The 123,656-nt window shown below is 45.8% G+C and overlaps 2 protein-coding genes across 2 annotated transcripts in view; both read right to left on the bottom strand.

Annotated features, from left to right (window-relative positions):
* Window positions 1-2,432: 2,432 nt before the first annotated feature.
* Window positions 2,433-81,375, bottom strand: LOC309543514 (uncharacterized protein). The gene is made up of 19 exons (XM_082275989.1): window positions 81,223-81,375; window positions 79,358-79,472; window positions 78,804-78,938; window positions 78,594-78,717; window positions 78,380-78,477; window positions 78,098-78,304; window positions 77,833-77,974; window positions 75,312-75,475; window positions 73,813-74,540; window positions 35,446-35,993; window positions 33,001-34,508; window positions 6,513-6,593; window positions 6,251-6,385; window positions 6,041-6,164; window positions 5,827-5,924; window positions 5,545-5,751; window positions 5,280-5,421; window positions 3,231-3,789; window positions 2,433-2,721 (listed from the first exon to the last, which is right to left on the bottom strand). The coding sequence occupies exons 2-19, from the start codon at window positions 79,451-79,453 to the stop codon at window positions 2,514-2,516; spliced, it is 5,304 nt and encodes a 1,767-aa protein (XP_082132115.1). The 5' UTR covers window positions 79,454-79,472; window positions 81,223-81,375; the 3' UTR covers window positions 2,433-2,513.
* A 25,468-nt stretch (window positions 81,376-106,843) lies between these two features.
* LOC309543513 (uncharacterized protein) overlaps window positions 106,844-123,656 on the bottom strand; it is a gene marked incomplete at its 3' end in the record, with an annotated part of 20,229 nt that continues 3,416 nt past the window's right edge. The window contains exons 2-5 of the mRNA XM_082275988.1: window positions 109,928-110,140; window positions 109,696-109,837; window positions 108,308-108,504; window positions 106,844-108,214 (exon numbers count right to left, since the gene is read on the bottom strand). Of these exons, the coding sequence (XP_082132114.1) occupies window positions 106,844-108,214; window positions 108,308-108,504; window positions 109,696-109,837; window positions 109,928-110,140 (1,923 nt within the window). The remainder of the gene's footprint in view (window positions 108,215-108,307; window positions 108,505-109,695; window positions 109,838-109,927; window positions 110,141-123,656) is intronic.

Below are 123,656 nucleotides of genomic sequence, written 5' to 3'. Positions count from 1 at the left end.
GAGCAGGCGTATGTAAATGGTGGTACCATTGTAACCAGGGTTGCCACAAGGAGAGGGACTTTTGATAGTTCCCTCCGCTCGAGGCAAACATCTGTTCATACATACTGTGGGTGTGCACCATGTCTAGGACTTCGTGGATTGAGGGGGGTTGCGTCCGTTTCCAATTCCTTGTAATGGACAATCTAGCTGCCAAAAGAACATGGGTGACGATGTGTCTAAGAGCAGGGGAAAATGTTTGTATGGTGATATTAAGCAAGGCGAGAGCCGCGGTGGGTGTTACCACGGATTTCGTGATTTCTGTGATCGTATGAAAGACATCTTGCCAGTATGTACGGAGAGACGGGCAGTCCCATAGAATGTGGTAAATGTCGCCCAGGTGCCCGCAGTTCCTCCAACATAGTGGAGAAGAGTGCCCATAGAATTTCGCCAATTTGGTAGGTGTTAGGTGCCAGCGAAGTGTGATTTTAATTGTTTGCTCCCATAAAGCCGAGCATTTGGTGTGTTTATATGCATGCCTCAGTGCTGTTTGCCATTGAGCTGTAGTAAACGATTGGTGGAGATCCGCCTCCCATTGAAGAAGAGGACGCGACTTGGTAAACGTGGATTTGTCTTGTAAGGCCTGGTATATCAGTGATATGCCTCTAGAGGCAGCAGACGGGTTGAGTAGGAAATGCCATACAGTGCTTGGTAGTCTGTAACATGGGGTCGGTAAGGTAGAGAGAAGATGCTTAAGTCTGATATAGGAAAAGAGTTCAGAGGCAGGAAGATGGTATGTGTGTTGAAGGGACGAAAAGGGTTTTAACTTCGTATTGTGGAACAAATGTTGTATTGTCAGTATGCCCCGTGTCTTCCAAGCTGTGAGGGAAAACTTTTGTATTTTTATAATACTTTCTCATTGTGAGTTCATACGGCACCATGAAAGTCCTCAGTGCCTTCAGTTTGCTAGTTTATTGTTAACCACTTGCCGACTGCCGCACGACTATTTACTGCGGCAGTCAGCCTCTCCTGGGCAAAGTGACGTAGTACTACGTTGCTCGCCCACGAGCCTGTAGGGTAGGCCCCACTCGTTCCCTGCCTAGCCAGTGTGTGTGACCGGCGGCTCCGATGGCCACCGGCCACTCGCGATCTCCCACAGGAGAGGGAGAAAGACAGACGGCTGATGTAAACACAACCGTCTGTCATTCTCCCTGAAGTAATGACAAAGGCTATGTGATCCTGCTATATAGGATCGTATGTCTCTGTGATGACTTCACAAGCCACGCCCCCTAACAGTTAGAATCACGCCCCTAGGGACACATTTAACCCCTTGATCACCAATAAAGTAAACCCCCCTCCCTGCCAGTGTCATTTTTACAGTAACAGTGCATATGTATAGCACTGATTACTGTAGTAATGTCACTGGTACCCCCAAAAGTGTCAAAAATGTCAGTCAGGGGTCCAATCTGTCTGCCGCAATGTCGCAGTCCCGCAAAAAAAAAAAAAATAGCAGATCGCCACCATTACTAGTTAAAAAAAAAAACTATAAAAATTACATAAATCTTTCCCGTAGTTAGTAAACGCAATAACTTTTGCGCAAACCAATCAAAATACGCTTATTGCGATTTTTTTTTTTTTTTACCAAAAATATGTAGCAGAAAACAAATTGCCTTAAAATGTTAAAAAAAATTGATTTTTAAATTTTTTTTGAGAATTTCATATAAAAAAAATGTGAAAAATATTATTTTTTTCAAAATTGTCGCTCTTTTTTTTGTTTATAGAGCAAAAAATAAAAAAATTGCAGAGGTGAGCAAATACCACCAAAAGAAAGCTCTGTTCGTGGATAAAAAGGACGTCATTTTCATTTGGGTACAGCGTCGCACGACCTCACAATTGCCCATTAAAGTCACGCAGTGCTGAATCGCAAAATCGGCCCTGGTCTTTGAGCAGCCAAATCTTCCGGGGCTTAAGTGGTTAAAGCCCAAATGTGGTATTTTCATATGAAATCAATGGTTGGTGTTATTGACTTGTGTTCTTCACAGTCTAATGTACCCATAAGAGTATGATCTCAGGTTAGGTATGAAGCCATACCTGATGAAGGACAATAGGTGACATTATGGCCACTAGATGGAGTCAATGTTCATAGGAAATAAAATACGGCCAAAACCCATCACAGCTGGGTAAATGCTGCTCATATTCATTCAACTATTTTTGTGTTTGTGAAAGGTTACACCACAAAATGTACTCAGCCAATGAGAGGTACGGACTCCATTTTTATTTTTCTCCTGCTATCAATGGCCAACACGGGACATCCATGTCTCTGGTGATCTCTGATCTCCTTATGAAGTGTTTCTTACATGATGAAGATCAGCCATGGAGTATATCTGAGGTGTATATCAGGGTGTGCTTCTTTCCCACATGTCCACTAACATTCATATAAGAAGACCTTTCCCGCACTCAAGGCACTAATACACCTCCAGGGTTGTGTGGGATCCCTGATGTACAGGAAGACAGGACTTCAGTGAGGAACAATTCCCTCACTCAGAACAGGAATACGGCTTCTCCCCCGTGTGAGATCTCTGATGTCTGTAAAGACTGGACTTCTGTGAAAAACATTTCCCACACTCAGGACAGGAATACAGCTTCTCCCCTGTGTGAGATCTCTGATGTGTGTAAAGATCGGACTTCTGTGAAAAACATTTCCCCCACTCAGGACAGGAATACGGCTTCTCCCCCGTGTGAGATCTCTGATAGGTGTGAAGTTCTGATTTTGACTAGAAACTTTTCCTGCACTCAGGACAGACATACAGTTTTTCCCCCCCTTGTGAGACTTTAATGTGTAAGAAGTACAGTTTTTAGTACAAAACATTTTCCGCACTTGAAAAAGGAGTATGACTTTTTCCCTGTGTGACACATCTGATGTGTGATAAGTTCTGATTTTCATAAAAAAAAAACCTTTCCCACACCTAGGACCGGAATGCAACTTCTAACCTGTGTGCAATCTCTGATGAATATTACGTCTGGACTTTTCCGAAAAACACTTCCCGCACACAGGACAGGAAAATGGCTTCTCCCCTGTGTGAAATCTCTGATGCTTTTCAAGATTGGCCTTCTGTGAAAAACATTTCCCACACTCAGGACAGGAATGTGGCTTCTCACCTGTGTGAGATCTTTTATGCACCCTAAGTGTGGAGCGAACACGGAACCACTTCCCACACTCGTCACAGGGATACGGCTTCTCCCCTGTGTGACACCTCTCATGGTCGGCAACTTCTGATTTTCTTCTAAAACATTTCCCACACTCAGAACAGGAATACGGCTTCTCTCCTGTGTGAGTCTTCTGATGTTTGAAAAGATCAGACTTTTGTGAAAAACATTTCCCGCACTCAGGGCAAGAATGTGGCTTCTCTCCTGTGTGAGACCTTTTATGCACATTAAGACTGCATTTAAAACGGAAACACTTCCCGCACTCAGCACAGGAAAAGCTCTTATCTGTTGGAAGCACGGCACCGTCCCTCACAGTCTGAGGTTCCTCAGGATAAGAGGAATACGATGGTCCGGCACTGTCCCTCACAGTCTGAGGTTCCTCAGGATAAGAGGAATACGATGGTCCGGCACTGTCCCTCACAGTCTGAGGTTCCTCAGGATAAGAGGAATACGATGGTCCATCTACACTGTGTGGTGCCGGATGGACATTTGAGGTAGCCGGGTTTTCTCCTGGACTATACTGTGTGATGTCCTCATCTTCTACTTTACAGTCTGGAGACAAAGTGAGACAATCCTCTGAGGTTTTCCTCATCTCCCGTCCATCTACTAAAATAGAAATACAAAGATTATTACTAGACATCAGCAGATTGGTTCCCCTAAACCAGGACTCCGCCCACATCAGACAGCTTTGTCTCTGAGGATCTTACAATTCCCCCCTCAAGGTAACTAGTAAATGGGTCCTCTGATCTCCTTCCAGTTCATTTCTTTATTCATGGACCTTAGTCAGAGAGTGAGGAAACAACGAGAACTGTCTTTTATAGGAGTGACAGTGATGAGGGGATTATAGGACGAGTGTCCCCTCCCCCTCTATCACTCATTGCCATCTTCCCAACACAATAAGTCCCGCACTTCCTTATTTACTCCATGATTTAGTCATGAATAACAGCAGGGCTGAGCCCCACCAGAGGTCAGAGAGTGAGGATGGGGGGAGAACAACCAAGATGAAGACTGGACTGATCCTGAAGACCTCCATCATTGGGTTACTGACTCCTCCCTCATTATTACTTTCTGTTTTAAGGTTCCAAAGTTGGAGGATGTTATCACATTATTATCACCATGTAAAAGTCTGTCCTCCAATCAAATCATCAGATATAAAATGTCCAGCTGGTAGGAAATGGGCGTAACAAAAGAGAATCCATATTATGTGTATATATAGCAGTGGGTAGAGGGGAGAGAGCAGAAGTCAGGAGTATGTAATGTACAACATAGAGTATATAGTGCAGGGGTCAGGAGTATGTAATATACAACATAGAGTATATAGTGCAGGGGTCAGGAGTATATAATGTACAACAGAGTATATAGTGCAGGGGTTGGGAGTTTATAATGTACAACAGAGTATATAGTGCAGGGGTTGGGAGTATATAATGTACAACAGAGTATATAGTGCAGGGGTTGGGAGTTTATAATGTACAACAGAGTATATAGTGCAGGGGTTGGGAGTATATAATGTACAACAGAGTATATAGTGCAGGGGTCAGGAGTACGTAATGTACAACATAGAGTACATAGTGCTCAGGACTCATAATATTGGTATTCAGTAATCAGTGGAAGATTAAATGTTCACATGAGACAAGTTGCAGAGGTCCCACACCGCTGCCTCCCATCTCCTGAGACTGCACTCAGTGACTTGGGTGTGAGACTATACAGACATATCCCTCCACCCGGCACAGCCAGCAAATAACAGAGCAAGGAACCCTGGGAGAATTGTTCTGTCAGATCTTGCTACACCCGGGCATGGGGCAGAAGACAACGTTTATACCCCAGGGGTCTAGGCTGAGCCACGTCTATGGTGAACATCAACATCTTACTGCCAGCTGAACCCCAGAATCTCCATAAATCCAGTCTAGAGACATAAATTGTGTCTGCAGCACAGAGAAGGAAGATTATCCGAGAGAAATACAGGAATACAGGATGGGGAACACAGCTCAGGAAAGTGACCAGGGGATTACAGGCTGATATCACCCAGTCCCCGCCCTACTCTGGACCAATCAGTGAGCAGTATGGGTGGAGGAATGGATTTAGTGTTAATGACCCACCTGTGCTGATCTCTGTAGGAGTGTCCTCCTCTATAAATGTCCCCGTTATTCCATCCTCCTCCATAGACTGCTGATCATCCCTCACATACCTCTCTTCTTCTTCTGCTTTAACCTCAAATTCTATATCGATTGGATCTCCACTCTAAATCAAGAAAATGAGAGAGAATAACATCTGTAAAATATAAGCTTTATTATTGTGACATCACATAAAAAATCCACACATTTTCTACACAAGTCCATGTTCTGGATGCTCCGTCCCACCAACCTTGTAACAGTGAGGGATGGTGTGATGTTCCTGTGTGGAATCCCGGGAATACAGAGGACGGGGACATCTCTCTGGTGGGTTCCTGGTATTAGGTGGCTCCATCATATCCTTGTGTCCTTCTGAAAACTCCTCCATCACTCCATACTCCTCATCCTCCTCTTTATACTCTTCTTTAATAACAATATTATAATCCCCGAGGATTCCACTCTGAATATATAATAAAACATTAATTGAAAAAAAGCTGTGTATAAATCAGAACTGACAATAAAGTCAATCCTCTACCTGATGATGGTGAGGGATGGTGTGACCTTCCTGTGTGGAATCTCGGGAATACAGAGGACGGGGACATCTCTCTGGTGGGTTCCCATTACTGGATCCATCTGTAGGAAACACACACACTGACTGAATACATTGTTTCTATGTGTTTATCAGATGATGGGGGATCTAGGTGGAGCCTCCGTACTGCTCTCTCCTTTACAATAAAGTCTCCTCTTACCCGGTGATGTGAGGGGCGGCTGATTCTCCATCATGACGTCCTTGTAGAGATCCTTGTGTCCTTCTAAATACTCCCACTCCTCCATGGAGAAATAGACAGTGACATCCTGACACCTTATAGGAACCTGACACACACAATGATACAGTCACCATCCAGACACATCCCTTGTCTGTTACTGGATAATGTCCCAGAATTCCCAGCACCGCTCACCTCTCCTGTCAGCAGCTCCATCATCTTCTTGGTGACTTCTAGAATCTTCTCCATGTTGTGTCTCTCAGGTTTTAGGGAGTCACATGGAGGCACTGTGATGGTCATATGATCACCTGACTTCACCAGAGGAAATCTCTGTATTGAGGAACCAATAGGATTATCATGTTAGAATCCCAGAATCCTCCTCACCTCTCCAGTCAGGTCTGTGTATTATTAATAGAGATAAGAGTGATGTCATGTGACCTTCCAGAATCCCCCTCACCTCTCCGGTCAGCAGGTAGATGATCTCCAGGGTGAGGTTTAGTATCTTCTCAGTCATGTGACTCCGGTCCTCCTCCATCCTCATTTGATCTATACAGGTCTCCTTGTAGACGGATAACTTTGGGAAATGAAAGTAAGAATTATTTGGATGGTATTGGTTACACAATAATAGTATGTTGTACATTAAAGAACAACTGCCCCATGGGAAAACATTTGGTTTGGGCTGTTTAGTTTTTGGAGGTGAGCCCTGTGTGGGAGATCAGTGGAGGTGAGCCCTGTGTGTGGGAAATCGGTGGAGGTGAGCCCTGTGTGTGAGATCGGTGGAGGTGAGCCCTGTGTGTGAGATCGGTGGAGGTGAGCCCTGTGTGTGGGAGATCGGTGGAGGTGAGCCCTGTGTGTGGGAAATCGGTGGAGGTGAGCCCTGTGTGTGAGATCGGTGGAGGTGAGCCCTGTGTGTGAGATCGGTGGAGGTGAACCCTGTGTGTGTGAGAGATCGGTGGAGGTGAGTCCTGTGTGTGTGAGAGATCGGTGGAGGTGAGTCCTGTGTGTGAGATCGGTGGAGGTGAACCCTGTGTGTGTGGGAGATCGGTGGAGGTGAGTCCTGTGTGTGTGAGAGATCGGTGGAGGTGAGTCCTGTGTGTGAGATCGGTGGAGGTGAGCCCTGTGTGTGAGATTGGTGGAGGTGAACCCTGTGTGTGTGGGAGATCAGTGGAGGTGAGCCCTGTGTGGGAGATCGGTGGAGGTGAGCCCTGTGTGTGTGGGAGATCGGTGGAGGTGAGCTCTGTGTGTGTGGGAGATCGGTGGAGGTGAGCCCTGTGTGTGTGAGAGATCGGTGGAGGTGAGCCCTGTGTGTGTGAGAGATCGGTGGAGGTGAGCCCTGTGTGTGTGAGATCGGTGGAGGTGAGCCCTGTGTGTGAGATCGGTGGAGGTGAGCCCTGTGTGTGAGATCGGTGGAGGTGAGCTCTGTGTGTGGGAGATCGGTGGAGGGGAGCCCTGTGTGTGGGAGATCGGTGGAGGTGAGCCCTGTGTGGGAGATCGGTGGAGGTGAGCCCTGTGTGTGTGGGAGATCGGTGGAGGTGAGCCCTGTGTGTGTGAGATCGGTGGAGGTGAGCCCTGTGTGTGAGATCGGTGAAGGTGAGCCCTGTGTGTGTGAGATCGGTGGAGGTGAGCCCTGTGTGGGAGATCGGTGGAGGTGAGCCCTGTGTGGGAGATCGGTGGAGGTGAGCCCTGTGTGGGAGATCGGTGGAGGTGAGCCCTGTGTGGGAGATCGGTGGAGGTGAGCCCTGTGTGGGAGATCGGTGGAGGTGAGCCCTGTGTGTGTGAGATCGGTGGAGGTGAGTCCTGTGTGTGTGGGAGATCGGTGGAGGTGAGCCCTGTGTGTGTGGGAGATCGGTGGAGGTGAGCCCTGTGTGTGTGGGAGATCGGTGGAGGTGAGCCCTGTGTGTGTGAGATCGGTGGAGGTGAGTCCTGTGTGGGAGATCGGTGGAGGTGAGCCCTGTGTGTGAGATCGGTGGAGGTGAGCCCTGTGTGTGAGATCGGTGGAGGTGAGCCCTGTGTGTGAGATCGGTGGAGGTGAACCCTGTGTGTGTGAGAGATCGGTGGAGGTGAGTCCTGTGTGTGTGAGAGATCGGTGGAGGTGAGTCCTGTGTGTGAGATCGGTGGAGGTGAACCCTGTGTGTGTGGGAGATCGGTGGAGGTGAGTCCTGTGTGTGTGAGAGATCGGTGGAGGTGAGTCCTGTGTGTGAGATCGGTGGAGGTGAGCCCTGTGTGTGAGATTGGTGGAGGTGAACCCTGTGTGTGTGGGAGATCAGTGGAGGTGAGCCCTGTGTGGGAGATCGGTGGAGGTGAGCCCTGTGTGTGTGGGAGATCGGTGGAGGTGAGCTCTGTGTGTGTGGGAGATCGGTGGAGGTGAGCCCTGTGTGTGTGAGAGATCGGTGGAGGTGAGCCCTGTGTGTGTGAGAGATCGGTGGAGGTGAGCCCTGTGTGTGTGAGATCGGTGGAGGTGAGCCCTGTGTGTGAGATCGGTGGAGGTGAGCCCTGTGTGTGAGATCGGTGGAGGTGAGCCCTGTGTGTGAGATCGGTGGAGGTGAGCTCTGTGTGTGGGAGATCGGTGGAGGGGAGCCCTGTGTGTGGGAGATCGGTGGAGGTGAGCCCTGTGTGGGAGATCGGTGGAGGTGAGCCCTGTGTGTGTGGGAGATCGGTGGAGGTGAGCCCTGTGTGTGTGAGATCGGTGGAGGTGAGCCCTGTGTGTGAGATCGGTGAAGGTGAGCCCTGTGTGTGTGAGATCGGTGGAGGTGAGCCCTGTGTGGGAGATCGGTGGAGGTGAGCCCTGTGTGGGAGATCGGTGGAGGTGAGCCCTGTGTGGGAGATCGGTGGAGGTGAGCCCTGTGTGGGAGATCGGTGGAGGTGAGCCCTGTGTGTGTGAGATCGGTGGAGGTGAGTCCTGTGTGTGTGGGAGATCGGTGGAGGTGAGCCCTGTGTGTGTGGGAGATCGGTGGAGGTGAGCCCTGTGTGTGTGGGAGATCGGTGGAGGTGAGCCCTGTGTGTGTGAGATCGGTGGAGGTGAGTCCTGTGTGTGTGGGAGATCGGTGGAGGTGAGCCCTGTGTGGGAGATCGGTGGAGGTGAGCCCTGTGTGTGAGATCGGTGGAGGTGAGCCCTGTGTGTGTGGGAGATCGGTGGAGGTGAGTCCTGTGTGTGTGAGATCGGTGGAGGTGAGTCCTGTGTGTGTGAGATCGGTGGAGATGAGCCCTGTGTGTGAGATGGATGGAGGTGAGCCCTGTGTGGGAGATCGGTGGAGGTGAGCCCTGTGTGTGAGATCGGTGGAGGTGAGCCCTGTGTGTGTGAGATCGGTGGAGGTGAGCCCTGTGTGTGTGAGATCGGTGGAGGTGAGTCCTGTGTGTGTGAGATCGGTGGAGGTGAGCCCTGTGTGTGTGAGATCGGTGGAGGTGAGCCCTGTGTGTGTGAGATCGGTGGAGGTGAGCCCTGTGTGTGTGAGATCGGTGGAGGTGAGCCCTGTGTGTGTGAGATCGGTGGAGGTGAGCCCTGTGTGTGAGATCGGTGGAGGTGAGCCCTGTGTGTGAGATCGGTGGAGGTGAGCCCTGTGTGGGAGATCGGTGGAGGTGAGCCCTGTGTGGGAGATCGGTGGAGGTGAGCCCTGTGTGTGAGATCGGTGGAGGTGAGCCCTGTGTGTGTGAGATCGGTGGAGGTGAGCCCTGTGTGTGTGTGAGATCAGTGGAGGTGAGCCCTGTGTGGGAGATCGGTGGAGGTGAGCCCTGTGTGTGTGGGAGATCGGTGGAGGTGAGCCCTGTGTGTGTGAGATCGGTGGAGGTGAGCCCTGTGTGTGGGAGATTGGTGGAGGTGAGCCCTCTGTGTGAGATCGGTGGAGGTGAGCCCTGTGTGTGTGAGATCGGTGGAGGTGAGCCCTGTGTGTGTGAGATCGGTGGAGGGGAGCCCTGTGTGTGTGAGATCGGTGGAGGGGAGCCCTGTGTGTGTGAGATCGGTGGAGGGGAGTCCTGTGTGTGTGAGATCGGTGGAGGTGAGCCCTGTGTGTGAGATCGGTGGAGGTGAGCCCTGTGTGTGGGAGATCGGTGGAGGTGAGCCCTGTGTGTGAGATCGGTGGAGGTGAGCCCTGTGTGTGTGAGATCGGTGGAGGTGAACCCTGTGTGTGTGAGATCGGTGGAGGTGAGCCCTGTGTGTGTGAGATCGGTGGAGGTGAGCCCTGTGTGTGAGATCGGTGGAGGTGAGCCCTGTGTGTGAGATCGGTGGAGGTGAGCCCTGTGTGGGAGATCGGTGGAGGTGAGCCCTGTGTGGGAGATCGGTGGAGGTGAGCCCTGTGTGTGAGATCGGTGGAGGTGAGCCCTGTGTGTGTGTGAGATCAGTGGAGGTGAGCCCTGTGTGGGAGATCGGTGGAGGTGAGCCCTGTGTGTGTGGGAGATCGGTGGAGGTGAGCCCTGTGTGTGAGATCGGTGGAGGTGAGCCCTGTGTGTGGGAGATCAGTGGAGGTGAGCCCTGTGTGTGTGAGATCGGTGGAGGTGAGCCCTGTGTGTGTGTGAGATCAGTGGAGGTGAGCCCTGTGTGGGAGATCGGTGGAGGTGAGCCCTGTGTGTGTGGGAGATCGGTGGAGGTGAGCCCTGTGTGTGGGAGATCGGTGGAGGTGAGCCCTCTGTGTGAGATCGGTGGAGGTGAGCCCTGTGTGTGTGAGATCGGTGGAGGTGAGCCCTGTGTGTGTGAGATCGGTGGAGGGGAGCCCTGTGTGTGTGAGATCGGTGGAGGGGAGCCCTGTGTGTGTGAGATCGGTGGAGGGGAGTCCTGTGTGTGTGAGATCGGTGGAGGTGAGCCCTGTGTGTGAGATCGGTGGAGGTGAGCCCTGTGTGTGGGAGATCGGTGGAGGTGAGCCCTGTGTGTGAGATCGGTGGAGGTGAGCCCTGTGTGTGTGAGATCGGTGGAGGTGAACCCTGTGTGTGTGAGATCGGTGGAGGTGAGCCCTGTGTGTGTGAGATCGGTGGAGGTGAGCCCTGTGTGTGTGAGATCGGTGGAGGTGAGTCCTGTGTGTGTGAGATCGGTGGAGGTGAGCCCTGTGTGTGAGATCGGTGGAGGTGAGCCCTGTGTGTGAGATTGGTGGCGGTGAGCCCTGGGTGGGAGATCGGTGGAGGGGAGCCCTGTGTGTGTGAGATCGGTGGAGGTGAGTCCTGTGTGTGTGAGATCGGTGGAGGTGAGCCCTGTGTGTGAGATTGGTGGCGGTGAGCCCTGGGTGGGAGATCGGTGGAGGTGAGTCCTGTGTGTGTGAGATCGGTGGAGGTGAGCCCTGTGTGTGTGAGATCGGTGGAGGTGAGCCCTGTGTGTGTGAGATCGGTGGAGGTGAGCCCTGTGTGTGGGAGATCGGTGGAGGTGAGTCCTGTGTGTGTGAGATCGGTGGAGGTGAGTCCTGTGTGTGTGGGAGATCGGTGGAGGTGAGCCCTGTGTGTGTGGGAGATCGGTGGAGATGAGCCCTGTGTGTGGGAGATCGGTGGAGGTGAGCCCTGTGTGTGGGAGATCGGTGGAGGTGAGCCCTGTGTGTGTGAGATCGGTGGAGGGGAGCCCTGTGTGTGAGATCGGTGGAGGGGTGCCCTGTGTGTGAGATCGGTGGAGGTGAGCCCTGTGTGTGTGAGATCGGTGGAGGGGAGCCCTGTGTGGGAGATCGGTGGAGGGGAGCCCTGTGTGTGTGAGATCGGTGGAGGGGAGCCCTGTGTGTGTGAGATCGGTGGAGGGGAGCCCTGTGTGTGTGAGATCGGTGGAGATGAGCCCTGTGTGTGGGAGATCGGTGGAGGGGAGCCCTGTGTGTGAGATCGGTGGAGGGGAGCCCTGTGTGTGAGATCGGTGGAGGGGAGCCCTGTGTGTGAGATCGGTGGAGGGGAGCCCTGTGTGTGTGAGATCGGTGGAGGGGAGCCCTGTGTGGGAGATCGGTGGAGGGGAGCCCTGTGTGTGTGAGATCGGTGGAGGGGAGCCCTGTGTGTGTGAGATCGGTGGAGGGGAGCCCTGTGTGTGTGAGATCGGTGGAGATGAGCCCTGTGTGTGGGAGATCGGTGGAGGGGAGCCCTGTGTGTGAGATCGGTGGAGGGGAGCCCTGTGTGTGAGATCGGTGGAGGGGAGCCCTGTGTGTGAGATCGGTGGAGGGGAGCCCTGTGTGTGTGGGAGATCGGTGGAGGGGAGCCCTGTGTGTGAGATCGGTGGAGGGGAGCCCTGGGTGGGAGATCGGTGGAGGTGAGCCCTGTGTGTGTGAGATCGGTGGAGGTGAACCCTGTGTGTGTGAGATCGGTGGCGGTGAGCCCTGGGTGGGAGATCGGTGGAGGTGAGCCCTGTGTGTGTGAGATCGGTGGAGGGGAGCCCTGTGTGTGTGAGATCGGTGGCGGTGAGCCCTGGGTGGGAGATCGGTGGAGGTGAGACAGTGGTGGAACTATCAGGTCACAAAGGTCATACTTGCAACCGGGTAAATGCTCTGACCCTGAAGGGGTGATTCTACAAATAAGAAATGTTGGGACAGCGCTTGCACTATGGATAAAATATCTGAAGCCACAACACGATAATTCCAATAAAACCTTCTGATAAAGTGTCAGACAACTCCTGGGGTAACCCCCGGCTGTAGATGAATAGGTGTGCTGGGCTCTGTAGTCCCCCAGAGTTTGTGGTGCCTATGAAGCAATATACCCCTATATAGCAGTAAATGGGGAATATCGGTAGAAGCTCTGATCCACTGCCAGGGTCCCGGTCACAGATACTCCGGTGGATGGCGGGCCCGGATACCGCTTAGATGTAACCAGAGAGGGCGCTCTCCTAACCTGGTGACATCTGACGTGTTTGGATTGGAAAACACCAATCTTGGTCCAGGAGGGCTATTGGCAGGCAAAGGGGTCCTAAAAAACATCCTACCCTAAAGGGGGTGTGGTTAAATAGAGTCTGAGGTGAAAGAGGGATGAAGGGAGGGAGAAAGAAAGAAAAAGAGAGAGATAGGGAGGGAAGGAGAGAGAAGGAAAGAAAGAGGGATGGAGGGAGAGCCGGCGCAGATCCTACATCACAATAGCAATATGTGTATGGCAGAACGTTTAACAATCAGCAGATAAAGATACTCCAAATACCATCCCCCCAGGCAGATCCCATCAAACAGATACAGGAGATGGTCAGAGACTGTGCGGACATGATACAAGAGATGGTCAGAGACTGTGCGGACATGATACAAGAGATGGTCAGAGACTGTGCGGACATGATACAAGAGATGGTCAGAGACTGAGGACATGATACAAGAGATGGTCAGAGACTGTGCGGACATGATACAAGAGATGGTCAGAGACTGTGCGGACATGATACAAGAGATGGTCAGAGACTGTGCGGACATGATACAAGAGATGGTCAGAGACTGTGCGGACATGATACAAGAGATGGTCAGAGACTGTGCGGACATGATACAAGAGATGGTCAGAGACTGTGCGGACATGATACAAGAGATGGTCAGAGACTGTGCGGACATGATACAAGAGATGGTCAGAGACTGTGCAGACATGATACAGGAGATGGTCAGAGACTGTGCGGACATGATACAAGAGATGGTCAGAGACTGCGGACATGATACAAGAGATGGTCAGAGACTGAGGACATGATACAAGAGATGGTCAGAGACTGTGCGGACATGATACAAGAGATGGTCAGAGACTGTGTGGACATGATACAAGAGATGGTCAGAGACTGTGCGGACATGATACAAGAGATGGTCAGAGACTGTGCGGACATGATACAAGAGATGGTCAGAGACTGTGCGGACATGATACAAGAGATGGTCAGAGACTGTGCAGACATGATACAGGAGATGGTCAGAGACTGTGCGGACATGATACAAGAGATGGTCAGAGACTGTGCAGACATGATACAAGAGATGGTCAGAGACTGCGGACATGATACAAGAGATGGTCAGAGACTGAGGACATGATACAAGAGATGGTCAGAGACTGTGCGGATATGATACAAGAGATGGTCAGAGACTGAGGACATGATACAAGAGATGGTCAGAGACTGTGCGGACATGATACAAGAGATGGTCAGAGACTGAGGACATGATACAAGAGATGGTCAGAGACTGCGGACATGATACAAGAGATGGTCAGAGACTGTGCGGACATCATACAAGAGATGGTCAGAGACTGAGGACATGATACAAGAGATGGTCAGAGACTGAGGACATGATACACGAGATGGTCAGAGACTGTGCGGATATGATACAAGAGATGGTCAGAGACTGAGGACATGATACAAGAGATGGTCAGAGACTGTGCGGACATGATACAAGAGATGGTCAGAGATAGCAGACATGATACAGGACATGGTCAGAGACTGTGCGGACATGATACAAGAGATGGTCAGAGACTGTGCGGATATGATACAAGAGATGGTCAGAGAATGTGCAGACATGATACAAGAGATGGTCAGAGACTGTGCAGACATGATACAAGAGATGGTCAGAGACTGTGGACATGATACAAGAGATGGTCAGGGACTGTGGACATGATACAAGAGATGGTCAGAGACTGTGCGAACATGATACAAGTGATGGTCAGAGACTGTGCGGACATGATACAGGAGATGGTCAGAGACTGTGCGGACATGATACAAGAGATGGTCAGAGACTGTGTGGACATGATACAAGAGATGGTCAGAGACTGTGCGGACATGATACAAGAGATGGTCAGAGACTGTGCGGACATGATACAAGAGATGGTCAGAGACTGTGCGGACATGATACAAGAGATGGTCAGAGACTGTGCGGCTATGACACAAGAGATGGTCAGAGACTGTGCGGCTATGATACAAGAGATGGTCAGAGACTGTGCGGCTATGATAGAAGAGATTGTCAGAGACTGTGCGGAAAATGATACAAGAGATTATCAGAGACTGATCCCATCAAACAGATACAAGAGATGGTCAGAGATTGCAGACATGATAGAGGAGATGGTCAGAGACTGTGCGGACATGATACAGGGGATGGTCAGAGACTGTGCGGACATGATACAAGAGATGGTCAGAGACTGTGCGGACATGATACAAGAGATGGTCAGAGACTGTGCGAACATGATACAAGTGATGGTCAGAGACTGTGCGGACATGATACAGGAGATGGTCAGAGACTGTGCGGACATGATACAAGAGATGGTCAGAGACTGTGTGGACATGATACAAGAGATGGTCAGAGACTGTGCGGACATGATACAAGAGATGGTCAGAGACTGTGCGGACATGATACAAGAGATGGTCAGAGACTGTGCGGACATGATACAAGAGATGGTCAGAGACTGTGCGGCTATGATACAAGAGATGGTCAGAGACTGTGCGGCTATGATACAAGAGATGGTCAGAGACTGTGCGGCTATGATAGAAGAGATTGTCAGAGACTGTGCGGAAAATGATACAAGAGATTATCAGAGACTGATCCCATCAAACAGATACAAGAGATGGTCAGAGATTGCAGACATGATAGAGGAGATGGTCAGAGACTGTGCGGACATGATACAAGAGATGGTCAGAGACTGTGCGGACATGATACAAGAGATGGTCAGAGACTGTGCAGACATGATACAAGAGATGGTCAGAGACTGTGCGGACATGATACAAGAGATGGGTTCAGAGATTGCAGACATCATACAAGAGATGGTCAGAGACTGAGGACATGATACAAGAGATGGTCAGAGACTGAGGACATGATACAAGAGATGGTCAGAGACTGTGCGGACATGAGACAAGAGATTATCAGAGACTGCAGACATGATACAAGAGATGGTCAGAGACTGCAGACATGATACAAGAGATGGTCAGAGACTGTGCGGACATGATAAAAGAGATGGTCAGAGACTGTGCAGACATGATACAAGAGATGATCAGAGACTGCAGACATGATACAAGAGATGGTCAGAGACTGTGCAGACATGATACAAGAGATGGTCAGAGACTGTGCGGACATGATACAAGAGATGGTCAGAGACTGTGCGGACATGATACAAGAGATTATCAGAGACTGCAGACATGATACAAGAGATGGTCAGAGACTGTGCGGACATGATACAAGAGATGGGTTCATAGATTGCAGACATCATACAAGAGATGGTCAGAGACTGTGCGGACATCATACAAGAGATGGTCAGAGACTGTGCGGACATGATAGAAGAGATGATCAGAGACTGCAGACGTGATACCAGAGACTGCGGAAATGATAGAAGAGATGGTCAGAGACTGTGCGGACATGATACAAGAGATTGTCAGAGACTGCAGACATGATACAAGAGATGATCAGAGACTGCAGATATGATACAAGAGATGATCAGAGACTGCAGACATGATACAAGAGATGGTCAGAGACTGTGCAGACATGATACAAGAGATGGTCAGAGACTGTGCAGACATGATACAAGAGATGATCAGAGACTGCAGACATGATACAAGAGATGATCAGAGACTGCAGACATGATACAAGAGATGGTCAGAGACTGTGCAGACATGATACAAGAGATGGTCAGAGACTGCAGATATGATACAAGAGATGGTCAGAGACTGCAGACATGATACAGGAGATGGTCAGAGACTGTGCGAACATGATACAAGTGATGGTCAGAGACAGTGCAGACATGATACAAGAGATGGTCAGAGATTGTGCGAACATGATAAAAGAGATGGTCAGAGACTGTGCAGACATGATACAAGAGATGGTCAGAGACTGTGCAGACATGATACAAGAGATGGTCAGAGACTGCAGACATGATACAAGAGATGGTCAGAGACTGTGCAGACATGATACAAGAGATGGTCAGAGACTGCAGATATGATACAAGAGATGGTCAGAGATTGTGAGAACATGATACAAGTGATGGTCAGAGACTGTGCAGACATGATACAAGAGATGGTCAGAGACTGCAGACATGATACAAGAGATTGTCAGAGACTGCAGACATGATACAGGAGATGGTCAGAGACTGCAGACATGATACAAGAGATGATCAGAGACTGCAGACATGATACAAGAGATGATCAGAGACTGCAGACAAGATACAGGAGATGGTCAGAGACTGTGCGGACATGATACAAGAGATTGTCAGAGACTGCAGACGTGATACAAGAGATTGTCAGAGACTGCAGACATGATACAAGAGATGATCAGAGACTGCAGACATGATACAAGAGATGATCAGAGACTGTAGACATGATACAAGAGATGATCAGAGACTGCAGACATGATACAAGAGATGATCAGAGACTGTAGACATGATACAGGAGATGGTCAGAGACTGTAGACATGATACAGGAGACGGTCAGAGACTGCAGACATGATACAAGAGATTGTCAGAGACTGCAGACATGATACAAGAGATGATCAGAGACTGTAGACATGATACAGGAGATGGTCAGAGACTGTAGACATGATACAGGAGACGGTCAGAGACTGTAGACATGATACAGGAGATGGTCAGAGACTGTGCGGACATGATACAAGAGATGGTCAGAGACTGCAGACATGATACAAGAGATGGTCAGAGACTGCAGACATGATACAAGAGATGGTCAGAGACTGCGGATATGATACCAGAGATCCTGGGAAATGATACTAGGGATGGTCAGAGACTGCGGACATGATACCAGAGATGGGTTCAGAGATTGCGGACATGATACAAGAGATGATCAGAGATTGCAGACATGATACAGGAGATGGTCAGAGACTGAGGACATGATACAAGAGATGGTCAGAGACTGTGCGGACATGATACAAGAGATGGTCAGAGATAGCAGACATGATACAGGACATGGTCAGAGACTGTGCGGACATGATACAAGAGATGGTCAGAGACTGTGCGGATATGATACAAGAGATGGTCAGAGAATGTGCAGACATGATACAAGAGATGGTCAGAGACTGTGCAGACATGATACAAGAGATGGTCAGAGACTGTGGACATGATACAAGAGATGGTCAGGGACTGTGGACATGATACAAGAGATGGTCAGAGACTGTGCGAACATGATACAAGTGATGGTCAGAGACTGTGCGGACATGATACAGGAGATGGTCAGAGACTGTGCGGACATGATACAAGAGATGGTCAGAGACTGTGTGGACATGATACAAGAGATGGTCAGAGACTGTGCGGACATGATACAAGAGATGGTCAGAGACTGTGCGGACATGATACAAGAGATGGTCAGAGACTGTGCGGACATGATACAAGAGATGGTCAGAGACTGTGCGGCTATGATACAAGAGATGGTCAGAGACTGTGCGGCTATGATACAAGAGATGGTCAGAGACTGTGCGGCTATGATAGAAGAGATTGTCAGAGACTGTGCGGAAAATGATACAAGAGATTATCAGAGACTGATCCCATCAAACAGATACAAGAGATGGTCAGAGATTGCAGACATGATAGAGGAGATGGTCAGAGACTGTGCGGACATGATACAGGGGATGGTCAGAGACTGTGCGGACATGATACAAGAGATGGTCAGAGACTGTGCGGACATGATACAAGAGATGGTCAGAGACTGTGCGAACATGATACAAGTGATGGTCAGAGACTGTGCGGACATGATACAGGAGATGGTCAGAGACTGTGCGGACATGATACAAGAGATGGTCAGAGACTGTGTGGACATGATACAAGAGATGGTCAGAGACTGTGCGGACATGATACAAGAGATGGTCAGAGACTGTGCGGACATGATACAAGAGATGGTCAGAGACTGTGCGGACATGATACAAGAGATGGTCAGAGACTGTGCGGCTATGATACAAGAGATGGTCAGAGACTGTGCGGCTATGATACAAGAGATGGTCAGAGACTGTGCGGCTATGATAGAAGAGATTGTCAGAGACTGTGCGGAAAATGATACAAGAGATTATCAGAGACTGATCCCATCAAACAGATACAAGAGATGGTCAGAGATTGCAGACATGATAGAGGAGATGGTCAGAGACTGTGCGGACATGATACAAGAGATGGTCAGAGACTGTGTGGACATGATACAAGAGATGGTCAGAGACTGTGCAGACATGATACAAGAGATGGTCAGAGACTGTGCGGACATGATACAAGAGATGGGTTCAGAGATTGCAGACATCATACAAGAGATGGTCAGAGACTGAGGACATGATACAAGAGATGGTCAGAGACTGAGGACATGATACAAGAGATGGTCAGAGACTGTGCGGACATGAGACAAGAGATTATCAGAGACTGCAGACATGATACAAGAGATGGTCAGAGACTGCAGACATGATACAAGAGATGGTCAGAGACTGTGCGGACATGATAAAAGAGATGGTCAGAGACTGTGCAGACATGATACAAGAGATGATCAGAGACTGCAGACATGATACAAGAGATGGTCAGAGACTGTGCAGACATGATACAAGAGATGGTCAGAGACTGTGCGGACATGATACAAGAGATGGTCAGAGACTGTGCAGACATGATACAAGAGATGATCAGAGACTGCAGACATGATACAAGAGATGGTCAGAGACTGTGCGGACATGATACAAGAGATGGTCAGAGACTGTGCGGACATGATACAAGAGATGGTCAGAGACTGTGCGGACATGATACAAGAGATTATCAGAGACTGCAGACATGATACAAGAGATGGTCAGAGACTGTGCGGACATGATACAAGAGATGGGTTCATAGATTGCAGACATCATACAAGAGATGGTCAGAGACTGTGCGGACATCATACAAGAGATGGTCAGAGACTGTGCGGACATGATAGAAGAGATGATCAGAGACTGCAGACGTGATACCAGAGACTGCGGAAATGATAGAAGAGATTGTCAGAGACTGCAGACATGATACAAGAGATGATCAGAGACTGCAGATATGATACAAGAGATGATCAGAGACTGCAGACATGATACAAGAGATGGTCAGAGACTGTGCAGACATGATACAAGAGATGGTCAGAGACTGTGCAGACATGATACAAGAGATGATCAGAGACTGCAGACATGATACAAGAGATGATCAGAGACTGCAGACATGATACAAGAGATGGTCAGAGACTGTGCAGACATGATACAAGAGATGGTCAGAGACTGCAGATATGATACAAGAGATGGTCAGAGACTGCAGACATGATACAGGAGATGGTCAGAGACTGTGCGAACATGATACAAGTGATGGTCAGAGACAGTGCAGACATGATACAAGAGATGGTCAGAGATTGTGCGAACATGATAAAAGAGATGGTCAGAGACTGTGCAGACATGATACAAGAGATGGTCAGAGACTGTGCAGACATGATACAAGAGATGGTCAGAGACTGCAGACATGATACAAGAGATGGTCAGAGACTGTGCAGACATGATACAAGAGATGGTCAGAGACTGCAGATATGATACAAGAGATGGTCAGAGATTGTGAGAACATGATACAAGTGATGGTCAGAGACTGTGCAGACATGATACAAGAGATGGTCAGAGACTGCAGACATGATACAAGAGATTGTCAGAGACTGCAGACATGATACAGGAGATGGTCAGAGACTGCAGACATGATACAAGAGATGATCAGAGACTGCAGACATGATACAAGAGATGATCAGAGACTGCAGACAAGATACAGGAGATGGTCAGAGACTGTGCGGACATGATACAAGAGATTGTCAGAGACTGCAGACGTGATACAAGAGATTGTCAGAGACTGCAGACATGATACAAGAGATGATCAGAGACTGCAGACATGATACAAGAGATGATCAGAGACTGTAGACATGATACAAGAGATGATCAGAGACTGCAGACATGATACAAGAGATGATCAGAGACTGTAGACATGATACAGGAGATGGTCAGAGACTGTAGACATGATACAGGAGACGGTCAGAGACTGCAGACATGATACAAGAGATTGTCAGAGACTGCAGACATGATACAAGAGATGATCAGAGACTGTAGACATGATACAGGAGATGGTCAGAGACTGTAGACATGATACAGGAGACGGTCAGAGACTGTAGACATGATACAGGAGATGGTCAGAGACTGTGCGGACATGATACAAGAGATGGTCAGAGACTGCAGACATGATACAAGAGATGGTCAGAGACTGCAGACATGATACAAGAGATGGTCAGAGACTGCGGATATGATACCAGAGATCCTGGGAAATGATACTAGGGATGGTCAGAGACTGCGGACATGATACCAGAGATGGGTTCAGAGATTGCGGACATGATACAAGAGATGATCAGAGATTGCAGACATGATACAGGAGATGGTCAGAGACTGCAGACATGATACAGGAGATGGTCAGAGACTGCAGACATGATACAGGAGATGGTCAGAGACTGCAGACATGATACAGGAGATGGTCAGAGACTGCAGACATGATACATGAGATGGTCAGAGACTGTGCGGACATGATACAGGAGATGGTCAGAGACTGCGGACATGATACAGGAGATGGTCAGAGACTGTGCGGACATGATACAGGAGATGGTCAGAGACTGTGCGGACATGATACAAGAGATGGTCAGAGACTGCAGACATGATACAAGAGATGGTCAGAGACTGAGGACATGATACAAGAGATGGTCAGAGACTGTGCGGATATGATACAAGAGATGGTCAGAGACTGAGGACATGATACAAGAGATGGTCAGAGACTGTGCGGACATGATAAAAGAGATGGTCAGAGACTGAGGACATGATACAAGAGATGGTCAGAGACTGCGGACATGATACAAGAGATGGTCAGAGACTGTGCGGACATCATACAAGAGATGGTCAGAGACTGAGGACATGATACAAGAGATGGTCAGAGACTGAGGACATGATACACGAGATGGTCAGAGACTGTGCGGATATGATACAAGAGATGGTCAGAGACTGAGGACATGATACAAGAGATGGTCAGAGACTGTGCGGACATGATACAAGAGATGGTCAGAGACTGTGCGGACATGATACAAGAGATGGTCAGAGACTGTGCGGACATGATACAAGAGATGGTCAGAGACTGTGCGGACATGATACAAGAGATGGTCAGAGACTGTGCGGACATGATACAAGAGATGGTCAGAGACTGTGCAGACATGATACAGGAGATGGTCAGAGACTGTGCGGACATGATACAAGAGATGGTCAGAGACTGTGCAGACATGATACAAGAGATGGTCAGAGACTGCGGACATGATACAAGAGATGGTCAGAGACTGAGGACATGATACAAGAGATGGTCAGAGACTGTGCGGATATGATACAAGAGATGGTCAGAGACTGAGGACATGATACAAGAGATGGTCAGAGACTGTGCGGACATGATAAAAGAGATGGTCAGAGACTGAGGACATGATACAAGAGATGGTCAGAGACTGCGGACATGATACAAGAGATGGTCAGAGACTGTGCGGACATCATACAAGAGATGGTCAGAGACTGAGGACATGATACAAGAGATGGTCAGAGACTGAGGACATGATACACGAGATGGTCAGAGACTGTGCGGATATGATACAAGAGATGGTCAGAGACTGAGGACATGATACAAGAGATGGTCAGAGACTGTGCGGACATGATACAAGAGATGGTCAGAGATAGCAGACATGATACAGGACATGGTCAGAGACTGTGCGGACATGATACAAGAGATGGTCAGAGACTGTGCGGATATGATACAAGAGATGGTCAGAGAATGTGCAGACATGATACAAGAGATGGTCAGAGACTGTGCAGACATGATACAAGAGATGGTCAGAGACTGTGGACATGATACAAGAGATGGTCAGGGACTGTGGACATGATACATGAGATGGTCAGAGACTGTGCGAACATGATACAAGTGATGGTCAGAGACTGTGCGGACATGATACAGGAGATGGTCAGAGACTGTGCGGACATGATACAAGAGATGGTCAGAGACTGTGTGGACATGATACAAGAGATGGTCAGAGACTGTGCGGACATGATACAAGAGATGGTCAGAGACTGTGCGGACATGATACAAGAGATGGTCAGAGACTGTGCGGACATGATACAAGAGATGGTCAGAGACTGTGCGGCTATGATACAAGAGATGGTCAGAGACTGTGCGGCTATGATACAAGAGATGGTCAGAGACTGTGCGGCTATGATAGAAGAGATTGTCAGAGACTGTGCGGAAAATGATACAAGAGATTATCAGAGACTGATCCCATCAAACAGATACAAGAGATGGTCAGAGATTGCAGACATGATAGAGGAGATGGTCAGAGACTGTGCGGACATGATACAGGGGATGGTCAGAGACTGTGCGGACATGATACAAGAGATGGTCAGAGACTGTGCGGACATGATACAAGAGATGGTCAGAGACTGTGCAGACATGATACAAGAGATGGTCAGAGACTGTGCGGACATGATACAAGAGATGGGTTCAGAGATTGCAGACATCATACAAGAGATGGTCAGAGACTGAGGACATGATACAAGAGATGGTCAGAGACTGAGGACATGATACAAGAGATGGTCAGAGACTGTGCGGACATGAGACAAGAGATTATCAGAGACTGCAGACATGATACAAGAGATGGTCAGAGACTGCAGACATGATACAAGAGATGGTCAGAGACTGTGCGGACATGATAAAAGAGATGGTCAGAGACTGTGCAGACATGATACAAGAGATGATCAGAGACTGCAGACATGATACAAGAGATGGTCAGAGACTGTGCAGACATGATACAAGAGATGGTCAGAGACTGTGCGGACATGATACAAGAGATGGTCAGAGACTGTGCGGACATGATACAAGAGATTATCAGAGACTGCAGACATGATACAAGAGATGGTCAGAGACTGTGCGGACATGATACAAGAGATGGGTTCATAGATTGCAGACATCATACAAGAGATGGTCAGAGACTGTGCGGACATCATACAAGAGATGGTCAGAGACTGTGCGGACATGATAGAAGAGATGATCAGAGACTGCAGACGTGATACCAGAGACTGCGGAAATGATAGAAGAGATGGTCAGAGACTGTGCGGACATGATACAAGAGATTGTCAGAGACTGCAGACATGATACAAGAGATGATCAGAGACTGCAGACATGATACAAGAGATGATCAGAGACTGCAGACATGATACAAGAGATGGTCAGAGACTGTGCAGACATGATACAAGAGATGGTCAGAGACTGTGCAGACATGATACAAGAGATGATCAGAGACTGCAGACATGATACAAGAGATGATCAGAGACTGCAGACATGATACAAGAGATGGTCAGAGACTGTGCAGACATGATACAAGAGATGGTCAGAGACTGCAGATATGATACAAGAGATGGTCAGAGACTGCAGACATGATACAGGAGATGGTCAGAGACTGTGCGAACATGATACAAGTGATGGTCAGAGACAGTGCAGACATGATACAAGAGATGGTCAGAGATTGTGCGAACATGATAAAAGAGATGGTCAGAGACTGTGCAGACATGATACAAGAGATGGTCAGAGACTGTGCAGACATGATACAAGAGATGGTCAGAGACTGCAGACATGATACAAGAGATGGTCAGAGACTGTGCAGACATGATACAAGAGATGGTCAGAGACTGCAGATATGATACAAGAGATGGTCAGAGATTGTGAGAACATGATACAAGTGATGGTCAGAGACTGTGCAGACATGATACAAGAGATGGTCAGAGACTGCAGACATGATACAAGAGATTGTCAGAGACTGCAGACATGATACAGGAGATGGTCAGAGACTGCAGACATGATACAAGAGATGATCAGAGACTGCAGACATGATACAAGAGATGATCAGAGACTGCAGACAAGATACAGGAGATGGTCAGAGACTGTGCGGACATGATACAAGAGATTGTCAGAGACTGCAGACATGATACAAGAGATGATCAGAGACTGCAGACATGATACAAGAGATGATCAGAGACTGTAGACATGATACAAGAGATGATCAGAGACTGCAGACATGATACAAGAGATGATCAGAGACTGTAGACATGATACAGGAGATGGTCAGAGACTGTAGACATGATACAGGAGACGGTCAGAGACTGCAGACATGATACAAGAGATGATCAGAGACTGTAGACATGATACAGGAGATGGTCAGAGACTGTAGACATGATACAGGAGACGGTCAGAGACTGTAGACATGATACAGGAGATGGTCAGAGACTGTGCGGACATGATACAAGAGATGGTCAGAGACTGCAGACATGATACAAGAGATGGTCAGAGACTGCAGACATGATACAAGAGATGGTCAGAGACTGCGGATATGATACCAGAGATCCTGGGAAATGATACTAGGGATGGTCAGAGACTGCGGACATGATACCAGAGATGGGTTCAGAGATTGCGGACATGATACAAGAGATGATCAGAGATTGCAGACATGATACAGGAGATGGTCAGAGACTGCAGACATGATACAGGAGATGGTCAGAGACTGCAGACATGATACAGGAGATGGTCAGAGACTGCAGACATGATACAGGAGATGGTCAGAGACTGCAGACATGATACATGAGATGGTCAGAGACTGTGCGGACATGATACAGGAGATGGTCAGAGACTGCGGACATGATACAGGAGATGGTCAGAGACTGTGCGGACATGATACAGGAGATGGTCAGAGACTGTGCGGACATGATACAAGAGATGGTCAGAGACTGCAGACATGATACAAGAGATGGTCAGAGACTGTGCGGACATGATACAAGAGATGGTCAGAGACTGTGCGGACATGATACAGGAGATGGTCAGAGACTGTGCAGACATGATACAAGAGATGGTCAGAGACTGCAGACATGATACAAGAGATGGTCAGAGACTGCAGACATGATACAAGAGATGGTCAGAGACTGCAGACATGATACAAGAGATGGTCAGAGACTGCAGACATGATACTAGGGATGGTCAGAGACTGCGGACATGATACCAGAGATCCTGGGAAATGATACTAGAGATGGTCAGAGACTGCGGACATGATACCAGAGATGGGTTCAGAGATTGCGGACATGATAGAGAAGGTCAGAGGCGAAGGACATAGCTGACAGCAGAGGCTTCTCACACAGCCATGAATATATACAATGTTCTGTGTATGGGGGAGGGGAGGGATGTCAGTGAGTACACCGGTCAGTGCAGTTTCCTCACTACATACAAAAAAAAAAAAAAAAAAGAGACAAAAAGCCGAGCTATCATGATTTTCCCCCAGAGACTGAACTGCAGGGTAGAAATACCCCTCTGGCTGCTTGGATGGCATCAGGTTGGGATGCCATATTCATCTTCAGCTCGCTGAGGCTAGCCACACCCCCTCTCTGAGTCCCACCCAATCATTGAGAGGCAAACGTCACCTGACCTCCTTGCATGGTAAATTTGGTGGAGAGGAGGAGGCAGGGTCTGAGAAAGCTCTCATATTAACCTGTGTGTTACCCTGGGGGGGTTACGATGCAGAGTCTCTACTAGCCTGGCTGCTGCCCGGGACATTGATACATTTTTGGGATTCTCCTTGGGACAGCAGTCAATTTCCTGTAAATGTCCCGGGAAATCTGTGAGTTTTTGAGTTTTGGCAACTATGCATTCCCCCAAAATCCAGTCCCTCTCTGACTCCTATTGGGAGACTCGTCATAGTGTCTCTGGAGGGGGCGCTGATCATTCCTGTGTAAAATCTTACAGAAATCTTCCCTAATCCCAACCTTTATCATTTCACCCCCCACATACAATGTCTGGAACCGCCATTTACTGACACCAATAACTCCCCTCGTGGTACAGACCATAAATTCCCTCATTGTAATATACGGATTATTCTACATTTCCACACTATACAGTATCTCACAAAAGTGAGTACACCCCACTTAAAATGTCCAAATTGGGCCCAATTAGCCATTTTCCCTCCCCGGTGTCATGTGACTCGTTAGTGTTACAAGGTATCAGGTGTGAATGGGGGAGGTGTGGTAAATTTGGTGTTATCGCTCTCACTCTCTCATACTGGTCACTGGAAGTTCAACATGGCTCCTCATGGCAAAGAACTCTCTGAGGATCTGAAAAAAAGAATTGTTGCTCTACATAAAGATGGCCTAGGCTATAAGAAGATTGCCAAGACCCTGAAACTGAGCTGCAGCACGGTGGCCAAGACCATACAGCGGTTTACCAGGACAGGTTCCACTCAGAACAGGCCTCACCATGGTCCACCAAAGAAGTTGAGTGCCGTGCTCAGCGTCATATCCAGAGGTTGTCTTTGGGAAATAGACGTATGAGTGCTGCCAGCATTGCTGCAGAGGTTGAAGGGGTGGGGGAGGGGTCAGCCTGTCAGTGCTCAGACCATACGCCGCACACTGCATCAAATTGGTCTGCATGGCTGTCGTCCCAGAAGGAAGCCTCTTCTAAAGATGATGGACAAGAAAGCCTGCAAACAGTTTGCTGAAGACAAGCAGACTAAGGACACCGATTACTGGAACCATCTCCTGTGCTCTGATGAGACCAAGATAAACTTATTTGGTGTCAGATGGTGTCAGGCGTGTGTGGGGGCAACCAGGTGAGGAGTACAAAGACAAGTGTGTCTTCCTACAGTCAGGCATGGTGGTGGGAGTGTCATGGTCTGGGGCTGCATGAGTGCTGCCGGCACTGGGGAGCTACAGATCATTGAGGGAACCATGAATGCCAACATGTACTGAAATTTGGAAAGAAATTCCCCTGGGGGTGGGACTTTAAAGGCACTGAAAATAGTAATAATATATAACTTGAAACAACGTATACAATAAAATAAATTTATTAAAGAACATGAATACAAAAATTGTATGTTAAAAACAAGTAGCAAGCTGTATACAAATCATGATGTCATGGGGCAAAAACAGATACCGCTGTGTTGAAGGTGAGTGCCCGACGCGTTTCAGAGACACAAATCAGAATTCCTTCTTCAGGGGCTACCTTTATATAGCGGTCTGCACAAGTGATCAATCACATATTTATTAATTAATGGAAAGTATACCAAAAAAATTTTTTTACATATACAGAAAATGCCATAACATGTAGTTATTGTAAACATTATACTGCATATACATTTCAAGCAAAGTTTATATTTAACTAATGGAACACTTACAGTATCTGCCGAATGACACTTTAGAATGTGAGCTTGCCCATAACATTAAAAACAAGAAGCTGGATTGCTCTCATCCCTGCATTGGGGTGCCTTAATCAGGAAAATGGAAGGATTGAGTGAAGACGTATCCTATAAACACGTTCCTGCTCATGTGTAAAGCTGAGTGGGGACAACTGGAACCCACAAACACTGGGAGATCTGCTAGGCAAAAAAAAAGAGGAAAAGTTTTTTACCAAGGAGCAAAAAAAAAAAAAGAAAAGGGGGATTTGGTTTCACTTGCTCTAATAATGATAGAGCAAGGGGTTAAACACTGTGCTATTCCGTGGGGTTTGTGTCTGCATAGAGTGCTGCATAAATCGATAAAGATGTATATAAAGAATTGAGGCGTTACTGAATCATAGATGTGTCGAGAAAGGAGTGGGTAACTTCCATTTGTAGAAAAAAGGGGAAACAATTGCGCTAATCCAAAAATAAAATAAAAGCAGCAACCTCAAGTGAGACTAGCACCCAAAAAATGTCCAATATAAAATAAGTTGCGCTGTGGATGATGTATACAAGTTGATTGTATGGTGAAATAGTAAAGAATCCGAATAATGTCCAGAATATGGAAACAAAACGGGTAACTTGTGCAGGTACCGCTTACCGGAAATAAGATAAACAAAGGCCCATCAGTATGTTCAAAATACGTCCTAGGGATGAGGTCCAGGTGGACTACCAGGTTCCAATGCGGATCCCTCAATGGAGTGGTAACATGTGTGATACAAAAAAATATACCGCCATAGCGTAAAACCAAAAAATATGTGTAAAGAAAGGACACCCAAAGTGCATTGAGAACACCACTGCTCCCGTAGTGAAATAAATGTGATAAAGGATGCCACAGAACCCCAATAGGTACTCCTTACCAAAATATAGATGAAAAATAGCAGATACACCAAAAAGGGGGGAAGGGGGATCACCCCAATAGGACAGCAGCTTACCACAAGGATGAGTATGGAGAGCTTATATAAGACTGGATAGGTGTGACTTGAACATGCAAGCAAGTGGGGGGACACCTCTGATGGATAAAACACCCTTACCGACTCCCGATGATAAGGAGGCAGGAGGGATATGTATGGAACCGATCCGTTGTGTCTCCTCACTCAGATAGGGAACTCAGATAGACGGTATTGGATCAACTGCTCAGAAAACCCACCAATAAGTTATGAATGATGTTTCAAGTTTCCACCCTGAGACTCTTGTTCGATCAATCCCCTTTGGGCAATATCTCAGAATCAGGCGCAATTGCACGGATAGGACCAAGAAGTGGATAATGACCAAGCAAGCGTCTTAATCAACATAGCCTAAAAAGTGCCTTTGGTGACAGCCCGGCACGGTAGGCGGACGCTCTGTTGAGCGTCCGCCTTTTGAGCGACTGCCATTGGCTCTCTCTGAGATCCATTGGCTTCGCTCATTCACTTCCTGTTTGCGTGTCACGCCGACGGAAATGACCGTGCCGGTGGAGCGCATCGGCCGCGCGGACTTCCGCCGTGATCTCGCTCGCGCATGCGCGGTCGGGAACTCGCTCGGCGGCTGCGCACCAGGGAACCCATAGGGGGACTGCCAAAGAGGCAGACTAGAGGTAAGTATATCCAGCTATTGTCAATTAGGCAATTATCTCAACCTATTTAAACAGCTCCCCTTCTAGGCAGTGACTTGCTTGAAGGTGGACGCTTTAATACATGGTCTCATACCAACTCACGCTACTGCCAAGGTAATTTAACCTTTTTTCTTTTTTCTACACTGTGACTCTGTGGGATTTTGTTTGTCTGCTACTAATGCTGCAGTCGTCTGACCTACCCTTTTTTATTCCTCTCTATACAATGCCTGACTTTTTAGTCAGTGTTATTACTGTTTACTTGAATCTAGATGTTTTAAAAATAAGATTTTTCTTTTCAAAAACTTTTCCATTAACATTTTTTTCATAAACTTCCTGATCTCCAATTGGACAAATGGAAGTTACCCACTCCTTTCTCGACACATCTATGATTCAGTAACGCCTCAATTCTTTATATACATCTTTATCGATTTACGCAGCACTCTATGCAGACACAAACCCCACGGAATAGCACAGTGTTTAACCCCTTGCTCTATCATTATTAGAGCAAGTGAAACCAAATCCCCCTTTTCTTTTTTTTTTTTTGCTCCTTGGTAAAAAAACTTTTCCTCTTTTTTTTTTGCCTAGCAGATCTCCCAGTGTTTGTGGGTTCCAGTTGTCCCCACTCAGCTTTACACATGAGCAGGAACGTGTTTATAGGATACGTCTTCACTCAATCCTTCCATTTTCCTGATTAAGGCACCCCAATGCAGGGATGAGAGCAATCCAGCTTCTTGTTTTTAATGTTATGGGCAAGCTCACATTCTAAAGTGTCATTCGGCAGATACTGTAAGTGTTCCATTAGTTAAATATAAACTTTGCTTGAAATGTATATGCAGTATAATGTTTACAATAACTACATGTTATGGCATTTTCTGTATATGTAAAAAATTTTTTTTGGTATACTTTTTTAAAGGTATTTTTATTAATAAACATAAAACACAGACAACAGTCCGATATAAACCAGAAAGTACAACCAAGAAGGAAATAATGCATATCCAAAAATCATACAGACAGAAGTACAGGGTAGTAAGGCAAGTAACATCAACCACAGTAGCGCACATATAGCAACCTCAATTGACTGCCCCCACCCCGCCTCTCCCGCACCAACCAGAGACTTCGTAGGATGATATTCAAAAAGTTTTTTTTTTTTTTTTTTTTTTTTTTTTCCCTAACAAAACCCTTCACGGAATGCATTCCTATCACATCAGCAAATATGCAACCCACCATATGGAAGAAGCACCACCCCCCTCCCAGCCCCGGGCACCCAATAGGTGAAAAAAAAAAGAAAAACAAAACGTCCCCAAGGCGGAGCAATAAGTTTGACAGACAGTCACATAGCATCTCAGAAGTTTAGACCTCTCTGGACCCTAGAACCGAGTCCATCCAGGAGGACCATACCTTAGCAAATTTTTTCTTGGAACCCCTAGCCAGATATGTTAATTTATACATAGGAAGAGCATTGTTGACCAGTTCCACCCAGGCTGCTACCGTAGGCGGAGCGTCCTGTTTCCATCTCAGGGCAATCAATTTCTTGGCATAGAAAAAAAGTATACACAACAGAGTCCTCTGGGACTGCCGAATACCCTCCTCCCCCAGATTGCCAAGTAGGCATCTGTCCGGCGCGAGAATATTCGGCAGTGCCAATTTTTCCGCAATAAAGGTACATACCCCCTTCCAGAAGGACTGAATCAGCGGACATAACCAGACCATGTGAAAGAAGTCCCCCCTAACTTCCTGGCAGCGGAAACACAATGGGGAGGCAAGCCTTCCCATCGCAAAGAGACGGCAGGGAGTATAGTAAATTCTATGTAAATAATTCAGTTGAATAACCCTGTCCCCCGCAGCTATCAATCCATGGAACTGGGCACTGAGCAAATCATCCCAGTCCGCCAGTTCCAATTGAGGTATATCAGCCTGCCACTTTGCCCGAAGGGACCCCATCCTCCCCTCACCCTGGTCAAGAGTCAACCCATATAGTCGAGAGATGAGTTTAGTGTGGTCGGGATTCATCAATTCCTTTTCCAACCGAGTCGGAGCCAGGTGGACCCCCCGAAGACCAAATTGGGCCGCCACTGCGTGTCGAAGTTGCTGATACAGAAACCAGCACGTCAAGGGAATCCCCAGCTCCATCCTCAGCTCAGCAAAGGACTTAAAGGTCTGATTCACAAACAATTGGTGGGCATATTTTAAGTCAAATCCCGCCCACCTCCTAGAGGAATCCAACTTATGCAAATCTGGCAGTCCCGGGTTAAACCATATAGGAGCATTAGGGGATCTGTTAAAGGAAAAACCCCCCATTCTAACGTTACAAATATGCACAATTTTGTAGGATAATCTAAGGATAGCGGCACCCTCCTTCGGGTAAGGACCATTCCTATATAGTGAATTAAGGAGTGCCTCATAGGAGCCCATCACCGCTGCCGACGTGGTGACCGCTGCGTTCGGCAGGTCCGGGAAGAACCACGCATGGACATGTGTCAATTGAGCAGCCAAGTAGTAAGCCTGCAGATCAGGAGCCGCCAGACCCCCAGCGTGAGCGGGGAGTTTTAGCGTGCTGAACGAGATCCGCGCCGGCTTCCCACCCCATAGAAAAGAGATCAGTATGGATTCAATGCTTGCAAAGAACCGTTTGGGAAGGTACACCGGTGCCTGCCAAAAAAGATAGAGGAAGCGGGGCAGATAGATCATTTTAAATATATTGATTCTACCCATCAGGTTAAGGGGCAACTTGCTCCAGGTGACCAAGGTTTGTTTCAACCGTTGTATCAGTGGAGTAATATTGTTGTCAACGTACATGCCCACCGGTTGCTGAATGACCACACCCAGGTATCGAAATTTAGTCACCACCTGAAGGCTACGTGGAAGCACTAGGTCAGGTGCCCGATTAGGGTCGAGGGGGAACGCCACCGACTTATCCCAGTTAACCTGGAATCCCGAGAATCGCCCGAAGGATTCTATCACCTCCAGGGCAGCATCCAGGGACTCCCGGGAGTCAGCCAAATAAAGCAGCATGTCATCGGCATATAGAGATGTTTTCTCTTCCAGCTCCCCCACCCTGCAACCACGTATCCTCTCATCACGCCTGAGCAAGTTGGCCAGTGGTTCCAGGGCCAGGGCAAACAGCAGGGGGGACAATGGGCACCCCTGCCTAGTGCCACGGGACACCGGAAATTGTTCAGTAACCCTGTTGTTGACACGCAAGCGCGCCACTGGCGAGTCATAGAGTAATCGCACCCATCTGATAAACTTTGGACCAAATCCCATCCTGCCCAGCACTGCGAATAAATAGGGCCACTCCACCGAGTCAAATGCTTTATGAGCATCTAAGGATAATATCAGTCTGGTGTCCACTCCAGAGGGTGGAGCCTGTAGGTTGATGAAGAGACGACGCAGGTTTATCGCCGTAGAGCGGCCTGGAATGAATCCAGTTTGGTCGGAGTGAATAATCTTAGAGACAACGTTATTCACCCTACGGGCCAAAACCTTTGCCATAATTTTGACGTCAGCATTGATCAGGGATATAGGCCTATAAGACTCGCAGTACATCGGGTCCTTTCCTGGCTTGGGTATCAACACTATCAGGGCCTCCCGAAGGGACGGTGGGAGCTTCCCAGTCTCAAAAGCTTCAGCATAAACCTTGGATAGTCGGGGGACTAGAGTCCCCGAGTAGGCTCTGTACCACTCAATCGGAAACCCGTCCATCCCCGGTGTCTTATTAGCCGCAAAAGAGGAAATCGCAGCCGCGATCTCCTCAGCAGTAATAGGGCCCTCAAGCGACACACTATCCTCCACCTCAAGCGTCTCCATCGGGATGTCCCGTAGGTAGGAGTCCAGTTCCTCTTGAGAGTAGGAGGCTCTTGAGGAGTACAAGGACTTAAAAAAATCTAGAAAGGCTCCCACTATCTCCGTGCCCTCCGTGCACCGCCGATGCTGGGCATCGTAAACACTGGCAATAGCCGTGACCGGGTGCTCAGAACGAGAGAGATACGCCAGAATCTTACTATTCTTATCGCCATATTCAAACACCCGCTGCTTTTGATAGAGTAATTTTTTCTGAGTCTTTTCTACTAAAATGAGATCCAGCTGCCGAGCACTGTCCCGCCACACAGAATAGTTCTCAGATGAGGGGTTTTTAATATATTCCAATTCAGCCTTAGTCGCCTCCGACTGGAGAGACTCCACCCTCCAGGCCCTATCCTCCCTGAGTTGCTTAATCACCCCGGACACTGAGCCCCGCATGGTAGCCTTGAAGGCATCCCACACCATAGCGCCAGAGGCCGTCTCCTGATTGACCAGCCAGAAATGAGCCATCTCCTTCTCAGTGATATTGAAAAAGATTTCCTCGTTGAGCCACTGAGGGCTCAACCTCCACAGTTTGTAACCGATTGAGGAGGAGAGGCCAATTGTAATAAGCAAAGGAGAGTGGTCCGAGACGGCCCTAGGCAAGTAGGAGACGGAAATTAGTCTCGGGAGCAAGTCCGGGGAGACCAAACATATATCCAACCTGGAGAGGGTTTTATAAGAGGCCGAGTAACAGGAATATTCTCTAGCGGTCGGGTTCCTCCACCTCCAGCAGTCCACCAACTGATACTTGTCGACTGAAGCCGCAAGAGAGGAAGAAGCCGACACATCGCCAGGATACCTATCCACCGCAGGGGACATCACTGCATTAAAATCACCCGCAATCAGCAAAGGCCCTTCGGCCACCTGCAACAATTGGGCCATTACCTTGTCCCAGAAGGCTAGTGTAAATGGGGGCGGGATATAAACAGACAAGAAAGTATACACCACATTCTCAATTTGCAATAAAACGATAACATATCGCCCATATAGATCGGTAACAACCCGTTTCACCAGGCACCGAAGTGAACGAGTCACCAGGATTGATACCCCCCTGGCGTGTGTGGAAAACATGGAGTGGAAGCCATGCGCCACAAACGCCCGCTTAAGGGCAAGAACCTTAGACCCAGTCAAATGTGTTTCCTGTAAAAATACAATCTGAGGGGTATATTTCTGTAAGTAATTAAAAACCAGGGCCCGTTTCACTTTATCGTTAAGCCCCCTAACGTTCCAGGAGAGCACAGTTAATTTGTCCACAGCCATGGTAAGAAAAAAGAGGACAGTCCCACGCTGATGAGGTCCCCCAAAAACCGGGCAACAGGGGGCAGTGCATCAACCGCCGTAGGAAGCGTCTGTAGACAGAAGGTAAGGAGCGCAGGAAGCATCCGTGAAGGGTATAAACCAGTCCCGAAGAAACAAAAAAACAAAAAGTCCCCAACCCCCCACCCTGCCCGTAGCCCCAACATGCCCGAGCCTGAACCCCAAACCAAACCAAGTCAGTGGAACTAGTGGAGAACCGAACCTAAGTAACGTTCCTAGAATGCCACCATACAGTCACACCACATAGAAGTTACCATCCGGGAAGGGGAATCAGGAGTACACCTCCCACAGGTAAAGAAGAGGAGACGGGTAATAATCCAAGGCACAAAAAAAAAGGGTATCCCCAACCTTGCGACAGGCTCAGCATCCGGAGAGATATCAGGAAAAAAGAATACCCCACTCAGCAAAGTCCTCAGCCCCTGCCCAAGGAGTCCAGCCATTGAGCAGCATCCGCAGGATCCAGGAAGAATTGCGTCTTGCCTCCACACACCACACGTAATTTAGCAGGATACAACATACTGTAAGGTAGCTGCCGCTCCCTGAGACGTTTCTTGACATGCACAAATGCTGCTCTCTGTTTTTGCGTGCCCGCTGAGAAATCCGGAAAGATGGTAATGACAGCATTGTCAAAGCGGAGATCCGGTAGTTCCCTGGCCTTCCTCAGAGCTGCATCTCTATCCCTGTAGTGAAGGATCCTTGCCAGCAAGGGTCGGGGCCTAGCTCCCGGTGCAGGGGCCTTAAAGGGGACCCTATGAGCCCGCTCAACAGCAAATAGTGGGGAGAAGGAATCAGGGCCCAGCGCCTGTTTCAGCCAGGATTCTACAAAGGCCTCAGGATTTCTGCCTTCAGCTCCCTCCGGGAAGCCCAGGAATCGCAGATTATTGTGCCGCAGGCGGTCCTCCATGTCCCCTAACTTAGCCGCCTGGGCCTTCTGCTCCGCCTGTATGCCTCTAAGTGCTGCAGGGAGAGGGAATACATCGTCCTCTACGGAGCTTATACGTTGTTCTGCAGTGGTGACCCTCTGCCTGAGCTTGTGGACATCGTCTTTAAGGAGGGAGAAGTCCACCCTAAGAGCATCAATCTGGGATGTAAGGGAGGTCTGACACATTTTTATGGCATCCATTATTTGCGACAGGGTGGGTTCAGGTACCTGGGATATGCGTGGTCCCACAGGTTCTGCAGCGGTATGGGCACTCGGTGACAGCGCAGGCCATTCAGGACTGTCTCCCATCCAGGATGCGTGAGCAGCTGCAGCGGAGGTCCCGGCAGCGTGAGAGGATCGGGCGCCATCTTGGACCTGCGCCGAGGGATCCGGATCGCGATCCTCCGGGGACACCGGCCTGTCCCTGCCGTACTTCACCATATCTGTCGGATGCGGGAGTGCTCAGGGAGCCGAGGGAGGTAAGTAGACAGCGAAACAGAGCCCGGATGGCAAAGGATTAGGTACAGGAGAATCGATCGGCAGCGGAGCTAGGAGAAGAAGCTCCTCACATCCCGGAAGTCAGCCACGCCCCTCTTTTTTGGTATACTTACCATTAATTAATAAATATGTGATTGATCACTTGCAGACCGCTAAATAAAGGTAGCCCCTGAAGAAGGAATTCTGATTTGTGTCTCTGAAACGCGTCGGGCACTCACCTTCAACACAGCGGTATCTGTTTTTGCCCCATGACATCATGATTTGTATACAGCTTGCTACTTGTTTTTAACATACAATTTTTGTATTCATGTTCTTTAATAAATTTATTTAATTGTATACATTGTTTCAAGTTATATATTATTACTATTTTCAGTGCCTTTAAAGTCCCACCCCCAGGGGAATTTCTTTCCAAATTTCTGATTACGGGATGTGGCACACTCTGGGGTGATTTCACACGGGCATACTATATGCCAACATGTACTGTGACATACTGAAGCAGAGCATGATCCCCTCCCTTCAGAGACTGGGGGGCAGGGCAATATTCCAACATAACGACCCCAAACACCTCCAAGATGACCACTGCCTTGCTAAAGAAGCTGAAGGTAAAGATGATGGACTGGCCAAGCGTCTCCAGACCTAAACCATATTGAGCATCTGTGGGGATCCTCAAACAGAAGGTGGAGGAGGGGAAGGTCTCTAACATCCACCAGCTCTGTGATGTCATCATGGAGGAGGGGAAGAGGACTCCAGTGACAACCTGTGAAGCTCTGGTGAACTCCATGCCCAAGAGGGTTAAGGCAGTGCTGGAAAATAATGGCGGCCACACAAAATATTTCCACTTTGGGCCCAATTTGGAGATTGTCACTTAGGGGTGTACTGACTTTTGTTGCCAGCAGTTTAGACATTAATGGCTGTGTGTTGAGATATTTTGAGGGGACAGCAAATTTACACTGTTATACCCCGTTCAGACAGGGGCGACACGACTTGCTGGGGCGACCTGTGAAGTCGCAGTGCACAGCGTGCACCGCGACCTCGGCGCGACTTGCACGGACTTCATATAATGGAAGTCAATGCAAGTCGCCTCCAGGTCGCCCCAAATTAGTACAGGACCCTTTTTCTCAGTCGGAGCGACTTGTGTCGCTCCTATTAGAACGGGTCCTGTACTATTCAATGGCGGGCGATCGACCACGACTGCGCTAGTGTGAATGGAGTCTTATACAAGCTGTACACTCACTACTTTACATTGTAGCAAAGTGTCATTTCTTCAGTGTTGTCACATGAAAAGATAGAATAAAATGTTTACAGAAATGGGAGGGGTGTACTTACTTTTGTCAGATATTATGTGTATATGTCATCATCTGCTGGAGATAAAAGAGGTCACAGTGACTATGGAGGAAGAGGACGGACATGACGGGGGGGGGGTTACTGGGTGTAAATAGAAAATAAGATCTCATTACCTCCTCTCCTGCCACTTCCAGTAATGTCTTCTATTTCCTGTCACATGGAACTTCCTGTCTTTGTTCCAGATGGCTTCCTGTCTGTACCTGACATCACTTCCTGTCTGTGAATGACATCACTTCCTGCCTGTTTTCAATAACAACTTCCTGCCTGGCTATGAGTGAGATCACCATCTTGTGGAGTTCAGAGGAACTGCAGCCCCAAGAAATGTCTCATAGTAACCATTCCTTTTAACCACTTAAAGTGGAGTTCCACCCTAATTTTATACTTACCTCCATCTTCTCGCTCCGGGTCACCTGAAAAAGAAATGGATAATCGCATTTTTTTTTTACTTACCTCGTAGCGAAGAAAATATACTTACCTTACTTCCTTCTTCCTTCTTCCTCGGCCGCGGCCCGTCGTTACTTCCTGGCTCTGCAATGATTCCTGGGAGCTGAACGTCATCGCTCCCAGGAATCATTGCGCCTGCGCTGGCCCCGACGTCAGTTCCGGGGCGCGCGCATCATCCCCTTCTAAACAGCTTCTGGGCATGCCCACTGTGCAGGGATGACGCGCGCGCCCGGAAGTGACGTCGGGGCCGGCGCAGGGCATCGAGGGACCGAAGAAGGCAGAAGAGGACGCCAAAGAGGATCTCACTGGCTTCAAGCTGCCCACACCTGAGATAGCAGCGCTGGACAAGACGTTTTCAAGGTAAGTATTTGTCCTAACAGGTAAGTGCAACCCGGGACAGATCAGAGGCTAGCCATTGTGGAATGCACTAGCCCTGACTGTCCCGGGGGTATTTTTAAAAAAAAAAAATCCAGGGTGGAACTCCCCTTTAAGCCCCGGAAGTATCTCACAAAGGTAATGTAGCCCTGCTCCCAGGGGAGTGGCTTAATGCGGACGTATCCTCTTCAATTCGGTTGCCCTGAACAATCTCCAACCCAACTGACACTATTGACTCCGTCATTGTAAATGATCAAGACCACACAGAGGTTGCAATAAAGAATCAAATTTACTGGTCTTTGAATTGCGTTTTGTAGAATGCACAAAAAAAGTCAATGAACCAATTAATATAAGAACATCAATGGCAATATAGATCCTGAATCCCCAACCTGTAACATAAGTAGGGTTCAGTTCAGAACTCAGGATCAGAGATACAATCCTCACACACACATATATATATATATATATATATATATATATATATATATATATATATATACTAGAGGATTAATACCTTAATAATACTGTAAATACACTGTTTTAATATAAAAGAGAGTGACCACAAATTAAGGTTTACAGTACCCAAAGAATAATTGTCTAATCAATAATTCTATAGGAAAAAAAATAATATATCTGCACCAATTAACTATCAGAGTGCACTCTGTATACTATCGGGGGCCCCCTTTACACTAGATTGCAGGAGTCTCCTGGATGAGTGAGGCCTCACTAGTCTTCACCGGCAAGGAATCCTCAGCCAATCCAAAGTAAGTAATTGTAATCCACAGTAAAGGTGATTGATAACTGTAACCCCCAAGGTAACAATCAGCAACTGTAATCCAAACAGGTGAAGGAGAGAATAGATTCCGGTGCTTCACATTAGGCAGCCAGCCTAGTATTGTAAAAGGGGCTTAAGGCAGACATCCCAAGTCTCCTGCGACTTGCGGGAGTCTCCCGCCTTTGGCTGACGGCTCACGGACACCCACAAGTGGCATGCAAACTCCCGGCTGCTGCGGGAGTCTTAGGATGTCTGCCGGAGAGGAGACTGAAGGCGATGGAGCCGAACGCTGTAGCCGGAGGATGACGTCACTACTGTGAGCCGACTGACACTCCCATGGGGTGGGACTGCTTGTCCAAGCATCAAACAGTGCCTTCAATAGCGGTGTGCGGCCCGACCCATACCATCGTAGTGTCAGTCAGCTCACAGCGATTACGTCATTCTCCGGCTGCAGCGTTCGGCTGGACATATTTAAGTCTTGGGGAGTTGTCATCACCCTATTGAAATTATTTGATGTGTCTGCAGGGCCGGATCTAGAAGGTGCTGGTTTGGGTTCCCCACCACCCCACAGATTTTAGTTGTTCTCCCCCTAGGTCTATGAGTGCATCCACTGATCCATGAGGAAGTCTGATCCAGACAGTTGATGTAAGGAAGCACTATGTTAGGGACAATTCATGTAAGGGGGACACTCTGATTCTGACACGTTATGTATGGCGGCGCTCTGATGGGGGACACCTGATGTAAGGGGGAATCCTGTTAAGGACAATTGAGGAAAGGGGGCACTCTGATGTGGACACCTGATGTAAGGGGGAACTCTGATGTGGACACTGATGTAAGGTGGTGCTCTGATGGGGGACACCTGATGTAAGGGGGAATTCTGATAAGGACAATTGATGTAAGGGGGAACTCAGATGGGGACACCATTAACCACCAGCATTACCCACCAGCATTACCCGTCAGCAGTAACCGCAAGCATTAACCGTCAGCATTACCCGTCAGCAGTAACCACCAGCAGTAACCGCAAGCATTACCCACCAGCATTACCCGTCAGCAGTAACCGCAAGCATTAACCGTCAGCAGTAACCGCAAGCATTACCCACCAGCATTACCCGTCAGCAGTAACCGCCAGCAGTAACCGCAAGCATTACCCGTCAGCAGTAACCACAAGCATTACCCGTCAGCATTACCCGCCAGCAGTAACCACAAGCATTACCCACCAACATTACCCGTCAGCAGTAACCGCAAGCATTATCCACCAGCATTACCCGTCAGCAGTAACCGCAAGCATTATCCACCAGCATTACCCGTCAGCAGTAACCACCAGCAGTAACCGCAAGCATTAACCGTCAGCAGTAACCGCAAGCATTAACCGTCAGCAGTAACCGCAAGCATTACCCACCAACATTACCCGTCAGCAGTAACCACCAGCATTACCCGTCAGCAGTAACCGCAAGCATTAACCGTCAGCAGTAACCGCAAGCATTAACCGTCAGCAGTAACCGCAAGCATTACCCACCAACATTACCCGTCAGCAGTAACCACCAGCATTACCCGTCAGCAGTAACCGCAAGCATTATCCACCAGCATTACCCGTCAGCAGTAACCGCAAGCATTACCCGTCAGCAGTAACCACCAGCATTACCCGTCAGCAGTAACCGCAAGCATTAACCGTCAGCAGTAACCGCAAGCATTATCCACCAGCATTACCCGTCAGCAGTAACCACCAGCATTACCCGTCAGCAGTAACCGCAAGCATTACCCGTCAGCAGTAACCGCAAGCATTACCCGTCAGCATTACCCGCCAGCAGTAACCACAAGCATTACCCACCAGCATTACCCGTCAGCAGTAACCACCAGCATTACCCACCAGCATTACCCGTCAGCAGTAACCGCAAGCATTACCCACCAGCATTACCTGTCAGCAGTAACCGCAAGCATTACCCACCAGCATTACCCACCAGCAGTAACCACCAGCATTACCCACCAGCATTACCCGCCAGCAGTAACCGCAAGCATTACCCGTCAGCATTACCCGCCAGCAGTACCCACCAGCAATAACCGCCAGCAGTACCCACCAGCACTACCCACCAGCAATACCCACCAGCAATAACCGCCAGCAGTAACCACCAGCATTACCGGCCAGCAGTACCCGCCAGCAGTCTGCAAAATAAGTAGAAAAGGTCTGTGCATTAGTGTGTAAATTGTTGCAATATATTTTTTAATAACTAGTTGTGTTTTGTCATAATATGTCATGTCCTTGTTCATACATGTATGAATAAGGACATGACATTTTCTGGCTGCGTAAGTCATATGTGTTAGGGGTGCAACTATCCCCCAACACATAACTGTAAATATCCCAACATGTGCAGTGTTTCTGACTCCTCCCACCATCACCACTTCAAATCACTAAACTGGTGATGGTGGTTAGAGTGTTCCTTTAATATTTCTCACAAGAAGTAAACCTCTGTATACTGATTCCATTTCATTTCATCATCTTCTAGTTGTGTTAAATTAGTGAAGGGGGGGGGGGGCCTTGGCGACGGCGCGGAGTGCCATCTCCCTGAAATGCGTTTGTCACCTCCCTGAAATGAGTTTTTGCAGGTTGGGATGTCTGGCTTAAGGCCTTTCTCACCCGCCACGCACTATGTGAAACTACAATGTCCTGTGGCGACCGTTGAGTCCAGTATGGCCCTCTGCTAAAACAGCTCTGCAGTCCCACCCTGGCTCAGTCTAAGTGTATGACAAATGTTGATAATGGATTTCTCTCACCCAATGCCACAACTCGCCGCTCTCCCACCAGGGTCCCACTCGGCTTAGCGACTCTCACAGCCTCTCAGGGCGTCCTTCCGCTCAGTCACACTACCGAGATCCTTCCGCTCACACTGACTCCGGTGTCCTCCGGCCTACTCCTCTGAGATCCGCAGCAGCTCTTCCCCTTCCTCACAGCACGCTGTCCTTGAGGCAAGAGAGCGGAGCTCGGCCCCGCCCCCTTTATAAAGACACTACCTGCAGGCTCCCCGAGTCACATTGCTCCCTGGGAGAAGAGTCCTATGACAAAAGCAGTCTAGGATCCTGGCTCCTCCCAGAACTATATCTCCCATAATTTAAAAGTCGATACTCCTGGAACTTTAATAAAAGAACAGCAGTCTGAACAACACTAACTTTGCAACCAGGCTACAGTGAGTACACCCCTCACATTTGTGTAAATTACTGTCCCCTCAAAATAACTCAACACACAGCCATTAATGTCTAACCCGCTGACAACAAAAGTCAGTACACCCCTAAGTGACAATGTCCAAATTGGGCCCAAATCACCATGTTTCCTATGTGACTCGTTAGTGTTACAAGGTCTCAGGTGTGAATGGAGAGCAGGTGTGGTAAATTTGGTGTTATCGCTCTCACTCTCTCATACTGGTCACTGGAAGTTCAACATGGCACCTCATGGCAAAGAACTCTCTGAGGATCTGAAAAAAAGAATTGTTGCTCAACATAAAGATGGCCTAGGTGTAATGTTCTGGTACCTTTGGGTACCCTAATTACTCTTTCATAAGTGTATGCGCCCCACCATTCTCTTTTGGTAAGGTGCGCATACACCTTTAAGGCTGATGCTGTCATCACTGAGCGCCGGACTGGATGGCTATTTAGATCGCCGGCTCTCACTCACATGTGTTCGTTCAAACTGCTTTGTGCCTTGATGCTAACCTGTCTTGAAGCTCACATGCTTGCAAGCATACCTCGTTGTCGGAACCACGCTGCGCTGATCCCTGTATCCCGCTACCGGATCATCCGCTCTTGCCGAACCTCTCCTCTGCTACATTGCTATTAGTGATAAGTACCCCACAGGGGAAACCTCTATAACCTTTATACTAAAGCTTACACTATCTAGCTCTGCATACTAAGGACTATTACTACATCTGCATTATCTAAGATTGCTAGCTCTTGAGCCTACTACCACCTGTTCTTGCACTGAGTTGATCTCTCTTGTATGTCCACCTGCTACTCTGTCATCTACTACCATACATGATTGCTAAACCTATCTGCATCCCATCTGCTACTATCTTACTTTCAAGAACATTTCCTTTCAAGTGTCTGTCATCTACCATCTCTACCCAACCTGTCTCTTCAGCCTATCATCACTGTGTTACTATATACATAAGTCACTCTAGGAAACATCTTATTGAGTGTGTGTATTTACTTGCTGAATTGAAATCATCCACACATGATGAGTCATTGAGAGTTGGGAATGGTGTCTCAGCGTTTCTCTACATGACTACTGAAGTGGAATATTTCTGCAGCTGAAAATCCACATCATACATAAAACGCAGGAGCGTTACAGATTGAACGAACCACAAATGGATTCATCAGAAATAACCACTCAGATGACACAATTAAAACAGCAAGTAACTGCGTTAATACACACACTTGCTGAATTAAAAGAAGACAATCAGGCTCTGTCGCAGCAGGTAATTAGACTGACACAACTTACCTCTGCTCAGTCCCCTGAACCCAAAATAAATCCTCCTTTGGTATTTACAGGCGATCGCAAAAAATTTCGCGAATTTAAAAACGCATGTGAGTTACTTTTCTTGCTAAAACCCCGTACCTACCTTACTGATCACATTAAGGTTTGTACTATTATTTCTTACCTAACAGGCGATCCTCGGGCCTGGGCAGACTCTCTTTTTGAGAAAAGCGACCAGCTTCTCAACTCCTATGCCTTGTTCCTAGCAGAACTCACTAGCCTATATGATGATCCCAATAGGCAGAGTACTGCCGATCTTCAATTAAGATCCTTGAAACAAGGTGGGAGACCTGTAGAAGACTTTGTCGCAGAATTCAAGAGATGGACCCTTGATTCAGAATGGAATGATGCATCTCTGAAATCCCAATTTAGGCTTGGCCTATCAGAGGCCGTTAAAGATGAGCTCGCCCGAGCGGATCTGCCAAAAACCCTGGATGCATTAATACAACTCAGTATCACCATAGATAGAAGACTACGAGAAAGAAAGGCTGAGAAAATGGGAATGCCATTATCCAGTTCTTCTCGGATTTCGGCCGTTGACCCCGTTCCTATGGAGGTAGGAACCATACGCCCACCGCTATCAACTATGGAAAGAGCCAGAAGACGATCTGGTAATCTCTGCTTGTACTGTGCATCCCCGGATCACAAGATAAACGTCTGTCCCCTAGTCTACAAAAAGAAGGGTGAGTGTTCACATGTCTCTCTAGGGGGATTGACAACTTCAATCACTAACCCTTACCTTTCTGTTTGCTTAACATTACAGTGGGACCAGAACAGGATTACTACTAAGGCCATGATTGACACAGGATCTTGTGGAAATTATACTGATATATGTTTTGCTGCTTTAAATAAAGTTCCTATTATTTCTAAACTTAAACCTGTCTCAGTGAGTCTTATTACCGGTGTTCCGTTATCCTCTGGTCCGATCACCGATCAGACACAAGCACTGCTAGTCACTACTAACGGGTCTCATATGGAGACCACTACCTTCGATCTAATACCTTCACCCCACTTTCCTATTGTTTTTAGGACTTCCCTGGTTACACACACATCAACCAACCATAGATTGGAAGGAACGGTCCTTGACCTTCCTCTCTTGCTATTGCGAGGATACGTGTAACCTCCCGTCTTCCGGGAAGATTCTGTCTATGGTGACAGATGAGATTGCACCACTATGTTATCAGGATCTCTCTGAGGTTTTTCTTGAGAAAAATGCTCAAGCACTACCTCCTCATCGAGACTATGATTGTAGCATTGATCTACTCCCAAATAGCAAATTGCCGTTCGGTCATGTTTATCCTCTTTCACAGGATGAACTTTCCCATCTCAAAGACTATTTGGATGAGAATTTGAAGAAAGGTTTTATTAGACCTTCCACTTCTTCCACAGCAGCAGGACTCTTTTTTGTCCGCAATAAGGACTCAAGTCTCAGGCCTATCATCGACTATAGGCAATTGAATGCTATTACAATAAAAGATCGCTATCCTCTACCGCTTATCCCTGAGCTCATTGAGCAGGTGCGTGGAGCTACCTATTTTTCAGAATTGGACCTGAAAGGAGCATACAATCTCATTCGAATCCGTGATGGACACGAGTGGAAGACTGCATTCAGAACCAGATACGGATTGTTCGAATATCTTGTAATGCCATTCGGGCTATGCAACACCCCTGCAGTTTTTCAACGATTTATAAACAATATTTTCAGAGACTTACTAGATGTCTGTGTTGTGGTATATCTGGACGATATACTTATATATTCACGGACCCTGTCTGAACACATAAGACATGTAAGACTAGTATTATCGAGATTGCTTGCACATAACCTTTATGTGAAACTGAAAAAATGCTTGTTTCATAAAGACGAGGTACTCTTTCTAGGCTACATCATATCCAAAACAGGAATCGAGATGGACATGAGTAAGATATCCTGCATTCAGGATTGGCCTACACCAACCACACGCAAGGCGCTACAGCGATTCCTTGGATTTTCGAATTTCTACAGGAAGTTCATTAGAAACTTCTCTGCTATTGTGAGACCCCTCACACAGCTCACTAGCATAAAAATACCATTTAAATGGTCAGAAGAAGCAAATAAAGCTTTTCACTTGTTAAAGACAAGGTTTACTTCTGCTCCCATATTACGCCATCCAGACCCATCCCTCCAATACATTCTGGAGGTAGATGCGTCAAACATGGCAGTAGGAGCAATACTCTCCCAACAACCAACTCACACTTCACCACTCCATCCAGTCGCCTTTTTTTCTAAATCCCTAAGCAGTCCAGAGATAAATTACCCCGTGGGTGAAAAGGAACTGCTTGCTATAAAATTGGCTCTGGAGAATTGGCGACATTTACTCAAAGGCACCCAATTACCAATACTTATATACACGGACCATAAAAATCTCCAATATCTTCAGACTAACAAAACTCTCTCGCACCGACAGGTACGATGGTCACTATTAGTGTTGAGCGAACACGGACTGTATTATTCGTGTTCGTACCGAATAATTGGATTTTTTGTACCCGAACACGGACACGGACACTTTACTGTATGTTCGGGTAAAAATCCGTGTTCGGTCGTTTTATTTCCGGGTTTTGCATGCTTTGGCGCTCTTTTCATGGCGGGCTTTCAACAGCCAATCAACAATCGTTTAACTGGTGTGCCTTAAGCCATCCCAGCCATGCCTGCAAATGTCTCAGTAGCTGTGATTGGCCGTCTGAAGCATGTGACCAAGTCTTTATAAGTTCGAGGCAGCCGCAGCGGCGTCATTATGCTGCTTAGATTCAGGGACAGAGCACACATCAACGTGCTGGCTGCTGATTAGGGAAAGATAGGCAGGAAAAAACCATTTGTGTCCGGATAGAATTGAGGGACAGGTCGGAGTGTTTAGGCAGGGCGAGTTGTAGGCATTTTAGGGATAGAGTCTGCTGAATTATAGGGTCAGTGTCTTCTACAAACTACAATCGATATTGCTGTGTGGGGGGTGGGGTGAATCTGCACTCAATCCTGATCTACGATCTCTTCTCAATCCTGTTAGGGACAGAGTCTGCTGAATTTTAGGGAAACTGTGTTCTACAAACTACAATCGATATTGCTGTGTGGTGTGGGATTGGAGATAGGCAGGTGTCAGTGATCCACATCCATTTTTCTGTGTGTGAGCTGCAGTGAACACAATCTTTTTGGGCTGCAGTGAACACAATCTTTTTGGGCTGCAGTGAACACAATCTTTTTGGGGTGCAGTGAACAAAATCTTTTTGGGGTGCAGTGAACACAATCCTTTTTGGTGTGCAGTGAACACAATCTTTGTGGGGTGCAGTGAACAAAATCCTTTGTGGGGTGCAGTGAACACAATCTTTTTGGGGTGCAGTGAACAAAATCTTTTTGGGGTGCAGTGAACACAATCCTTTTTGGTGTGCAGTGAACACAATCTTTGTGGGGTGCAGTGAACAAAATCCTTTGTGGGGTGCAGTGAACACAATCTTTTTGGGGTGCAGTGAACAAAATCCTTTTTGGGGTGCAGTGAACAACATCCTTTTTGGGGTGCAGTGAACACAATCTTTTTGGGGTGCAGTGAACAAAATCCTTTGTGGGGTGCAGTGAACACAATCTTTTTGGGGTGCAGTGAACACAATCTTTTTGGGGTGGAGTGAACAACATCCTTTTTGGGGTGCAGTGAACAAAATCCTTTTTGGGGTGCAGTGAACAAAATCATTTTTGGGGTGCAGTGAACACAATCTTTTTGGGGTGCAGTGAACACAATCTTTGTGGGGTGCAGTGAACACAATCTTTTTGGGGTGGAGTGAACAACATCCTTTTTGGGGTGCAGTGAACAACATCCTTTTTGGGGTGCAGTGAACACAATCTTTTTGGGGTGCAGTGAACACAATCTTTGTGGGGTACAGTGAACAGAATCTTTGTGGGGTGCAGTGAACACAATCTTTGGGGGGTACAGTGAACACAATCTTTGTGAGGTGCAGTGAACACAATCTTTGTGGGGTGCAGTGAACACAATCATTGTGGGGTGCAGTGAACTCAATCTTTGTGGGGTACAGTGAACACAATCTCATACTTCTGAAGGTTTGAGGGTGCTGCCTGTTCCATACTCCCCCTACTCCTCATCTAGCCTTTTAGGGGTACAAACAATAGTAATTGGGGCCTAGTGTGGTTGTGTACGTGTGATATACATACACTTTTTTGGGATCATATTTTCTATTCCGCTATTTAATCAAAAACCTTTGGGGATCAGTTAAATTGGGGGATAGTCTGTGTTGGTACGTGTGAGAGAGATCCACCTTTCCAAGTTGTTGGGGTTCATCTCATACTTCTGAAGGTTTGAGGGTGCTGCCTGTTCCATACCCCCCCTACTCCTCATCTAGCCTTTTAGGGGTACAAACAATAGTAATTGGGGCCTAGTGTGGTTGTGTACGTGCGAGATACATACACTTTTTTTGATCATATTTCCTATTCCGCTATTCAATAAAAACCTTTGAGGATCAATTGAATTGCGGGATAGTCTGTGTCGGTACGTGTGAGAGAGATCCACCTTTCCAAGTTGTTGGGGTTCATCTCATACTTCTGAAGGTTTGAGGGTGCTGCCTGTTCCATACTCCCCCTACTCCTCATCCATCCTTTTAGGGGTACAAACAATAGTAATTGGGGCCTAGTGTGGTTGTGTACGTGTGATATACATACACTTTTTTTGGATCATATTTTCTATTCCGCTATTCAATAAAAACCTTTCTAGGGCAAGATCTTAAATTACAGAAATATGAGGAGACCGTCAAATAAGGGCCGTGGCCTGGGTCGTGGTGCTGCTGGTAGAGCTCCTGTTGCAAGGAGAGGACATGGTCGATCTGTGCCAGCTACACGCACAAGTGAAACACCTTCCTCAAGTGTGAGTAGGCGACAGAACCTGCATCAGTATTTGGTAGGGCATCAAACGCCCCTAGAAGTGATGAGGCCAGAACAAGTTGAGGCGATAGTAGATTGGTTTGCTGCTGACAGTGCCTCCAGTTCCTTCATATTGTCTCCCACCCAGTCTACTGCAGAAAGGTCAGAGTTGGCACCTGCAGCCAATGTCCAACCGTCTTTCACCTCACCCCCTTGCAAATCAGGCCAGCAGTCTGAGCCCCAAGCCATACAGCAGTCTCTTATTCTTTTTGAGGACTCTGTCAGCAGGGTTTCCCAGGGCCATCCACCTAGCCCTGCCCCAGAAGTGGAAGAGATTGAGTGCAGCGATGCCCAACCACTTATTTCTCAAGATGAGTACATGCAAGGATCATCGCAGCACGTCTCCGATGATGACGAAACGCAGGTGCCAACTGCTGCGGCGTTCAGCATTGTGGAGACCGACAAGGAGGGCAGGGGTGAAGACTGGGTGGAAGATGATGTGGAGGACGATGAGGTCCTCGACCCCACATGGAATGAACGTCATGCAGGTGACCTGAGTAGTTTGGAGGAAGAGGCGGTGGTCGCACAGAGCCACCAGCACAGCAGAAGAGGGAGCAGGGTGCAGAAGCGGAGCGGCCGTGCCCTAGACACTACGCCCGCTACTGCCCAACGCAGCAAGGGAACGAGCGCACCAAAGTCAGCTCAAAGGAGTTCTCTAGCGTGGAAGTTCTTTAGAAAATGTGCTGATGACAGGACACGAGTGGTTTGCACCCTGTGCAATCAGAGCTTGAAGCGAGGCATGAACCTTCTCAACCTGAGCACAACCTGCATGATCAGGCATCTAAGTGCAAAGCACGAGCTGCAGTGGAGTACACACCTTCAAAACCAAGAAACGTCTCTGGCTCATCCTGCTTCCTCTTCTGCTGCAGTCTCGGCCGCTCCAGCCACATCTGTAGTGATACCGGCACCTGCCACCCCGCAAACAGACGATCTGTCAGCAACACCACCACCTGGGTCACCAACAACCATCTCCACAATGTCCCGTGGAAGCGTTCAGCTTTCCATCTCCCAAACACTTGAGAGGAAGAGGAAGTACCCCCCTACCCACCCGCGATCCCTGGCCCTGAATGCCAGCATTTCAAAATTATTGGCCTTTGAAATGCTGTCATTCCGTCTGGTGGAGACGCACAGTTTTAAAAACCTTATGTCGGTGGCTGTCCCACAGTACGTCGTGCCCAGCCGCCACTACTTTTCCAGGCAAGCCATCCCTTCCCTGCACAACCAAGTGGGGGAAAATATCAGGTGTGCACTGCGCAACGCCATCTGTGCCAAGGTCCACCTAACTACGGATACGTGGACCAGTAAGCACGGTCAGGGGCGTTATATCTCCCTAACGGCACACTGGGTAAATGCAGTGGCGGATGGGCCTGAGGCGGATAGCAATTTGGCGCATGTCCTTCCACCACCGAGGATTGCAGGGCGCTTCAGTTTGCCTCCTGTTCGTAACTCCTCCTACTCCGCTTCCTCATCCTCTACCGCCTCCTCATCCGGACAGCGTAACACCTTCACCACCAACTTCAGCACGGCCAGGGGTAAACGACAGCAGGCAGTTTTACAACTTGCCTGTTTGGGGGACAAACCACACACCGCGCAGGAGTTGTGGAGGAGCATGGAACAGCAGACAAATGAGTGGTTGCTGCCAGCGAGCCTCAAGCCCGGCCTGGTGGTGTGTGATAACGGGCGAAATCTCATAGCAGCTCTGGGCCTAGCCGGTTTGACGCACATCCCTTGCCTGGCGCATGTGCTGAATTTGGTGGTGCAGAGGTTCCTTAAAAACTACCCCGATATGTCAGAGCTGCTGCAGAAAGTGCGGGCCGTTTGTGCGCACTTTCGGCGTTCTCACCCTGCTGCTGCTCGCCTGGCAGCGCTGCAGCGTAACTTCGGCCTTCCCGCTCACCGCCTCATATGTGACGTGCCCACAAGGTGGAACTCCACCTTGCACATGCTGGAAAGACTGTGCGAGCAGCAGCAGGCCATAGTGGAGTTTCAGCTGCAGCACGCACGCGTGAGTCGCTCTGCGGAACAGCACCACTTCACCACCAATAACTGGGCCTCCATGCGAGACCTGTGTGCCTTGTTGCGCTGTTTTGAGTACTCCACCAACATGGCCAGTGGCAATGACGCCGTTCTCAGCTTAACTATCCCACTTCTATGCCTCCTTGAAAAAACAATTCGGGCGATGATGGAAGAGGATGTGGCACAGGATGAGGAGGAGGAGGAGGATGAAGAGGTAACATTTCCAAGGCTTTCAGGGCAGTCATTCGCAAGGGGCTCCGAGGGTGGGTTCCTGCACACGCAAACGCCAGGGACGCAATTGTCCAGCAGGGGCACAGTTCTGGAGGATGAGGAGGATGAGGAGGAGGAGGAGCTGGAGGAGGAGATGGAACCATGTTCACAGCAGGGTGGCACCCAGGCCAGCTCATGGCCATCACTGGTGCGTGGCTGGGGGGATACAGAGGACACGGACGATACACCTCCCACAGAGGACAGCCTTTCGTCGCCTCTGGGCAGCCTGGCACACATGAGCGATTACATGCTGCAGTGTCTCCACAACGACCGCCGAGTTGCCCACATTCTAACTTGTGCTGATTACTGGGTGGCCACGCTGCTGGATCCCCGTTACAAGGACAACGTACCGTCCTTAATTCACTCACTGGAGCGCGATCGCAAGATGCGCGAGTACAAGCGCACGCTGGTAGACGCCATGCTGCTGGCATTCCCATCTGACAGCGGGGCCACAGTGGAAGCACAAGGCAGAGGAGGAGGAGGAGGAGGTCGCCAACGCAACCAGGGCACCGCCAGCACCTCAGAAGGCAGGGTTAGCATGGCCGAAATGTGGAAAAGCTTTGTCAGCACGCCACAACAAACAGCAGCACCAGCAGCTCAGATGGAACGTCTTAGCAGGAGGCAGCATTTTACCAACATGGTGGAGCAGTATGTGTGCACACGCCTACATGTAGTGAATGACGGGTCTGCCCCCTTCAACTTCTGGGTCTCCAAATTGGGCACATGGCCTGAGCTTGCCCTTTACGCCTTGGAGGTGCTGGCGTGCCCTGCAGCCAGTGTATTATCTGAACGGGTATTTAGCACGGCTGGGGGCGTTATAACAGACAAGCGCAGCCGCCTGTCCAGAGACAATGTGGACAAGCTCACGTTCATTAAAATGAACCAGGCATGGATCCCACGGGACTTTTCCGTACCTTATGCAGAATAGCAATGGATACCGACCTTACCCACCCATTGTTCCATTTTTGCTCTTTCTCACTCTTTTGGGGTGTACCCTCATTTAAAATTTTTGAAAAGAAGCAGTGTTGGCTACCTCGTCCTCCTCCTCAGGGCCAGATTAATGTAGGGGCTATTGGAGCTGCAGCTCCAGGCCCCTACCTTTTATATAGGCCCCGGGTTGGCCATATTCACTGTTACCGCTCTTCTGTCACTTGTAAACACAGAAGTCTGGCTTCTATGCTCGCTTCCCCAGGCAGCACCCTCAGAACCTCCCCACACAGCGTGAAGGCCGGACAAGGAGGGACAGTTGGCGATGCATGGATGTGTTTATGGGCTTCAGAGACAGCATCCCATGTTGAATTAGGCATGCATGGCTGCACCCTTCCTCCTCTGGGTGCATGGCAAGGCACGGCCCTTAAGGCCCTTCAAAATCCTCAGCACCAAGCCCATGATGCTGTTAATCCGGCCCTGGTCCTCCTCCACCGCCGCTTCCACCTACACCGCCCATAGGTGTGCGCAGCCTATTGCATTAAGGTGTGCACCCCAAAGTTGAAATACACATGCATGTGTTTGCCAGCAGGGAGAGTAATGTATCGGGGCCATGTACCTGTAGGCAAGGAGAAATAGAGCAGAGCAGGTCCCAGGGAGATCTTTCCCATCTCCTCACTGGCAATGCTATGTGCCCTAGGTGATTAGGGTGTGCCCAGGCACACCCAGCACACCCTGTGCGCACGCCTATGTCACCGCCACATCCACCACCACCTCAACCTCCCTCCTACTCCATATGGGCCTCGTCCTTCAGAGATGAAGAAGAACATTGTTTTATTTTTCTGTTTTTTTTTGTTGTTTTAAGTTATTTCCCTATCCACATTTGTTTGCAGAGCACTTGCCATGCTCTTGATTACGTTTTGCTGCCATTTGCAGCACTCTAGCCCTTTCCTTTGGTGTTTTAGAGCCATTTTAGTGCCTTAAAGTTCGGGTCCCCATTGACTTCAATGGGGTTCGGTGTCCGGGAAAAGTTCGGTAAAAGTCCGGGACACGGACCCGGACTTTTTTTTAAAGTTCGGCCGAACCCGTCGAACACGGACATCTAGGTGTTCGCTCAACCCTAGTCACTATTCTTTCTAAGGTTTAACTTCCTAGTGACCTACACACCTGCAGATAAGAGCAAAAAGGCGGATGCACTATCACGACTAACTGAAGAAAACTACTTCGAAATCCCTTCCGTTCCTATAATACCTCACAAACGCATTATTGGAGTTGTCCGTTCCTTGAAGGAAGAGGTTTTGCATGGTATAAGTTTGGATTCACCCCCACCACAACTAAATACCGATGCAGAAGGCTTCCTCTACTACAACGACAAACTTTACATACCACCTACCATACGCACCAAGATCTTGGAATTATCGCATGATGTGCCTATGGCAGGACATATGGGTATGACAAAGACTCTTAATCTGATTACCAGGCAATTCTGGTGGCCTGACATGAAAACATCTATACAAAAATTCGTCTCTTCATGCAATGTCTGTGCCAGGTCCAAAATTGACACTATGAGACCATCCGGTCTACTATGCAGTCTACCAATACCCCAAACTCCATGGGAAGTTGTGTCCTTGGACTTCATCGTAGAATTGCCTCCTTCCAAAGGATTTAATACCATCTTAGTGTCAGTGGACCATCTGACAAAAATGGCACATTTCATTGCTATTCGCAGACTACCTTCGTCCAAACAAACGGCAGAACTCCTGATGAAACATGTCTTTAAGTTACATGGTATCCCAAAAACTCTTCTGTCTGACCGTGGATCACAATTTATTTCCAAGTTCTGGCAAGAACTATGTCACATACTACGGATCGAGCGGAAGCTCACTTCTCCTTACCATCCGCAAACCAACGGACAGACTGAAAGAGTCAACCAATGCATCGAGCAATATTTACGTTGTTACACTTCTTACCAACAGGATGATTGGGTGGATCTTCTCCCTCTGGCAGAATTTGCCTACAACAACGCAACCCACAGTACGACCAAGCAGAGTCCGTTCTACTTGAACTATGGGTTTCATCCCTCTATTCTTCCACCACGCATCCTTCCTTCAAATAACCCAGTAGCCTCAGACTATCTTACCCAAATAAAGGACTCTCTGGGTTTGCTTAATACCACCATTGCACACGCTCATAGTCAACAAAAGAAGTACTATGATCTTCGTAGAAGACCTTCTCCACAGTATACTATCGGGGACCTCGTTTGGCTCTCAACAAAAAACTTGAGACTGAAGATCCCTAGCAAAAAGCTTGGACCTCTGTTCTTGGGACCTTTCCCAATCAAGAAACTTATTGGAAAAGCTGCAGTACAGCTTACATTGCCAATAGACCTCAAAATACATCCCATTTTCCATGTGTCGCTACTGAAGCCCCATGTTCCTGACCAAGGAATAAGGCCTACTATCCCACCTCCTCCTCCTGTACAAGTTGAAGGTGGAGATGAATATGAGATAAAAGAGATTCTGGATTCTCGTATCCACAGAGGAAGACTTCAGTACTTGGTTCGATGGAAGAACTATGGGCCCCAAGACGACACCTGGCTAAACACCTCTGACATACATGCCTCTAGATTAATCCGCAATTTTCATGCGAAGTACCCAGACAAACCAGCTCCAGAGGCCTTCAGGAGCCGGCCTTAAGGGGGGGGGGTACTGTAATGTTCTGGTACCTTTGGGTACCCTAATTACTCTTTCATAAGTGTATGCGCCCCACCATTCTCTTTTGGTAAGGTGCGCATACACCTTTAAGACTGATGCTGTCATCACTGAGCGCCGGACTGGATGGCTATTTAGATCGCCGGCTCTCACTCACATGCGTTCGTTCAAACTGCTTTGTGCCTTGATGCTAACCTGTCTTGAAGCTCACATGCTTGCAAGCATACCTCGCTGTCGGAACCACGCTGCGCTGATCCCTGTATCCCGCTACCGGATCATCCGCTCTTGCCGAACCTCTCCTCTGCTACATTGCTATTACTGATAAGTACCCCACAGGGGAAACCTCTATAACCTTTATACTAAAGCTTACACTATCTAGCTCTGCATACTAAGGACTATTACTACATCTGCATTATCTAAGATTGCTAGCTCTTGAGCCTACTACCACCTGTTCTTGCACTGAGTTGATCTCTCTTGTATGTCCACCTGCTACTCTGTCATCTACTACCATACATGATTGCTAAACCTATCTGCATCCCATCTGCTACTATCTTACTTTCAAGAACATTTCCTTTCAAGTGTCTGTCATCTTCCATCTCTACCCAACCTGTCTCTTCAGCCTATCATCACTGTGTTACTATATACATAAGTCACTCTAGGAAACATCTTATTGAGTGTGTGTATTTACTTGCTGAATTGAGATCATCCACACATGATGAGTCATTGAGAGTTGGGAATGGTGTCTCAGCGTTTCTCTACATGACTACTGAAGTGGAATATTTCTGCAGCTGAAAATCCACATCATACGTAAAACGCAGGAGCGTTACACTAGGCTATAAGAAGATTGCCGAGACCCTGAAACTGAGCTGCAGCATGGGGGCCAAGCAGGGCCGGACTGGCCTAGCGGGATACCGGGAATTCTCCCGGTAGGCTGCCTGCCCTGGGGCTGCTTTGGGGCTGGGCAGCTGCTGCGGTGCCTGCCCAGGACCGATCCCGGGCGAGTCACGGTGGCCGGGTACAAAGAAGAAAAAAGAGGGGAGGGGCGTGAAAGTCCTCTTCTGACCTGCGCCCAGGAGCCGTGAACTCAACAGAAACCGACCGTCCTTTGACCAGCTCGGCTCGAAACTGCACATGCGCAGTTCCGGAGATGCTCGAGAGCCAGCCGCCCGAGACGATGTAATCCGAGTCTCTGCGGCTGCAACAATTGCTCCGCCCCGCCACCTCTCAGCCAATCAGCAATAGAGATCGAATGTTACCCGCCCCCCCTTCTGCAGCCCGCCACATTTGAAAAGAAGATGTGGGCACTGCAGCCAGAAGATGCCTGGTGGGATGTTCTGTATGGAGGCGGTGGGAGTCTGCTGTAACCAGGTAAATAAAAAAAAACTGATTTGAAGCTCTTGCAGATGTGGGTTGGAAAGAGGAAGCACTGGAAGTGAGCAGAAGTCTATTTATTGTGTTTGCTAGGCAGGACGAGGTGGAAGCAGATGACACCTGCAGAGGGATGGGAGGAGGAGGTCACAAGGATGGATCTCAGAAATTTTTGCTGGGACTTGTAGTCCCTCACCTTTGCTGATGTTATACCCCAAAAGTGAAGGACTACAGGTCCCAGCATGAACCTTACAGAGCTGAGGATGTATCACACCCTGCCCCCCCCCCAACTAGTGAAGGACTACAGGTCCCAATGTCCCTGCATGAACCCCTCGCTGAAGAGGTGTCCCCCCCCGGCCCCCCAACCAGTGAAAAATGACAGGTCACAGCATGAACCCGTCAGATATAAGGGGTCACATCCTTAGATCTCAGGGGTTCATGCTGGAACTTGTACTCTGTCACTTTTGGGGGATGTGACCCTCCCTAAAGTGAAGAACTGCAAGTCCCAGAACCCGTCAGATATAAGGGGTCACATCCTTAGATCTCAGGGGTTCATGCTGGAACTTGTAGTCCTGCACTTTTGGGAGAATCACGTTCTTAAATCTCAGTGGCTCATGTTGGGACTTGTTGTCCTCCACTAGTTGGGGGGGTGTCACATCCTCACCTCTGAGGGGTTCATGTTGGGACTTGTACTCTGTCACTTTTGGGGGATGTGACCCTCCCTAAAGCGAAGAACTGCAAGTCCCAGCATGAACCCTTCAGAACTGAGGATATGTTACCCTCCCCCAACTAGTGGAGGACAACAAGTCCCAATAGGCGTATATTGATTGGTTTGCGCAAAAGGTGAGAGGAGGTCAGGGACAGCGCCATCAGGCAAGTCTGAAGGGGGAGGGTCAGTGATGTAAGGGGGGAAGGGGAATACAATAATGTAAGAGGGCAATAATATAAAGGCTCCCCTTATATTATTACCCCCCACACACACACACACACACATTCACAGAGTTCCTGGGGTCCCCCTGGATTGCTCCACCTTGACCACTTTTAACCGGAATTTTCTTGGCGTAAATGGCGTTATGCTGTTGGGCCGGTATAATAATGCTATGGGGCTGGTATGAAATTATTTCCAGGGCTGGTTTTTATTCCCAGTCCGGCCCTGGGGCCAAGACCATACAGTGATTTAACAGCACAGGTTCCATCAGAACAGACCTCGCCATGGTCGAACAAAAAAAGTTGAGTGCACGTGCTCAGCATCTTATTTGGTGTCAGATGGTGTCAGGCGCGTGTGGGGGCAACCAGGTGAGGAGTACAAAGACAAGTGTGTCTTCCTACAGTCAACCATGGGGGTGGGAGTGTCATGGTCTGGGGCTGCATGAGTGCTGCCGGCACTGGGGAGCTACAGTTCATTGAGGGAACCATGAATGCCAACATGTACTGTGACATACTGAAGCAGAGCATGATCCCCTCCCTTCAGAGACTGGGGGGCAGGGCAGTATTCCAACATAACGACCCCAAACACCTCCAAGATGACCACTGCCTTGGGGCATACTCAAACGGAAGGTGGAGGAGCGCAAGGTCTCTAACATCCACCAGCTCTGTGATGTCATCATGGAGGAGGGGAAGAGGACTCCAGTGACAACCTGTGAAGCTCTGGTGAACTCCATGCCCAAGAGGGTTAAGGCAGTGCTGGAAAATAATGGCGGCCACACAAAATATTCACACTTTGGGCCCAATTTGAACATTTTCACTTAGGGGTGTACTCACTTTTGTTGCCAGCGGGTTAGACATTAATGGCTGTGTGTTGTCACTTAGGGGTGTACTCACTTTTGTTGCCAGCGGGTTAGACATTAATGGCTGTGTGTTGAGTTATTTTGAGGGGACAGTAAATTTACACTGTTATACAAGCTGTACACTCACTACTTTACATTGTAGCAAAGTCTCATTTCTTCAGTGTTACATAGTTACATAGTAGGTGAGGTTTGGGGGGGGGGTGTACATAGTTACATAGTAGGTGAGGTTGAATAAAGACAATAGTCCATCCAGTTCCCCCTGTGTAGGTGTGTGTGGGCGGAGTTCCCCCTGTGTAGGTGTGTGTGGGCGGAGTTCCCCCTGTGTAGGTGTGTGTGGGCAGAGTTCCCCCTGTGTAGGTGTGTGTGGGCGGAGTTCCCCCTGTGTAGGTGTGTGTGGGCGGAGTTCCCCCTGTGTAGGTGTGTGTGGGCGGAGTTCCCCCTGTGTAGGTGTGTGTGGGCGGAGTTCCCCCTGTGTAGGTGTGTGTGGGCGGAGTTCCCCCTGTGTAGGTGTGTGTGGGCGGAGTTCCCCCTGTGTAGGTGTGTGTGGGCGGAGTTCCCCCTGTGTAGGTGTGTGTGGGCGGAGTTCCCCCTGTGTAGGTGTGTGTGGGCGGAGTTCCCCCTGTGTAGGTGTGTGTGGGCGGAGTTCCCCCTGTGTAGGTGTGTGTGGGCGGAGTTCCCCCTGTGTAGGTGTGTGTGGGCGGAGTTCCCCCTGTGTAGATGTGTGTGGCTGTAATAATCTCTCATACCCCTGAATGTTCTGATCCTTGAGATGTAAGTCTAAGAGTCTTTTGAAAGCGACCATACTTCCCGAAGAAACCACCTCTTGTGGTAGAGAATTCCACAGTCTTGTTGTCACATGAAAAGATAGAATAAAATATTTACGAAAATGTGAGGGGTGTACTCACTTTTGTCAGATACTGTATATATAAATAAATATATATATATATATATATATACATTAATAATGAAGATGGTAAACATAAACTGCAAGGATGTAATGGTGACACAGGAATGGTGGTGGAGATCTCTCAAAGTAAGAACAATTCCTCGAATGCTTATATAAATAAAATAATTCATCCTGGAGTGAAGAAATCTGTTAAGCAATAAATAATATATAAACTGGGACATCCACTTCATCCATAAAGACATTGTGATTCCAGATCTTCTAGATCACATAGAAGGAGGACTCATGGATGATTTCATACATTTGTTTGGAAAGATAGAAGAATCCTCAGAAGGGATCATGTAGGATGACAGGGAAGACTCCTGATTGGTGGGATCATCCAAACATAATGATTACATCCATGAACTGGAGGGAGCTCGTTGGGGTGATAAAGCCAATCAGTAATCACTGTGTAGACGTTCTCCAAGAACTCCGCACATTCCAGGTGTGGAGAAAGTCTCCAGGTGGATTCAGCCTTTCATTTATCATAGGAAGAAATGTCCACACATGGACTTCCACAGGGACCACCGAGATTCCATAGATAACCTGTACAGTGTCAGATCTCCAGGTGGATTCAGCCTTTCATTTATCATAGGAAGAAATGTCCACACATGGACTTCCACAGGGACCACCGAGATTCCATAGATAACCTGTACAGTATCAGATCTCCAGGTGGATTTAGCCTGTAATTCACTGCTTCCCGTCAGGTCTATAGCAGTATGATGGATGAGTGGGGGCTCTCCCATCCTGGGTGGACATCATATGAAGTCCTCCGAATGACAGATTATTGTACCGGGCTGACCCCAGTACCATGGAAACGTTCACAGCGATCACATGACAGTTGTACACAATGAATGGTTGGTCAAGGTGATCACATGATACAGACAGGGCCTATCACATCTGTACCGTGTGATAGCCGTGATCAATCACTGAAACTGCCCTACTGAAACTCGCTAATGATCTACTGTGACGTGATTCACTTTGGTTTGGGGGCTTGTGGAACCCAGATTGCTTTAGGGAGGTTGGGAGACTCCTCGTCCAGTTTCCCCAGTCCCTCTTATGTGTAAGTCACCCTGTGTCTATTAGGGGCACAGGGTGACCAAGAACCCCAGTCAGGTCTGCTCTGCACTAATCAGACTCTTGCTAGTGGGGTGGGGGTTTGTTGTTGTTTAATACCTGCATTCCATTGTTATATTGTTATTATGGGGTGGGTGTGTTGAGTGGATTGACTAAGGGGGAGGGGTTGTCCCTGAAGTGTTCATCTCCTTGTGCTTTGTGTTTGAATAAACAGTTTGATTCTGGATGACTCCAAAGCTTGTACTGTCGAGTTCTTGGGGTAACTATAGCCAGAATCACGGATCCCGTGTTCCAGAGCTTAGGAAGCAGGTTACTGGCGGAGATACCCAGTCGGTGGTGTCCGGATTCCGTCACATCTACTAACTGCTAAAACCAATGGCCACTACTCCATACTCATACTACTGGACCTCTCTACAGCCTTTGATACTGTTAACCATCCCCTCCTCCTCAAGACTATATTCTCTCTCTTGGTTCTCCTACCTAAGCTGGCAGAATATTAGCATGCATAAAGAAAGGGATGTATTCCAGAGATAAGACTATAATCCTTCCACTTTATAAAACTCTGGTCCGACCACATCTGGAGTATTCCGTCCAGTTCTGGTCGCCAGTCCTCAGGAGGGATGTGTTGGAGCTGGAGAGAGTCCAGAGGAGGGCAACTAAACTAATTAGGGGATTGGAGGACCTTAAATCATACAAAAATGTGATGCGCCAGAAATATAAAATCAAAAAGTGATGACAATAAATCATATCCAGTTCATAAGGCACATAGCAATGTGTGTGCTTCCAATAAAATGATATAAAGAGTGTCCCGTGTTCAGATGAAGAAAATCCAGTGATGAAAACAACTTGTAATCACCAATATAGTGAATCCCTCCACCAGGTGAATTAGCCTCTCACCTTTCTGAAGGACCCAAACGGGCCAGCAATCACATGTATCATTGATCAGACTTCCAGGAAAGAGCCATACTATATTGCACCTCGAGGGATCCCGGGACATATAAAAAACAGATGAAGAAATCTAGTGCTCTCTGCTTACTAATAAGGGTATGCTTTATTAGAGAAAGGCAGATCAACTCACATTTGTCGGGCACTCAGCTGTGCCTGCTGTAGAAGGGAATCCTTTTGGGTCTACGAGGCCAAGGTGTTGGCACCCAGAGGTTTAAATAAGGATTTCGATCTAAATTGTTTCATTAGTAATAAATAACACCCCATCATGCATTATATATTTTTATCTGAGACTAAAAAATTTTTTTATTTATTTATTTATTTATTTATTTTTTTATTTTTTTTTTTTTTTTATAAATTTTAATAGCCAACATTTATTATTCCAAATTTTAGCTTATTGATGTATTTTTAATATGTGATAATTATGGTATGAGATTTTGTGATTATGTGTCTTAGCTGTTTTAATGTAAACCAGAGAGATGTCTGCGCCACCACGCGATCTCCGCAAATGTGCAATAGTAATCTGATCAATGCCCATACAATAAAATTGCCCCATTAGCGATATGAGCCAGTGACACCGCCGTAAACATGCCTGGTTCGGAGGTTCCAGTGTCCTGTACTGAGCTATGAGCGGGGGGAGGGACTGAGATCTGCTGGCCAATCCACCTGAGAGTTGATGTATTTAAAGTGAGGCTTGGCACGCACTAGCCACCCCTACCGAGGAAGTCAAAGGAGCATTACGCTCGACGTAACGCGTATAGGGGGGCGGAGCGTGCGTGGCCGACGCAGAGTCTCTCTCTGGTAACAGATCGCTGACATCGATTATACAGCAGGCACAGCTGAGTGCCCGACAAATGTGAGTTGATCTGCCTTTCTCTAATAAAGCATACCCTCATTAGTAAGCGGAGAGCACTAGATTTCTTCATCTGTTTTCTATATGTCCCGGGATCCCTCGAGGTGCAATATAGTGTGGCTCTTTCCTGGAAGTCTGATCAATGATACATGTGATTGCTGGCCCGTTTGGGTCCTTCAGAAAGGTGAGAGGCTAATTCACCTGGTGGAGGGATTCACTATATTGGTGATTACAAGTTGTTTTCATCACTGGATTTTCTTCATCTGAACACGGGACACTCTTTATATCATTTTATTGGAAGCACACACATTGCTATGTGCCTTATGAACTGGATATGATTTATTGTCATCACTTTTTGATTTTATATTTCTGGCGCATCACATTTTTGTATGATTTATAGTTTATTGTGATTTGTGAAACACGATTGGTGCATGCTGCCGGACACCACTATTGATTTATAAGTTCACACACCTGATTTATGCACAGTGAATTGGTGTTGAGTTATTTTATCACATATAATAGGTTTGCGCTGATAGTTTTTTTGTATTTCATTTGATTGGAGGACCTTAATTATGAAGAGAATTTACAATTGCTTAATTTATTCTCCCTGGAGAAGAGACGCCTGAGGGGGGACATGATAACAATTTATAAATATCTCAATGGTGATCTCAGCATAGAAAAAAAAAGCTGTTCAGTCAAAGGGATTACATGAGGACTAGAGGGCATACAATGCGATTAGAAGAGAAGCGTTTTAACCTCAGGCAATGTGGGGGGTTCTTTACTGTTAGGGATACAACAATTATACTCAAGTATGTTCCCAAAGAAGTATATGTAAAAATAGTAACTGCGCTAAGCCTAAGAACACAAGCAGCAGCTGTAGTGGGAGTCACTAAAATCAAATATGTAAGGGGAGAGCTGCGCTAAACTGATGTACCTGATAAGTAATCAGGATAAACAAAAACCATAGACTAGAGTAAACCAGTGTATAGCAAATCAATCAAAAATCGATGGTATTCATAAGATTGGGCCTAATGCAATATTGAATAAGCACAAAAGTCCATCAATTATTAAAAGTCCAAATAAAGAGGAGGGGATAAGCAAAGAAGGTGTCCAGTGTGGAAAAGGGAGTCCTTCACCGCTAATATGTGCATAAATCCACAATCCGTGCCACATGCATAGGTCTCACACCAGGCTTACAAGAGCTCAATGGGTAATGAGCATGTCATACACTCCGTCCGCTGTGCAAACTGGCCGGTATCAAAGGGACCTAATCAGCGTAGCAGGGAAGCCTCACAGTACCGTTGCCTCTAAATCCACGATACAAAGCACTCCAAGTAGATGTAATCACCTCACAGCGATCCACGAACCCAGTGAAGGAAAGGGGAGCACAATGGCGTAGTACGTATAGGCAGTTTATTAGAGTAACGGTTAAAAACACTTACATGAATACAGGAAAACAAGCGCTTGTAACAAATAACCCGCTGCCGCCCGACTTCCGGGTTGCGTCGTGGTGACGTCAGCACGCCTTCCCTACGCGTTTCGTGATACCTCACGTCTTCCTGGGGATGCGGGCGGCGCGCTGACGCACCACTTAAATAGTAAACAGCTTCAAAACAATAACATACAGAGCCATTTACCACTCCGCCCTGAGCTACATCACCAATCTTGTCTCCAAATATCTCCTAAACTGTCTTCTCCGCTCCTCTCAAGACCTCCTACTCTCTAGCTCCCTTGTCTCCTCCTCCCATGCCCGTTTCCAGGACTTCTCCAGAGCCTCTCCCATCCTCTGGAACTCACTACCCCCATCTGTCCGGTTATCTCCTACTCTGTCCACTTTTAGGCGATCCCTGAAAACGCAACTCTTCAGGGAGGCCTATCCTGCCTTCAGCTAACACCCGAATCGTCTATTTCCCTCATCAGTTCATCCCTCACAGTCACTACCTTTTGTTTCACAAGCCCCTCCCTATTAGATTGTAAGCTCCCAGGAGCAGGGCCCTCCTAACCCTCTTGTATTGATGCTGTATTGTCTCCCTTTATATTGTAAAGTGCTGCGCGAACTGCTGGTGCTCTATATCTCCCGTATAATAGTTACATAGTTAGTGAGGCTGAAAAAAGACACAAGTCCATCCAGTTCAACCTATGTGTGTGTGTATGCTTTTAACCGTACATTGTATACCCCTGTATGTTGTGGTCTTTAAGGTGTCCATCCAATAGTTTTTTGAAACTATCAATGCTCCCCGCTGATACGACTGCTTGCGGAAGAGAATTCCACATCCTTACCGCTCTTACAGTGAAGAACCCTTTACGCACTTTAAGGTTAAACCGCCTTTCCTCTAGTTTTAGTGAGTGGCCACGTGTCTTATTGTATTCCCTTACTCTAAATAGTTTGTTCCTTATGCTCGGGTCGCCAGTACAGTATTTGTACATTGATATCATATCCCCCCTCAATCGTCTCTTCTCCAGAGAGAATAGGTTCAGTGCTTGTAGTCTTTCCTCATAGCTGATGTCCTCCATTCCCCTAATAATTTTTGTTGCCCTTCTCTGGACTCTTTCCAGTTCCAGCACATCCTTCCTGAGGACCGGTGCCCAGAACTGGACAGCATACTCCAGATGTGGCCGGACCAGAGTCTTGTAGAGTGGAAGAATAATCTCTTTATTTCTGGAGTGAATCCCCTTTTTTATACATCCCAGTATTCTGTTGGCTTTGCTTGCAGCGGCTTGGCATTGCATGCCACTTCCAAGCCTGTTGTCTACCAGTACCCCCAAGTCCTTTTCCATCCTAGACTCACCCAGAGGTTCCCCCCCTAGTGAGTAGCTTGCTTTCTGGTTTCTGGCCCCCAAGTGCATTACTTTACATTTTTCTACATTAAATCTCATCTGCCATGTAGTTGCCCACCCCGTTATTTTGTTCAGGTCTGCTTGCAAGGTTTCCACATCCTGTATAGAAGATATTGGCATGCCTAATTTAGTATCATCTGCAAATACTGAGATTGTACTCGATATCCCCTCCTCTAGATCATTTATGAATAAATTAAACAGGATTGGTCCCAGGACAGAACCCTGGGGGACCCCACTTTCCACACCCGCCCACTCAGAGTACTCCCCATTAATCACCACCCTCTGTACTCTCCCCTGGAGCCAGTTCTCTATCCAGGTACTCACCTTATGGTCCATACCTATCTTCCTTAGTTTGTACAGTAAGCGTTTGTGGGGAACGGTGTCAAAGGCCTTTGCAAAGTCCAGATACACCACATCCACAGGCTTACCTTTATCTAAGTGGCAGCTCACTTCATCGTAGAAGGTTAATAGATTGGTTTGGCATGAACGATTTTTCATGAATCCATGCTGATTACTACTAATAATACCGTTTTCATTACTAAAGTCTTGTATGTGGTCCCTTATCATCCCCTCCAAAATTTTGCAGACTACAGATGTTAGGCTGACCGGCCTATAGTTACCCGGGATATATCTCGGCCCCTTCTTAAATATTGGTACCACGTTGGCTTTTTTCCAATCAGCTGGCACCATACCTGTCTGTAAACTATCCTTAAAGATCAAGAATAATGGTCTGGCAATCACCTGACTGAGCTCATTTAGAACCCTTGGGTGCAAGCCATCCGGTCCCGGGGATTTATTTATGTTAAGTTTCTCTAGTTTAGCTCTAAGTCTATCCTCTGTTAGCCATGGCGGCACTTCCTGAGGTGTATTATTTAGTTTGGCCTTACAAGCGGGGTTCATGTAGCCCCCCGATTCCTTTGTGAAGACTGAAGAAAAGAAATTATTTAACACTTCCGCCTTTTCTCTGTCCTCAGTGGCCATTTTTCCTTTATCATCTTTTATGGGGCCAATGTGTTCTGGCCTTGCTTTCTTACTGTTTATATACTTAAAGAATTTCTTGGGGTTCTTTTTACTCTCCTCCGCTATATGTCTCTCGTGTTCTATTTTAGCCGCCCTGATTTCATCTTTACATTTCTTATTACACTCTTTGTAATGCTTAAATGCTGCCAATGACCCCTCAGTCTTGTATTTTTTGAAGGCCTTTTCTTTAGCTCTAATATACATTTTTATGTTGGAGTTTAGCCACCCAGGGTTTAGTTTTGCTCTTTTAAATTTATTTCCCAGTGGAATGCACTGGCCCACCCCCTTGTTAAGTATGCTCTTGAAGCACTCCCATTTTTCCTCCGTGTTCTTTGTTCCCAGGGTTCTATCCCATTTGATATTTTCTAGCAGTGAGCGCAGTTTAGGGAAATTGGCTCTTTTGAAATTCAGTGTCCTTATATTACCCTTGTGTTTCCTATTACTGTAATTAATACTGAAACCAATTGACCTATGGTCACTGTTCCCTAAGTTGTCCCGTATTTCTATATCCGTGAGCAGGTCTGTATTGTTGGTAATCAGTAGGTCAAGTACCGCATTGTTTCTTGTCGGTGCATTCACCATCTGACCCATGAAATTGTCCTGCAAAACATTTAGGAACTGCCGAGCCTTGGCTGAATGCGCGGTTCCTTCTGCCCAGTCTATATCTGGATAATTAAAGTCCCCCATTATAATGACATTTCCCATTCTTGCTGCCAATCCTATCTGTAACATGAGGTCCACCTCACCCTCCTCCCTCTGGTTTGGGGGCCTATAGCATACGCCCAATATTACCTTCCCCACCGTGCCTTTCCTTTGAAGCTCTACCCATAGGGATTCTGCCTCGTCCATAGCTCCATTATTAATATCATCCCTCATATTTACCTGTATACTGTTCTTAATATACAAACATACCCCTCCCCCTTTTTTACCCTCTCTATCTCTGCGATAAAGGGAATACCCCTGAATGGTCGCCATCCAGTCATGAGAGCTGTCAAACCAAGTCTCAGTTATCCCCACAAAATCTAAGTCCTCCTCAAACATCAGCAGCTCCAGCTCTCCCATCTTGTTGGCCAGGACTTTTCAGCAATGTCTGCTGCCGATGGGGAGTTGGTGGGCGGGGCATGGGGTAAAACAACACAAGAATGCAGGTGGGGGGGGGGGAGTGATCAAACCTCACATAGTCCTGATCTGACAGCACTCATGTAAACAGAATACAGACACTGACAGGAGCTGGAGAGAACCCCGCCCCACCCACCCCCTCCTTCCAGCTCTCTCCTCCTCTCATGCATGCTTCAGCACTGGAGTGTGGCAGCTGTGCTCTCGTCCCCTCCTCTCTCCTCCCAGAGCAGCTCCTGTATTCCTGTGATTTCCTCTCCTTCCAGTGCAGCTCCTGTATTCAGAAGCCAGCAAAGGTAATCACAGGAATACAGGAGCTGCACAGCCTCCCAGCTCGCTCTTCCAGGCTTTAGCATTGGACTGTGGCAGCTGTGCTTTCGTCCCCTCCTCTCTCCTCCCAGTGCAGCTCCTGTATTCCTGGGATTACCTCTGCTGGCTTCTGAATACAGGAGCTGCACTGGAAGGAGAGGAAGAGGGAGCACAGCCTCCCGGCTCGCTCTTCCATGCTTTAGCATTGGACTGTGGCAGCTGTGCTCTCACCCCCTCCTCTCTCGTCCGAGTGCAGCTCCTGTATGTCTGTGATTACCTCTGCTGGCTTCTGAATACAGGAGCTGCACTGGAAGGAGAGGAGGAGGGAGCACAGCCTCCCGGCTCTCTCTTCCATGCTTCAGCACTGGACTGTGGCAGCTGTGCTCCCCCCCCTCCAGTGCAGCTCCTGTATTCCTGTGATTACCTCTGCTGGCTTCTGAATACAGGAGCTGCACTGGAAGGAGAGGAAGAGGGAGCACAGCCTCCCGGCTCTCTCTTCCATGCTTCAGCACTGGACTCTGGCAGCTGTGCTCTCCCCCCCCCCTCCCCCAGTGCAGCTCCTGTATTTCTGTGATTACCTCTGCTGGCTTCTGAATACAGGAGCTGCACTGGAAGGAGAGGAAGAGGGAGCACAGCCTCCCAGCTCCCTCTTCCATGCTTCAGCACTGGACTGTGGCAGCCGTGCTCTCACCCCCTCCTCTCTCCTCCGAGTGCAGCTCCTGTATGTCTGTGATTACCTCTGCTGGCTTCTGAATACAGGAGCTGCACTGGAAGGAGTGGAAGAGGGAGCACAGCCTCCCGGCTCTCTCTTCCATGCTTCAGCACTGGACTCTGGCAGCTGTGCTCCCCCCCTCCCTTCCAGTGCAGCTCCTGTAGTTCTGTGATTACCTCTGCTGGCTTCTGAATACAGGAGCTGCACTGGAAGGAGTGGAAGAGGGAGCACAGCCTCCCGGCTCTCTCTTCCATGCTTCAGCACTGGACTGTGGCAGCTGTGCTCTCGTCCCCTCCTCTCTCCTCCCAGTGCAGCACCTGTATTCCTGTGATTAACCTTGCTGGCTTCTGAATACAGGAGCTGCACTGGAAGGAGAGGAAGAGGGAGCACAGCCTCCCGGCTCTCTCTTCCATGCTTCAGCACTGGATTGTGGCAGCTGTGCTCTCATCCCCTCCTCTCTCCTCCCAGTGCAGCACCTGTATTCCTGTGATTAACCCTGCTGGCTTCTGAATATAGGAGCTTGTCACAGAACCATGAACCAGACGTACAACAACAGATAAGTGAAAATAAGAAGGCTTTATTGAAAATCAAGCAGTAAAGCAAAAGTCCAAACGGATGGCGAAACCGAGGCAGAGTCCTTGCGAAGCCAGAGGTCAGGAACCAGGAGGGTAGTCAGACGAAGCCGGGATCAGGAACCAGCAGGGTAGTCAGACGAAGCCAGGATCAGGAACCAGCAGGGTAGTCAGACGAAGCCAGGATCAGGAACCAGCAGGGTAGTCAGATGAAGCCAGGATCAGGAACCAGCAGGGTAGTCAGACGAAGCCAGGATCAGGAACCAGCAGGGTAGTCAGACGAAGCCAGGATCAGGAACCAGCAGGGTAGTCAGACGAAGCCAGGATTAGGAACCAGCAGGGTAGTCAGACGAAGCCAGGATCAGGGACCAGAAGCAGCAGCAGTCTTAGAAGCATGTGAACACAGGAGGACCAAGCAAGGAACTGAAGCCACAGACCTCCTATATATATGAGCTAGGCATCCAGCTCCTCCCAGTGGGAAGGAGGAGCCACAGGGTGGGAGGCTACAAGAAACCCAGAAACCAAGATGGCCGCCAGCACATGTCAAACGAAGGAGAACAGCAAGAAGGTAAGACCATGACAGAGCTGCACTGGAAGGAGTGGAAGAGGGAGCACAGCCTCCCGACTCCCTCTTCCATGCTTCAGCACTGGACTGTGGCAGCTGTGCTCCCCCCTCCCTTCCAGTGCAGCTCCTGTATTTCTGTGATTACCTCTGCTGGCTTCTGAATACAGGAGCTGCACTGGAAGGAGAGGAAGAGGGAGCACAGCCTCCCGGCTCTCTCTTCCATGCTTCAGCACTGGACTGTGGCAGCTGTGCTCTCCCCCCCCCCCCCTCCAGTGCAGCTCCTGTATGTCTGTGTTTACCTCTGCTGGCTTCTGAATACAGGAGCTGCACTGGAAGGAGACGAAGAGGGAGCACAGCCTCCCGACTCTCTCTTCCATGCTTCAGCACTGGACTCTGGCAGCTGTGCTCCCCCCCCCCCAGTGCAGCTCCTGTATTTCTGTGATTACCTCTGCTGGCTTCTGAATACAGGAGCTGCACTGAAAGGAGAGGAAGAGGGAGCACAGCCTCCCAGCTCCCTCTTCCATGCTTCAGCACTGGACTGTGGCAGTTGTGCTCTCACCCCCTCCTCTCTCCTCCGAGTGCAGCTCCTGTATGTCTGTGATTACCTCTGCTGGCTTCTGAATACAGGAGCTGCACTGGAAGGAGTGGAAGAGGGAGCACAGCCTCCCGGCTCCCTCTTCCATGCTTCAGCACTGGACTGTGGCAGCTGTGCTCCCCCCCTCCCTTCCAGTGCAGCTCCTGTATTTCTGTGATTACCTCTGCTGGCTTCTGAATACAGGAGCTGCACTGGAAGGAGAGGAAGAGGGAGCACAGCCTCCCGGCTCTCTCTTCCATGCTTCAGCACTGGACTGTGGCAGCTGTGCTCCCCCCCCCTCCAGTGCAGCTCCTGTATGTCTGTGATTACCTTTGCTGGCTTCTGAATACAGGAGCTGCACTGGAAGGAGAGGAAGAGGGAGCACAGCCTCCCGGCTCTCTCTTCCATGCTTCAGCACTGGACTCTGGCAGCTGTGCTCTCGTCCCCTCCTCTCTCCTCCCAGTACAGCACCTGTATTCCTGTGATTAACCCTGCTGGCTTCTGAATACAGGAGCTGCACTGGAAGGAGTGGAAGAGGGAGCACAGCCTCCCGGCTCCCTCTTCCATGCTTCAGCACTGGACTGTGGCAGCTGTGCTCCCCCCTCCCTTCCAGTGCAGCTCCTGTATTTCTGTGATTACCTCTGCTGGCTTCTGAATACAGGAGCTGCACTGGAAGGAGAGGAAGAGGGAGCACAGCCTCCCGGCTCTCTCTTCCATGCTTCAGCACTGGACTGTGGCAGCGATGCTCTCGCCCCCTCCTCTCTCCTCCCAGTGCAGCTCCTGTATTCCTGTGATTACCGCTGCTGGCTTCTGAATACAGGAGCAGCACTGGAAGGAGAGGAAGAGGGAGCACAGCCTCCCGGGTCCCTCTTCTATGCTTCAGCACTGGACTGTGGCAGCTGTGCTCTCGCCCCTTCCTCTCTCCTCCCAGTGCAGCTCCTGTATTCCTGTGATTACCGCTGCTGGCTTCTGAATACAGGAGCTGCACTGGAAGGAGAGGAAGAAGGAGCACAGCCTCCCGGCTCTCTCTTCCATGGTTCAGCACTGGACTGTGGCAGCTGTGTTCTCACCCCCTCCTCTCTCCTTCTCTTATGCATGCTCCAGCACTGGACTGTGGCAGCTGTGCTCCCCCCTCCCTTCCAGTGCAGTTCCTGTATTCAGAAGCCTGCAGAGGTAATCAAAGAAATACAGGAGCTGCACTGGGAGGGGGAGGGGAGAGCACAGCTGCCACAGTCCAGTCCTGAAGCATGGAAGAGAGAACGAAGAGACTAATGAAAATCGTGATGTTCTCTCATTGTTTGTATGATTTAGACCGTTTGGCCATGGTGGTCCCGCCCCCACATTGTGTATAAACAATATTATTGGCCATTGTGGTCCCATCCCCTCGTTGTGTATAAACAATATTATTGGCCATGGTGGTCCCGCCCCCTTGTTGTGTATAAACAATATTATTGGCCATGGTGGTCCCACCCCCTCGTTGTGTATAAACAATATTATTGGCCATGGTGGTCCCGCCCCCTTGTTGTGTATAAACAATATTATTGGCCATGGTGGTCCCGCCCCCACGTTGTGTATAAACAATATTATTGGCCATGGTGGTCCCGCCCCCTTGTTGTGTATAAACAATATTATTGGCCATGGTGGTCCCACCCCCTCGTTGTGTATAAACAATATTATTGGCCATGGTGGTCCCGCCCCCTTGTTGTGTATAAACAATATTATTTGCCAGGTTTTGTTTCTAGAAATAAGACATTGTAGCTGGATAGGTACAATATTAGCTGTCCACCAGTCATGGGGAACTTCTCCTGTTAGAAGAGATTGAGTAAAAAGATCCAACAATGGTCCAACAGCTATACCTCTCCAGTTAAAGTAGCGCAGTGCTGAATAGCAAAACATGCCCTGGTCATGAAGGGGGGGGGGTTAAACCTTCCAGTGCTGAAGTGGATAATTAATAAAGGGATTTCCTATAAGTGTCAGCTCCATCTAGTGGCCATAATGCAGAATTTTTCCTGAAATATCTCCATATGTAAAAATAGTGCAATAAGATATTATGGCCACTAGATGGAACCAATCATCATAGGAAATAAAATACGGACAAAACTCGTCACAGCTGGGTGAATGCTGGTCACATCTAAGTGTTTGTGAAATCTTACACCACAAAATGTACTCAGCCAATGAAAAGGTAAGGACTCCATTTTTATTTTTCTCCTGCTATCAATGGCCAACACGGGACAACACTTCATCCATGTCTCTGGTGATCTCTGATCTCCTTATGAAGTGTTTCTTACATGAGGAAGATCAGCCATGGAGTATATCTGAGGTGTATATCAGGGTGTGCTTCTTCTCCACATGTCCACCAATATTCATATAGAAGACATTTCCCACACTCGAGGCACTAATACACCTCAGGAGTTGTGCGGGATTATTATAATACAGGATTTATATAGCTTGAAGTATAATATGCTGCGCTCACCCAATATACTCTGAAGTAGTGAGAAAAAATTATGGCAAACAAAAAAACCTTATAAGAACAATGTGCAAACACAATATATGTGAAAAATCCAAGTAAATGGAAAAATTGGTGAGTATAGTCCCATAGACCAATCGATCAAAATTGCTAATAAACAGAGTCTCTTGAGGGATGACCATATCAAACCACACTGGATCTTTAACACCTTCACCAAAAAGGCCACCCGGTGTGCATGAGCGCTTACCAGAGGGCACAGACCCCTTGATTATAGGGGGGTCAGTGCAAACAGGATGTATATGCAGGATGAAGATCCAATTGCTAAGAGCATCTGTGCCCGATACAGGAATCCTCCTTGTATCCACCTGGTAGATCTTAATATCTATCTCCGTACTCCTCAGCCCCCACAGCGCTCCTCATAGTAATAATGGATAACAAAAAAGGCTGATATGAAGTACGCTCAAACAGGTTTATTTGGATACAAAATAGATACACTTACAGTGTAGCAGATACAACGGGCATTCAAAGAAACAAGCCGTGGACATCAGAGGCAAACGCCGCGTCCGCGTTCCAATGTGCGTGCCGCCTGGTCCCGGAAGTTCCGTAGTTGCGTGATTGCGATTAACGAATCCCGACGCGTTTCGTCAGCACGTAGGCTGTCGTCATCAAGGGTCGAGGGTTTCCACGGGTTTGTTGCAGCTCCCAATTTTTTGGTGTACGACACCTATATATGTGTGTTATATACTCACATATATTCAGTTGCACAGTCATTTAATTTTGGGTGTTGATTTAATATTGTTATTTCATTTTTCTGTTGCGCAGATACTATTGGCGATTAACGCTAATATTATTTCAGAATTTATATAGCGCCAACAGTTCACGCAGCGCTTTACAATTTGAGGGTAGACAGTTCAACTACAATACACGTTAATAAAGAAGGAATCAGAGGGCCCTGCTCGTTAGAGCTTACAATCTAAGAGGGAGGGTCAAGAGATGCAAGAGGTAATAACTGTGGGGGATGGGCTGATGTACAGTTGTTAGGTAGGGCAGGATAGGCTCCTCTGAGAAGATGAGTTTTCAGGGATCGTCTGAAAGTGGACAAAGTAGGAGATAGTCATACAGATTGGGGTAGAGCATTCCAGAGTTTGGGAGAGGCTCAGGAGAAGTCCTGGAGTTGAGCATGGGATGGGGGGGACAAGGGAGCTAGATAGCAGGAGGCCTTAGGAGGACCGATGAGAACAATAAGGTTGAGATTTTGAGACCAGGTCAGTGATGTAGGTGGGGGCAGAGTTATGGATGGCTTTGTAAGTTGTTGTTAGTATTTGAATTTAATTTGTTGGTTGAGAGGCAGCCAATGGAGGGATTGGCAGAGAGGGGTTTGTAAGGTGGAAGAGCCTGGCAGCAGCATTCATGATGGACTGAAGAAGGAAATACCCTATTTAAAGGTAAGCAAATGAGGAGGGAGTTGAATTAGTCAAGTCGGGAGATGACCAGGGAGTGGATTAGAAGCTTTGTGGTTTCATTGGTAAGGAGAGGGCGTATCTTGGAGATGTTTCAGATGTTGGGGTGGCAAGCTTTGAACAGCAACTGGATGTGGGGCCAAAAAGATAGTTCAGAGTCCAGGATTACACCTAGGACCTTGGCATCGGGGATGGGTTGATAGATGAGCTGTTGCTTTTGACAGAGAAATCAGGGGAAGTGGAACGTGGGGGGGAGGAAATTTTGAGGAGCTCGGTTTGGATAGGTTGAGTTTGAGGAAGTGGTGTGACATTAAGGCTGATATGTCGGTTAGTAAGCTGGTAATGCTTGAAGAGACTAATGGAGTGAGCTGGGGGGGGGTAGAGAAATATAGATTTGGGCTTCATCCGCATAGAAATGGTATTGAAAGCCATCGGAGGCAATCAACTGACCCAGGAAGGAGGTGTAGATTGAGAGATCCATGATATACAGGAAGACAGGACTTTAGTGAGTAACCATTCCCTCACTCAGGATAGTAAAGTAGCTTCTCCTCCGTGTGAAATCTCTGATGTGTGTAAAGATTGGACTTCTGTGAAAAACATTTCCCGCACTCAGGACAGGAATACGGCTTCTCCCCCGTGTGAGATCTCTGATGTGTGCAAAGATTGGACTTATCTGAAAAATATTTCCCGCACTCAGGACAGCAATATGGCTTCTCCCCCATGTGAGATCTCTGATGTGTGCAAAGATTGGACTTATCTGAAAAATATTTCCCGCACTCAGGACAGCAATATGGCTTCTCCCCCGTGTGAGATCTCTTATGTGTATAAAGATTGGACTTCTTTGAAAAATATTTCCCGCACTCAGGGCAGCAATATGGCTTCTCCCCCGTGTGCAATCTCTGATGTATAGAAAGAGTGGACTTCCTTGAAAAACATTTCCCGCACTCCGGACAAGAATGTGGCTTCTCACCTGTGTGCAATCTCTGATGTCTGCAATAATGGGACTTGTCTGAAAAACATTTCCCACAGTCAGAACAGGAGTATGGTTTTTCCCCCGTGTGAGACCTTTGATGTGTGACCAGATGTGATTTATGTAAAAAACATTTTTCACACTCAGAACAGGAAAATGGCTTCTCTCCTGTGTGGGATCTTTTATGCCTATCAAGATGGGATTGAAAACGGAAACACTTCCCACACTCTGTACAGGAAAAGCTCTTATCTGTTGGAAGGACGGCACCGTCCCTCACAGTCTGAGGTTCCTCAGAATAAGAGGAATATGATGGTCCGGCACCGTCCCTCACAGTATGAGGTTCCTCAGGATAAGAGGAATGTGATCGTCCGGCACCGTCCCTCACAGTCTGAGGTTCCTCAGGATAAGAGGAATATGATGGTCCGGCACTGTCCCTCACAGTCTGAGGTTCCTCAGGATAAGAGGAATGTGATCGTCCGGCACCGTCCCTCACAGTCTGAGGTTCCTCAGGATAAGAGGAATACGATGGTCCGGCACTGTCCCTCACAGTCTGAGGTTCTTCAGGATAAGAGGAATACGATGGTCCGGCACTGTCCCTCACAGTCTGAGGTTCCTCAGGATAAGAGGAATACGATGGTCCGGCACTGTCCCTCACAGTCTGAGGTTCCTCAGGATAAGAGGAATACGATGGTCCGGCACTGTCCCTCACAGTCTGAGGTTCCTCAGGATAAGAGGAATGTGATCGTCCGGCACCGTCCCTCACAGTCTGAGGTTCCTCAGGATAAGAGGAATACGATGGTCCGGCACTGTCCCTCACAGTCTGAGGTTCTTCAGGATAAGAGGAATACGATGGTCCGGCACTGTCCCTCACAGTCTGAGGTTCCTCAGGATAAGAGGAATACGATGGTCCGGCACTGTCCCTCACAGTCTGAGGTTCCTCAGGATAAGAGGAATACGATGGTCCGGCACTGTCCCTCACAGTCTGAGGTTCTTCAGGATAAGAGGAATACGATGGTCCGGCACTGTCCCTCACAGTCTGAGGTTCCTCAGGATAAGAGGAATACGATGGTCCATCTACACTGTGTGGTGCCGGATGGACATTTGAGGTAGCCGGGTTTTCTCCTGGACTATACTGTGTGATGTCCTCATCTTCTACTTTACAGTCTGGAGACAAAGTGAGACAATCCTCTGAGGTTTTCCTCATCTCCCGTCCATCTACTAAAATAGAAATACAAAGATTATTACTAGACATCAGCAGATTGGTTCCCCTAAACCAGGACTCCGCCCACATCAGGCAGCTTTGTCTCTGAGGATCTTATAATTTCCCCCTCAAAGTAACTAGTAAATGGGACCTCTGATCTCCTACCAGTTACATAGTTAGTGAGGTTAAAAAAAGACATCAGTCCATCCAGTTCAACCTATGATGTGTGTGTGTTTGCTGTTAACCGTACATTGTATACCCCTGTATGTTGTACATTGTATACCCCCTGTATGTTGTACATTGTATACCCCTGTATGTTGTACATTGTATACCCCTGTATGTTGTACATTGTATACCCCTGTATGTTGTACATTGTATACCCCTGTATGTTGTACATTGTATACCCCTGTATGTTGTACATTGTATACCCCTGTATGCTGTACATTGTATACCCCTGTATGTTGTACATTGTATACCCCTGTATGTTGTACATTGTATACCCCCTGTATGTTGTACATTGTATACCCCCTGTATGTTGTACATTGTATACCCCCTGTATGTTGTACACTGTATACCCCTGTATGTTGTACATTGCATACCCCTGTATGTTGTACATTGTATACCCCTGTATGTTGTACATTGTATACGCCTGTATGTTGTACATTGTATTCCCCTGTATGTTGTACATTGTATACCCCCTGTATGTTGTACATTGTATATCCCTGTATGTTATACATTGTATACCCCCTGTATGTTGTACATTGTATACCCCTGTATGTTGTACATTGTATACCCTCTGTATGTTGTACATTGTATACCCCTGTATGTTGTACATTGTATACCCCTTTATGTTGTGGTCTTTAAGGTGACCATCTAATAGTTTTTTGAAGCTATCGTTGCTCCCTGCTGATACGACTGCTTGTGGAAGAGAATTCCACATCCTTACTGCTCTGACAGTAAAGAACCCCTTACGTATTTTAAGGTTAAACTGGTTATCCTCTAGTTTTAGTGAGTGGCCACGTGTCTTATTGTATTCCCTTTCTCTGCTAGTTAATTTCTTTATTCAAGAACCTTAGTCAGAGGGTGAGGAAACAACGAGAACTGTCTTTTATAGGAGTGACAGTGATGAGGGGATTATAGGACGAGTGTCCCCCTCCCCCTCTATCACTCATTGCCATCTTCCCAACACAAGAAGTCCTGCACTTTCTTATTTAGTCCATGATTTAGTCATGAATAACAGGGGGGCTGAGTCCCACCAGAGGTCAGAGAGTGAGGATGGGGGGGGGGAGAACAACCAAGATGAAGACTGGACTGATCCTGAAGACCACCATCATTGGGTTACTGACTCCTCCCACATTATCACTTTCTGTTTAAGGTTCCAAAGTCTGAGGATGTTATCACATTATTATCACCATGTAAAAGTCTGTCCTCCAATCAGATCATTAGATATAAAATGTCTAGCTGGTAGGAAATGGGTGTAAAAGAAGTAAGGACTATGTCATGTACAACTAATTATACAGGATACAAAATTTAGGACAACATAGAATCATAATGATGTAATGTACAACACAGAGTATATAGTGCAGGGGTCAGGAGTATGTAATGTACAATATAGAGTATACAGTGCAGGGGTCAGGGGTATGTAATGTACAACATAGAGTATATAGTGCAGGGGTCAGGAGTATGTAATGTACAGCATAGAGTATATAGTGCAGGGGTCAGGAGTGTGTAATGTACAACATAGAGTATATAGTGCAGGGGTCAGGAGTATGTAATGTACAACATTGCGTATATAGTGCAGGGGTCAGGAGTACGTAATGTACAACATAGAGTATATAGTGCAGGGGTCAGGACTCAGAATTATTGGTATTCAGTAGTCAGTGGAAGATTAAATGTTCACATGAGACAAGTTGCAGAGGTCCCACACCGCTGCCTCCCATCTCCTGAGACTGCACTCAGTGACTTGGGTGTGAGACTATACAGACATATCCCTCCACCCGACACAGCCAGCAAATAACAGAGCAAGAAACCCCGGGAGAATTGTTCTGTCAGAGATCTTACTAGACCCGAGCATAAAGAAAGACTCAAAGCACATACCCCAGGTGCCTAGGTCTGGTAACACCTATAGGGAAAGCCAAGATTTTGCTGCCAGCCGAATCCCAGAATCTCCATAAATCCAGTCTAGAGACATAAATTGTGTCTGCAGCACAGAGAAGGAAGATTATCCGAGAGAAATATAGGAATACAGGACGGGGAACACAGCTCAGGAAAGTGACCAGGGGATTACAGGCTGATATCACCCAGTCCCCGCCCTACTCTGGACCAATCAGTGAGCAGTATGGGTGGAGGAATGTATTTAGTGTTAATGACCCACCTGTGCTGATCTCTGTAGGAGTGTCCTCCTCTATAAATGTCCCCGTTATTCCATCCTCCTCCATAGACTGCTGATCATCCCTCACATACGTTTCTTCTTCTTCTGCTTTCACCTCAAATTTTATATCTATCAGATCTTCACCCTAAACCAAGAAAATGAGAAAATATCATCTGTAAAATATAAGCTTTATTATTGTCATAACATAAAAAACCTACACATTGTCTCCACGAGTCTGTGTTCTTTTTTAAAGCTCCGTCCCACCAACCTTGTAACAGTGAGGGATGGTGTGACCTTCCTGTGTGGAATCCCGGGAATACAGAGGACGGGGACATCTCTCTGGTGGGTTCCTGGTATTAGGTGGCTCCATCATATCCTTGTGTCCTTCTGAAAACTCCTCCATCACTCCATACTCCTCATCCTCCTCTTTATACTCTTCTTTAACATCAATATTATCATCCCCGAGGTTTCCACTCTGAATATATAATAAAACATTCATTGAAAAAAAGCTGTGTATAAATCAGAACTGACAATAAAGTCAATCCTCTACCTGATGATGGTGAGGGATGGTGTGACCTTCCTGTGTGGAATCCCGGGAATACAGAGGACGGGGACATCTCTCTGGTGGGTTCCCATTACTGGATCCATCTGTAGGAAACACACAGACTGACTGAATACATTGTTTCTATGTGTTTATCAGATGATGGGGGATCTAGGTGGATCCTCCGTACTGCTCTCTCCTTTACAATAAAGTCTCCTCTTACCCGGTGATGTGAGGGGCGGCTGATTCTCCATCATGACGTCCTTGTAGAGATCCTTGTGTCCTTCTAAATACTCCCACTCCTCCATGGAGAAATAGACAGTGACATCCTGACACCTTATAGGAACCTGACACACACAATGATACAGTCACCATCCAGACACATCCCTTGTCTGTTACTGGATAATGTCCCAGAATTCCCAGCACCGCTCACCTCTCCTGTCAGCAGCTCCATCATCTTCTTGGTGACTTCTAGAATCTTCTGCATGTTGTGTCTCTCAGGTTTTAGGGAGTCACATGGAGGCACTGTGATGGTCATATGATCACCTGACTTCACCAGAGGAAATCTCTGTATTGAGGAACCAATAGGAATATCATGTTAGAGTCCCAGAATCCCCCTCACCTCTCCAGTCAGGTCTGTGTTTTATTAATAGAGATAAGAGTGATGTCATGTGACCTCCCAGAATCCTCCTCACCTCTCTGGTCAGGTCTGTGTTTTATTAATAGAGATAAGAGTGATGTCATGTGACCTCCCAGAATCCTCCTCACCTCTCCGGTGAGGTCTGTGTATTATTAATAGAGATAAGAGTGATGTCATGTGACCTCCCAGAATCCCCCTCACCTCTCCGGTCAGGTCTGTGTTTTATTAATAGAGATAAGAGTGATGTCATGTGACCTCCCAGAATCCTCCTCACCTCTCCGGTCAGGTCTGTGTATTATTAATAGAGATAAGAGTGATGTCATGTGACCTCCCAGAATCCTCCTCACCTCTCCGGTCAGCAGGTAGATGATCTCCAGGGTGAGATTTAGTATCCTCTCAGTCATGTGACTCCGGTCCTCCTCCATCCTCATTGGTGTGGTCATGTGATCTATGTGGGTCTCTCTGTAGATGGATAGTGGAGAATTATCTGGATGGATTGGTTGTAGAATATTAGGATGGGGACATAAGGGGTTACTAGATGGGATGCCCTGATTGGGAATGTAGATCGGGTTATTTAGTGGTTGTTGTATCTCCTGCAGACCTACGGTATACTTGTCCTTCTTTGTCTAACAGAAGTAGAAGTCGCAGAATATTTTTTTTTTACTATCAGGAAGAAGACTTTATTTCTTGTCCTTGGACTGCAGACAGATATATTTGTATGAAGCACCAGCGGGTCTGAATGCAGAATCAGAAGCTTCAGAGGTCACAGGGGGTCCCTATGCCTAGTGGGGGGTCTGAGAGCAGCCATGATGTCAGTACATTGGAGCTGGTGATAGTGAAAGGCATTGATGAACCAAATGTATCCGGTTTCTGTTCAGTTTAAAAAACAGAGCGGCCTGGGATTCTTTTATCTATACCGGAGCCTTGCCCAAGATGAGGGTCTGGTATAGATGTTTGTTTTTTTTTTTTTAAAAAGATTTTTATTGAAGTCCAGCATAATCACACAGTTCAACAGAATACATCACAGTATCAACAGCTCTCAGCATCCTCCAAGGGGCAAATGACAAAAAACAATCAAACAGTCCATAACATACAGGATACAAAGCACCACCCCTCAGATAATATCCAGCTATATCGCACGAACCATGCGACCAGCAGGACCCCATTTTTTCTAATTTTAATGAAAACAACAACCATGAACACCCCCCTCCCCCCAAACCAAACCAAGAACCTGGCCTCCCCACCCGCACCCCCATAGGAAGAGCCGGCGAGGTGGCCAGCCGGGCAAGCCCAGCCTAACCCCCCTTTCCCCACAGGTGACTACCCAGAGAAACCCCCCATGCAGTACCACCAGGACCGTGGTAGAGTGCGTCAATAGCTCAATAGGCCTATTCCAGGGGAATGATCAGAGCCCCAACCCACCTCCCATGCAGCTCCAGACCCATCCAATCAGTCAGCTGGCGTATCCACCAAAGTAGCAGTGGAGTCCACCCATCTGTGCCACACTGGTATAGATGTTAATAGGGCACTTCCACAAAAAAACTAAAATTGTGTGGGGGTTCCCCTTAAAATACATACCAGACCCTTATCCTTGATGGGAGTCGGGAATAGATGTTAATGGGGGAAGCTCACACAATAGAAAAAACCTGGGTTCCAACCTAAATTCCATACCAGACCCTTATCTGAGCATGCAAATTGGCAGCCAGAAACAAGGGGCAAGCATGCGCCCACCCCTGAACCACGCCAAGCCACATGTCCTCAATACGGGGAGTGTGTTTTGCAAAGGGCCTCTTCCCCACAACCCTGGCCCTGGGAAGGGGGGGGGGGTCTCTTGGTTTGGGGGCTTACTTAAACCCCCCCCTTTTAAACAAAAAGGGGGTCTCAGATTCAGATCGCCCCCCCCCCCATGTGAATGTATAAGGAGTACATATACCCTGGGTTACCCAATCAGAGAGGATTATTGCAAATAGTAAATAAATACATCCCCCACACTATATGAGCAGTCCTTTATTACTAAACAGATTTCCCCAAATCCCTCATCAATCATCCAACATCTATATCATTAATAATCAATGATATCCACCACAAAACACCACCTGCTGACCGAAAACTCCATCCATTCCCAGCGACTGCTCTCCGTGAGTGACTATGGAGGAAGAGGACGGACATGACGGGGGTTACTGGGTGTAAATAGAAAATAAGATCTTATTACCTCCTCTTCTGCCACTTCCAGTAATGTCTCCTCTCTACTTCCTATCACATGGAACTTCCTGTCTTTATTCCAGATCACTTCCTGTCTTTACCTGACATCACTTCCTAACTGTACCTGACATCACTTCCTGTCTGTACCTGACATCACTTCCTGTCTGTACCTGACATCACTTCCTAACTGTACCTGACATCACTTCCTGTCTGTACCTGACATCACTTCCTGTCTGTACCTGACATCACTTCCTGTCTGTACCTGACATCACTTCCTAACTGTACCTGACATCACTTCCTGTCTGTACCTGACATCACTTCCTAACTGTACCTGACATCACTTCCTAACTGTACCTGACATCACTTCCTGCCTGTACCTGACATCACTTCCTGTCTGTACCTGACATCACTTCCTGTCTTCCATAGAGACTTCCTGTCTCTAAACGAGAGCACCACCTTGTGGAGCTCAGAGGAACTGCACCCCCAAGAAAACTTTGCAGGAGACAATTAAATGACAGACAGGACGAGAAGTTTTATTTCTTTTACTTTTAAATTTTTAAGGCCAGCAGAATCCCCAATAGAGCTGGAAAGAGCACACAGAGCTTTGAGACCGAAAGCCCCTGATCCCTCTCCACCCAGGGATGTGATATGCTGCCTACTGAGTCACACTCTTAAAGATGAAGTAAACCCTCCTCAGGAAGTTGTACCTATAGGTAAGCCTATATTAAGGCTTACCTATAGGTACTGTAAATATCTCCTAAACTTGTACCGTTTAGGAGATATTTACCTTTAATGCAGCCAGTGACGTCACTGGCGCATGCGCTCTGAAGGAACGGCAGATCGTGCCGTTCCTTCAGAGCCCCGTGCCGTGACCGTCGGCTCCCGCGCGCGTGCGCGGGAGTGACGTCACCGCGGCTCCGGCCAATCAGATGGCCGGATGCCGCGTTCCCGGAAGACGGGCGACTATACATGTCGCCCGTCATACAGGTAAGCGGACGGCACGGCGGGGGCTCGTTCTAAGGTAAGTATTTCATAATGAGCTACTATGCGATGCATACTAGCTCATTATGGGTTTCTCTTTCAGGATGTAAAGAAGAGAAACAAATTTTTTCTCGGTGTACAACCTCTTTAAGGAGGAAATACTCCACAAGGTGAGACAGAACGAACACATTTTATTCAATGAGGTACAGATCCAACTTTTCCAAGATCTGTCTCCAATCACTTTAAAAAATAGAAGAGCTGTTAGACCCATCCTGGATGTCCTCAGGGAGAAAAACATCCCTTACAGGTGGAAATACCCATTTGCAGTCCAAGCCACATTTCGTGGTAAGCAATACCTGCTACGCACGCCAGAGGACTTACCTGCCTTCTGCACTAATCTACAAATTGACCTGATTGCTTTACCAGATTGGTATGCCGAATTCCTCATACCACCATCCCCTGCTATGCACTCCAACGGTCCTGGAACACCCAGTGACCACAGATCGCCTTTTGCCAAAAGAACAAGGGGTGTCATCTCCCCTTCTCCTCCCCGCCGAAAACACCCAGATCTAGAGATCACAACTGAGAGACACTGGATCACATTCTCCAGGATGGAGAACCTGTAGACTCACTTGATGAAGGCTGCATTCTTCATTTACATCCGAACACTTGATTGACCGTATCCAACTCAGAGTTTTTACTTTTTCCTGACATTCTAATGACAATCTCTGACATAAACTTTTGCCACATTAAAGGAAGACACGGTCTCATTACAGAAGGTTTATCCTCCAGAAGGATCCCATGTTTGCCCGACTACCTTTTTGTGTGTTGCCTCTATTTCTTAAAGCGGAGTTCCACCCTGGTTATACATTTTTTTTATAAAAATCCCCCCGGGACAGTCAGGGTTGGTACATTCCACAATGGATAGCCTCTGATCTGTCCCGGGTTGCACTTACCTTTCAGGAGAAATACTTACCTTGAAATTGTCTTCTCCAGCGCTGCCATCTCAGGTGTGGGCAGCTTGAAGCCAGCGCGATCCTCTTCCGTGTCCTCTTCCTTCTTCTTCGGTCCCACGATGCACTGCACCGGCCCCGACGTCACTTCCGGGTCACGCGCGTCATCCCTGCACAGTGGGCATGCCCAGAAGCTGTTTAGAAGGGGATGACGCACGCGCACTGGAACTGACGTCGGGGCCGGTGCAGGCGCATTGATTCCTGGGAGCGATGACGTTCAGCTCCCAGGAATCATTGCAAAAGCCAGGAAGTGATGAATCGCTGTGGCCGCCGAGGGGAGGAAGAAGGAAGTAAGGCGAGTATATTTTCTCTAAAAGGTAAGTGAAAAAAAAAAAAATTGCGATTATCCATTTGTTTTTCAGGTGACCGAGCGCGAGAGGATGGAGGTAAGTATAAATTTCAGGTGGAACTCCACTTTAAATATGCCCAATAGGCAACCTTCCCTTTTCTCACTGTCATGGTCTTACCTTCTTGCGGTCCTCCTTCGTTTGACATGTGCTGGCGGCCATCTTGGTTTCAGGGTTTCTTGTAGCCTCCCACCCTGCGGCTCCTCCTTCCCACTGGGAGGAGCTGGATGCCTAGCTCATATATATAGGAGGTCTGTGGCTTCAGTTCCCTGCTTGGTCCTCCTGTGTTCACATGCTTCTAAGACTGCTGCTGCTTCTGGTTCCTGATCCTGGCTTCGTCTGACTACCCTGCGGGTTCCTGATCCTGGCTTCGTCTGACTACCCTGCTGGTTCCTGACCCCTGGCTTCGTCTGACTACCCTGCTGGTTCCTGATTCCGGCTTCGTCTGACTACCCTCCTGGTTCCTGACCTCTGGCTTCGTCTGACTACCCTCCTGGTTCCTGACCTCTGGCTTCGCAAGGACTCTGCCTCGGTTTCGCCATCCGTTTGGACTTTTGCTTTACAGCTTGATTTTCAATAAAGCCTTCTTATTTTCACTTATCTGTTGTTGTACGTCTGGTTCATGGTTCCGTGACACTCACTTGCATGATGTGCTGGAATCATTTGCCTTGGGTAATGACATTTTTATTTCCAGATGCAATGTCAACTTTCTCCAGCAGATGGTGCACAATCCTCACATGCTGTTCGGATTCCTCAGCTTCTTATACCCAGTTGAGAACACAGAGACTTGGACTGATGATCCTGGGACTTCCAACTGATCAACCATCACTAGACTGGATCCTAGAGGTATTTATGTATCGCCCTCTTTTACGGCACTAAACTACTGAGCTACCTTTTCCGGAATCTGCACTCATATAATGACATTATTCGGATTAGGTACCTCTTACATGAGACCCCCCCAAAAGGGCCTTGTTGCAGATTTATAACCATATTGAAGAATGCTGCTTATAATTGTTTTATCACTGTGGTCCCATTCTTCCTCTGCCAGTTAACGATATTCAGTTTCTCTTAATGGCCCCTTCTATGTTACTATTGGCCGCAGAGTACTTTTTTCTTTCTTATTCATTAAGCACTTGTTCACTGAGCCCTTAGTGTGGGTTTGGACTACATGTCCTATTGTTTAGTATCTGACTTGTTAAGTGGGACGCCTCCTTTTTTGCGCTTCTCCCACTGTTCCCAAAAGGCATTTTTATCAGGTTTTTGTTTTCTCACAAAAATACTGTTGTATCTAGATAACTTTCGTATAATCTTGCCTACTGATTAGTGAACGCTTGGGCATTTTTCCCAACCGTCCACTTAATACGGTTTCTGTCTTTACTGCCTTCCTCTCTGTGTAAGTGTTAATTTCGTCGACTAAAACCGACTAAAACGTTTTCGCCGACTAACACAATTCAGATGACTAAAATACGACTAAAACTAAAATGGCATTTTAGTCAAAAGACTATAACTAAAACTAAATCGAAATTTGCTGCCAAAAATTAACACTGGTGCTCAAAGCATAAATAATAATATATTCGATTTTTCACTCCAGGACCAGCAGTAGTATATAATGAGTTTGGAAATTGTAGAGAAATGCTTAAATAATGCATTACAAATTACAATTGAACTACACCCATTTGATTATAGATGACTAAAATGAGTTTTAGTCGACTAAAATGTAGGGCGTTTTAGTCGACTAAAATATACTGGAGTTTTAGTCGACTAAATACGACTAAAACTAAAACACTTGCAGAAGACTAAAATAGGACTAAAACTAAAATGCCATTTTAGTCCTAAGACTAAGACTAAAACTAAATTGAAATTTGCTGCCAAAATTAACACTGCTCTGTGTTCCTTCCGCCCCCATCCCATCACCTGAGATATAGTCATGGCTTTCTCACACTTGGGTAAACACCCCATGATCGTATCTCATAACATCAATGGTCTGAATATCCCCGAAAAGAGAAAAAAAAGTTCTGTCTGAACTTAAAAAGAGCAAAGCACAAATAGTTTTTCTTCAGGAAACTCATTTAAAAAAAAAAAATGCTGTCCCTAAAATGACAGATACATACTTCACTGAAATGTTCGCTGCCTCAAACCCTCTGGCCAAGACTAAGGGTGTAGCAATATTGCTGAGCAAGAACGCTCCATTTGTGAGGGAAAAACAATACCTGGACCCAGAAGGCAGATTTATCTTCCTTTCGGGTACACTTCATGGACGTCCTTGCACACTAGAAAATGTCTACTTTCCTAATAGAGCCCATGTGTCCTTCTGCAACAATCTCATCTCTGAACTTAAAAGTTTTGCTACGGGATGTGTTATCTTGGGGGGGGGGGGGGCTTCAATATCCCACTGGACCCCATACAGCAGGGGTGGGGAACCTTTTTTCTGTGGTGGTAAGTTTTGAAAAGAACTGCTGGCAGGTACTGCTGGTGGGTACAGCTGGCTGGTACTACTGTGGGTACTGCTGGCTCAGGCTGGTACTGCTGTGGGTACTGCTGGCTTGTATTGTGCTGTGAGTACTGCTGGATGGTACTGCTGGTTCAGGCTGGTACTTTGCTGTGGGTACTGCTGGCTGGTACTGTGCTGTAGGTACTGCTGGCTGGTACTGCTGGCTCAGGCTGGTACTGTGCTGTGGGTACTGCTGGCTGGTACTGCTGGCTGGTACTGCTGGCTCAGGCTGGTACTGTGCTGTGGGTACTGCTGGCTGGTACTGCTGGCTCAGGCTGGTACTGCTGGCTCTGGCTAGTACTGCTGACTCTGGCTGGTACTGCTGGCTCTGGCTAGTACTGCTGACTCTGGCTGGTACTGTGCTGTAGGTACTGCTGGCTGGTACTGTTGTAGGTACTGCTGACTCTGGCTGGTACTGCTGGCTCTGGCTGGTACTGCTGGCTCTGGCTGGTACTGCTGGTTCAGGCTGGTACTGTGCTGTGGGTACTGCTGGCTGGTACTGCTGGCTCAGGCTGGTACTGTGCTGTGGGTACTGCTGGCTGGTACTGTGCTGTAGGTACTGCTGGCTGGTACTGCTGGCTCAGGCTGGTACTGTGCTGTGGGTACTGCTGGCTGGTACTGCTGGCTCAGGCTGGTACTGCTGGCATGTACTGCTGGCTGGTATTGCTGTGGGTACTGCTGGCTGGTACTGTGCTGTAGGTACTGCTGGCTGGTACTGTTGTAGGTACTGCTGACTCTGGCTGGTACTGCTGGCTCTGGCTGGTACTGCTGGCTCTGGCTGGTACTGCTGGCTGGTACTGCTGGCTCAGGCTGGTACTGTGCTGTGGGTACTGCTGGCTGGTACTGCTGGCTCAGGCTGGTACTGCTGGCATGTACTGCTGGCTGGTATTGCTGTGGGTACTGCTGGCTGGTACTGTGCTGTAGGTACTGCTGGCTGGTACTGTTGTAGGTACTGCTGACTCTGGCTGGTACTGCTGACTCTGGCTGGTACTGCTGTGTGTGCTGCTGGCGGGAAATGCTGGCTAGGAGAAGTGTAGCAGCGCCACGCTGGAGGAAGAGGCGATGTTTCCCGTATTGGTCACAGGCGGAGTGCATTTGATATCAGACTGTACTGATACTCAGACTGTCATAACGGAGCAGGAACTTTACAGGAATCATCGGCTCCATTCTGACAGATCAGCTGAGAGACACAGACTCAGCTGCATGGGGGGCCGGACCAGATGACTTTGGGGGCCACATACGGCCCCCGAACCATAGGTTCCCCACCCCTGCCATACAGGATACCTCCTCTGGTAAAACTGGTATTGCATACAAACTGTTGAAAAGAATTAAAGATATGTTGAGATCCATGAGCCTAGTCGATACGTGGAGAACTTTACACCCCACTAAAAAGGATTTTACACATTACTCGGCTCCGCACGATAGGCATGCAAGGATTGATCATATATTTATCACTCAGAGAGACTTACCAGATCTGATGGAGGCTGAGATTGGGATTATCTCAATATCTGACCATGCTCCAATATCAATCTCCATCTCAACTAACTCAAATTGTAAACCTGTGTTGAATTGGAGGTTAAACCCCTCCGTCCTAATTGAGGATTAAGGCAGACATTCACGCTACTCTGACAAACTACTTCCGTGAAAACACTTCTCCTGATTACACTCTGGGAGGCTCATAAGAGTGAGATTAGGGGGGAATTTATCAAGTTTGGAGCCAGGAAAAAGAAAGAAAACGACAAAGACATCTCTGAATTAGTGTCTAACATTGCCCGCTTAGAATCTCAACACAAGCTTTCACTAGCTAAGACCCAGCACAAAGACCTGAATGAATCCAGAAAAGAACTAGCAGATATCTTGAATAAAAAGACCCAAAGATCTTTATATCTAAACAAGGCGATTTACTATGAGCATGGAAACAAGAGTAGCAAATACTTAGCAAGAGCGCTCAAAGATCTTCAGACCGCATCACACATTCCATGCATCAGAGACAAAAATAATAACAAATTTTATAACTCCGAGAACATAGCGGATTCATTCCGCCAGTTCTACGAAAAACTTTACAATCTACCCCCCCCCACGTCCGACCCCCTAACATGGTTGGGCCAACTCATCCAACAATACATCAGAGACAGTAGCTTACCTATTTTGGAACATTCAGATACCTCAGAGCTAGAAAAAGACATCACCCTAGCAGAAGTCCAATTAGCCATCAAAGAACTTAAAAACGGAAAGAGCCCAGGTCCAGACGGGCCAACTTCCCAGTATTATAAAACCTTTGACTCAACGTTAGTGACCCCTCTCACTGACGCACTAAACACCCTCTCTAAGCAAACCAGACCATCTGCAGATTTCCTCACCGCACATATAACAGTTATCCCCAAAAAGGACAAAGATCCAACAGATTGTGCCAACTACAGACCCATCTGTAATGTTCCGGTACCTTTGGTACCCTAAATTACACTTTCCACAAGTGTATGCGCCCTACCATTTACTTTTGGAAAGGTGCGCATACACCTTTAAGACTGGAGCTGTCATCACTCAGCGCCGGACTAGATGGCTATTTAAAGCGCCGGTTCTCACTCACATGTGTTCGTTCAAACACCCTTACCTGGATGCTAACCTTGCTTGAAGCTTCCATGCTTGCAAGTTTACTTCGCTGACGGAACCTCGCTGCGCTGATCCCTGTATCCCGCTACTGGATCATCCGCCTCTCCTGAACCACCCTTCGGCTGTATCGCTAATAGTGCTAAGTACCCCGCAGGGGAATTCTCTATAAACTTATACTAAGCTTACACTATCTAGCTCTGCATAGTAAAGACTGTTTATTACATCTGCATAAACTAGATTGCTAGCTCTTGAGACTACTGCTACTTTTCTGCACTGGGTTGATCTCTTTTGTATGTCCACCTGCTATTCTATCATCTGCTATCATACAACATTGCTAAACCTACCTGCATCCATCTGCTACTGTCTCACCTTCAAGTGTCTATCACCTACCACCTCCACTCAACCTATCCCTCAACCTTCATCATTGTGTTACCACATGCATAAAGTCACTCTAGGAACCAGCTTGCTAATTGTGTGTATTTACTGGCTGAAATAAGACCTTCCACACATGATGAGTCATTGAGGTTGGGAATGGTATCTCAGCATATCTCTTATGATTATAATGTATTATTTTATATCAGTGACACCAACAATGTATTATTTTATATCAGTGACACCAACAATGTATTATTTTATATCAGTGACACCAACAATGGATTATTTTATATCAGTGACACCAACAATGGATTATTTTATATCAGTGACACCAACAATGTATTATTTTATATCACTGACACCAACAATGGATTATTTTATATCAGTGACACCAACAATGTATTATTTTATATCAGTGACACCAACAATGTATTATTTTATATCAGTGACACCAACAATGTATTATTTTATATCACTGACACCAACAATGGATTATTTTATATCACTGACACCAACAATGTATTATTTTATATCACTGACACCAACAATGTATTATTTTATATCAGTGACACCAACAATGTATTATTTTATATCAGTGACACCAACAATGTATTATTTTATATCAGTGACACCAACAATGTATTATTTTATATCAGTGACACCAACAATGTATTATTTTATATCACTGACACCAACAATGTATTATTTTATATCACTGACACCAACAATGGATTATTTTATATCACTGACACCAACAATGTATTATTTTATATCAGTGACACCAACAATGTATTATTTTATATCAGTGACACCAACAATGTATTATTTTATATCAGTGACACCAACAATGTATTATTTTATATCAGTGACACCAACAATGGAATATTTTATATCACTGACACCAACAATGGATTATTTTATATCAGTGACACCAACAATGTATTATTTTATATCAGTGACACCAACAATGTATTATTTTATATCAGTGACACCAACAATGGATTATTTTATATCAGTGACACCAACAATGTATTATTTTATATCACTGACACCAACAATGTATTATTTTATATCAGTGACACCAACAATGGAATATTTTATATCAGTGACACCAACAATGGATTATTTTATATCACTGACACCAACAATGGAATATTTTATATCACTGACACCAACAATGTATTATTTTATATCACTGACACCAACAATGTATTATTTTATATCAGTGACACCAACAATGTAATATTTTATATCAGTGACACCAACAATGTATTATTTTATATCAGTGACACCAACAATGTATTATTTTATATCACTGACACCAACAATGTATTATTTTATATCAGTGACACCAACAATGTATTATTTTATATCACTGACACCAACAATGGATTATTTTATATCACTGACACCAACAATGTATTATTTTATATCACTGACACCAACAATGTATTATTTTATATCAGTGACACCAACAATGTATTATTTTATATCAGTGACACCAACAATGTATTATTTTATATCAGTGACACCAACAATGTATTATTTTATATCAGTGACACCAACAATGGAATATTTTATATCACTGACACCAACAATGGATTATTTTATATCAGTGACACCAACAATGTATTATTTTATATCAGTGACACCAACAATGTATTATTTTATATCAGTGACACCAACAATGGATTATTTTATATCAGTGACACCAACAATGTATTATTTTATATCACTGACACCAACAATGTATTATTTTATATCAGTGACACCAACAATGGAATATTTTATATCAGTGACACCAACAATGGATTATTTTATATCACTGACACCAACAATGGAATATTTTATATCACTGACACCAACAATGTATTATTTTATATCACTGACACCAACAATGTATTATTTTATATCAGTGACACCAACAATGTAATATTTTATATCAGTGACACCAACAATGTATTATTTTATATCAGTGACACCAACAATGTATTATTTTATATCACTGACACCAACAATGGATTATTTTATATCAGTGACACCAACAATGGATTATTTTATATCAGTGACACCAACAATGTATTATTTTATATCACTGACACCAACAATGGATTATTTTATATCAGTGACACCAACAATGTATTATTTTATATCACTGACACCAACAATGTATTATTTTATATCAGTGACACCAACAATGGAATATTTTATATCAGTGACACCAACAATGGATTATTTTATATCACTGACACCAACAATGGAATATTTTATATCACTGACACCAACAATGTATTATTTTATATCAGTGACACCAACAATGTAATATTTTATATCAGTGACACCAACAATGTAATATTTTATATCAGTGACACCAACAATGTATTATTTTATATCACTGACACCAACAATGTATTATTTTATATCACTGACACCAACAATGTATTATTTTATATCACTGACACCAACAATGGATTATTTTATATCACTGACACCAACAATGGATTATTTTATATCACTGACACCAACAATGTATTATTTTATATCAGTGACACCAACAATGGAATATTTTATATCAGTGACACCAACAATGTATTATTTTATATCAGTGACACCAACAATGTATTATTTTATATCAGTGACACCAACAATGTATTATTTTATATCAGTGACACCAACAATGTATTATTTTATATCACTGACACCAACAATGTATTATTTTATATCAGTGACACCAACAATGTATTATTTTATATCAGTGACACCAACAATGGAATATTTTATATCAGTGACACCAACAATGGAATATTTTATATCAGTGACACCAACAATGGATTATTTTATATCAGTGACACCAACAATGTATTATTTTATATCAGTGACACCAACAATGGAATATTTTATATCAGTGACACCAACAATGTATTATTTTATATCAGTGACACCAACAATGTATTATTTTATATCACTGACACCAACAATGTATTATTTTATATCAGTGACACCAACAATGGATTATTTTATATCACTGACACCAACAATGTATTATTTTATATCAGTGACACCAACAATGTATTATTTTATATCAGTGACACCAACAATGGATTATTTTATATCACTGACACCAACAATGTATTATTTTATATCAGTGACACCAACAATGTATTATTTTATATCAGTGACACCAACAATGTATTATTTTATATCACTGACACCAACAATGTATTATTTTATATCAGTGACACCAACAATGGAATATTTTATATCAGTGACACCAACAATGTATTATTTTATATCACTGACACCAACAATGTATTATTTTATATCAGTGACACCAACAATGTATTATTTTATATCAGTGACACCAACAATGTATTATTTTATATCAGTGACACCAACAATGTATTATTTTATATCAGTGACACCAACAATGGATTATTTTATATCACTGACACCAACAATGTATTATTTTATATCAGTGACACCAACAATGGATTATTTTATATCACTGACACCAACAATGTATTATTTTATATCAGTGACACCAACAATGTATTATTTTATATCAGTGACACCAACAATGTATTATTTTATATCAGTGACACCAACAATGTATTATTTTATATCAGTGACACCAACAATGTATTATTTTATATCAGTGACACCAACAATGTATTATTTTATATCAGTGACACCAACAATGGAATATTTTATATCACTGACACCAACAATGGATTATTTTATATCAGTGACACCAACAATGTATTATTTTATATCAGTGACACCAACAATGTATTATTTTATATCAGTGACACCAACAATGGATTATTTTATATCAGTGACACCAACAATGTATTATTTTATATCACTGACACCAACAATGTATTATTTTATATCAGTGACACCAACAATGGAATATTTTATATCAGTGACACCAACAATGGATTATTTTATATCACTGACACCAACAATGGAATATTTTATATCACTGACACCAACAATGTATTATTTTATATCACTGACACCAACAATGTATTATTTTATATCAGTGACACCAACAATGTAATATTTTATATCAGTGACACCAACAATGTAATATTTTATATCAGTGACACCAACAATGTATTATTTTATATCACTGACACCAACAATGTATTATTTTATATCACTGACACCAACAATGTATTATTTTATATCACTGACACCAACAATGGATTATTTTATATCACTGACACCAACAATGGATTATTTTATATCAGTGACACCAACAATGTATTATTTTATATCAGTGACACCAACAATGGAATATTTTATATCAGTGACACCAACAATGTATTATTTTATATCAGTGACACCAACAATGGAATATTTTATATCAGTGACACCAACAATGTATTATTTTATATCAGTGACACCAACAATGTATTATTTTATATCACTGACACCAACAATGTATTATTTTATATCACTGACACCAACAATGGAATATTTTATATCAGTGACACCAACAATGTATTATTTTATATCAGTGACACCAACAATGGAATATTTTATATCAGTGACACCAACAATGTATTATTTTATATCAGTGACACCAACAATGTATTATTTTATATCACTGACACCAACAATGTATTATTTTATATCACTGACACCAACAATGGATTATTTTATATCACTGACACCAACAATGTATTATTTTATATCACTGACACCAACAATGGATTATTTTATATCAGTGACACCAACAATGTATTATTTTATATCAGTGACACCAACAATGTATTATTTTATATCAGTGACACCAACAATGTATTATTTTATATCAGTGACACCAACAATGTATTATTTTATATCACTGACACCAACAATGTATTATTTTATATCAGTGACACCAACAATGTATTATTTTATATCAGTGACACCAACAATGGAATATTTTATATCAGTGACACCAACAATGGAATATTTTATATCAGTGACACCAACAATGGATTATTTTATATCACTGACACCAACAATGGAATATTTTATATCAGTGACACCAACAATGTATTATTTTATATCAGTGACACCAACAATGTATTATTTTATATCACTGACACCAACAATGTATTATTTTATATCAGTGACACCAACAATGTATTATTTTATATCAGTGACACCAACAATGTATTATTTTATATCACTGACACCAACAATGGATTATTTTATATCAGTGACACCAACAATGGATTATTTTATATCACTGACACCAACAATGTATTATTTTATATCAGTGACACCAACAATGTATTATTTTATATCAGTGACACCAACAATGTATTATTTTATATCACTGACACCAACAATGTATTATTTTATATCACTGACACCAACAATGTATTATTTTATATCAGTGACACCAACAATGTATTATTTTATATCAGTGACACCAACAATGGAATATTTTATATCACTGACACCAACAATGTATTATTTTATATCAGTGACACCAACAATGTATTATTTTATATCAGTGACACCAACAATGGAATATTTTATATCACTGACACCAACAATGTATTATTTTATATCACTGACACCAACAATGGAATATTTTATATCAGTGACACCAACAATGTATTATTTTATATTAGTGACACCAACAATGTATTATTTTATATTAGTGACACCAACAATGTATTATTTTATATCAGTGACACCAACAATGTATTATTTTATATCAGTGACACCAACAATGTATTATTTTATATCACTGACACCAACAATGTATTATTTTATATCAGTGACACCAACAATGGAATATTTTATATCACTGACACCAACAATGTATTATTTTATATCAGTGACACCAACAATGTATTATTTTATATCAGTGACACCAACAATGGAATATTTTATATCAGTGACACCAACAATGTATTATTTTATATCACTGACACCAACAATGTATTATTTTATATCAGTGACACCAACAATGTATTATTTTATATCAGTGACACCAACAATGGAATATTTTATATCAGTGACACCAACAATGGAATATTTTATATCAGTGACACCAACAATGTATTATTTTATATCACTGACACCAACAATGTATTATTTTATATCAGTGACACCAACAATGGAATATTTTATATCAATGACACCAACAATGTATTATTTTATATCAGTGACACCAACAATGTATTATTTTATATCAGTGACACCAACAATGTATTATTTTATATCAGTGACACCAACAATGGAATATTTTATATCAGTGACACCAACAATGTATTATTTTATATCAGTGACACCAACAATGTATTATTTTATATCAGTGACACCAACAATGTATTATTTTATATCAGTGACACCAACAATGGAATATTTTATATCAGTGACACCAACAATGGAATATTTTATATCAGTGACACCAACAATGGAATATTTTATATCACTGACACCAACAATGGAATATTTTATATCAGTGACACCAACAATGGAATATTTTATATCAGTGACACCAACAATGTATTATTTTATATCACTGACACCAACAATGGAATATTTTATATCAGTGACACCAACAATGTATTATTTTATATCAGTGACACCAACAATGTATTATTTTATATCAGTGACACCAACAATGTATTATTTTATATCAGTGACACCAACAATGTATTATTTTATATCAGTGACACCAACAATGGAATATTTTATATCACTGACACCAACAATGTATTATTTTATATCAGTGACACCAACAATGGATTATTTTATATCAGTGACACCAACAATGGAATATTTTATATCAGTGACACCAACAATGTATTATTTTATATCAGTGACACCAACAATGTAATATTTTATATCAGTGACACCAACAATGGAATATTTTATATCAGTGACACCAACAATGTATTATTTTATATCAGTGACACCAACAATGTAATATTTTATATCAGTGACACCAACAATGTATTATTTTATATCAGTGACACCAACAATGTATTATTTTATATCACTGACACCAACAATGTATTATTTTATATCAGTGACACCAACAATGTATTATTTTATATCACTGACACCAACAATGGAATATTTTATATCAGTGACACCAACAATGTATTATTTTATATCACTGACACCAACAATGTATTATTTTATATCAGTGACACCAACAATGGAATATTTTATATCAGTGACACCAACAATGTATTATTTTATATCAGTGACACCAACAATGTATTATTTTATATCAGTGACACCAACAATGGAATATTTTATATCAGTGACACCAACAATGTATTATTTTATATCACTGACACCAACAATGTATTATTTTATATCAGTGACACCAACAATGTATTATTTTATATCACTGACACCAACAATGTATTATTTTATATCAGTGACACCAACAATGTAATATTTTATATCACTGACACCAACAATGTATTATTTTATATCAGTGACACCAACAATGTATTATTTTATATCAGTGACACCAACAATGGAATATTTTATATCAGTGACACCAACAATGTATTATTTTATATCAGTGACACCAACAATGTATTATTTTATATCAGTGACACCAACAATGGAATATTTTATATCAGTGACACCAACAATGTATTATTTTATATCAGTGACACCAACAATGGAATATTTTATATCAGTGACACCAACAATGTATTATTTTATATCACTGACACCAACAATGTATTATTTTATATCAGTGACACCAACAATGGAATATTTTATATCAGTGACACCAACAATGGAATATTTTATATCAGTGACACCAACAATGTATTATTTTATATCAGTGACACCAACAATGTATTATTTTATATCACTGACACCAACAATGTATTATTTTATATCACTGACACCAACAATGTATTATTTTATATCAGTGACACCAACAATGTAATATTTTATATCACTGACACCAACAATGTATTATTTTATATCAGTGACACCAACAATGGATTATTTTATATCAGTGACACCAACAATGTATTATTTTATATCAGTGACACCAACAATGGAATATTTTATATCAGTGACACCAACAATGGATTATTTTATATCAGTGACACCAACAATGTATTATTTTATATCACTGACACCAACAATGTATTATTTTATATCAGTGACACCAACAATGTATTATTTTATATCACTGACACCAACAATGGAATATTTTATATCAGTGACACCAACAATGTATTATTTTATATCACTGACACCAACAATGTATTATTTTATATCAGTGACACCAACAATGGAATATTTTATATCAGTGACACCAACAATGTATTATTTTATATCAGTGACACCAACAATGTATTATTTTATATCACTGACACCAACAATGTATTATTTTATATCACTGACACCAACAATGTATTATTTTATATCAGTGACACCAACAATGTAATATTTTATATCACTGACACCAACAATGTATTATTTTATATCAGTGACACCAACAATGGAATATTTTATATCAGTGACACCAACAATGTATTATTTTATATCAGTGACACCAACAATGTATTATTTTATATCAGTGACACCAACAATGGAATATTTTATATCAGTGACACCAACAATGTATTATTTTATATCAGTGACACCAACAATGTAATATTTTATATCAGTGACACCAACAATGTATTATTTTATATCAGTGACACCAACAATGTATTATTTTATATCAGTGACACCAACAATGTATTATTTTATATCAGTGACACCAACAATGTATTATTTTATATCAGTGACACCAACAATGTATTATTTTATATCACTGACACCAACAATGTATTATTTTATATCAGTGACACCAACAATGTATTATTTTATATCACTGACACCAACAATGTATTATTTTATATCAGTGACACCAACAATGTATTATTTTATATCAGTGACACCAACAATGTATTATTTTATATCAGTGACACCAACAATGTATTATTTTATATCACTGACACCAACAATGTATTATTTTATATCACTGACACCAACAATGTATTATTTTATATCAGTGACACCAACAATGTATTATTTTATATCACTGACACCAACAATGTATTATTTTATATCAGTGACACCAACAATGGATTATTTTATATCAGTGACACCAACAATGTATTATTTTATATCAGTGACACCAACAATGGAATATTTTATATCACTGACACCAACAATGTATTATTTTATATCACTGACACCAACAATGTATTATTTTATATCAGTGACACCAACAATGTATTATTTTATATCAGTGACACCAACAATGTATTATTTTATATCACTGACACCAACAATGTATTATTTTATATCAGTGACACCAACAATGTATTATTTTATATCACTGACACCAACAATGTATTATTTTATATCACTGACACCAACAATGGAATATTTTATATCACTGACACCAACAATGTATTATTTTATATCACTGACACCAACAATGTATTATTTTATATCAGTGACACCAACAATGTATTATTTTATATCACTGACACCAACAATGTATTATTTTATATCAGTGACACCAACAATGTATTATTTTATATCACTGACACCAACAATGTATTATTTTATATCAGTGACACCAACAATGTATTATTTTATATCACTGACACCAACAATGGAATATTTTATATCACTGACACCAACAATGTATTATTTTATATCAGTGACACCAACAATGTATTATTTTATATCACTGACACCAACAATGGATTATTTTATATCAGTGACACCAACAATGTATTATTTGATATCAGTGACACCAACAATGTATTATTTTATATCAGTGTTGTTATAGATTTGGTGAATTCTAGACAAAGCCGAAACGCGTTGGGTATTAGACGTCCTCTGCACATAGAAATGCGTGGATGACAGAGAACGAATTATTGTCACAATCTTTCCTTTCTCTCACTGATGGAAGTAATTTCATATTTCTGTAAAATTATTTTATAAAGAAATCCGCAGAAAGTTAAATTTTTTTGTCTGGTTTGAGTAACCAAAAGTTTTGAGACGGTAAAATGATTTTCTCGGAGTCCTCTGACAGTCGCCGCCCCTCTGGTTTTCGGAGTTGTGGGTTTTCGCCTTCCTGTATTGGTTGCTACGAAACTGAAGTAATATCAGATTGGGTTCCGGATAACGGCTGAGGGACGCCCCCTAGTGGCGCGCCGAGGTACGGGAGCGGTAATGCTTTGACCGAGCTCCGCACGCCACCAGCCTGACTTCCGCTATTTTTAGGGGCGGGAGGGAGAGTTCACGCCCACAAACGTTACCCTGACATGCAGCGGAGGACAACGAGGAAGCGGCAGCGGAGGACAACGAGGAAGCTGCGAAGCACACTCCACCAGGCCGGACTCCTCCATCCAAGATGGCACCGGGTAAGCTGACCGAACACAGCGGCCGGGATCCTTTACAGGGAAATCCGCCCTCCACCAGCTACGCTGCCCACTCACCCTCTGGGGGTGACCCGAGGGATCCGTTTTCCTCCAGGGAGCTGGAGGGAGGTGTACAAGGTGCGGGATCGTCCCCATCCCCTCCACCCCCCACGATTGCCCTGTAATGTCGGACTCTCCTGTTTCCTCCATGGACAGGAATATGGCAGACCTGGCTGAGTCTCTTTTTAGCCAACCCAGCCCCACAGGGAGAGATCCCGAGCCTCCTGCGACCTCATACTCAGGGGGTGCTGACGCGATTCTCCACCATGCTACAACAAGAACTCTCTGAGCCCCCGTTCACACTAGGGTGACTTGGTCACCTCACAGGTCACCACAGGTCGCCTTCCATAGGGAAGCTGCAGACCCGTTCTAATAGGAGCGACACAAGTCTTAGAAAAAGGGTCCGGAGCTTCTTTGGGGCAACCCGGAGGCGACCGCCATAGACTTCAATGTTATGAAGTCCGTGGCGGCCGCTCCGAGGTCACGGCACGCTGCTCGCACCGCGACCTCGGAGGTCGCCACCCAAAGTCGGATCGCGTGTATGTGAACGGCGGCTGAATCTTGCTCTATCGTTACCACAGACATTAAAAGGGATCTGCAGAGTTTTGGAGCTAGGCTGGACACCATTGAAAACTAAGGTGGATGGATCCCTGTCCAGAGTCAACCAGAACACTGCACTGGTATTGGGATTACATGAACGATTGGAGGAGGTTATTCTAAGATAGAGGACCTTGAGAACCGTTTGCGCCGCTATAATGTGCGTATCTGGGGCCTTCCAGAATCGCACCAGGGTTTGGATTCGGCGGTCCACACCCTTATGGAGGATCCAATCCCTGACATCCAACCTCATCAGCTGGAAGTGGATGGGGTCCATAGGGCCCTGACGGCTCCACGCCAGGACGGGACATCATTCTTAGGCCCCACTACTTTAGGATAAAGGAGAAAATGATGGCGGCGGCTAGGAAACGTCAGGACTTGGCTTTACTTGGATCCCCTATACAGCTTTTCACTGATCTGGCTCCGTCCACGGTGCAAAAACGGCGCACCCTTAAACCCTTGCTGCAACAGCTGTTAGGCTACATTCACACCTGAGCGTAGCGTTTTCACGCGTTTTTTTACCGCGATTTACAGGCGTTTTTTGTGTAGGCGTTTTTAGATTGAATAGAAACCAATGGAAAACGCCTGTAATCTGCCCAAAAAGAAGCTCAAGTACTTTTTTGAGCGTTGGGTGTCGTTTTGCTTACAGCGTCAAAACGCTGAGATGTGAACAGGGGCCATAGAAATGAATAGGATTTGTCTTGTTGGGCGTTTTGAGAGCTGATCCTAGAGCAGAAAAACGCCCCAAAACGCCTAGATGTGAACGGAGCCTTAAATCGCCAAATAAAGTATAGATGGTCTTTTCCATTCCGGCTCTCCTTCACGTTTCAAGGACAGAACTATTCTTTCACGAACTTTCATGATGGGGAGATTTTGCTCCTGGAACTGGGAATTATCTCCAGGGAACCACATCCTTCACCATCCATGGCTCCGACCAACCGCCCCTTGTCTCCTATTTGGACCCACAGGGGTCCTCCCTCTGTGAGGAAGGATAGGCGCAACACCTGAAGTGACTATTTTTCTTTTTTTTTTCCTCTACCTGTTGTTCTCCATTTTCTTTGTTTTGTGCTTTGCCCTTGCGGGGGTCATTTTTGGTTCCTCTGTCCTCTTCTCTTCTCCCTCTCCCGTATTTGCATTGCTGCCTCTGTATGGCCTGTTCCTACATCCTACACCTCGGTGGCAGAGGACAGGGTGGGGATGGCCGGGATAGTAACAGTGACCGTCCTTGACCCTGGTCGCCTCTACGGGGGGGGGACCTGGGAAGTGCCTTACTATTTTTTGCTTGGGTGGGGGCCGGTCGGCCGCTTCGGGGGTGACCGCCCCTCAGAACCCCCTGTTGTGGGCTGGGGCTCCTGGGGCGTCTGGCTTCCCCTTGGTGGGGGGAGTGGGGAGGGGACATGTTCTATTGGTGATGACACTGGCATTTATTTTTGTTTTCCCCTTCTGAGGCCCCTAGTTCAGTTTGGAAGCTATACCCTTTCTTCACGTTTCATGTGTTCAGGCAGTTCATGTTTGGGGTCCGGGTCTGTGGTTTGCAGATCGTGGACCCGGGTTCCGGATGGGCGTGGGGCCCTTGACAGTTTTTTTTTACTTGGCGGGCTCTGGCCCACACTATGGGGCCATTGCCCCTTGTCTCTCCCCGCCGGCGTGTGCTTTTTAACTGGGGTGAAACCACATGCCACTCTTGTGACCTTGCCCTTGTCCTGTGATGGGGGGCAACCTCACAATGTGTACCCCAGAAGGAGGGACTGGGGAAAGTAAATTCCCTTCTATGTTGCTTTGTTATGTGTTTTTTTATGGAATTTATCCTCTTGTTTGTGCTTATCTCTTTTTTCACCCTCTTTCTTTTTCCCTTCTTTTCCTTTGGACCCTGACCCTGCGTTTTGACCCCGTTTTGGTGTTCCTGGATCCCGGACGCACCTGGACTCCTGCCGTTGGGAAACTGCACGGTATAATTGTTCGATCAGGTGAGTGTGCTCTGTCAGACCACAATGTCAGCCAGTAGTTCCAATATGTATTCCCTTATATCGCATAATGTTCAGGGATTTTACCAAAGCTTTTACCTACTACTACAAGCAGAAAGCAGAAAGCAAACATTTTTGGCCAATTTGTTTTCTGCTACCTATGTTTGGTAAAAAAAAAATCGCAAAAAGCGTATTTTGATTGGTTTGCACAAAAGTTATCGCGTTTACTAACAAAGGGAAAGATTTCTGTCATTTTTGTTTTTTTTTTTAACTAGTAATGGCGGCGATCTGCGATTTTTTTGCGGTACTGCGACATTGCAACGGACAGATCGGACCCTTGACTGACATTTTTGACACTTTTGGGGATACCAGTGACATTTCTACAGTAATCAGTGCTATACATATGCACTGTTACTGTAAAAATGACACTGGCAGGGAAGGGGTTAACTTTATTGGGGAAAGGAGGGATTAAGTGTGTCCCTAGGGGCGTGATTCTAACTGTGATTGGCTGTGGCTACTAGTGTAGGAACAGTGATCAACGGTCCTACATAGTAGAACCGTATGATCACTATTCCTACACAGGGGAGAATGACAGGCGGCTTGTTTACATCAGCCCCCTGCCTTTCTCCCTTCACTGAGGACGATCGCGAGTGACCGGCGGACATCGGGTCCACCGGTCACACGCACTGACTTCCCAGTGAACGAGCCGTGGCGGGTGCGTGCCTCCGCGGGCACGAGCTCGCCCGCTATTGGCTCACAATGAAGTGACAGGCTAGTGACGTATATATACTTCACTTTGCCTGGCCGGGGGTGACCGCCGCCATATATAGTCGTGCAGCGGTTGGCAACTGGTTAATGGGCAACTACTGATCAACCATAAATTGATATAACGTCCCCTGATCTAGACCGTTTGTCAAGGTAAGAGAAGTTTATGAACTAACTCTGAATGGGAGGTTTCTTTCGTATTCAGTTTCATTTTACTGATGTGATAGACGAGCCAATGCTCCCTTGATGTGCTGAAATAGAGGGCAACACAATCTATTTTTTTATATTCCTCTTTAAACTCCATTCATCTGGATTCCTTATACTAGGTGAGACTCTTTTGCTCAGTTGGTGGGTTCTTTCCCTTAGTCAATGTAATGCCTCTTCTGAACCCCATGCAGAGGATTATTTCTTTGATATGCTCACTGTTTTAGGCAAAGAAAACAAGAACCATTCATACTTGGCTCTAGCTTCCGATCTGGGAATATAGAACATAATCCAAAGGAGGAATATAGCGGGGTGTCAGGGATGTGGTGGGATGGGGGGGTTTGGGGTGGTGGGTGGATGGGTTCTCCGAGCTACACCCAGGGGAGAAGTAGTCGCAGACGCATATTTAATATATGAGTATATGTATTTATATGCATATCCTTTGATGTGTACGAAACTTACATTATGTTGTACTTTTTCAGGAGTGGAATCAAAATCCCTGATGAAGATTCATATGCTATTAGGCAGGCCATAGACGATTCGAATTTCGTTCGAAAATCGTAAATGGCAGTGTTATCGAACGATTTTCGTATCGTTAGTGTGGTATGTAAAACGTTCGATTTTCGTACGACAGCAAAAATTCACATATCCAACATGTTGGGTTTTTTTGCGAAAATCGGCCGAATTTCGTATCATTAGTGGGGGAGTTGTATAATTTCGCCTAACAAAACACAGAACAGTAGGGAGTGTGTCCGGTAAAGATGTGGTTAAAAGGCACAAAAAATAGTGTTTTGTCGTACGATTTTCGGCTCACATTGATGGTACACTCGATGATGTGCACGAGTGCCGCTTTCGTTTATCGAAAGATAAATCGTATGAAATTCGAATCGTCTATGGCCTGCTTAAGTCACATTATCGAAACGCGTTGGACTATGTACCACTCCTTAAGTAGCACCATGTTTGTTTTATTTTTATGTATCTGATGGACCGATTTATGTATGCTTAAATGTTGTACCATTATATTGAACCTTGAATAATGAAATATTGATCTATAAGAAAGAGAATTTACCTCTAATAAACAATTTTTAGAAAATATTCACTCTATATGTAATCTATTGTTACCTATAAAGTCCCATTCCACGAAGGGGGTTTTTCCTTAAAACCTTTGTTCGGGGATTATGGTAACACCATACCTTCCAGCTGTCTACATAACCTCTTATATAACTGATTATCCTTTACTTGGGTACAATCTCATCCTCTATATTTTATTGTGACTTCATTTCCCGGAGTGACCCTGTTATTTCCAACCGTCTTAGTTTAGGTGATTTCACTACAGCAACTTTCTTTTTACTATTCTGGGGTATGTGTGCATTTTCTATATAGTAACCTGCAGCCAGATGTTGGGTGTTTTTCTAGAACAGTGTATGTACCTGGGGTTACGAAGGTTTCTCAATCTAATTGGGTGTGTCAGAGGGGTGAAGGCTGATCTTGGATTTGGGGCACAGAACAGAGAACCGGAAAGTACTAATAGAACTTTTCCACTGCAAGTACCGGCTCGGCTCTACTTGGCCCTGCTTGGCCCGGTTTGCTTTTCCACTGCTGGTACCGCATGGTACGGTGTTGGAACGGTTCGGTATGGTACAGTATGGTTTGCTTTTCCACTAAAGTAGTACTAAAGTTAAGTGGGTGGGATAACAACGATTCTCTGACCAATCAGTGGCTAGTAGTGACTGCATGCAAAGGATTGTGGGATATGGTACCTCTTGGAACCACAATCGAGGTGGTACTGTTTTTGAGAGCCGTACCGTTCGGTTCCATGCAGTGGAAAAGCGCCGCCGTACCGAACCATTCCGATACCGTACCATGCGGTACCAGCAGTGGAAAAGCACAAAAGCGAGCCGAACCATTCGGTTCCATGCAGTGGAAATGCGCCATTAGTAGCTCCTTCTAGGGAGACGCTACATTTACCATTTATGTATACATAATTCTATACTCACCATTTTTATTCTCCCCTATGGATATTGGTTCTCTGGATTTTATAATCATCCTCAGAAGAAATGAAGGACAGAGGAACGTCTGACCTACATATTTGGATGAAGGTGGGATATGCCGGTGGCCAATGTTCTGTAAGACATCATGCTTGATATGAGTCATTTATTCTTAGGGTTCTGATCAGTTGGTGACAGTCCATATTTTAAGTATAATGCATGGTGCTGTTGAGTGATTGGAAGAGATTTTTAGACAATTTGTTGGTGGATAATTAACAGCTGAAGGAGATCAATGATAAATTATCTAATAGAGGATCATAGAGCTGGAAATATACACTGCCTGGTCCAAAAAAAAAAAGGTCACACACTCTAATATTTAGTTGGCTTTGATTACGGCACGCATTCGCTGTGGCATTGCTTCGATGAGCTTTTGCAATGTCAAACGATTTATTTCCCTCCAGTGTTACATTAATTTTTCACCAAGATCTTTGTATTGATGATGGGAGAGTCGGACCACTGCGCAAAGCCTTCTCCCGCACATCCCAAAGATACTCAATGGGGGTAAGTTCTGGACTCTGTGGTGGCCTATCCATGCATGCTCCCTGAACCACTCTTTCACAATTTAAACCCGACGAATCCTGGCATTGCCCTCTTGGAATATTCCTGTGCCATCAGGAAAGAAAAAATTAATTGATGGAATGACCTGTGTGACGGTACTCACCGTCACTGGGAGTGAAAGACAGATACCTAATGGTTTGGATTGCTTCAAATGGGGTCTGTGTTTACACTTATGATAATGTGTATTGTACTTCAATGTCAGAGACAGGCTCTCCCTATTGTCTGTGTATTGAGGTGTGATGTGGATTCTGGTAAGCCTGTCTGTTCCATTGTTAATGAACTCACATATTGTGTATGCCAAGGTGGCTAGATAATTAGATCAGGTTAATTCTATTTCCGTATACAATTTCATCTGCATATGATAATGTAATCAGGCATCTGATCAGGAGGGGGATGTGCTCATGTGTGTATAAATTGAGTGCAAAACTGTTCAATAAAGGAGAAGGTTCCAAAACTTGTACAAGCTAAGTTGTCGGGTAGTTTTGTATGGGGCGGCTGGAAAATCTGATATCTATGTTCACGACTGGGAGGAAGTCGTATACTGACGGAATTCCACAAGTACAGTGTGGGTAGCGGTTCCATTACAACCTGGTCATTCAGTATATTCAGGTAGTCAGCTGACCTCATTCTTTGGGCACATGCAGTAATTATCCAATAGGATGCTTAGTTTAGTTAGTTGCTTAGTTAATTCCAGGTGGCGACTTTTTGTTTGTTCAGGCAGTGTATGTTTCTGTTTTATCTTACCTGTCTGGGGGGATAAGTTTATCCGGCTGTCGGGGTTTATTTGTATACATAATATTTTAGGGTAACTGAGCGCTGAATATATATGTGTTCATGATGGCCGGATTAATGCTTGTTACAATTGTCAAATAAAAATAAAAATTGGCCTTTACGTGGTTTCAATACTTCACACCACAAAATGTACTCAGCCAATGAAAGGTAATGACTCAATTTTTATTTTTCTCCTGCTATCAATGGCCAACACGGGACAACACTTCATCCATGTCTCTGGTGATCTCTGATCTCCTTATGAAGTGTTTCTTAAATGATGAAGATCAGCCATGAAGTATATCTGAGGTGTATATCAGGGGGTGCTTCTTCCTCACATGTCCACCAACATTCATATAGAAGACATTTCCCGCACTCAAGGCACTAATACACCGTGAGGGTTGTGTGGGATCCCTGATGTACATTCCCTCACTCAGGACAGGAAAGTGGCTTCTCCCCCGTGTGAGATCTCTGATGTCTGGAAAGACTGGACTTCTGTGAAAACAATTTCCCACACTCAGCACAGAAATATGGCTTCTCCCCCGTGTGAGATCTCTGATGTTTGTAAAGATCGGACTTCTGTGAAAAACATTTCCCACACTCAGGGCAGGAATACGGCTTCTCCCCTGTGTGAGATCTCTGATGTGTGTAAAGATTAGACTTCTGTGAAAAACATTTCCCACACTGAGGACAGGAATACGGCTTCTCCCCTGTGTGAGATCTTTGATGTTTGTAAAGATGGGACTTCTGTGCAAAACATTTCTCACACTCAGGACAGGAATACGGCTTCTCCCCTGTGTGAGATCGTTGATGTTTATAAAGATTGGACTTCTGTGAAAAACATTTCCCACACTGAGGACAGGAATGCGGCTTCACCCCCGTGTGAGATCTTTGATGTTTGTAAAGATGGGACTTCTGTGAAAAACATTTCTCGCACTCAGGACAGGAATACGGCTTCTCCCCCATGTGAGATCTTTGATGTCTGTAAAGATTATACTTCTGTGAAAAACATTTCCCACACTCAGAACAGGAAAGTGGCTTCTCCCCCGTGTGAGATCTCTGATGTGTGTAAAGATGTGACTTTCGTGAAAAGCATTTTCCACATTCAGGACAGGAATACGGCTTCTCCCCCATGTGAGATCTCTGATGTATGTAAAGGTCAAACTTCTGTGAAAAACATTTCCCACACTCAGGACAGGAAAGTTGCTTTTCTCCTGTGTGAGATCTCTGATGTCTGTAAAGATGAGACTTCTCTGAAAAACATTTCCCGCACTCAGAACAGGAAAGTGGCTTCTCCCCCGTGTGAAATCTTTGATGTCTGTTAAGATTAGACTTCACTGAAAAACATTTTCCACACTCAGGACAGGAATATGGCTTCTCCCCCGTGTGAGATCTCTGATGTGTGTAAAGATTGGACTTGTCTGAAAAACATTTTCCGCACTCAGGACAGGAATATGGTTTCTCACCCATGTGCAATCTCCGATGAATGGAAAGAATGGATTTCCTTGAAAAACATTTTCTGCACTCAGGACAGGAATATGGCTTCTCTCCAGTGTGAGACCTCTTATGTTTGTCAAGACTGGACTTCTCTGTAAAACATTTCCCGCACTCAGGACAGGAATATGGCTTCTCTCCCGTGTGGGATCGTTTATGAATACTAAGTTTGGATTTAGAATGGAAACACTTCCCGCACTCAGTACAGGGAAACCTCTTATCTGTTGGAAGGACGGCACTGTCCCTCGCAGTCTGAGGTTCCTCTGGATAAGAGGAATATGATGGTCCGGCACTGTCCCTCACAGTCTGAGGTTCCTCAGGATAAGAGGAATACGATGGTCCGGCACTGTCCCTCACAGTCTGAGGTTCCTCAGGATAAGAGGAATACGATGGTCCCACACTGTCCATCACAGTCTGAGGTTCCCCAGGATAAGAGGAATACGATGGTCCATCTACACTGTGTGATGCCGGATGGACATTTGAGGTAGCCGGGTTTTCTCCTGGACTATACTGTGTGATGTCCTCATCTTCTACTTTACAGTCTGGAGACAAAGTGAGACAATCCTCTGAGGTTTTCTTCATCTCTCGTCCATCTACTAAAATAGAAATGTAAAGATTATTACTAGACATCAGCAGATTGGTTCCCCTAAACCAGGACTCCGCCCACATCAGGCAGCTTTGTCTCTGAGGATCTTACAGTTACCCCCTCAAGGTAACTAGTAAATGGGCCTCTGATCTCCTACCAGTTCATTTCTTTATTCATGGACCTTAGTCAGAGAGTGAGGAAACAACGAGAACTGTCTTTTATAGGAGTGACAGTGATGAGGGGATTATAGGACGAGTGTCCCCTCCCCCTCTATCACTCATTGCCATCTTCCCAACACAAGAAGTCCTGCACTTCCTTATTTAGTCCATGATTTAGTCATGAATAACAGCAGGGCTGAGCCCCACCAGAGGTCAGAGAGTGAGGATGGGGGGAGAACAACCAAGATGAAGACTGGACTGATCCTGAAGACCACCATCATTGGGTTACTGACTCCTCCCTCATTATCACTTTCTGTTTAAGGTTCCAAAGTTGGAGGATGTTATCACATTATTATCAACATGTAAAAGTCTGTCCTCCAATCAAATCATCAGATATAAAATGTCCAGCTGGTAGAAAATAGGTGTAAAAGAAGCAATGCCTATGTAATGTACAACTTATTATATAGAATACAAAAGTTAGGACTATACAGTATCAGAATGATGTAATGTACAACATAGAGTACATAGTGCAGGGGTCAGGACTCATAATATTGGTATTCAGTAATCAGTGGAAGATTAAATGTTCACATGAGACAAGTTGCAGAGGTCCCACACCGCTGCCTCCCATCTCCTGAGACTGCTCTCAGTGACTTGGGTCTGAGACTATACAGACATATCCATCCACCCGGCACAGCAAGAAGAGAACAGAGGAAGTAACCCCGGGAGAATTGTTCTGTCAGAGATCTTACTAGACCCGGGCATGGGGCAGAAAACCGCTGGTCAATCAATGCCTATGGTGAAAATGAACATTTTGCTGCCAGCTGAACCCCAGAATCTCCATAAATCCAGTCTAGAGACATAAATTGTGTCTGCAGCACAGAGAAGGAAGATTATCCGAGAGAAATACAGGAATACAGGATGGGGAACACAGCTCAGGAAAGTGACCAGGGGATTACAGGCTGATATCACCCAGTCCCCGCCCTACTCTGGACCAATCAGTGAGCAGTATGGGTGGAGGAATGTATTTAGTGTTAATGACCCACCTGTGCTGATCTCTGTAGGAGTGTCCTCCTCTATAAATGTCCCCGTTATTCCATCCTCCTCCATAGACTGCTGATCATCTCTCACATACGTCTCTTCTTCTTCTGCTTTAACCTCAACTTTTATATCTATCCGATCTTCACCCTAAACCAAGAAAATTATATAAAAGATCACTTGCAAAAAGGGTTAATTTTGTGATAATATATTTTGTAAAAAAAAAAAAAATCCACTCACCGCCTCCACAAGTCCATGTTCCGGACACATCCCTTGTCTGTTACTGGATAATGTCCCAGAATTCCCAGCACCGCTCACCTCTCCTGTCAGCAGCTCCATCATCTTCTTGGTGACTTCTAGAATCTTCTCCATGTTGTGTCTCTCAGGTTTTAGGGAGTCACATGGAGGCACTGTGATGGTCATATGATCACCTGACTTCACCAGAGGAAATCTCTGTATTGGAGAACCAATAGGAATATCATGTTAGAATCCCAGAATCCTCCTCACCTCTCCGGTCAGGTCTGTGTTTTATTAATAGAGATAAGAGTGATGTCATGTGACCTCCCAGAATCCTCCTCACCTCTCCGGTCAGGTCTGTGTTTATTAATAGAGATAAGAGTGATGTCATGTGACCTCCCAGAATCCTCCTCACCTCTCCAGTCAGGTCTGTGTTTATTAATAGAGATAAGAGTGATGTCATGTGACCTCCCAGAATCCTCCTCACCTCTCCGGTCAGGTCTGTGTTTATTAATAGAGATAAGAGTGATGTCATGTGACCTCCCAGAATCCTCCTCACCTCTCCGGTCAGGTCTGTGTTTATTAATAGAGATAAGAGGGATGTCATGTGACCTCCCAGAATCCTCCTCACCTCACTGGTCAGGTCTGTATTTTATTAACCACTTGCTGATCACCTAACGACTATTTACTATGGCACTTAGCCGCTTACAGGCAAAGTGACGTCACTTGCCAAAAAGCCTGTAGGGGTCGAGTGCGCGCCGGCCATGCCGCGTTCCTGCCCCCGCTCGTTCCCTGCCTAGCCAGCGCGTGGGACCGGCGGCTCCGATGGACGCCGGCCACTCCTGATCTCCCGCAGCAGAGGGAGAAAGGAAGGCGGTTGATGTAAACACAACCGTCTGTCATTCTCCCTGAAGTAAGCACAGAGGCTATGTGATCCTGCTATATAGGATCGCATGTCTCTGTGGTTACTTCACTAGCCACGCCCCCTAACAGTTAGAATTACGCCCCTAGGGACACACTTAACCCCTTGATCACCAATAAAGTTAACCCCTTCCCCGCCAGTGTCATTTTTACAGTAACAGTGCATATGTATAGCACTGATTACTGTAGTAATGTCACTGGTAACCCCAAAAGTGTCAAAAATGTCAGTCAGGGGTCCGATCTGTCCGCCTCAATGTCGCAGTCCTGCAAAAAGAAAAAAAAAAAAAAATCGCAGATCGCCGCCATTACTAGAAAAAAAGAAAACAATAAAAATGACATAAATCTTTCCCGTAATTAGTAAACGCGATAACTTTTGCGCAAACCAATCAAAATACGCTTATTACGATTTTTTTTTTCGTTTCAATAATTTTTATTAAAGTTTTCAAATCAAACACGAAACAAAATAACAAAGTGTCAAACAAGGCAAATAGCAGAAGAAAGACATAAGCCATAAAGGGGGAACCCCATACACATGGAACATATGAAAGAAAGCGTACATGAGGAGCAGGCAGCAGAGTCCACAACATGGCTGTGAGCAAGAAAACCACCCCTCCAGGGGAGTAGCTCAAGGCTATGATCGTTCGGGCACCAACATGGCGATCGCCGCTCCTGCACCCCGGTGGGTGCGTGTCGCCCCCCCCCCCCCCCACCTCAACCACCACGGGGCCGTAGGGTGGAGAAATGAGTGCCACAACCAGAACCACCTGGGGGTCCCCAACCACCAGCCCCAAAATGGCTATGATACAATGATCATGAAAGATGAAAAGAAAACAGAAAAGCAAAAGGAGCAGAGAATCGAATAGCAGAACAGAAAAGAAAGAGAAAGAAAAGAAGAAAAAAGAGAAGAGAAGTCCTGGAGCAAACCCCTCATTTAGACAGTCACGCCCAGAGGGCTCAAGTCCAGCTGGGCTACAATGAAGCAGACAGATACTGGATCCAGGGTTCCCAAATGTTGTCAAATTGAGCCCACCTGTCGGAACGAGTAGCAGACAGGCGTTCGTTAACCATTATCCAATTGAGTTTGTGTTTTACAAGCTCGAACGCAATGGTCGGAGACCTCCATGACGGAGCCACCGCCAATCTAGCTGCCGTGAAGATAAACCCCACGAGTTTCATGGCCTTACGTGGGACCTTCACCGTAGAATGCCCAAGTAAGGCCTGTTCGGGGGACTTGGGTAGATTGACTTACGTTAATGAGTAATTAAAATTGTAAACCCGGATCCAGAACCTCTTGACCTTAGGGTAGGCCCACCATGTATGCAACATTGTACCCTGCATGCCACAACCCCGAAAGCAAGTAGCCGGAGCCCCCTGAACGTAAGCTGCTATTCTCTTCGGTACCATATACCATCTCATCAACACCTTATAGTTGGCTCACAGAGGTATTTATAAATGATTTGGAAGCGCCCTGGGCCATCTGATGCCATTCCTCAAGATCATGTTCAGATTGAAGGTCTTGTTCCCACTTCCGCATATAAAACAACTTGGTAGGAGAGGAAGTGAGGATGCCATACATTTTCGAGATGTGCCCAGTGTGCTTGTCATAAGACCTACATAAATATTCCATGGGGGTAGAAGTAGCAAGATCTGAGAGGGACTGTAAGGACTGTAGAAAGTGGGCAATTTGCACATAACGATAGAATTTCGGAATTGGGGAGACCATATTTTTCTTGCAGGTAAGCTTTAGGAATAATGCCCCTATTGTCACAGCAATCAGCAATGTGAATAAGTCCCTTGTTAGTCCACCATGCAAAATGAAGGGGTTGGAGACCAGGGGTGAAAGCAGGATTGCCCGCTATCGGAGCCAGAGGGGCATGTGGTGACTTGAAGCCTTGGACTTTTGATAGTTTATCCCAGAGACTTAGGGAAAAGGAAGTGGTGGGACACACGATGGCCGGTCTGTCCCTTTGCCTTAACCACATTAAGTGGCTGATAGGTGCAGACTGATCAGGTGAGGACTCAATATGCATCCATGTGGACCAGTGGGAGGAATGGAAGCAAATTAATGGAGCCAAGCTGCGCAGCATAGAAATATTTCACCAAATCGGGCGCTCCCAGGCCACCTCTTGATTAAGGCGGGAACAGCGTGCTCCTGTTCACCCTCGTCTCCTTTTCCCCCCACACAAAATGTAACAGTTTAGATTGGAAGGACCTCAACTCGGACAACTTGACAGCTATAGGAAGAGTGCGGAAAAAATAAAGCAACCTCGGCAACAGATTAATTTTTAACATGTACAGTCTGCCAAACCACGAGGGGGGAGGGGTCCTCTTCCACCTCTGAACATCCTGTAGCATAGTTCTGAACAAAGGAGGATAGTTGACTTGATACAACCTATCTATTGTTGGGGTCGGATAAATACCCAGGTAAGGGAGGGCACTGTCCTGCCACGTAAAGGGGAAACTATTGTGTACGGCGGTCAGTGTTGCGGTGTCAAGATTTAGACTAAGCGCTTCCGATTTTGAGTGATTGACAGAGAGCCCCGATATAAGTGTAAAACCTTTAAGGACACGGTAAAGGTTCGGCAGGGACGTGATGGGGGACGACAGCAGCAAAAGAAGATCGTCCGCAAATAAGGCACATTTATGTTCCACCCCCCACATTGAATCCCTTTGATGTCTGGGTGATGCCTGAGTTTGATGGCTAAGGGCTCGAGGGCCAGGATAAACAGTAGGGGGGAGAGAGGGCAACCCTGCCTGGTACCCCTCCAAATGTTCAATCCAGGAGAGCAAAAACCCTTGACCACCACTTGGGCAGTTGAGGTAGCATAGAAGGCGCTCAATACTGTCAGGAAGTGGGGCCCAAAGTCATACTTGCGCAATATAAGGAACATGTAGTATTAAAGAAAATGAACTACCCAACTTGTGCCGTCATCCAAATTGTATAGGAAAAAAGAGAAATTGTGGAGAATTGTGGGTTGGAGGACCAAACCACAACTGGTTCTTCACAAAAACATATAACTGGACTTTCTAAGGCACATCATGAAATGAATCATAGCGACTCACAATATTAAAAGAACAATATTTATTGAATGCAACCAAATTAAAAATGAGGGCAAAGGAACAGGTTGTCCTCATTAAGACATACACAACATGTAACAGGCGACCAGAGGACTTAAAATCGAATAAGGGTAAAAATAGTCTTAGGTTATTTGATTTTAAGACCTCTGGTTCTTCATAGATACAGCAGACAGACAGTACAATGCACGAACAGACGTGTCGGGTTGACGCGTTTCACGATGTAGATCGCTTACTCATAACCACACACAATGAGACTGTGGATACTGGCAAGCATTTGTAGATAAACCACGCCACTTCAACAATGACCACGGAGGAGATGCCTCTTTAGTACAGGTCCAAGTTATAGATCGCATCACTAAACCGATTAGAGGTGGGGATGTTTTTCATTTACTTTGTAAAAAAGAGGTTTCTTGGATATTTAGACTCCAAACTCGCATACCGCAGGGACTCAACTTTGAGTGGGACGTCACTCACTTTTATGAGTGAACCTCCCTCTAAAGAGTTGTTCCCACATCCTCATGGTCTGTGTATATATAGTGATTTATATTTTTGAAATATTTTTGAATATTCTACAGTGCACGTCTCTACAGCTTGGAAGTTCAGTACAGTTCTCATGGGTTCTGTTTTCCTTCCTCTATTGGACTTTCCTGGCTCCCTTTAATATGCTCTTCTGTTCTCTATTCAATCATCCGCATGTTTTTCTGGGGGGTTTTTTGGAGTTCTTTGGAGCTCTCTTCTCTCGTTTTCTCGTTTTCTTGCTTCTTTTCTGGGTGTATTTCCAGTTTTGCACTAGTCACTTTACCCATAGTCATGTACTATCATTTATCAATTGGTACATCTTTTGGGGCCACTATGCTATCTGAGTGTTAAATTGTTGTATTTTGTAGGCTGTCTGAGTGCTAAATTGTTGTATTTTAGACTTTAATAATTGATCATCTGGAAGAGGGGGTCTTCCTATTTTCTGGCACCGATCTCTTTATGTTATCGATATCTATATATACAGTGTACTCTATATTGGTTCCATAACCGATATAGGTTTATTATTATTTTTTCACATTATATATTATATTTATCCACATACATTTGATTAAAAAACTTTTTTATGTATTATGAGTACATTTAAACATATATATAGATATATATTATATACATCTTTTAGATATACTATCGTGGAGAGATAGAGATGTGATTAAATTTTCTTATATATATTTTCTCTACGATTGTGATTTGATCTGCATCTTTTGCCGACATCTATTATCAAATCTTATACATCAGAGATCGGTGCCAGTTTAGATAATACTTACAAATGGAATTTACAGGCTTTTTAAGTGCTTGTCCTCTGGTGTAATTTCTCCATTTTTTTATTCATTCACATCTACACACTAATGTATTTCACTCTTTATTCCCGTTCATTCTGTTTTTTGCATCAATTCACTATTGCATATGTCACGTACACATTGACCAGGTCCTTTATATCTTACTAATAATTCCACGATAACATACACCTGGTTGATGCAATTTTTGTATATTTTTTCTACTTACCAATCACTTTTATTTATTTATTCATTATTTATTTTTTCACTACACGTTCCTTCATATATATACATTTTTTATATATTCACACATGTCCTCCATACCTATATACATTTTGCCTTTCCATCCATACAACTATATATTTTTAACATTTTTCTTTCACTTTTTCTCACACAATGTTCGGGATTTCCCTAACTTTTTTTTTGGTCCAATGTGTTCCTGCCCATGCACGGGTGTCGTTTTTTGACAGGATTAATATCTGCATATATATCGGTGTGTTCTCTCCTCCACATCATGTAGGCTCTACACAGCCACCGATAAATCTGAGAGATTTTTTCAACGTTCCCGGTTTTTTTATGCATGTATCTTTTTTTGCCACCAGAGGTCAAATAATAGGAATATAATATTTCTATGTTGTTACTTTTTCACATATAGCCTGTTTCTTCCCACGCTTTGACTATGTTTATCATATGATTTTATATTGTTTGTATTCACACCTCCCCTTCCCCATGGAAGGTGGGAGTTTTTTGTAATCAATTGTCTTCACTATGGGATTGTGGATTGCTGGACTCGCACCTGTCTTCCCATCAATTAACTCAAGGTGTGTGTGATTACATTTCCTGGCCACCACCTCCTTGGTTTATCTACAAATGCTTGCCAGCATCCACAGTCTCATCGTGTGTGGTTATGAGTAACCGATCTACATCGTGAAACGCGTCAACCCGACACGTCTGTTCGTGCATTGTACTGTCTGTCTGCTGTATCTATGAAGAATAAAGGAGTTTGATTGTTTTCATCTTAAAACACCTTGAGTGCAGTCTCTATCTTTTGGAAGTTTCTGTGCTTGGACGGCGGATCCGACCTGCACCGGGATTTTAACTTGCACCTGAGCGGCTCTTTTCCTTGTTTGCTTCCGAGGCACAAAACCCACCTGGTCCGGATTAATGTATCGGGCCAGGAAGAGGTGCAACCGGGTGGCCAGGATTTTTGTCATCAGCTTAAGATCCACATTAATAATGGAAATCGGGCAATAACTGGAGCAATCACTATGGTCCTTATTCGGTTTTGGAAGCACATTAATGTAGGCCTCATTTTCACAGGCCGGCAGGGACCCTCCCCCCCCCCCCCCCGGAGGTGATGAAAGAAGGCACACAATTGAGGGTCTAGCAGTTCAAGATACTTTTTGTAGTAATGGCCCGAGAACCCATCCGGGCCCGGTGCCCTAGAAGGATTTAGGGATTTAATAGCCGCCCGTACCTCCCCCTCAGTGAATTCCGCATCAAGAGGGGTGACATGGTCCGTATGTATTTGGGGGAGAGGAATGTCCCTAAGAAAGTCCTCCACTCTATTGGGGAGCAGTGGTGTCAGGGAAGCATAGATCCGTGAGTAATAATCATGAAATTCGCACACGATTAGATCCGGGTTTTGGGATAACTTGCCGGAGCGGAGACGCAATCGGGAAAGCACAGGAGTATACGGGTAAGGATTCAGTTTTCTAGCCAAAAGAGTGGAAGGTTTATCCCCCCAGACTACAGAATCGATGGCGGGACCAGCGGAGGTACTTTTCCACTTTGGTGGTTAGGGTAAGATTAAGGGCCGTTCGCTCTGCATCTATTTTATGTCTGATGTCCCTCTGAGGATGTTGTTTCTGTTCCAGTTGAAGCAGACGAAGGGCCTCTTCCTGCTCTAAAATCGTCTGTGTGTGGATACGTTTGGACCGCGCCGCCAACTGAATCAATTTACCTCTGATGGTGGTTTTATGGGCCACCAATTATTACTTGGGTTGGTGTCATTATCCTGAAAGAACTGGCGAATCGCAGTTTCCACCTCAGAGAATATGACCGGGTCGTTCAAGAGCGAGGCATTAAGTCTCCACGAGAATGGGCCCCTCCTAGTATCCAGTGACCGGACAATCAGTTGGACCGGCGAGTGATCGGACCAGGACGCATCCAAAATCTGGGACTTCAATATGGATGGTAACTGTGAGGAGAGGGTAAATAAGTGGTCGATGCAAGAATATGTTTTATGAACTGAAGAATAATGGGTGAAGTCCCGCGTAGAGGGGTGCATGTTCCTCCAGACATCCATAAAATCATTAGAATGCAGTAAATGTGACCGGAGGATCCTCCGCCCATCTTCGGCAACGACCCTGGTCCAGAATGTCCGAAATCATAGAGGGCTTCACTCCTGAAGAAAAAGAGAAAGGTACAGAAAAGAGAAGAGACAGAAACTAGAACAAAAATGTCTTAGAGTTAGCACATAATATACAGACAAGAAAAGTGTCCATGAGCCCCAGATGGGCCTAAGACACAGGGAGTGACTTGAGGTCCTCCATAAGGGGGAAGGCGATCAGATTAGGAAGTGGCATACGTCTACGCACCAGCATCCCCAGCTCCTGGCAATGGAAAGGGAAACAGCGGGTGCACAACATCTACGGGTGCCACTCGACCCCCCGCCTGCCACGTTCGCCGGTGGCAGACTAGGGGGACGAAAAGCAGCCATCAGGAGGGCAGAAACATGCAGCATAATGGACAGCAATATACAAGGAAAAAACACAAGTCAGCAGTCTAGTTGAGGATGGGCAAAAAGCAGCCCAGTGGGAGAACTCTCCCAGGTGCCGGCAACACAAACAACAAGCCGCCCCAGGGCCCAGGCAGGGACCATCCGTCCACCTCTTGGAGAGGGGGGAAACAGTGGTTGGGCCAAGCAAGGGGAAAGAGACCAACAAAAAATGGAAAAACAGCAGCAAAGTTCCAGCAGTTCATCCAAAGTGACCTTTGGACGCGGATGATTTCTTAGCGTTGGAGGCTCTGGATTTGTGGGACCGGGGATATCAGTCGTTCTCGGTGATGTGGCGATGCAGAAGGAGGGGGAGAGGAAGCTTCTCTGGATATCAGGCCCAAGGCCAGCAGGACTTCCTCGCCATCCCTAAAATTACAGAACGAGTGAGACTTGCCCTTAAAGGTAAAAGATAAGCGAAAAGAGAAAGACCAGCAATACTTAATTTGATGCTCTGTTAAGCGTAGCAGGAGAGGTTTCAAAGAGCGTCTCTTCTGGATGGTCAAGGGGGAAATATCAGCAAAGATTTGAATTTTATGATCCTGTGAGGTCCTCGAGATTTCTGGCTGCATACATGACCTTCTCCTTTATCCTGTAGAAGTGTGGCTTGACTATAACATCCTGTGGCAGGCTGTCCTGTCTGGGGGCAGTCAGGGCCCTATGCGCCCTGTCTATTTCCATGTGATGAGAAGAGATATCCGGGATCAGTTCCTTCATTAAGGCATGTACAGAGCCCTCCGAATCTGAGACGGACTCTGGGAGTCCCCTTATGCGGAAATTATACCTCCTGGACCTATTCTCCGGGTCCTCAATTTTGGCGTTGGCGGTATCCTGTCTGGGGGCAGTCAGGGCCCTATGCGCCCTGTCTATTTACATGTGATGAGAAGAGATATCCGGGATCAGTTCCTTCATTAAGGCATGTATAGAGCCCTCCAAATCTGAGACGGACTCTGGAAGTCAACTTATGCGGAAATTATACCTCCTGGACCTATTCTCCAGGTCCTCAATTTTGGCGTTGGCGGTATCCTGTCTGGGGGCAGTCAGGGCCCTATGCGCCCTGTCTATTTCCATGTGATGAGAAGAGATATCCGGGATCAGTTTCTTCATTAAGGCATGTACAGAGCCCTCCAAATCTGAGACGGACTCTGGGAGTTCCCTTATGCGGAAATTATACCTCCTGGACCAATTCTCCGGGTCCTCAATTTTGGCTTTGGTGGTATCTAACTGGTCTTGTAGGGAGTAAATCACTGAAGAATTATGTTTGACCACTTTAACAGTAGTGTTCATTTTGGATTCAATTGTGTCCAGCCTGTTGCCTATGGCATTGAAATCCCCCCTCATCTGCTCTGTGATGATAGTGCAGGCCTTAGACAGTTCCTGCTGTAACAGGGCCGAGAAGCGGGCTAAATGGGCCGCATCCCCAGAGTAGGCCGCTGGAGGGGTGGGTGGCTGCGGATGTGAATCCATAAGGGAGCTGGCAAGGTCGGCCATTTGCCTGTCCATAGAGGAGGCCAGAGAGCCGGCCTCATCTGGGCCCTCCGCCCTGTATGGGGAAGCCGGGGAAAATTGAGGGGTCCTGCCAACCTGCGCCAAGGGAAACTCATCCTGAGATTGGGAGGAAAATGGGTCCGGGGGTGGGCTAACATGCGTGGTCTGCTGAGCAGGGGTCTCCTCCGGCATGGGGACCTTCTTTGACAGGGCCACGGCATAACTCCGGCCTTTCTGGCTGGTCGCCATCTTGGGCGGGGAGGCCTGGTGTGGGGGCCTAGCAGGCTTTGCTGATTTGTGCATCATAGACAATCTCGCGGGGTTCATTTTAACTGGTCCCGGTGCCCTCCACTGCATGCTGTCGGCTCCCGCCGAGGGAGCCGAGATCCGCTGGGATGAAAGCTGATTGTGAGCCGGGGATAGCTGGTAGCGTTCGGTGCTCCGTCAGATCATGTCCGCGCTGGGCGCCGCGCGCATGCGCACTTATTGCGATTTTTTTTTAACCAAAAATATGTAGCAGAAAACATATTGGCCTAAAGTGTTAAAAATTTTTGATTTTTACATTTTTTTTGAGAATTTCATATAAAAAATGTGTGAAAAATATTATTTTTTTTAAATTGTTGTTTAACATTTTGTTAAAATGTTTATAGCACAAAAAATTAAGATTGCACAGGTGATCAAATACCACCAAAAGAAAGCTCTGTTTGTGGGGAAAAAAAGGACGTCAATTTCATTTAGGCACAGCATCGTATGACCGCGCAATTGTCCGTTAAAGTCACACAGTGCTGAATCGCAAAATAGGACCTGGTCTTTGAGCAGCCAAATCTTCCGGGGCTGAAGTGGTTAAAAGAGATAAGAGTGATGTCATGTGACCTCCCAGAATCCCCCTCACCTCTCCGGTCAGATCTGTGTTTTATTAATAAAGATAATAGTGATGTCATGTACATAGTAGTTGAGGTTGAATAAAGACAATAGTCCATCCAGTTCCCCTCTGTGTAGGTGTGTGTGGGCGGAGTTCCCCCTGTGTAGGTGTGTGTGGCTGTAATCATCTCGCATACCCCTGAATGTTCTGATCCTTGAGATGTACGTCTAAGAGTCTTTTAAAAGTCACCATACTTCCCGCAGAAACCACCTCTTGTGGTAGAGAATTCCACAATCTTGTAGCCCTAACAGTAAAGAACCCCCCACGTTGCCTGAGGTTAAAACGCTTCTCCTCTAATCGCATTGTATGCCCTCGAGTCCTCATGCAATCCTTCCGACTAAACAGCTTTTTTTCTAGGCTGAGATCCCCATTGAGGTATTTATAAATTGCTATCATGTCCCCCCTCAGACGTCTCTTCTCCAGGGAGAATAAATCAAGCGCTTGTAAGCGCTCTTCATAATTAAGGTCCTCCAATCCCCTAATTAGTTTAGTTGCCCTTCTCTGGACTCTCTCCAGCTCCAACACATCCCTCCTGAGGACTGGCGACCAGAACTGGACAGAATACTCCAGATGCGGTCGGACCAGAGTTTTATAAAGTGGAAGGATTATAGACTTATCTCTGGAATACATCCCTTTCTTTATGCATGCTAATATTCTGTTGGCTTTGGCAGCTGCCGCTTGACATTGCATGCTATTGCCTAATCTATCATCAACCAAGACTCCCAGATCCTTCTCCATTTTTGATTCCCCCAAGGGTTCCCCTCCTAACGTGTATTGTGTTTTTATGTTTTTAGTCCCCAAGTGTAAAACCTTACACTTCTCTACATTAAACCTCATTTGCCATGTCGTTGCCCACTCCGTAATTTTGTCCAGGTCATTCTGTAGGATATCTGCTTCATGCTGTGCAGTTATTGCCCTGCCCAATTTTGTGTCATCTGCAAAAACTGATAACGCACTCCTGATCCCGTCCTCAATGCTGTTTATGAATAAATTGAACAAGGTTGGTCCCAGGACTGAGCCCTGGGGCACCCCGCTTACAACCTCAGACCAGTCTGAGTATGCGCTGTTTATTACCACCCTTTGGACACGCCCCTTTTAGCCAATTCCGTATCCAAGAGCAAACCCTGCAGTTGATGCCTGCAGACCTTATTTTATAAATTAAGCGCTTGTGGGGAACTGTATCAAACGCCTTAGCGAAATCCAAGTACACCACATCCACTGGTCTGCCCCTATCCAGGTACACCACATCCACTGGTCTGCCCCTATCTAGGTACACCACATCCACTGGTCTGCCCCTATCTAGGTACACCACATCCACTGGTCTGCCCCTATCTAGGTACACCACATCCACTGGTCTGCCCCTATCTAGGTACACCACATCCACTGGTCTGCCCCTATCTAGGTACACCACATCCACTGGTCTCCCCCTATCCAGGTACACCACATCCACTGGTCTCCCCCTATCCAGGTACACCACATCCACTGGTCTCCCCTATCCAGGTACACCACATCCACTGGTCTCCCCCCTATCCAGGTACACCACATCCACTGGTCTCCCCCTATCCAGGTACACCACATCCACTGGTCTGCCCCTATCCAGGTACACCACATCCACTGGTCTGCCCCTATCTAGGTACACCACATCCACTGGTCTGCCCCTATCCAGGTACACCACATCCACTGGTCTGCCCCTATCTAGCTAACAGCTCACCTCCTCGTAGAATGTTAAGAGATTGGTTTGACAAGAACGCCCATTTGTAAACCCGTGCTGATTACTGCTGATGATGTTGTTGTCTTTAGCAAACTCTACGATATAGTCCCTTATCATCCCCTCCAGAAGTTTACATACTACTGATGTCAGACTGACAGGCCTATAATTTCCCGGTATATGCCTCTGACCCTTTTTTGAATATCGGAATCACGTTAGCTTTCTTCCAATCCCCTGGTACATCTCCTGTCATAATACTGTCAGCAAAGATCAGGAACAGTGGTCTAGATATAACCTTACTGAGTTCTTTGAGTACTCTCGGATGTACGCCATCCGGGCCTGGTGATTTGTTTGTGCTAATTTTATCCAGCCTTTCCCTGATTTTACCCTCTGTTAGCCATAGCGGCAAGTCCTGTGTATTACTACTAACCATACAGTTATGGTCAGTGTACCCCATACATTCATGGTCAGTGTACCCCATACAGTCATGGTCAGTGTACCCCATACAGTCATGGTCAGTGTACCCCATACAGTCATGGTCAGTGTACTCCATACAGTCATGGCCAGTGTACCCCATACAGTCATGGTCAGTGTACCCCATACATTCATGGTCAGTGTACCCCATACATTCATGGTCAGTGTACTCCGTACAGTCATGGTCAGTGTACCCCATACAGTCATGGTCAGTGTACCCCATACAGTCATGGTCAGTGTACCCCATACAGTCATGGTCAGTGTACCCCATACAGTCATGGTCAGTGTACCCCATACAGTCATGGTCAGTGTACTCCATACAGTCATGGCCAGTGTACCCCATACAGTCATGGTCAGTGTACCCCATACATTCATGGTCAGTGTACCCCATACATTCATGGTCAGTGTACTCCATACAGTCATGGCCAGTGTACCCCATACAGTCATGGTCAGTGTACCCCATACATTCATGGTCAGTGTACTCCGTACAGTCATGGTCAGTGTACCCCATACAGTCATGGTCAGTGTACTCCATACAGTCATGGTCAGTGTACCCCTCCTTTTCCTGTGTAAAGACACGGTTGCTTTTTCAGTGTCCTCTGTAACCATCCTCCCATCATTGTTAATTATGTGTGCAATATGCTCTGCCCTAGTTTTTTTGCTGTTGATATATTTAAAGAATTTCTTTGGGTTTTTTTTACTATCCTCCGCTATTTGTCTCTCAAAGTTGATTTTAGCCATTTTGATTTCTTGTTTACTTTTCTTATTTGCCTCCTTGTATTGCTGGAAAGCGGATACTGTGCCCTCTGATTTATATTTCCTGAAGGCCATTTTTCCCCCCTAATAAGTTTTTTAACGCTACGGTTTAGCCAGCCAGGTTTGGCTGTGTCTCTTCTAAATGTATTTCCCATAGAAATGCACTGCGAGATGCATTTGCTTAACCGGTTGCCGACCGCCGCACGACTATATACTGCGGCGGTCAGCCCCGGCCAGGCAGAGTGACGTAGGGGTACGTCACTCGCCTGTCACTGACTTGTGAGCCAATTGCG

The sequence above is a fragment of the Pelophylax lessonae genome, assembly GCF_965119305.1.
Source record: "Pelophylax lessonae genome assembly, contig: HAP1_SCAFFOLD_151, whole genome shotgun sequence".
NCBI classification, from domain to species: Eukaryota; Metazoa; Chordata; class Amphibia; order Anura; family Ranidae; genus Pelophylax; species Pelophylax lessonae.
This window is presented reverse-complemented; position numbering and strand designations above follow the sequence as displayed.

Excerpts from the sequence above, each read along its gene's own strand:
- LOC309543514 (XM_082275989.1), bottom strand. The coding sequence starts at position 79,453 with ATGACCACACCAATGAGGATGGAGGAGGACCGGAGTCACATGACTGAG. Across the intron at positions 74,541-75,311 it reads ATGGACCATCGTATTCCTCT|CAGACTGTGAGGGACGGTGC; the intron begins TATCCTGAGGAA and ends TCTGAGGAACCT. Across the intron at positions 6,386-6,512 it reads TCTACCTGCTGACCGGAGAG|AGATTTCCTCTGGTGAAGTC; the intron begins GTGAGGGGGATT and ends TCCTCAATACAG.